Raw genomic sequence first — 144,179 nt, forward strand, 5'->3', positions numbered from 1 at the left:
CATCATATGTTGATCTTTAATTAGTGCATTAGTAATTCATTAACCATATAAACAGTAACTGTGTGCAATAATATCAGAACAAACCATCACACATAAGAAACACACATGAACACCAAGATTTAAGGTGGAAACCCAATGCAAGACAAAAACCACCTGCTGTTGTCTTCTTTTAATATAAGAGAAACATGTTTATAATATTGTACTGTTGCAAACTCATACCAGTATGTAGGCACCCACTTGGATAAGGCTACAACCTTCTCTTGTTCTCCAACTAAAATTGGAAGGGAGCTACAACCTCCTAGCTCTTGTACTAGCTAATATCTTTACTAGTAGATAGGTTCCGGCCTACAGAAGGCTACGACCTTCTTTCTTCCTCCATGGACCAAGTTTCATAAATTTTCTAACTGGATGGTCCTGGTACACAACAATACACTAAAGGCCTCATTTCATCCAATTTTCATATTGGACCCATCAACAACATTGAAGCTCAAAATCAATTACCACTACAATACAATTATGAAATACATCTACATCAACCAATCACTGAAACTCAATCATCAATATCTAAATCACCCACAACTGAATCACTGAAAGACCATCGTCACTGAAGCAAATCACAATCAATCAATCTGAACATTTAGAATACTGTCATCTAAACACAGTCACCAGAGCACAAAGCAGAACCAAGAACTCTGCAACAACAGCTAGATCCAACTGCAACTTCACATATTGTATTTAATAATGTATATGCTACCTAGATATGTTGAACCAACATGTATACGTGCTTTTATCAAAGCCAACCAACGTACATATCTGCAAATATTAATTCATAATTTTCCAAATATTCCAAACTTCAGTCATACCCAGATCATAACATTTACAAAATAACACGTGTCAGTATTTAGATCTAGACCATACATGATCAAACCACATAATGATAATTCGCTTCAAGCCTTAAGATCTCGATCCATCATTAGATCTTATCCCTCATCAACCGTTAAGGTTCATCCTTGGTTCAGATCAATCAAAGCACCATAAGCCGATAACCTGCATACTAGATCTCACACTTCATCAGATATTCAATACTTGCAAACCCCTGGCCTAATTATCTTCTCCTCCTTATATAGTTTTAGGCATTTCTCAATACAATGGACCAAAACTACTTAGGACCAATACCTTGGACCAAATACCTCGGACCAAAAACTTAGTTTTCCAACATATACAGGCTTTTCCTCTTTTGAAAGTGCGTGTATACATTATATGGTCCTTTTGTTCTATTAACCCACATATATATGCTTCTTCGACAAAGTGAACCTGCTTATACCTTGCTTTCTTCAATCTTTGGAGTCTAATCTATAATCCTTTGTTGTTGTATTGTGAACTATCATCTGAATGAGTTTCCATTAAGGACAACCCCTATATCATAATGCTAAAAATTTTCCCAATTGAAACCTTTACCATGGGTTACCACAATATGGACCATATATATAAAATTCTCCTTAAACACCTCGGCGTTCTTACACCCATGTAACCGACAACACATGGCTATCAACTATTGATATACATCTCTAATTATCTTAGTCGGATAAACTATAGATGGGAGATTGTGAAAGAACCTTGACACCAAGATTCTATAATAACACTTGTGTCGAGGTCAGGCCATCTATTGTAGAAGTCATTATTTTCATATTTTGTGGGCCTAAGTATCTTGTAGTATGTTTACATGTCTTATCCATAACAAGTGGTGAGTTGACAGCTGCTCTCACTATGAAGCACAACATGGGAGTCATCCATATGTGTAATGGTCCACTCAATTACTTCCGCATAGGGGATGACCAGGAATATGCATGTGATCCTATGAATCTTGGACGTCTTGATATTTATGTACACTCGTAAGCCCTCCAAGTCCTCAAGAAATTTTTTCTACATGAATGTGTTGTATATCTTTCTCCAAGTGACCTATGTAGTCTTATCAATAAAGAAGGGTGTATCTACATATATGGGAATGTTTGGATTGGTAACTTTAACAAGTTCCTTAGTATGTGATTCTGAGACTTCTTTAGAGGCCACTTTATGGGGAGGCATGGCTCCAGCATATGATTAAAGGGTGAGAATACTTGTAGCTCGAACACATGTTTGTGGCAGCACACTCATAATGACAAGATTAGCTTAAAGTAACCTATCTATGCAACAATACTTGTAAATCATGTATAAAGAGCCACCACATGTAACTTGGTATAGATTTATGAAGGAATGAAATGAAATACATATGTGAATATAAACATAGAGATATAGTGAAAATATAACTTCAATTCATTAACACTAAAGTACTGAAAAAACTGTTACAAGCGGAATGGAAATAAACTACCTCAGGTAATGGTAGCTTATCTCTGAGAAGAGATGTGGTGGCTACATTCCTATGAGCTGTGTTACAATGAGGGTTGGTGGCATTTTTATAATTGAGAAACAATGAGAATACCTAAACATCTAAAAATCTAACCCTAGGAGATGAAGCACCAAAATCTTGTGCGCCCCTTTGGGGTAAGTTGGAACATCAACTTCCCGAGGTCGTAACTTTTGCATACGATCTCCATTTGGCTATCAAATACCTTGTTTCAAATATCTCGAAGAGAAATTCGAATGATAAGCCATAATCTTGCTTGGCACTTTTCCGCTCTCTAAATTTTCCCTAAAAACGTCTTTTAGTAACTCAAACTGGCTCCGGAAGTTTAAGACCTAAAAAAACACCAAAAATAGTAAGTTGTGCTACAATTAAGGAAAATGAAAACAAAAAACTATGTGGGTCCAAGTGGAATAGGAATTTGGCCACCAATATCCACTTGGATCAGTCCTCCCCCCTTAGGAAGCAATTGTCCCCATTGCGTTGAGTGCATCCATGAGATGGGGAAACGTCTACTGAACTTGGTCCCTTGTGAGCCACTTGCCTTGGTGCAAGAGTTAGCTAGATTTGACAACCTGATACAATTGGATCTTATACTAGTGAGTGTCCTTGATTTACATGTCCATAATCCAATAACTTTTGGCCTATTCCATGCAGTCTCGGTTTAGCTCTGTTGGTGTGAGTTGTTCTACAGTGTCTGATGTGTCCACTAATTGTGGAAATTATGGCTAAAGGTGGTGCACATTAAACACTAGGTGAAGGCCAAGGAATGGGGGAATGCTAAGGTCAAAATCATTGTCTCCCACAATATCAATGATGGTGGAAGGCCCATATCAGAGAAGGATGCTTGGGATGGGCCCCACCGAGACACTTCTTCTGCAAATGTAACCAAAATTTCTCACCCACTTGGAACTTGTGTGGCACCCGATGTTGATCATGACATTGTTTGTACTTAGCATTTTCTGTGTCCAAAATGTCATGGACCTACTGGTGGATGTGCTAAATGTGTTCAATGAAGCTTGTAGCTTTGTCAGCTTTAGGCTAGACATGAGTCTAATCTGCCTGAGTAGCACCAAGAGGTATGGTAACATCAATGGGACATATTGGTAGGAATCCCAATGCCACCTGAAAGGGCATGTGCCCAATTGAGTTGTGGAGAGCCTTGTTGTAGCTTTTCTGGACATAGGGGAGGATTTCATCCCATGTGTGTGGATGCCCTGAGTTGTACATGTGCAGGATGTGCACAATCAACCTGTTGACAACCTCTGTTTTGCCATTAGTTTGGGGGTGGATGGTTGTGGATTTAGTGAGCTTGGTATCCAATAATGACTAGAGGCTTGACAAGAATGTGCTTAGGAACCTGCTCTCCTGATTTGAGATAATGGACTATGGGATCCCAAAGTGTACCAATACTTGTTCAAAGAAGAGTTTGGCAGTGGCTTCTACTATGACACTTGTCTTGCAGGACGCTAGAATGGCCATCTTAGAAAAAAATTCAACGACCACGAAAACACAGTCATTTCCATGCTTGGTAGAAGGGAGATTCGACATGTAATCCTTTGAGATGGATTCCCAGGGCTAGCTAGGAGTAGGCAAAGCAATATATAGGTCTTGTTTCTTGATTTTCAGTTTGGAAATAGTGCAGGAAGTGTAGGATCTAATGTACTTCCCAACATCCTATTGAATGTTTAGCCAATACAAATACTTTTGCAACAATGCCATTGTCTTCTCTACCCCAAAATATTTAGCAACCTGACTGTAGTTCCCCTCCCAAATAATCTTGGCATGCTCACTTGAAGGAACACAAAGGTGTACTGGGTGGCATAATACTGTGTCCTGGAGGTGAAAGTATTGAACTTTCTTTCCTTCAAGGAGCATATGGTATGTGGTGTCAAAATCCTGATCACTTTTGTTAAGATGCTTCCATCCCAAATTATCATGTCCACAAGAGTCGAAAAAAATTGTTATCACTATAATCGGAAGCTAGTTGATGCAGTTTACAACATTATTGGTGTTTCCTTTCTTGTACATGAATGTTTAAATGGAATTATTGGATATATGTGGACCATTTATGATGGTGATGATTCTACAACTTTCCTTGTCTATGTATGAACTTCAAGGGTCGGTGGTCTGTGTGGATGACCATTTCCTTCCCCGGAATGTAATGCTTCCATTATCAACATGCCTGCATAATGGAATACATCTCTTTATCATATGTGGGACACTTTAGAATGATATCTAAAACTGTGTCACTGTGATATGCCACTGGATGCCCCTGCTAGGTAAGAATTGCACCAATAGCATAGTTGGAGGAATATGTCTCAATTTCAAATGATTGTTGCTTGTCTGGTAATGTGAGAACTGGTGTAGAGTAGAGGTGATGATTCAACTTGCAAAACACCTTCTGTCGGGATTTAGACCAAAATAAATTTTATTTCGCTCTACCATTGGTGACTTGACTCAAATACCAAGTGATATGAGAGAATCCCAACATGAATCTGCGATATAAATTGGCAAGACCCATAAAGTTGTGGAGCTCTTAGTAGAGTGGTTGTGGCTAGCCAATATCGAAAAACTTGTATCTTGGTTCATTCTACGTGCACACCTTGATCATCAATTATGTACCCCATATATTGAATCTCGGTCATACAAAAATTGCTTTTCTCCAAATTTTCACACAATGTGTGTTGTTGCAGGGTTTGGAGGACTTGTCGAATATGGCGTACATGCTCTTCCCAACTTTGGCTAAAGATCACGATGTTTTTCAAATATAATACCATAAACGAGTTGGTGAAGGGCCACAATATGTCACCCATTAGCCTCATAAATGTTACAGGGGCATCAGTTAACCCGAAAGGCATGAAGATCCATTTGAAAAGGCCCTCCTTGGATTTTAATGTAGTCTTCCACACATCAGAGGGTTTGATTGGTACCTGGTGATAATTAGGATTCAAATCAATCTTGTTGAAATATTTCGCCCCCTTGAGCTGGTCTAGAAGGTCATTAAATCATGGGATTGGTTACTTGTTCATGACAATGATCTTATTCAACTCCTGATAGTCAATACAGAGCCTCCAAGTTCCCTCCTTCTTCTGTACCAACAAAATCAGGCTTCCAGAGGGTGATGAACTAGGCCTAATGTGCCCTTTCTACAATATCTCCTGAATCTTCCTCTTGATTTCATTATTCTGTAGAACAAAGAGTTGGTAGATCTATCCATTTGGTAGTGACACACCTGGGGTCATATTGATGGAGTGCTTGACCTGACAGTGTAAGGACACCCCTATGGGTGAGGTGAGGATGTCCCTGTACTCCTTCATGACTTTGTCCATTTGTTTCTGTCATGGGGAGGAACACAACACAGAGGATGTGGATGTGGCCACAATCGTTCTCTTGTTCTGAGGACAGACCATGGGGAATACAAATTTCTCGATCAGGGATATGATCTTACTTCATTGCTTAACAGAGATCAAAGAAAAGGCATCAGGTGGTGCCACCTCTAGTATCCTATACAATTTTTTACCTAAAGTAATAATAATAGAGTGAGGCCTAGATTCATATACATCAAGATGCTTCAACATGTAAGGTTGACCTAATAAAACATCACAAAATTCCATAGGGGAAACATAGAAAAATACCTCATCTGTAGAGGGCTTCATGTTATAAGGAAGGCAACATTACTAGTTGACACAGAGATATCACCCTTCGTGGAGCTACTGATGGTGTACAGATAGGGGTCCAATGTTGTTGGTACCTTCAATCGCTTAACGACCTCGGTTGAGATCATGTTCTTATAGCTCCCACTATCAACAATGAACTACACTCACAAATCCTTTACCCACATATGTGAGTTGAATGGGTGACGCCCCTCCTCTGGATCTTTAGGTTCCACCTTTTTGAGCTTGGTTGTGGTTACCATTGCAGTGGGTTTTGTGCCAATGATCTGCTTCCCTCTATTGGGTTCCAACTCAGAATTAGAGCATGCATCTGTCTCTGAGTCATTTAGCTCAGCCACTAGCACTTGCTTTGTGTGACATTCATTTGTGTTGTAAGTGGGATTTATATGGAACTCATACCACTTGTTGATGTCCTTATTTTCCTTCCCATTATTCTTGGAATTCTACTTCGAGGAGTTGTCCTTAGGGTTGCAGTTTGGCTCTACCCTTTGTTTTATGTCTTGGGGGCACCGTTATTCTACTTTGGGTTTGCAGATCAAAAGTATCACTTCTTCTTAAATATTTTCGCAATATTGGTAGTGTATCAATATGTTTCACCAAGGAAGGAGATGTATAGGAACTGCATTTAATCCTGAACTTATTTGTGCAAGCAATTTCAGTACTTTAGCACCATATGTTTCTCAAAATATTTGATACCCAACATTGTTTACAGGGTATGGAAAAGATTCATTAGGTTATGCACATCTTGATCCTTTTGTGTTAATTTTTCATAGGGCTATATTGTTCTTTTCTTTGATAATTTTGTTTATTCATTAACACATTACATTCACCCCATCACATCAAAACATTATTCAAAATTACATTGTTATTCAGAAGAATATGCAACTATGTAGAAAGAAAAATATCATCATCAGCAATGTCGCAGAACATAAAGGAACAACAGAAGAAAAGCATTCACACATAGAGACACAAGCATTGGTTGAAGATGAGGGAAAAACCCACTATCGAGACAAATCTTGCAAATTATTCTTCTTATAGATTGTCATCAAATGGTTTAGTAAAAGAGAGTAAAACAATCCATATCTTCATCTATGCAGCTAACCAGCAAAAAATGCTACAACATCCATGAAATAAACCCAACAAAGCTTATACTCAAAATACTGATTCTAAAGTATGTACTGAACTGTCATTGACTTCAGTCACCTACCAAACCCTATGGTCACTGAGCAACATATTTGGCCAATTGAGATTTCATATTGCAGTTCTCGGTTGCATGGAGGAGGATTCATCTGAGCGACTATAGTTGCCTTTTTCCTCTCTGAAGCACTGCAATGAAATGACTGTGGTCGGATCTGCCCCGATCTGTCTCTGAGCTTCAATCGCACCCTTCAATATGCTATGCAAGAGAATTTGGATTCCCAGTAACACTCTAAAATACTATGAGCAAGGAATTATAACTTCCTAGTCACTCTCTTAAGCATGGTCTACAAGTGATTAGGGTCTGCAACCAGAAATCTATAGCCCTAAATCCCAGTCACATGGGTGGAGAGTTTTCTATGTGACTGGAAGCCTCCAGTCACACTGATTATCTTTTGTGTGAGATTTTATGGTTAGATCCATATTTTGTTATGCCTGCGACTGTAGCCCAAAGCCCTAAATCTGAAATGCAAGCTTCAAACCCTGCAATTTTACCGTAGAGTGAACCCATTCTTTCACGAACAAGCCTTAGATCTGTGCGAGACAAATACCAAGATAGAAGAGTGTCTCATGATTGTGTCCAAATGATGTAGAGGTCACTTGTATTTATAGCCTTCCAAGTGGGTCCACTTTGCTTTAGGGTCAACCTTATCAAATATGAACATGTGGGTTTTTATTCATAAATACACCTACTGTTATCTGATTTGAGTGATCTTTACATTTATTTTGGTCCTCTCGAAAATAGAAATTCAATGCAAAATCATCTCCATTAAGTGAGCCATCCAAAGTGGAATTTGACCCTAGTTTCATATTTTCAACACTCCCTCTCAACTAGGGAGAATTCCACCTCCCAATATATGACCATCGATCAGCATGGCATACTAGCATCACGTATCGTACAGATCACCCTAATTCATCTCTTAATTATTCCTTCTTATCTCTTGATTGTACCTGCTCATATGCTGAACATTATTAAATCTAAAAGAAGAAGAAATTGTTACCGGAGGGGAGCTTAATCTACCACCCTCTATTCATCAAGCGATTACCTGGTATCTCTGTCAACAACCTACTACCCATAATATCATCAGTGGGGAGTCAATTCACATAATCATCGAATATCATATCATCAGGGATAACATCTCAACCTAGAACCACATCGAGGAGCATATCATCAGGGATCACATCTCAACCCTGGAATCACATCACGGAGCTCAATCTCAACCCAAAACTACAGAGGGGAGAAAATATACCCAATCTGATTTCTTGCCGATCTTCCCATCGATGACTCTAAGAATTATTGTGGTAGAATACCTACATCATAATCGAAACGGGTTGTACAACCCAACTACACTCCCAACTCATTGGCCAAACGGGGAGTGGTATTCCCAACAAGCCCAACATGTGGGTGTTTAGTAAATTTATTGTCCTAAATTGCTTGCATGAATTATCAACTGAGGTTTGTAAGCTAATGAAGTATAGTGCACTATATGTGCTTAGTTAACCCTTCCTACTTCATTGTTTTGTATTTTTACATTGTTTTAGGGGTTTCTGTTCTTTGATTCCTAATGATGTACAAACTAAACTGTGAGAAATTGAATATAAACTTCCTAAAGGTGAGCCAAGAGCTTAAGACTAGTCAAAATCTAAGTTAAAAGAAGGTAAAATAGAGAATCTTTCATATCTTGTCATTAATCCTCAGTCATGAATCTAATCCTAAAAATTAAAAGGTGAAGTTGTAAGGCATGTTGAAATAAATACAGAGAATGAAATTAACTGAAGTACTTTTAGTTACTCTAACCTTCAATTTTGAAAGATGACATTCTTGAGATATGATACAAGCAACGTTATGTACTTTATGATCTAGAGAACAAAATAAAACATGCAAAAATTAATTGATTGGTTTCAACCATTGTGTAAGGTGAATGTTTAACCACAAAATAAAACATGCACAATTGAATTCTAACATTATTCTACTGATCAAAACTAAAAGAAATCAAACTACAAGAAATCAACCTAAGTTAGAAATAGTGCTAAAAGAAAATGGCGAAAATAAAACTGGACAGAAAACAAATGAAAAGAAAACCTCCTTCAGTGTAGGGGCCCTCTGCAACTGATTGGGTTAAGCTACTAACTAGTTGAAAATTCTCTTTCAAATGATCATTGGTCAACACACAACTTTCTATTATAAACAGGTACGAAAGTTCAAAATTATAGAGCTGAAAGTCTGAGCTTAATACATCAAAAACTTCGAACCCTCAGTTCTGTACACCTAGTATTTAAAAGAAAATATTCATAACTGTCTTTGAGGAAAATTAGCTACAGGTGGTTTACACGTATCACAACAGGACTACATAAATCTTTGATCAACTATAGGTGGCTTGAATTCGAGCAAGATGGTTGCACAAAACCATTAACACAGGTGGCTGATCCGAGTTAATGATGCAATAGAACTGTTGGATTTATTAATTAACCACTAAAGAGTAGACAAAGAGTCCTATTACTTCCGGGTTTCATATGTTTGACTACACCTTTCACTATGGTCTTGAGCTGGATTTCTTATCGATCTGGGCTGAGTGACTAGGATAGGATTCATGTGGAGCTGATTCCATAGATGCCCATGTGGCCGGTTTCTTCGTTTGACACCTGGAACCTGCTAGACCATGGAAATAGGTACGGAATACACGGTTAGTTGCAGAATAAGCTGCTTTCTTCAGCTAATTTGACAAAAGTTATTCAAATAGCAAAAAAATAAAAATATAACATGTCAATAATTTAATTCCGTCCTTAAGCCAAAATCTACCATTTATCATTGATGGGGATCTGTATTCTTATGGAAAAAAGAAGGGAAAGAAATGAGAAAAGTTTTCAAGGATAGGATAATTCTGAGGTTCAGCATACCCCCACTGCAAAATCATTGCATGCCCCCATGAAATTTGTCAAAATGGTGAATTCTTCTTTCCCGTTGCATTTGTTCAGACACTTCTACTAGTACATATAATTTTCTTCTTTTGCTCCTCTTTGAAGTGACTTCCATCGTGGGTTCCTTCATAAGAAGCTTGTATTTAAGGTTGATGACTATTATGTTCAAGCTTCTATTCTTCCTCTTCAACTTCCTATTCTTCTTGTACCGTATCCCTAGGTGAAGTATTGTATTATCATGAATAGCTTTATCTAATTTAATTTGTTCCCGCAGGGTTTCATTTTATTTCTTGATGTGTCTGTTCAATATCTCTAACTCATAGATTTCTTGTTTGAGAGAGTTAGTTAGAGGTTATTATGGATTGACAAAGATTTCTAGATTAGCTGAGGATTCTTGATCCATTGAGGCACTTTTATTTTCCAGTGATTCTATATAATCATAAATTTGTTGTTGCACTGGGTCTATGCCTGGAGATCCTCTATTGGTGTTGCCTTCGAAATATTGTTTAGGAGAACTTTGAGGACTGTGTATAGATGGAACATTATTAGGAGATGGTATTGGGGTTTCTTTTTCAAGATTTATGAACTTTGTTCCCTTTGATGATACCTTCTTTACCATACGTCGAAGTCTAGAGCTCCTTCTAAGTAGTAGAGGGCTTGTGTTTTCCTTCTTTGTACCCTTTTTCTCCTCTCCTATCTTTTCTTTTCTCTTGATTTGTTTCCTAATCTTTGTCAAATTTTTAGAGATTAATTGTTCATCATCTTGTTGTAATGAAGATTCAGGTTTGTTTCCAATAATTCCAATAGCTTTCTTTTTCATCTTCCCTTTTTGCTTGATCTGCTCCCTGATCTCTGTCAATTTTTCAGAGACTAGCTCTTCATCATTTTTCTGTATGGAGGACTCAAGATTGCTTTGAATGGTTATACCAGTCTTCTTCCTCCTACTCCTTCTTACATTACCCTCTTCAGGTGATTCTGGTGCCTCTTGGAAATAATTTGCTATCAAGAAATTTTCCCGAGTATCTCCTTTTCTTTTCAAATGAAACTCAACTAGTATTTTTACCAACCCATGATGGTACATGGTTGTGTCTAGGAATTCTATTTTCTTCTCTACATTTGAAGCCATCCTTCTTAAACTATTTAGTCGGAATAAAGGGAGGTTGATGTCTCCATTTTCTAGAAAGTTCATCAATACATGTATATGATATACATACATGCAATCGAATCTCCCCTCATAAGTAATGAATTTCTGTAATATCAAAATCATGCTTCTCCATTTATTTTTAAGTGATGAAATAGGAATTACTTTTCTAAACACAGAGTCATCATATCTGGGTTCCTGAGGATTACTTTTCATGATTCACTGTGGAATTCCTTGTTTTTAAACTATCTCTCACCATGTCTTGGAAGTTCTCTAGCCTCTGCTATGTAGGATTCTGTTACTGCAAACTTAATATCTCCAATTTCTACTTCTGTACCATCGAATGATCTAGCAAAATTTTTCGTGATCTCTTTGTGGAAGCCATCAAATTTTTCAATGAAATTGAGCCATCCAGCCTTTTGCAGCATCTCCTTGAGTTGTGAGAATCCCACCATATATTTTGCTCCTACTAGCTCTGTCCTAACAATGAGTCCCATGGCTTTTGTTTCACTGTTATTTTTTTAACCTTCAGAATTATTCTCCTGGTTTATGAAATGGACTGACTATGGGTATGGTGAAAAAGAACTATGGATTTTCATGGAATAAGTAGACGGTGAGGGTTTGGAGAGACATGGATATGTTGGTCACATTGTAGTCTTGACCGTAACAGATGGAGTTATTAAGGACGTTTAGGTACAGAGTATGGAGAATATAGTGGGGATAAGGTATGATGAAATTATTATGGACTGTGTGGTACTGAGTATGGAAGATGTGGCAGAGACGTGGTATAATGAAGTGGTAGTCAAATCAAATGATGACTTGTTAAGGAGACATATGATTATTCGTATTATATATGACTTATGTTTTTAACTTGTTGTTTGAAATAAATTTTACATTTTACCTTTAGAACTTGACCTTTTGCTTGATAAATCCTTTGGTGTTTATCTGTAGGTACTTTTAGCATGGTTAGTCTCCAAAACTTGATTCTTCAATTTCCTGCATTCATGATTTATTTGTGAGTTGTACAATTGTGCCAGAGCTGATAAGTAAGTTGTAGCTGTAAAATCAGATTAGTTGCAGAATGGAATTAGCTGAAGAATGTGAAAAGAAGGAAAAGTGAAATATGGCTATGGAATATGAGTGTAAAAATGAAATGGAAATGGGTTAGGACTGTGAGATGAAGTGAGATATAAAATAAAATGGGAAATATGGTGAAATGGAGTAAAACTGTAAAAATAAAATGTAAATGGAATATGACAATGAGATGAAATGGAACTGTAAAATAAAATGAAAACAGAGTGATATGGAATGAGACTATGAATTTGTATACTCTAAATTGTAAATAAATGTAGATTTTTGTCACTACTTATTACAGAAAGGAAATTGAAAATATAGGATGTCAAAAATCTTTGATTTTCACCCTGTATTTTCTGTATAAGTATGCCAATCAATGATTGGTTTTCAAACTCATACAATTTATTACATTTTCTAATTATATTTATAATCATTTTTTTTAAGGAAAAATAAAGGCTAAGTTAGTGGAGAAGAAGCATTCTTCTTCACTAGCTTCATTTTAGAGTTATTCTGGAAAATCTTAATGAACTCCTCTCTTGAAATTGGTTTCTGATATATCTTCAATTGATGACCATTCACAAGAAGAGGTATCTTGCTTCCATCTATTATCCTTATCCTTACTGCTCTGTTATTAAAGACTTCTTCAATCTCATATGGCCCAAACCAATGAGTTTGAAACTTCCCTTGAAAATCTTTGAACTTTAAATCGAACAACAGTGCCCAATATCCTGCTTGAAACTTCTTCTCCTTGATATATTTATGATGCCATTTAGCCCTCTATTGTTGGACTATGATGGTTTTTTGAACTGCATCTTGCATGATTTCATCAAGCTCATTGAGTTGCTCCAATCTATGTTTTTGTGCCTCTAATAAATCCAGTCCCAATTGGACTGCCATCTTAAAGGTTTTGATTTGAAACTCTATAGGGAACAGGACTTGTTTCTAATAAACAAGTTCATAGGGTGTATCTCCCGTTGTGTTCCTCCATGTAGTTATATAAGCCCATAAGGCTTCAAGAAGCCTTTTTGCCTAATCTCTTCTATGTAGATGTACAGTCTTAGTGAGAATTCCTTCAATCACCTTATTTGTAGATTCAACTTGATGATTTTATTGTGGATGATAGGGAGTAGATTTCCTATGTTTGATCTTGTAATCTTCCACAAGACCCTTCACCATTTTAGATGTAAATTGAGATCCCTGATCTGTCAGAATTTCTCTTGGAACACCAAAATGAGTGAAGATATCGTCAAAAAGAAAGTTAACTACATATTTTTCATTAGCAAAAGGTAATGCTCTAGCCTCTACCCATTTAGTGACATAATCAATGCATACCCATATATACTTCTTTTGCTTAGATGGGGGATTAATTAGTCCAACAAAATCCAAGGCCCATTTTTTAAAAGGTATAATGAGTACTTGAATTTGTAGTGGCATTTCATTTGAAGGAGCAGGTTTTCCTACCCTTTGGCAGCTATCACACCTCCTGACATATTCTTTGGCATCTTTGAAGATTGATGGCCAATAATATCCTAAATAAAGGATTTTGTAGGTTGTCCTCTTGTCAGAAAAGTTTCCACAACACAGCTCATCATGACATGCCTTAAGAATCTCAGGCATTTCATCTTCCCTCACACATTTTCTGATCATGAGATCTAGACCTTTTTTATACAATTCATTAGTGATCCATGGGTATATTGCACTTATTTACATGATTTTTATTTTCTCTCTAGGAAACAAATGTGAAGAAAATTTTCTTGTGACTAAGTAATTGGAAATATCTACAAAACAAGGGGTTTGAGTAGTCACTGCAAAAATATATTCTTCGGGAAACTTATCTTCAATTGGAGTCTCATCTTTGATATTTTGAATTCTGGACAAGAAATCAGCAACTGTGTTTTTTTTTTTCCAGGTCTATCTAGCACAGTAATATTGAATTCTTGCGAGAGTAATAGCCATCTTGTAACTATACCATTGGTAATGGGTTTACTCATTAAGTATCTAATTGCATAGTGATCTATATGAAAAAAAGCTTCATAGCCTGTTATATAATGCCTGAACTTGTTGATTGCATGAACAACAACTAAAAATTCCTTTTTAGTTACAGTATAATTTAACTCAGTGGGAGTCAAATTCTTACTTGTATAGTAGATGGCATAGGGAATCAAATATTTTTGTCCTAATACAACTCCTAGAAATGTATCTGAAGCATCTGTTGAAATGTGAAAAGGTAGTTTCCATTTTGGACGTCTCAAGATGGGTGCTTCATAAATTTTTGTTTTTAAAGTCTCAAATGCTAACTGGCAATCAGGATTCGAATTGAATTCACAATCCTTGGTGAGTAATTTGAAGAGTGGGGATGTTATTTTAGTGAAATTTTATATAAATCATCTATAGTATCTTGTAAATCCTAGAAAACTTCTAACATCCTTTTGGCAATTTGGAATTGATAATTTAGAGATGACTTCAAATTTAGATTTATCAACTTTAATTCCATCTCTTGAAATGTGATGTCCTAAAACAATCCCTTCTGTAAACATCATAAAACATTTTTCATGGCCTAGTGAAAGGTTTGCTTCCTTACATATTTTAAGAACTTTTTCCAAATTTTCCAAAGCTTCTTCAAATGTACTCCCATAAACTATAAATTCATCCATATATACTCTACACAATCATGTATTAGATCAGAAACAATTCCTAGTACTACTCTTTGGAATATTGCAGGTGCATTACATAATCCAAAAGGAAGTACTTGGTAGGCATAGGTTCCTCATGGACAAGTAAATTTGGTTTTATCTTAATCTTCGGGTGCAACCTGAATCTGATTATGACCACTAAAACCATCCAAGAACAAGAAATGCTTCTTACCTTCTAATGTATCTAACAATTGATCTATAAAGGGAAAAGGAAAATGATCTTTAAGGGTAGCTTTATTCAATTCTCGATAATCAATCCACACCCTCCATTTACCATTATTTTTAGGTGCAATCACTATAGGAGAAACCCATTGGTTGTCTAAAATCGGGTAAATGAAGTTCACATTCAACAATTTTTGCAGCTCTTCTTTCACAATTTCCCTAAGGTTTGGATTCAGCCTTCTTTGAGGTTGTCTGATAGGTCTACAATTTTCCTCAATGTAGATGTGATGTATACAATTCTTAGGACTAATTCCTTTCATGTCAGTATATTCCCATGCATATGCAGTAGAATGTTGTTGTAATGTTTTGATTAGCTTTTCCTATTTTAATTTCTCCAAGTTATTGTTTATGTTCAATGTTCTCCCTGGAAAGATTTCAGTTATAGAGCTACCAAATTCTTTCATAGAATAAAGAGACATCTGCCTAGATGACAAATATTCAATATTGGATTTTTCTTGATATTGATCATGTTCATATTATAGAGATGATTAAAATTTTTCCATTGTATTCAAGATTTGATTATCTTCACTAATGTTTGAAATAGTAAAGAGAGGTTGAATGTAATTTTCATCATCAATCCATTCTTTTTCATCTATTGTTGTGATTGTTCTTGCTGGAGGATATAGAGTGAATTTCTTTGTTGAATTCCCATTAGAAATATACATGTCACCAGATCTACAGCTAATGAACGCATTAGCTGTGGCCAGCCAAGGTCTTCCTAATATAAGTGGATGTCCTGCTAGATTTTTCTTGGGGGTTAAGATCATAAAATCAATGAGATATTCCCAACAATCTAAGGATACTGAAATATATTCCAACACCATATGGTTTGATTACAGATCTGTCTGCTAATTGCAGTAATGTAGGTGTGTAAAGAAGATTAGGAAGCTTGAGTTGTTCCATGGTTTGTTTTCTCATGATGTTTATTGCTGCTCTTGAATCAATCAATGTATTTGGAATTTCAACTCCATTGATATGTGTTTTCACAATTGGACTTCCTGGATCTACATATTTTCGTATGGCAATTTTTACCATCATTATATCTACTATTTTTCCTACTAGATGAATTCGTTTTGTTTCTTTTGCTTTTCTTCCTGGTTTCTTTATGCTCAACACCTTTATTGTTTTAGGTAGGATTGGAATCTCCGTAATGGCTTGTAACAAAGGGATTTTGATATAAACATTTTTGAATTCATCTATCAACTCGTAATCTTTCAAGAAAAGGAGGTGAAGAAGTAGATGCTAGTTGCTCAATGATAGGAGTTGAGTTCACCAGTTCTTTTTGTTTTTCATTTTTAGTATTTTGGTTTTGGAGAGATGTTTCTTCAAAAATTTTATTGGGTTTTAGAGAATCTTCCTCAGAATTTTCTTGTTCCTGAATAACTACAGAAGACCTTTCCTTTTCTAATATCCTACTAGATCTTAGTTGAACATCATTGAGATCTAGAGGAGTGATCATATAAGTTGGAAATGGTTTTCCTTCCACTATGTAAGTATTATGAGGACTTTTATTGTTGGGGTTTGGTAATGGTTGGGTAGGTAACTGATTTGGTCTCTACTGAAATGGCAGTAAAAGTTGAGGACTTTGGTTTTATTATGGAATTTGTTGTGGAAATGGTAGTGAAAGTTGAGGGTTCTAATTTTAAAGTTGTGGCTGTTGATTTTCTTGTGGAATATGTGGGGGAGGATAATTCTGATATGATGGAGGATATTCATAATATTGAGAAAATATTCCATAAGGATTTTGTACTCCTTGAGCCCAAGGTTGAGATTGAGGTTGAGGTTGAGGTTCAAGCGAAGGTTGCTGTCAAGAATTCCAATTTTGTGGGGGCTGAAGATGCATTTGATTGTTAAATCCATGATTTTGTGGCCCCTGCCAAGGTCTTCTAGAGACAAAGCAAAGAGATTCTTTTGAATTTGGAACTATTTCTTCTTGAAAAATAGTCTTAAGACTTAAAATTGAAGGACAACCCTTGGTCTCATAGCTTTTTCAACAAATCATACAAGTCTTTATGATTTTTGCATCCAAATGAAATTCTCTTAAAGCGTGTTTTTTCTACATTTGGGAAAGAAAATAGCTAAAGCATCAACCTCGGTTTTTTGCTTGTTTTGCAACTTAAGGGTGTATATTTTCTCACTAAGACTCCCTGGAATATCTTTTTGAAATCATCAACCATATTCCCAATTTCTACCCTACTCATTGATCCAGTTGCAGACTTATTTACTCTAACAAGAGAAGGATCTCTTTGACCTTTCCCAATTTTGGATTTCCCTCTTGAGAGATGAGCACATAATTCTCCTATGTCACTTAATGGGAGTTGAGAGATATCTCCCTTCCCCATCATGTTAAGGATATCTATCCACTCATATATAATGGATTTTAATAGAAGAGCTTTTAAGGTATCTTCATCTAAATTGTCTATCTTTTCTCTTTTCAAGTTATAGTTGAATCTCTCAATTAAATCCTCCAAATTTTCATCCTCTCTTTGTATCATTTTGAACACTTACTCCTTGTGATTGGTAGGCATGCAATAATCCAAATACCTATCCAAAAATGATTTCTTCATGTCATTCCATGTTCTAATGGACTAAGTGACCAACACCATGAACCACTACAAAGTAGCTCCTTTCAATGTTGAAGGAAACAACTTAAGTTTTTGAGAGTCTTCTAAGTAATCATAAGTTCTACACAAGACTTCAAACTCAAATAAAAATGTTTCAGGATCCTCAGTTTTTAACCCATGGAACTTTGGGAGGACAGAAGGTGAGATATTTTTCATTGTTCCATTTGTTTCTTCATCCACTATAGGGAATCCAAAATAATTATCTATTTCCCTATTTCCATTTCCTCCTCCATTATTTCCTCTACTTCTTCCTCTACCCCGTCCTCCAAACAGTGTGAATTCTCCATCCTCTCCTTCTTCTACCATTATAGTTTCTTTAGAGTTAGTATAAGGTTCAGCCTATAAGGTTACTTTCTCTTCCTCTAGTTCCTATATTATTGGTATGTGGGAGAGAGGTTCTACTTCTTCTTTCTCACTAGGTATTACTAATTCTTCAACTAAAATGTGCTCCCCTGTGGAGGTGAAAAAGGTTTCTCCTTTTGTTGGAGACCCAAGATTTTTCTCCTCTAGGACTACCTCAGTAGATGAAATAGGAGATCCTTTTGATTATATTTCTAACCTTAGAACTTCAGGAGTTATATGGCTAGGAGTATGAGCTTGAGATGGAGCTGTATCTCTTCTTTTTCTTGGTGGAGTAGGTGGTGTTGTAGGAATTGAACTCCTGCCTCTAGCTATAAATATACCCCTAGTATCTCTTTCTCTATGCATATCAATTTTTTTTTTTTGAATGTAAGAGATAAGGTTACCTAATTACACTTCCCCTGCAACGACGCCAAAATTTTTAGTCAATTTAGTGTCCTAAATTTCTTGCATGAATTATCAATCAAGGTTTGTAAGCTCATAAAGTGTAGTGCACTATATGTGCTTAGTTAACCCTTCCTACTTCATTGTTTTGTATTTTTATATTTTTTTGGGGGTTTTTGTTCTTTTATTCCTAATAATGTACAAACTGAACTATGAGAAACTGAATCTAAACTTCCTAAAGGTGAACCAAGAGCTTAAGACTAGTCAAAATGCAAGTTAAAAGAAGGTAGAACAGAGCATATGTCATATCTTGTCATTAATCCTAAGTCATGAATCTAATCCTAAAAATTAAAAGGTGAAGTTGTAAGGCATGTTGAAATAAATATAGAGAATGAAATTAACTGAAGTACTTCTAGTTACTCTAACCTTCAATTTTGAAAGATAACCTTCTTGAGATGGAATACAAGCAACTTTCTGTACTTTATGATCTAGAGAACAAAATAAAACATGCAGAAAATAATTGATTGGTTTCAAGCATTGTGTAAGGTGAATGTTTAACCATTTAGTTTAGGATGGGTATCAGCTTGAAATGGTGATCAAAACCATTCATTAACACGGTGCATTGACAATCTGGACTAGAAAATAAATAACTAAAAAAATAGGGAGTAAACTAGTCAACAATGCATTCTCATTACTTTCAACCTTACTCTGCTTTAGAAACAAAGTTGTTTCCTTTATGAAATGGATTGGAGAAATAAGATTTCACAATTGAATTCTAACATTATGCTACTGATCAAAACTAAAAGAAATCAAACTACAAGAAATCAACCTAAGTTAGAAACACTACTAAAAGAAAATGGTGAAATTAAAACTGAATAGAAAACAAATGAAAAGAAAACCTCCTTCAGTGTAGGGGCCCTCTGCAACTGACTAGGTTGAGCTGCTAACTAGTTGAAAATTCTCTTTCAAATGATCATTGGTCAACACACAGCTTTATATTATAAACATGAACGAAAGTTCAAAATTACAGAGCTGAAAGTCTGAGCTTAATACATCAAAAACTTCGAACCCCTCTCATTTCTTTACACCCATTATTTAAAAGAAAATATTCATAGCTGTCTTTAAGGAAAATTAGCTATAGGTGGTCTACACATATCACAACCAGACTACGTAAATGTTTGATCAAATATAGGTGACTTGAATTAGAGAAAGATGGTTGCACAGAACCATTAACATAGGTGGCTGAGCCGAGTTAGTGTTGCAATAGAACTGTTGGATTTATTAATTAACCACGAAATAGTAGACAAAGAGTCCTATTGCTTCTGGGTTTGATATGTTTGACTCCACCTTTGACTGTGGTCTTGAGATGGCTTTCTCATCGATCTGGGTTGAGTGACTAGGATAGGATTCATGTGGAGCCGATTCCAGAGATGCCCATGTGGCCGGTTTCTTCGTTTGACACCTGGAACCTGCCAGACCATGGAAATAGCTACAGAATACACAATTAGCTGTAAAATAGGCTACATTCTATAGCTAATTTTCAAAAACATATTCAAATAGAAAAAACATAAAAATATAACATGTCAATAATTTAATGCCCTCCTTAAGACAAAATCTATCATTTATCATTGATGGGAATTTGTATTCTTATGGAAAAAACTAGGTAAAGAAGTGAGAAAAGTTGTTAAGGAGAGGTGAATTCTGAGGTTCAACAGTGGGTATGATGCCAACTGGGGTATACTCTGCATAGACCAGATAAGGGAGAAGCATCTCTGACGCTATGAAGATAGGGGAGCAACATCTCCAACCATATGGGTAATAGATAGGGGTGATACCCTATTGTCGAGGGTTACCTCAACCCCAAGATCCCTCTATCTCAATTCCACAGTCTGGGAGCTCAGATAGGGAGGAAGAGTTAGCTGAGTGTCCTTGATCAACATTATCTCATCATACTCATATCAGGTATTATTTTGATCATTATGCAACAATAACAATTATATCCTATTCATGGAGGGCATCAAATCAAATGTCATATTAGAAAGAAAATAATTTATATATATATATATATATATATATATATATATATATATATATATATATATATATATATATATATCACAAAAGGATACCATATTCATCCTCCCTCTCAAGGAGGTGCCAACCACAAGCATAATCTTGTCTCGTACGACTTCTTTGTCTCAATGAAAGTATCTCGGTCCCAACTATAAATGGGATTATTTTCCAATTGGATCCCACTCTTTATAATATTAATATATCCATCATAATCAAATTGGGTTGTACACCCCAACTACACTCTTAACCTATTGGCCAAATAGGAAGCAGTATTCCCAACAAGACCAACTTTTGGGTATGATGCCAACTGGGGTATACTATGCATAGACCAGATAAGGGAGAAGCATCTTCGACCCTATGAAGATAGGTCAGAAATGTCTCCAACCATATGGGTAATAGATAGGGGTGATACCCTATTGTCCAGAGTTACCTCAACCCCAAGAGCCCTCTATGTCAATTCCTCACCCTTGGAGCTCAGATAAGGAGGAAGAGTTAGCTTAGTGTCCTCGATCAACACTGATCTCATCATACTCATATCTGGTATTATCTTGATCATTAAGTAGCAATAACAATGATACCCTATTCATGCAGGGCATCAAATCAAATATCATATTAGTATATATATATATATATATATATATATATATATATATATATATATATATATATATATATATATATATATATATATATATATATATATATATATATATATATATGTATATCAAAAAAGGATACCATAGTCATCCTCCCTCTCAAGGAGGTGACAACCACAAGCCTAATCTTGTCTCGTATGGCTACACTGTCTCAATGAAAGTATCTCAGTCCCAACTATAACTGGCATTATTTTCAAATCGGATCCCACTCTTTGTAATCGTAATGTATCCATGTCATATCCATAACTTGTTCAGACTAATCTCTAAGGATATTATTCATCCTGACTAATAGCTACCCATGCTAGCAACATATTACTCAACCTCAGTCGTGCTATGAACCTCTCATCTAGCATAGCATGGTAGGTCTCATACTAAATTAGCATCCAAATGTGCTCATCAATAATAATACAAAACATCATTAGTACATTCATGCAGCCACATCTTGTAGGATGAATATCTCATATCAAAATTGATCGTCTCATGCAAGTATCTCAAAGGGTGCTTTGTGGCAACTCAATGTGTATGAAACAAATCAATCGACTTAGGTTCTTTGAAAATCATATATGTGGATGGATGTTCAAAACAGAATAATAATGCTTCAATCAACTATTGGTTGCCAAGTTGAGTTCAACAAGATTTCTTTACAATATCTTGAAATTCAATCGGAGTGTCCAAGGGATTGCATTTCCACTTTCCAATACTTCTTCAATATCTTCACAATATCGATTAAATTTTCCCAACATTAAAAATCAATTCATCATGCCATGATTCATCATTTCGAGCTTCAAAAGTTGTCTCCCTCTTACTTGGATCATTAGAGGTTCATTACCTGACAATAGTATATCATCGGCATATAAAAACAAAACCAAAATAAAATACATACCTTGAAACACTTCCGAAGTAGAGGTCTGGATCAACACATCATCTCGACTTCATCAGATAACTACTCAAATATGGACATATCAGGATCAAGGAGCTTTCTTCATATAATGCTCTCTACAAACAAAACACTTTTCCAAACCAATATGCTCAGCCTCACTCAAATCAATATTGTATAGTCAAATCACCTAAGTCAACTTATTGAAGTTAGATGTCAGATAAAAACCAATATCAAAGTCATCAATATCACAATATCAATTCTTTAGACTAGGTGATAGGAAGATATTTCATCAAGTCATGACATCATCTATTATCATGCATAATATCAATCCAAACTTCCTCAAGACATTCTCATGATCATAATACAAGTCATTTCTATCACTAGACGCAAATTCATACACCAAGGATAATTCATGCAGGTTCCATCTTCATACTGAATCACAACTATCAATAATTCAACCATTGTTCTAAGAACAAGGAGGCCAATACAAAACCATTATCAAATACCAATATTAATCATTGAAAGTCACTATGGAAAAATAGAATTTTCATCGAGGAAAATCATCAGTCATCAAGTCAAATCATGAGTCATCACGTCAAATCCCATAGTTTTATCATAGTGAGATCTATGGTCCAACACATATCTCAATCATCGAGTAAAATTTATATGTCATTATCATGTCAAAACTCCAAACAAAACTCATCTATATCAATCAATCAAATCTAGTCAAACTCTTGAAGCACAAACTTCAATGGTTAAATCATAATGACATATCTATATGTATGTCCCAGTCACATGAAAACATATGTTCAATCTATATATTATAGTAAACATTCAATATTTCCTTCTCACATATGTTTCTAATGTCTAGTCCACATATGTAGGACTGACATCCTTTAGGTGAACATCTAATTTCATGCACAAAACTTCATTTTTGTGTCCTGCAGGCATAATCACACCCATAGGCCTTCCTTTGAGCAGTTGGGAGATTACAGTCGCACTCTTGAGCTTGCATCCATGCAGCTGGAAAGCTATAGTTTCACTTGTAGGCTTTCTTCTGTGTGAATTAAGATTCGAGTGAGATAAAACTATCTCACCTCAAATTAGACCTTTGTTGCAAATCAACAATGTCAAATATTTGTCTATTCTTTCCCATAATGCAAATGTAAATAGGAGAAGGGACCTTATGGAAAGGTTATCCCTATGAATGGGAATCCACTTTAGTCATCTTCAGCCATGCCATCAAATTGTTTATAATGTTGTCATGCATCAATAGATCTATTAGATCATAAAGTCAAACGTATACCCATCATGGTCATAACATACTAACATCAACTACTACATCATCACATTATTTCATCAATATTTTTTCAAGGGTTATAGTAATACAATAAGGGAAGCTGATAAGTATGACATCAAACTTAAAATATCATGAACACAATATCAGTTAAATAGCTTAATCCGCTAAATCAAGTCATACAAATTTACCATAGGACATAGTTACTAACTTACCAATGTCAACAAGAAAATTATGAATATCAAACTTATTGTTAGACTTCCATCATCATGGTTACCATTCTTATCATTATCAATAGGATCAAGTCAGGTCATTTAATTTTTACCATATGATAATCATATTGTTATGCTTCTATCATAAAGTTAGAGTATTCAAGAAAACTCTACCAAAACGACAAGAGTATGAACCCTTTTTACTTTCATCATGCTCGTCACACGCATTATGAATAGGGTCGTGTATAAGAATTGATGAGATAACATTCTATATGAAATCCATCATGTCTTATAATCAAAGATTCATGCCAATTATGAAGTTACCATTTGTTAGAATCAAGGTGTTGGCCTTCTTCACAGGATCAAGATATCCAAAATAATATATGTTAGCCAAACATCTAGTATAACAATATAGAAAATATCAACATTAAGTAGCCTCATAGAATTTAAGAAGCTCATCATGATAAAAATTCTCAATTATAGGTTCACCATTTCATCATAAGAAACATGAACCCAATTCAATTTCATACATATGCAAGAATGATTTGTGAATGAAACGTTCATCATACCTTGTAGTATTCAAATACCTGTGCACCTTCTTACTTTATATAGTCATCTTGTAGCACATCATCACATTTTCATCAGGTGCCTCTTTACCATTTTCCAACACTAGTCCTTCTCTTCCTACACTAGCTATGATCCTCAAGAATGATCCACTTATCATAACTCATTAATAGGTTGGAAGCATCCAAATACTCAAATATATATGTAGGAAGCAGTACTAATAAAAGAAATAATCAGATCCATAGGTCTAAACAAAATTAAATACATAGAAAAGCATCATAAATAAAAAATGCTTATCTTCAATAAGAGGTGATTATCTCCCTCTTTAACAAACCTTCAAGAGACATCATTTTCCATTAAACCAACTCTATCACCAACCATGCCTAATAGAGACTATCCAATCTAGGGCTTCATTGAATCCATCATAAGTGTTTGAGCATATTCACATTGACCATGCTAGGGTTTCTAGATTTCATATCTCAAATATTTTCCATAAACTAGGGTTTCTCTTGAACCCTAACCTCATAATATCCATCAAACCCTAATATAGAAATTGCATAATTTTTTCTTCAAACACTAGAATTCTTTTAGGTCTCCTTAATTTTCTCTTTCTTACATTAAAGGTGTCTCCATGGGGGTGATCTCCATGAATTTTCTTCAACCCAACTTTGATACCATGTTAAGTTTTCATAGGGCTATATTATTCTTTGTTTTGATAATTGAATTTATTCATTGACACATTAGATTCACCCCATAACATCATAGCATTATTCATATTTACATCATTATTCAACATCATATGAAACTATGTAGAAAGAACAATATCATCATCATCAATGCAACGAAACATTAAGGAACAACATAAGAAAATCATTTAAACATAGAGACACCAAGATTCGTTGGAGACTAGGGCAAAACCCACTATGGGGAAAGCCCTTGCAAATTATTCTTCCTATAGATTGTCATCAAATGATTTAGGAAAAGAGAGTACAATGATCCATATCTTCATCTATGTAGCTAACCAATAAAAACAACTACAAAATCCATGAAATAAATACAACAAAGCTTATACTCAAAATGTTGATTCTCAAGTCTATACTGATCTATCAATAATTGCAGTCACCTACCTAACCCTATGGTCACTGAGAGAAATGTTTTTACAACTTAGGTTTCATATTTTAGTTCCTAGATGCATGGAGCAGGAGTCATCCAAGAAACTACAATTGCGTTGTCTCTCTCTCAAGCACTACAAGCTAGTGATTATGGTCGGATATCCCAAATTTGTCTCTGAGCTTCGTCGAACCATTCAAGATGTTATGCGAGTGACTTTGGCTTCCAATTCACACACTGAAACATTATGAGCAAGCGATTATAAATTCCTGGTCACTCTGTTAAGCCTGGTCCATTAGTGACTAGGGCCTGCAACCATAAATATGAAACCCTAACTCCCAGTCGCATGGATGGAAATTTTTCCATGTGAATGGAAGGCTCCAGTCGAACGAATGATCTTGTGTGTGCGACTACAGTCAGATCCATCTTGTGCTTTACCTGCAACTGTGGCCCAAAACCCTATATCTGAGATGCGAGTTTCACACCCTATATTTTCACCTTAGAGCGAACCCATTCTTCCATGGATGAGACTCACACTTGTGCAAGCCAAAAATAGAGATAGAAGAGTGTCTCATGATTTTGTCCAAATGAGGTAGGGGTCACTTGTATTTATAGCCTTCTAAGGGGGTCCACTTTGCTTTAGGGCTGACCTTATCAAATATTCATGTGTGGGTTTTTATTAATAAACCTTCCCTTTTCTGATTTGAATGATATTTAGGATGATTTTAGTCCTCTAGAAAAGAGGAATTCAATGCAAACATTATCTCCATTAAGTCAGTTTTCCAAAGTGGAATTTGACTGCAATTTCATATTTGTAACATTTTTTTGCCACAGTGTATTCCATTGTATGTAATTGTACTCATAACTCCTGAGAGGATACTATTGATCCTTGATGGTGTCTCGAAAATAATTCCATGTGGGTGCGACTGAAAACAATCAGGGTTCCCTCTCTTCCTCCTACTACATTAGGCTTCCCACTAGTCCTTGACATAGGGGGGAGACTTTGAGGAGTGGAAAACTAATCTTTTCCCTATTGGAAAAATCATGAACCAAGAAGTATCCTTCCACTAGATTTAACAATTTATCTATGACATCTCCATCTATCTGGCCTTCAAATACAAGAATGTAAAATTTGACTTGTACCTTAAAGGGAATGGCCCCTCCAGAGTGGCGGTTGGATGAATATGTGTCACCTATGAGCATTCACCAATGGATCTGGGCAAGGTTATCCATCATCGTGTTCCTTTGTCACTGGAAGGATTCTTCGAGAAATATTTTGAAAGGACCTTCTACTCCCTCGTCTTTCTTCTCTTTTGCCATGGCATGTTTTTGGGGTTGTGCGGTTGGTCTTCCAAAGGTTCAACTAGTTCAAGCCCTAACTCCTTATACCCTGACCTCATTGGGGACATATATAGAAAAAACGAAGAAAGAGAAAACCACTCTGATACCATTGATCCACTTTTATGAAGGAATGAAATGAAATACAGATATGAAAAGAAACACATAGATACAACGAAAACATAACTTCAATTTGTTAACAATAAAGTATTGAAAAATTGTTAAAAGCAAAATGAAAATTGATCCAGGGGGATCTAGCCAATCTGTTCAGTGCTCAGTATTCGATGTCTTCAGCAAAGTCAGAGGTTCGTGGTTCATAGGATTGGTGTCATGATCATATTCACCAATGTGTTTATGGTTCGGTAATGTTCATGGTCAATATGGTTGATTGTATAAAAGGATTCAAAGTTAAAGTACATGATCGATGACATATTCTTGTTTGTCATCACCACCAGTGTTAGTTGCAAAGATGTGATGGTCGTTGTCGTGCAATATTGATGAATGTCACACGGAGACCACAAAGATGTACAAGGGTCGATCATCCGGTAAAGGCTTTAGTTTTTCCGATGTCGCTTTGAAGATCTGATATGGGTCTTGAAAATTTAAAAGAAACCTAAAAGACCTAACCCTAGACCTGCACCCTAACTCCTAAGCTATATTCATCATTGTTTACCCTAAGAATCCTACAATCACAAAACAATGCATTTTTACCTAAGCACTAAACCCTAATCAAACATTTTTAAAACCCTAAGTTATATCATACACATATGCTTAAATTCTAAGTCTATTCCAATGTTAAACACATGATATCCCTGTTTTTATGCCTTCTAAAAGAACCTTGAAATACTTTAAGAGTAGTGCTACATTACTATCCTAAGCATTAAAACCTAAACCCAAACCTAACACCTTTCGGACTGAACCTTAATAAAAATCTTATGTTAAATATAACCTAAGTTATAAAACCCTCCACAAAAAACCATGTATTAAACTGCATCAGAGTTGTGAACGATCACATGAGAGGGTTAGCACTAGAGGTCAATGCATGGGGTTTAGCCATGACAGTTAACACCTGGAAGGTTAGCACTTGGAGGTTAGCAAGCCTCGTGATCAACAACTGTCGGCATGTGACATGTCTCCACAGACCGGAATCGCCGGAGGGCAAGCCACCATGGTAACTGCTAGCAAAATTGTTTTATTACAGGCATTCACATGGGCTGTCAAGCCTCCGCTCGGTTAGCATAGTGGCTAATGGTTCCAGTTTTATTATAAGGTTTTTAAATGGTTTTAGTTGCAGGAGTTAATAAATTAACGCCTAGGTGTATGCTAAGGTGTCATTTCAAACTTAAATAAACCTTAGTTTCAACCTCCAAGTTAGATCATTCACCATGGCATAAGAAAAAGGAGGTTTCCATGTATTTTCAAGGCTATTTACACGAGGGAGTTGAAGTGAGGAGTTAGTGCAAGTTCTGGTGAAGTCATATTGTGTTTTAGGTGCAGCCAGAGGAGGTCATAGGAAGTTTTTGTTTTCAGTGTTACGGGAGCATATGGAGTCGGTTTTGGAAACCGTAAGAAGCATTGGAAAGAGGGTTCAGAGGGATATCTAATGGCAGTGGTTAGAAGTGCCCGAGTTCACACTCAGACTGATAAAATATCTATGTAATCAACAACTTCTTCTAATTCCTAATAAAAACGGTTGCCCATATTGAAAGCAGACCCAGAGACATAGTCCACCAGGGACAAACTTTTTCTTCCTTATGTTCCCACTGCAAACATACCTTAAGTTAACATTCAGATCACTATTCTACATCATTTCAAGTGTATGATCATTTCAGGTCATAATTTGGTATCAGAGTAGGTTGTGATAGTAGAATTGCTAGTGAATGTTAACCAATTAAAGGTCACAACTTGGAGAAGGGACGCTTGAAGAGGGAAATCTGGAAATCAGAAAGCAAAGAGTTTCTCATAAGTCGACGATGATTGCATCTGGAGCAAGAGACATTCCTGAAGAGAATAAGATGATTGATGCTCAAATTCAGTAGATGTTCTTGAACATGAAGAAGATGTTGGAATATTCATCCAGGACATAAGCCAAAGAAGTTCCTTAAGGAGAAGGGAAAAATGAGAGCCGATGCATCAAGCCAACAAGATTTCAGTTCAAATTCCAGTGATGAGAGGAAGGTAACTACTATGGTTACGAAAGGTAAAAATTTTGACATTGCTTCAAGTTCTAATTTTACTACAAATCCATAAAATTTAATTCCTCCAAATGATGACAAAAGAGTTGAACTCTTCCACATAAGGATAACATCTAAGCATACAAAGATTGATACAATGTCTGATACGGGATCAGAAGAAAATTTGATATCTGAATATTTAGTAAACAAGTTGGTTTTGGAAACATGGGATCATCCAAGACCGTACCCATTAGGATGGCTAAATAAGTAAACTCAGGTACATGTCACAATGTAGTGTTGATTAGAATTTGCAGTTACAACTAACTAAATCGATGAATTGGAGTTAGATGTGGTTCCAGTAGACATATCTGGAGTTGTCTTAGGGAGTCTTTATCTTTATAATTGAGATGTAGTGTTCTATAAGAAAGAGCATAAATATCACCTCAAGAATGATGGGGTTGAATTCATTGTTAGGGCACATGAAGTCAAATCAAAATTGGAATTAGTTAATGCAAATCAAGTTAAGTATTTAATAAGTTCAAGTAAAAGATATGTACTCATGATTATTAAGGAACAATGAGAGACTTGTTCAAATTGCGAGATTCAGTTTAGAGATCAATTGGTCAAGGTGGTTAATTCTTTCCAAGACATCTTATTCATAAACAGGATAGGTAACACGAGATACATTTTATGTCCTTTGCTCAATTTCCTAAAGACAAAATGAATTTTAATTCATTCACTAAACTGAATTCTATAAACTATCATCATCATCAGTGTATTGAAGGGAATGGTACATGCGAGTCTAGTCTGAGACTTTTTTCAAATGGTATGTTTATTTTCAGTTTCAGGGGTGCAGGTGAGTATTGGGTAAAGTTAGTCTTACATTTCTTTGGTATTGCATCATCATTTCATGCTTTAAAAATTAATGAAGCCTCTTTTCAAGTGGAGAGGAAGTTTATAAGCTTTCTTGGAAAAGAATTTTTGAAAGCAGATCTAAAGTTTCCTTATCATGATTTGAAAACTAATGCATTAAGTGAAAGTGTTAGTCATTGGAGATATCAGTTAATAGCTGAAGAAATAGTGATTCAAGTAAATCAACAATTACTTAGATACTTTCAAAGTCAAATTAAGTTGTAGCAGTATTTACATCACAAGTGGATGAGTTCTGTGCAACAAGTTCACTTAGTAATCGGTCAATAGGAAAGTAAATCAACTCAAGCAATTGATATGAAGTCAAAATCAAAGGAGTCTTTGAATATTTCAGTTATTTCGGAAAGTAGATTGTTAATACCTGTTATCACTCCAAGAAACTCTCCCAGGTTGTAGATCAGAGATGCTTGGTAACATGTAATCTTCAATATTGTTCTCTAAACTATTGGAATAAATGATGGTTTGGATCAAGTTAGTTAACCATTTTAGCTCTATTATCACTCAAGACATGCATGAACACCCTCAACAACACAAGGATTTAGACCACAAATGCTCAATAGTTTGTATATTTAATGGATGGATGGAGAATACTGACAGTACCAACAAATTGCATACACGAACATATATGAATGGCTAGCTACAGGCAAAAAATGAACTTACTGACTATACTGGTAGATGCATATATAATAACACATATAAATGGCTAGCTACACGTAGAAAAGAAGATTGCTAATCTAATATATCGAAGCAGATATAAGATGACAGTTATATGGGCTTAAACACACAGAAAACCTTAACAAACTGTTCAAGTGCAAGCATAGAACAACATAAAGAGAATGGAAATTGAACATCTAATGGAAAAAGAAGATTATACTGCTTAGAATGAAGATGAGAAGCTTGAATGAAAGAGGAGGAATAATCTCCAAAAGTTGAACCCTCGTTACATCTACTTTTCAGATATTTATAGCCTTTACAATGATATTCAGCGTTCTGAGGCTTGAGAGGACTTAATCGATCACTCTCTTGTTTAACTGTTTGATTCCCTGAAGGTAAGCATGGTTTGTAGGTTTTTCTCCTTTTGACAGAGGAATAACCACATTTACATATTTTGGGTGCACTAGTAGGGAGCTCTCTCTTGACAGAGATGTCGACAATCTCTTTTGTTGTTTTCAGTTGTGTCACGCTGTGCTACTCCATGATGTATCTGATTCAGGCTGCATTGTGCTATAGATGCTTCTCGGCCTCAGTTTGTCTTCAAAATGTTTAATAATGAGTGTTTTATATTTTACACAGAAAACATTGTAATGTTGTAAACTCCCACCAATGTATGTTCCTTTCGGACTTTAAAAGTCCTCAAAAATGGTTTATTTACCCATCGAGTCCGCCCTTAGGGTTATCGCAAGTTGCATTCATCCCTATTCTTTTGTTTTTTGTTAAACCATAAAAATAAATGAAATACATTGAAAACAACCCTCTTGCGGATCTCAAATTTCATATATTTCGCTTCCCGGACGCTTTCGACTCTAGGCTTCATCACTATCACAAGTCACAAAAATGCTTGTCCATAGTCTTCCCTTTGTATTTTGAAATTTGTTAAAAACACAAAAATACATGCAAAATAGCTTTGGCACGGACCTCAAATATTATACACTTTGCTTCCCGAAACGCTTTCGGGTCTGGGCTATATCGCATTGCATTGTCTCTCGTTCCCTTCGTATTCCGTTAAAATAATGAAAAACGTGGAAGATATATTAAAAATGGCCTAGGCATGGACTTCAAACATTATCAAATATAGTTTTTCATAACCGTTGGGCCCAGTTATCGCATTGTGCATACACCTGTGCATAGGCCCTACCCCATGGTATAGTGTGATGCGATATAGCAATACGATCCGATCACAATTGCTGATCCTTGAATACCTGTGTCTTTTATATATACATAACATAGCTCCCTGCTGATGCGACCTGCCGATCTGATCATCGGTGATCGCTGATCAGTGGTGTCATGCACCCGTCTTTGGAGTGTCACCTCTGCCCGACCGATATGCGATTTTCCGCTTAGATCTCAGCTATTGATTTGTTAGATCTAATGGATGTTGTGCAATGCCTAGTTTAAGCCTGCGATAATGGTTTTTCGTGGTTTTAGAGTGTTTTGAGCCTCCCGATAGTGTATTTCCACCCTTCCAAGGGCTTTCATCCTGTGACCATTTCGACTTTGAAGGATCCTCAAGAGGATTTTGAAGAATTTTGGGGCATACTTGGATCCTTTGGGATGATTTTAAGAAATCTTGGAAACTTTAAGAGCATATATGGATCAAATTTTGCACCTAGTGCTATCTAGGGTAACACTGGCTCCTTCTGGGGATGAAATCCTCCCTGTGAGGTTTCAAGGATCACAGATCAATGCCTTTCCTAAAAAAAAAAAATCAAATATTCCTCCTAGTGTTTCATTGGGCATGGAGTCTATTTTTAGCTTGAAATGAAAACTAAAAGAAAAAAATATTTACAATACAATGCTTTAAAGCCTTAAATGAAATAAAGTTTCAAGAACCGCCCATTTACTATGCTACCAAAAGTATCTCCTCCTTCCCGATTGTGCAAAATGAATGTATTGTTCTGTTGAACTTGAGCAATGATAAAAGGACCTATCCATAAGGTGTCAAACTTGCCATGATTACCTTTCTTTTCCTTAAATGCATCCCATTTAAGCACCCAATCAACAACTTGGAAATTCTCCACTTTTGCCTTCCTGTCAAAGATTTCTTTGATTTTCTTCTGGTGAGCCTTTGACTTCTCAACCAACTGCTCTCTGATCTACTATAGTTCAACCAACTTATTCATTCTTCTTGCCATGCAATTTTATTCATCTTGTTCTTCTTGCAAGAAATTAGCCACAGGGAGAATCAGTTGGATGGTAAAAACAACATCAGCACCATAAACCAGTTTAAATGGAGAATTCTCTATGGATTTTTTGATGGTAACTCGGTCAACCTATAGTGAAAACTTCAGCTTGGAATCACAACTTCTTTTGTTGTCCTCTAACATCTTTTTTATTACCCTTACTATGATCTTGTTAGATGATTCTACCAAGCCATTGCCTTGAGGATAATATGAGGTAGAATGCACCACTTGAATTCCCATGGATTCAGTCATGTCCATCAATTCTTTTTCCTTGAAAGCTGCTACATTACCAGTGACTAGTTTGGTTGGGCAACCAAATCTAGTGAAAATATTCTCATTTAAGAACTTTATGACAACTTGATGATTGGCATTCTTAGTGGGTATAGCCTCAATCCACTTGGTGAAATAATCAGTGGCTACTAAGATCCATTTGTGTTGGCCACTGGAATGTGGGTTGATCTCACCTATAAAGTCTAAGACCCACTGTTGGAAGGGACCATTGACATGTATTGGCTTTAAGTGAAGATATTTTAATTGTTGTCTGCCTGCAAACCTCTGGCACTTTTCACAAGCTTTTACAAAAGAAAGCACATCAGAGAACAATGTAGGCCAATAATATCTATCCCTCAAGATTTTTTGAGTTGTGGTTTTCCAATAATGATGTTGTCCACAGATGCTAGAATGGAACTGGTGCATGACTTCCACAAATTGTTCTTTATCTAAACACCTCAAGAGGATCCCTAATGGGTCTTTCCAATAAAGCAGATTTTTATCAATATAGAATTTGGTTGATCTGAGTTTAATGGCATGAGCTTGTCTTGAGCTAAGCCCTGGAGGAACTTCTAGCTTTTGCAAAAAATGAACTATGTTGTAATACCATTCACATTGGGCTATATTTTCAGCCAAAGACTGATTCCGCTCTTGCTCTTTTTTTGCTCCCTCTACCTTCTCATTATTAATCTGAATTTAGACCTATGGAATTTATTTCTAAAAAACAGAAATTTTCTTCATCCATAAGTTTAGCCAAACCCTCGCCTTTGACAAGCTTAGTGGGCTTCACCTCTATGTTATGTTTACAGATAGAAGATTCGTTCTCTATTTTGGTTGGCTTATATGGCATGTTGTTATGATCGAAAATATTCTCTAGAGGTACCAATCCTTTTGGTATGTGATTACTGGGCAGTTGGATGATGCTTCCTCGGCCAATCTCACTTTTTAGCTTGGGCTGGCTGCATTGTCCCATGGCTTCATTTTCCTGATTGATGTGTGTTTCAAAAAATTCCTCCACGACTTGCAAAAACCTGTTAATTTCCTCATCGTCTTTGAAAAACTTCCAATATTTGACATTGTCAGGCAGATACGATCTGTATTTTACCTGCACTTCATATGTCAATTTAGGAGGCAAAGGAGGAATAAACATGCTACCAGAGACAACAAGGGAGTCGGCGAGCTGGTTCTTCATTATTGGAATATAAGAAATGCTGAAATCATTAAAAGAATCCTTGAACCTCCATACCTCATCTATGTATGCCTTCAGCCTTGGATACTTAGCTTGGAAAGTTTTATTTACCTATTGAATAATGAGGTCTGCGTCTCCAAACACTTTTAGGCCTTTGATACCCATTTCTTTAGCAGCGCTTAAGCCCATAATAAAAGCTTCGTACTTTGTGATGTTGTTTGTGACTTGAAAGGTTAATTTGAAAGATAAATGAATGTATTCCTATGTTGGGGATAGAAGGACTACACCTGGCCCTGCAGCTTCTTTAGAGCAAGCCCCATAAAAAAACATATCCCAAATCTGTGGGTTTTCTTCCTCAGTGGTTTGGCAAACTGGATTCCCCACCTGCGTGGAGGCCAAATTAGATTCTTCAATATGAAGGATACAAGCTCCAAAATCAGCATCGATAGCATATATGGGATGATTTCTGGGATTCTTTTCATTGCTAATTATATAAGCCAACTGTGGCTCTCTATATATCTCTTGCTCTCACTTTCGAAAACTGGGACAGTAGCATAGGACAGATCATTTTGTAATGATCCACCTAATCTCTTGATCCATCCCCTAGAAAGTAATATGCCAAACTTGGGAGGTACATCTACTACCACAATGTCCATCATCATGCTTTTAATAGGCAGTGTCAGGCAGAAAGAGTCGATTGTGCGGACACAACCAACCTCCTTAGGAGCCTAAGACTCTCTAGTGACAAACAAGACAAACAAGAGCAATCCTTCTCTAAACATGCATTTACTATATAAGAAATCAAGTGTTTAGATCCTACCTGTAGTCCAACGCTATTGTAGCAGTCCAGCTCCGCTGATTCGGATGAGCTCCTCTTTCACTTTGAAACCTGCATCCACTAACAATCAAACGATTAAATAGCACTTGATAATCTCATAGAATAAAACATATTTAACACATAGACCAAGGAGTACATGAAACAACTCATAAATAACAAGTTATTGAGAAGAATGGACTCATTTGCATTAATAGGAAACAAAAGGAACAATTACAACTTGAGCCTTGGTGTTGTGCAAGTCCCTCCCAGGGTCCATCAAGAGTTCTCCTTTACTTTGACAAAGCTCACCCACTTCCAAATAGAACAAGCAAAGATGGCAATCTCTCCTCACAAGCTTCTAAATGGGAGTCCTAATTCCAGCAGCATCTACCCTTAGAAATGTTTAGCTTTCAACCTCCTCTCCTTCTGGCCCAATGCCTGTATTTATAGTGCTCAAGAGGAAGTTAATCAGGTCCACCATCAATGGGATAATCCCCTCTTTGGATGGGATAGCTCCCTTATTGATGGGATAAGTTCCTCTTTGGTAGGAGTGCAATAACCATCTGGAGGCGCTCAATACACGTCGAACAACCTTCTAGAATGCTCTAGAAATGACCACAAGTAACTTTTTAAAGATGAAACTTGCGCATTTTAACCTTTACAGGGGGACGCACCTGCCCCTTTACATACAGAGCGTCCAAAGACGCAGCTTTTGTGAACATTGGGTGCGTACTCGCAGGTAAGGTTGAGAGAACCTGCGTCCCCAAAGATAAATACATTTATAAAGACTTTCTCTCTTTTTGGAGTTTGACATGGAGAGCAGAGGCATAAGACTTGCCTAAGAGGATAGCATGACTGTTGATAGAGCCATACTAACTGTAAATAGTCATGGTGACATTTTTTAGTGTAATAGATTGCCCCCTAAAGTGTGAAGCCTGTAATAGATTAGGGTTTTGTATTATCTAGGAAGGGTGAAGCGCTTTATCATTTCAAGGATTATCTCGTGGAGAGCCTGGTCAGAACCTGCAATTTTCAACACAAAATACATGTATAAGATTATATCATCACTGAGGTAGGCATTCCCATACTCAGATTAAAACTTTAACTAACAGACTAACTACTCTGATACAGGAATGATCTTGCAATACATCATAATCATAGACTTTTGTAGACACAGTATGGGCGCAACTATCTATTTATGATTAGTCTACTTAGATAATGAATACAAAACTCCTCGCAGCCTGGATGGTGGAAACTAGATCCAGGGTCTTCATTTCTACTTCCTGAATTGGTACGATTCTAGCCATGCGAATAAATGAGTTGATGTCGAACATGGAAGAAACCACTTGATTACCAGTCGATGATGTAAACTGTTAACAAGCGTGAGAGAGACCACCAGTAATGTCAATGGTTCCCAAAGTACCCAGTACAATCCATGAGATGTGAATGAATGAGTTGATGTCGAACATTTCACGGAATCCTTCGATCGAAAGTCAATGATGTAAACTGACGTCAAAGGCGAGAAACCTGCCATTGATGCATGCAGACTTCAAGGTACTGACGATTTCTAAGTCATCTCTCTAGATAATGTGCTGATGTCGATAGAAAGCGACTCGTTGCAGGAAAGCCCGCAACACGAAATCATTGTTCAAGTTGAAGAAATGTTGCTGTAAGGACTGACTCAGGGATGGTCAAATGGATGACAAGTATTTTGTAGATGAAAGTTTTTTTTGCAGACCTCTTGAACACATAACGACACGACAGATGGCTTGGTGATAAACGACTCAAAGTTAATCCCTGGAACCCGGCTGAAGAATTTCAAACTGGTTTGATCAACTGTGAGGTAAAGGATTTCCCAACCCAGGTGAATGAAAAGTGTCGTGTTCAAGAGTGGTAATAAAGTTTCTTTTGAGACAAAAGATAACAAATAGGCTCATTCTTCTCTCTTTTCCCCCACCATTTCTGGCAAGTACCTCTTTATTTTTAACAAGCTTGAGGAGGATAACATATGCTTGATTATAAGCTCATCCTTCGGATGAGTCCAACCTAGTTTTGATTCGAACCCTAGGAAGGAGTGGTTCGTTCCTGTTTGTAATTGAACAGGTCCTTTACTGTGAAATGTTTAACGAGCCCAGTATAGGAGAAACTCGGCGTTTTTCAATTTTAGAGAGTCTGAAAAACTTAAGAAGACTCCAAGTTGAACTTTTTCGTAGATTTGTGTCCCTCAAGCCCGAAAAAGTATAAAATAATACCTGGGGGAACCGCTTGATCTTGCGACCAAGGAGTACTTTCATAATTACTGCCTTTGACCTGAAAAGTAAAAAGCGATCAGAGGCATGTCGTTTTATTTCCAGTATCGAATTTGAAACGACAAAAATCCGGCAATCTTTTCTTGTTTTTACGGTCAGAAAAGGGCTGTAAGAGGACCGTCTTTTAATTCCGGTTTAACGAGTGTAAAAGAAACGCTCGGCAATCTTTTCATGTTTTAGGAGTCAGAAAAGGGCTTAAAATATGACTCTGAGGTTTCACTTTTTCGTAAATTTTAACGAGTTCGAAAAAATGATAAAAATGTACTCATGGTCGACTTTCAATTTAATTTACGAGCAGGAAAAGGCGGAAACAACTCGGCATTTTCATTTGTTTTACGAGAATGAAAGAGAGCAAAATAATCTCAGTATTTTCATGAGTTTAACGAGTCTTGAAAATAACTGAAATCGACTCGAGATAGGTTTCATTTTTACAAAAGCTTGAAACAGATAAAAACTATGCTTCAAAGTAGTTTCATTTTTACACAAGCTTGAAACAGAGATAAAACTGTGCTTGATGCCCCCTAAGCATAACTGCTAGAGCGCATTCCCCCCAGCTTCATTTCATTCAACTAAGTACAAGCTAGATGGAATGAAGGTTCATGAACGAGATCATTTGAAAGACTCGACCTAAAACTATAAGAAAATTATGCAAAAAACATAAATAACTAACCTAAAAGCTTAACATTTATAAGATCTCGTCAATCTCTCGACTCAAGTAGAGGAGGATTTGTTTCATTTTTTAACGAGCTTGACACAGGAAAAGAACTATGCTCGGATTCGGTTTCATGTTTACGCAAGCTTGAAACGAAAAACTATGCTTGTTATAAGTCCACATGCCCCCAGCATAATGACGCAAATCAAGGTACATGCCCCCCAAGCTTCATTGCATTCAATGAGGTGGATGGAATGAAGCTTTACTTTCAAGATCTTGGAAAGACTCGTGGGAGTTGTTTCATTTTTTAGTGAGGTTGACACAGGAAAAGAACTATCCTCAAAACCCTTGTTTCATTTTTTAAACGAGCTTGACACAAGATAAGGAACTATGCTCATAACTACTCTCTACAATCTACTTAACAAAAACTCTACTCTAAAAACCTTGATTCATTTTTTAACGAGCTTGACACAAGACAAGGAACTATGCTCAAAAATTTCGCATGCCCCCAGCATAATGATGCAAAGCGAGGTACATGCCCCCCAGGCTTCATTGCATTCAACCGGCTGGATGAAATGAAGGTTTACTTTCAATATTTAACTTGAAAAGGGAGTTGTTTCATTTTCAAAGAGGTTGACACAAGAAAGGAACTATCCTCATACCTGATTCATTTTTTAATGAGGTTGACTCAGTAATAGGAACTATCCTCAAATCTGATTCATTTTTTAACGAGGTTGACTCAGTAAAAGGAACTGTCCTCAAAACCCTACTTTCTACAATCTACCTACATATCCTAAAATCTAGCTGATTCATTTCTTAATGAGGTTGACTCAGTAAAAGGAACTTTCCTCGTACCATCCAATTTCATTTTTTAACGAGGTTGAGAGAGGAACAAACTATCCTCGTGGACACCTGTTTCATTTTTTAACGAGGTTGGAACAGGAAAAGGAACTGTCCTCGCAACATTGATCATGGCTTCCAACTGGAAGAAAGACATGTCAATGGACACACCTTGATCATGGCTTCCAAGAGGTCTTCATCAGAAGGAAGAATACTTCTTTGGAAGGAACACATGTCAAGGGACTCAAAAGGGATAAGAACATCGTGTTCAAGTAATCCCATAGAGTTTTCCATGTCAATTACCGGATCTAAATCAAAGGAAGATGAGTAAACAATGAGAGGCTCACTGACATCGGTAACTGAAAACATGGGACCAGTTGCCACATAATTAACCCATGGCAGGGTAGATACCACTTTAGAATCAGGAACATTTAGGGGTGTCATATTATTGGTAATTGAGACAATACTAGGGAACGAAAGCTGGTCTACAGTCACAATATTTCCATTGTGAGGGAAAGACATCACACGAAAGAGTGTCGATACGACAGCTTTCATTGCATACACATAGTCTCGCCCAAGGAGTAAATTGAAATCCAAGGGACCTCGAACTACCATAAGATCAATACAGACAGTTTTACCCTCCAAGGTAATAGAAAACTTAGGAAGGATCCCTAAAGGTTCACTAATGGTTCTGTTAAAAGCTTTCAGATTCTGCGTAATAGGCGCAAGCTGAGGGGAACCCAAAGCTTTCCAAATAGTTGAGGATAAAATACTAACAGAAGCACCTTCATCTACCTGAGTACGATGTACGTCCCTACCATCAGCCTTGACAATGATCTGGAAAGGGATGGAGGAAGGAAGACGAGGTTCTGTCAGTCTATTCCAATCAAAGGAAAAGACCTCAGTGCTTGGAGGGGGTTCTGTAGAAACAGATGAAATGCCCCCCGAAATAGAAGAATCTGATGTAACAAGAAGAACCTGAGCGGTATGAAGTTCACTCTCTAAAGGGAAAGTGGGATCGACCGAATGTGAAATTGAATCGACCACTTGATCAACTAATGGATCATCAACCTGAGTGACATGAGTTTCACTCTCCAATGGAGGAGTGTGATCGACTGTACTTGAAATTAGATCAATCACTTCGTTAGTTGACAGTAGGTTGGGAGAAAGTTTACGGTAACCATTTGGAAATTCTTGCTGTGGAATAGTGAGGTTTTCCAACAATGTTGAGGCTTCATCCATGTGAGGGAAAATGTGAGTTTGATGACTCCCTTTGCATAACTTACAAGGAAACCTAACTTTACCCTTTTTCCCAAGAACCTGACTATCACTGGTTGATGGATCAATGGAAGTTGATGAGATTTTTCTGACCATACTTCCAAGACCTTTGGAATACCAGGACAATTGACAAGGAAGTGGTCACCCTTACAGAGCCTGCAAGGGTATTTGGGTTTACGATGCATGTCGGAATTTTCCTCAACACAACTAACACTTACAGCCATGGTTGGTTGGTTGACTTCTTGTTTATCTTGCTTCTTCTTCTTCTTCTTCTTCTTCTTCCCTTTCTTCTTCTTCTTAGCCTCCTGGTTACTAGCATCAAGGCTTTTACCAGGCGAAGAGGAAGAAATGGAGGAAGAAAAATTAGGCGAAGAAGGTAAAGGGTCAACAGAAGGTTGGTGATGTTGAGATGGTGAACTCTGTTGAGGTGAAGCATCCGGTTGAGATGGAACAATTGGAGTATTTTGGGCCAACGAAGTTGAAAATAACCATATCGGTAAACCTATTGTAAATCCAGGTAATGACAAAGTAGCCATATAAGGAGGACCAACATTTCCAAAGTAAGGAAAAGTACTAGGATTCTCATTAGAAGGGGTTCCTAGGTTGGTAAATTCCGGAACATTTGCCATTATATTCAACTTCAGTGAATTTTATTAACAATTTAAAACTAAAATTAACAATTCACTATTCACACTTAACAATTAAAATTCACAATTCACACCTATGGTCTCTAAAAGTAAAAACAAACAAATTAACACGCGCTATCAAATCTAGGAGTCAAACCACACACAAACAGTAGCCTTCGGACCGAAAACACTAGTTGGTGATGAAGCCCAACATCGTCGAATTCAGTACAGAAGTGGTGGGTGGAACAGTTACCCCGGCAACCTGCTTAATGAATAGACTGGACCAAGTTCCTCCACTTTAACCGTCTCGAGTGAAGTGAACACCCCAGAAAATCCAAGTGAGTCTAGCCGACGTCTCCTCCAGGTACAGATGCAAAAACAAAAGCATGCGCTCTAGCAGTTATGCTTAGGGGGCATCAAGCACAGTTTTATCTCTGTTTCAAGCTTGTGTAAAAATGAAACTACTTTGAAACATAGTTTTTATATATTTCAAGCTTTTGTAAAAATGAAACCTATCTCGAGTCGATTTCAGTTATTTTCAAGACTCATTAAACTCATGAAAATACCGAGATTATTTTGCTCTCTTTCATTCTCGTAAAACAAATGAAAATGCCGAGTTGTTTCCGTCTTTTCCTGCTCGTAAATTAAATTGAAAGTCGGCCATGAGTACATTTTTATCATTTTTTCGAACTCATTAAAATTTACGAAAAAGTGAAACCTCAGAGTCATCTTTTAAGCCCTTTTCTGACTCCTAAAACATGAAAAGATTGTCAAGTGTTTCTTTTACACTCGTTAAACCGGAATTAAAAGACGGTCCTCTTACAGCCCTTTTCTGACCGTAAAAACAAGAAAAGATTGTCGGATTTTTGTCGTTTCAAATTCGATACTGGAAATAAAACGACATGCCTCTGATCGCTTTTTACTTTTCAGGTCAAAGGCATTAATTATGAAAGTACTCCTTGGTCGCAAGATCAAGCGGTTCCCCCAGGTATTATTTTATACTTTTTCGGGCTTGAGGGACACAAATCTACGAAAAAGTTCAACTTGGAGTCTTCTTAAGTTTTTCAGACTCTCTAAAATTGAAAAAACGCCGAGTTTCTCCTATATTGGGCTCGTTAAACATTTCACAGTAAAGGACCTGTTCAATTACAAACAGGAACGAACCACTCCTTCCTAGGGTTTGAATCAAAACTAGGTTGGACTCATCCGAAGGATGAGCTTATAATCAAGCATATGTTATCCTCCTCAAGCTTGTTAAAAATAAAGAGGTACTTGCAAGAAATGGTGGGGGAAAAGAGAGAAGAATGAGCCTATTTGTTATCTTTTGTCTCAGAAGAAACTTTATTACCACTCTTGAACACGACACTTTTCATTCACCTGGGTTGGGAAATCCTTTACCTCACAGTTGATCAAACCAGTTTGAAATTCTTCAGCCGGGTTCCGGGGATTAACTTTGAGTCGTTTATCACCAAGTCATCTGTCATATGTGTTCAAGAGGTCTGCAAACAAAACTTTCATCTGCAAAATACTTGTCATCCATTTGACCATCCCTGAGTCAGTCCTTACAGCAACATTTCTTCAACTTGAACAATGATTTCGTGTTGCGGGCTTGCCTGCAACGAGTCGCTTTCTATCGACATCAGCACATTATCTAGAGAGATGACTTAGAAATCGTCAGTACCTTGAAGTCTTCATGCATCAATGGCAGGTTTCTCGCCTTTGACGTCAGTTTACATCATTGACTTTCGATCGAAGGATTCCGTGAAATGTTCGACATCAACTAATTCATTCACATCTCATGGATTGTACTGGGTACTTTGAGAACCATTGACATTACTGGTGGTATCTCTCACGCTTGTTAACAGTTTACATCATCGACTGGTAATCAAGTGGTTTCTACCATGTTCGACATCAACTCATTTATTCGCATGGCTAGAATCGTACCAATTCGGGAAGTAGAAATGAAGACCCTAGATCTAGTTTCCACCATCCAGGATGCGAGGAGTTTTGTATTCATTATCTAAGTAGACTAATCATAAACAGATGGCTGCGCCCATACTGTGTTTACAAAAGTCTATGATTATGATGTATTGCAAGATCATTCCTGTATCAGAGTAGTTATTCTGTTAATTAAAGTTTTAATCTGAGTATGGGAATGCCTACCTCATTGATGACTTAATCTTATACATGTATTTTGTGTTGAAAATTGCAGGTTCTGACCAGGCTCTCCACGAGATAATCCTTGAAATGATAAAGCGGTTCACCCTTCCTAGATAATACAAAACCCTAATCTATTACAGGCTTCGCACTTTAGGGGGCAATCTGTTACACTAAAAAATGTCACCATGACTATTTACAGTTAGTATGGCTCTATCAACAGTCATGCTATCCTCTTAGGCAAGTCTTATGCCTTTGCTCTCCATGTCAAACTCCAAAAAGAGAGAAAGTCTTTATAAATGTATTTATCTCTGGGGACGCATGTTCTCTCAACCTTACCTGCGGGTACGCACCCAATGTTCACAAAAGCTGCGTCTTTGGACGCTCTGTATGTAAAGGGGCAGGTGCATCCCCCTGTAAAGGTTAAAATGCGCAAGTTTCATCTTTAAAAAGTTACTTGTGGTCATTTCTAGAGCATTCTAGAAGGTTGTTCGACGTGTATTGAGCGCCTCCAGATGGTTCATGCACTCCTACCAAAGAGGAACTTATCCCATCAATAAGGGAGCTATCCAATCCAAAGAGGGGATTATCCCATTGATGGTGGACCTGATTAACTTCCTCCTGAGCACTATAAATACAGGCATTGGGCCAGAAGGAGAGGAGGTTGAAAGCTAAACATTTGTAAGGGTAGATGCTACTGGAATTAGGACTCCCATTTAGAAGCTTGTGAGGAGAGATTGCCATCTTTGCTTGTTCTATTTGGAAGTGGGTGAGCTTTGTCAAAGTAAAGGAGAACTCTTGATGGACCCTGGGAGGGAATTTCACAACACCAAGGCTCAGGTTGTAATTGTTCCTTTTCTTTCCTTTTAATGCAAATGAGTCCATTCTTCTCAATAAATTGTTATTTATGAGTTGTTTCATGTACTCCTTGGTCTATGTGTTAAATATGTTTTATTCTATGAGATTATCAAGTGCTATTTAATCGTTTGATTGTTAGTGGATGCAGGTTTCAAAGTGAAGGAGGAGCTCATCCAGATCAACGGAGTTGGACTGCTACAACAGCGTTGGACTACAGGTAGGATCTAAACACTTGATTTCTTATATAGTAAATGCATGTTTAGATAAGGATTGCTCTTGTTTGTCTTGTTTGTCACTAGAGAGTCTTAGGCTCCTAGGGAGGTTGGTTGTGTCCGCACAATCGACTCTTTCCACCTGACAAATTGGCGACTCCGCTGGGGACTCCATTGATGTGAAAGTCTTTTCCTTTGTATGCAACTTTGATCTGAGAAAGGTCATTTCTTTTCTGGTTTTTGGCTCTATGACTTTGTTTTTGGGTGGGTTAGCTTAGGGTTAGATTCAATTTAGTTTTTCTTGGTTTTTTTAGTAGGACGCACCCTCTGAGTATTACACAGTGCGTCCCTGTACACACTGTTGCCGTGTGCACAGAGCGGGCCCGCACCTGGCTTAACTGGTTGCCTGCGTCCTCTGCTAAAAAATTAAGAAATTTCCATTTTTTACATTTTTCCTCTTAGATTTTGCTTTTTCTTAGTTTTTACTGCCCAGATCCATTAGTCTACTGTCAGAGATTTTCACCTAAGCTTGTTTCATTAGCATTCCTACTCTAAGCTTTCATCAATTGGGTGTTTTGAGTCTCTTTTTGAGAAATTCTTGATTTGTTTTCCTTTGGTCATTACTTAGAGGTTTCTCTCAGTCCTTTCACAATTTTGCATCTTTTTGCTTTTGTTTTTGCAAAATAATTTCCCCCTCATTCGCCGGGGGGGGGGGGGGGGCTAAATTGTGTATGATTGTTAATCGCCTTTGAGTGTTTTTATTTTATGATCTTTGGAACTCTCACCCAATTTTCTCGACTTGCACTTGATTGGTTCTTAGATCACATTAGAATCGTCTTGTGTTTGAGAATTCCCTTGCATAGATCACATTTGCATAATTAGAATTCTCATTTTCAGAATATGAATGAAAAATGTGCATAGATTACATTTGCATACTTTTCAAGTGAATTGTGCATAGATTACAATTGCATAGTTTACATTCTGAAAAATCAATCGTAGATTTAGATCAATTTTCTTTGATTTGAATTTACACAAAAATAAAAATAAAAAATGGTTTGGAATTGATTTGCATTAGTTTTTCTTGATAAAATTAGTGCATTAGAGAATTTGTTATATTTTCTCTTAGTGATCAATTTTTTTCATTGTTGGAAGTGAATGGAAACTCTCTCCTTACTTTAGTTAGGATTCATCGAATTGAAAAGATCACATTATCATATTCGATTGCATTCAGTTGAGTCGGGTCATAACACCATTGGTTTCATATCCATTTACCCATTTGAGTAATAACAGCCTTAATAACACAACACTTAATTAAAATTCATCTAGTAATTTTTACATTTCTAGGGCTCTGAAACACCAACATAGCTTAGGCTAGTGTCTTGGAGTAGGAGAGTAATTAACTCTCCAAGACAACAAAACCAAACAAGTAGCTCATCTTGTGGTAGGATAAATCCAACTGTTACATTTATACTATGGGAAAGCTCCTCTTAAAGGAGAAGCACGAGACCGTGTCTGAACCAGTGAGGGGATCAATCCTCCTTCATTGGGAAAGACGCCAGATACGCACGTACTACAAACGGTAAACCTTGGATTATTGTCGAGGAGCCTGGGGTCACTTGTCGGTAAACCTTGGATTATTGTCAAGGAGCCGGCAAGGGGATTGAGCTTGTTACTCTGCTCTTGCGTGCTATCGGGTCGTAGACTGTTCCCCCAGGTGTATTTGTTGCTGTTGGTGACCTTAGTGACCATTATCTTTAGGGTTCTACCCAAGGTGACGGTGGAGGGAAGATCCCACTGTACCTGGAGCAGACGTCGGCTAGACTCACTTGGATTTTCTGGGGGTTTCACTTCACTCGAGACGGTTAAAGTGGAGGAACTTGGTCCAGTCTATTCATTAAGCAGGTTGCCGGGGTAACTGTTCCACCCACCACTTTTGTACTGAATTCGACAATGTTGGGCTTCATCAAGCGCTGTGTTATTAAGGCTGTTATTACTCAAATGGGTAAATGGATATGAAACCAATGGTGTTATGACCCGACTCAACTGAATGCAATCGAATATGATAATGTGATCTTTTCAATTCGATGAATCCTAACTAAAGTAAGGAGAGAGTTTCCATTCACTTCCAACAATGCAAAAAATTGATCACTAAGAGAAAATATAACAAATTCTCTAATGCACTAATTTTATCAAGAAAAACTAATGCAAATCAATTCCAAACCATTTTTTATTTTTATTTTTTTGTAAATTCAAATCAAAGGAAACTCATCAAAATCTACGATTGATTTTTCAGAATGTAAACTATGCAATTGTAATCTATGCACAATTCACTTGAAAAGTATGCAAATGTAATCTATGCACATTTTTCATTCATATTCTGAAAATGAGAATTCTAATTATGCAAATGTGATCTATGCAAGGAAATTCTCAAACACAAGACGATTCTAATGTGATCTAAGAACCAATCAAGTGCAAGTCGAGAAAATTGGGTGAGAGTTCCAAAGATCATAAAATAAAAACACTCAAAGGCGATTAACAATCATACACAATTTAGCCCCCCCCCCCCCCCAGCGAATGAGGGGGAAATTATTTTGCAAAAACAAAAGCAAAAAGATGCAAAATTGTGAAAGGACTGAGAGAAACCTCTAACTAATGACCAAAGGAAAACAAATCAAGAATTTCTCAAAAAGAGACTCAAAACACCCAATTGATGAAAGCTTAGAGTAGGAATGCTAATGAAACAAGCTTAGGTGAAGATCTCTGACAGTAGACTAATGGATCTGGGCAGTAAAAACTAAGAAAAAGCAAAATCTAAGAGGAAAAATGTAAAAAATGGAAATTTCTTAATTTTTTAGCAGGGGACGCAGGCAACCAGTTAAGCCAGGTGCGGGCCTGCTCTGTGCACACGGCAACAGTGCGTACAGGGACGCACTGTGTAATACTCAGAGGGTGCGTCCTACTGAAAAAACCAAGAAAAAATAAATTGAATCTAACCCTAAGCTAACCCACCCAAAAACAAAGTCACAGAGCCAAAAACCAGAAAAGAAATGACCTTTCTCAGATCAAAGTTGCATACAAAGGAAAAGACTTTCACATCAATGGAGTCCCCAGCGGAGTCGCCAATTTGTCAGGCGGAAAGATTCGATTGTGCGAACACAACCAACCTCCCTAGGAGCCTAAGACTCTCTAGTGACAAACCAGACAAACAAGAGAAATCCTTCTCTAAACATGCATTGACTATATAAGAAATCAAGTGTTTAGATCCTACCTGTAGTCCAACGCTGTTGTAGCAGTCCAGCTCCGCTGATCCGGATGAGCTCCTCCTTCACTTTGAAACCTGCTTCCACTAACAATCAAACGATTAAATAACACTTGATAATCTCATAGAATAAAACATATTTAACACATAGACCAAGGAGTACATGAAACAACTCATAAATAACAAGTTATTGAGAAGAATGGACTCATTTGCATTAATAGGAAACAAAAGGAACAATTACAACCTGAACCTTGGTGTTGTGCAAGTCCCTCCCAGGGTCCATCAAGAGTTCTCCTTTACTTTGACAAATCTCACCCACTTCCAAATAGAACAAGCAAAGATGGAAATCTCTCCTCACAAGCTTCTAAATGGGAGTCCTAATTCCAGTAACATCTACCCTTAGAAATGTTTAGCTTTCAACCTCCTCTCCTTCTGGCCCAATGCCTGTATTTATAGTGCTCAGGAGGAAGTTAATCAGGTCCACCATCAATGGGATAATCCCCTCTTTGGATGGGATAGCTCCCTTATTGATGGGATAAGTTCCTCTTTGGTAGGAGTGCATGAACCATCTGGAGGCGCTCAATACACATCGAACAACCTTCTAGAATGCTCTAGAAATGACCACAAGTAACTTTTTAAAGATGAAACTTATGCATTTTAACCTCTACAGGGGGACGCACCTGCCCCTTTACATACAGAGCGTCCAAATACGCAACTTTTGTGAACATTGGGTGCGTACCCGCAGGTAAGGTTGAGAGAACCTGCGTCCCCAGAGATAAATACATTTATAAAGACTTTCTCTCTTTTTGGAGTTTGACATGGAGAGCAGAGGCATAGGACTTGCCTAAGAGGATAGCATGACTGTTGATAGAGCCATACTAACTGTAAATAGTCATGGTGACATTTTTTAGTGTAACAGGCAGCTGAGTCAAAGTGATGGGTAGGTCCTTGATTAATCCCAGACATTTCACTTTTCTAGAGTTAAAAGAAAACAGGTCATGATAAGGCTTAGTTATGTCAGGACCTAACTCATCCATGACAGCCTTGGGCATTAGATTATGGTTAGATCTAGTGTCCAGAAGGTAGTTGTGAAGGATTTTATCATGAATAGTCAGGGAGACATAGAACGATGGGGAGTTGTCTTCACAATTTTCAATCATTGGGATGAGAATAACAGTTGGCTTATCATCTTGTAGATTTACATAGTCAGTGGAGGCCTGGATGGCCTTAGGCTCAAGGGCCTCAAGGATGGATCTTTTGAAGGACTCATTCTTCACTAGTTCAATTAGAGGCATAGGTATTCTTAGCTTCTGAATTTCTGATTGAAAATTGAAAGGAGAAGGAGACTTATCAAGGCCTCTTACCTCATGAGTTGGAGATTTGAGGATGATGGGATCAACTACCAGTTGTTTTTTCTTATTATCTTGCTATATTGCAGGGACAAAAGCTCTTTGAATAAGAGTTTCGTTGGAATTATTTATCTTTGACCTCAAATTATAACTTTGTTGATCTACAGTTTGTAAAATAGCTTTACCATCCCATCCTTGGCTGAGTTGGTCATCGCATAATGAATTTTCATAGGTAGATGAGATAAAAAAGGAAGCATTTCCTTTATCTTCTAGACAATGGATCTCATCATCTTCTTCAAATTGCTCTTCTTCCATGACTGCATTCTGAAAAGGAGCCTTCACCCTTTGGTCTTCATTTGCATCTTTGTTTCTTTGCAAAATCTGCAACTTCTCATTCATTCTTCTATATGGATTTGGATTTGGATTTCTTGGGGCAAAGGTATTAGGCATTCTTCCTTTCCCTGGGTGCTTCTCAATCTTCAATTTAGAGATTTCAGAGGCTAATGACTCGATCATTTTGGTCATTTTATCTATCTTAGGATCGGAGGATGATAAAGACTTGCCCCTCTGTCTTCTTCTATCAACATTTCCCTTGAGATTCTTTGCAACCATGATGTTTGATTCTACTTCCAATGCTGCATCCTACATGTTAGCCAATGTAGCACATCACCTCTCTCTCAACAGTAGGTAGAAGTCAGAATCAAAAGCACTAGCATAGGTGAGTTTAGCAAAGGTAGTAGTGGGTTTTACTTCAGCTGGTATCTTGTTGTATGTACGATTAAACCTCTTATTGAAATCAGACAGCAACTCACCAATTTCTCTCTTTAAGTTTCCAAACTCAGTGTGGTAGTAGACAAGGTCCTTTTTATTCCCCCAGTTATTTGGGAATGCATCATCCAAAGCTTCAATATCTGCTATAGATTTGGGGGTTAGTTCTCTGAACCATTTTCTAGCCTCTCCATCTAGGCTTTCGAAAATGACTCTCATCCACACATCATCTTCACTAATGTCCAGATTATCAGCATAGCTATAGAATGACTCAAGATGTTCTTCAAAAGTAACACCTTTAGTCACAGTGAATTCAGGCCTATATTTATGATATTCTCTAGTAGGCATGTCATTCAAAGGAGCGTGCAGTATTAGAGGTCCATACCTAGTAGCTATGATTCTTTCCATTTTGGTAGGTGCTTGTGGACCTTCCATAGCTGTGGTGGCTAAAAGAGTACTGGCAGTCTAAATGATAGAGGGTTGAGGAGTGATTAACAGGACTAAAGGAGTATGATGGATAGGAGGTGAGGTTTCCTTTGGGCTTAAATAAAATGGAGAACCTAAAGAATAAGGAGCTTTATGAATCTCTGAGAGTTTTTCTTTACTACTAGTATTATATGCTATACTCTCAACATGTATTTATTCTATTACAAGCCTTTCTTGAAGAGATATAGGAGATTTTTTAGGTTTACCTAAACCTGATGCTCCTTTCTGCAATACCTTTCTCTCTTTGATGATTTTTTCAGGGCCAGGTACTAGGTTGGCTTGTAGCTTTTGGGGATTTCTCCGAGTATGTATCACAAACTGAGCCAAAACTATGAAGTGGAGTCGCCAAGAGGTTCGGCCTCTAGTAGAGTCACCAAATAGATGATTACAACTAGAAAAGTGCCCAAACTTTGTCTATCATCAAAGCTGGATCTATGTCGTTTCCCAGGGAAGCTGAGCTTCAGTTTCCTCTCCTTGGCAATGGTGCCAATTATGTCATCACTCCAGGAAACTCTCCTAGGTTGTAGATCAGAGATGCCTCGTAACATGAAATCTTCAATATTGTTCTTCGAAATATTGGAATAAATGATGCTTTGGATCAAGTTAGATAACCATTGCAGCTCTATTCTCACTCAAGACATGCATGAACACCCTCAACAACACAAGGATTTAGACCACAAATGCTCAATAGTTTGTATATTTAATGGTTAGATGGAGAATACTGATGGTACCAGTAGATTGCATACATGAACATATATGAGTGGCTAGCTACATGCAACAAATGAACTTACTGACTATACTGGCAGATGCATATATAATAACACATATAAATGGATAGCTATAGACAACAAAGAAGATTGCTAATCTAATATATCAAAGCAAATATAAGATGACAGTTATCTGGCCTTAAACACACAAAAAACCTAAACAAACTATTCAAGTGCAAGTGTAGAACAACATAAAGAGAATGGAAATTGAACATCTAATGGAAAAAGAAGCTTATATTGCTTAGAATGAAGATGGGAAGCTTGAATGAACAGAGGAGGAATAATCTCCAAAAGTTGAACCCTTGTTACATCTAGTTTTCAGATATTTATAGCCTTTATAATGATATTCAGCCTTCTGAGGCTTGATAGGTCTTAATCGATCACTCTCTTTTTAACTATATGATTCCCTAAAGGAAAGCATGGCTTGGAGGTTTTTTTCCTTCTGATAGAGTAATAACCGCATTTAGATATTTTGGGTGTGCTCGCAGGGAGCTCTCTCTTGACAGATATGCCCATAATCTCTTTTGTTGTTTTCGGTTGTGTCGGACTGTGCTGCTCCATGATGTATCTAGTTCAGGCTGTGTTGTGCTGTAGATGTTTCTCGGCCTTGGTTTCTCTTCAAAATGTTTAATAATGAGTGTTTTATATTTTACACAAAAAACATTGTAATGTTGTAAACTCCCGCCAATGTATGTTCCTTTCGGACTTTAAAAATCCTGAAAAATGGTTTATTTACCCATCAGGTTTTCCCTTAGGGTTATCGCAAGTCACATTCAGCCCTGATCGTGTTTTTTTCGTTAAACCATAAAAATAAACGAAATACATTGAAAATGGCCCTCTTGTAGATCTAAAATTTCATATATTTCGCTTCTCGAACCCTTTCAGATCCGGGCTTCATCACTATCGCAAGTCGCAAAAAGGCCTATCCACAGTCTTCCCTTTATATTTTGAAATGTATTAAAAGCACAAATATACATGAAAAATAGCTTTGGCATGAACCTAAAATATTATGCACTTTTCTTCTTGAAAGCCTTTCGGGTCTGGGCTATATCGCATCGCACTGTCTCCCGTTCCCTTCATATTTCGTTAAAATAATGAAAAACATGGAAAATATATTAAAAATGGCCTGGGTCATGGACTTCAAACATTATCAAACATCATTTTTCATAACCGTCAGGTCTTATTATCACATCACACATACACCTGTGCATAGGCCCTGCCCCATGGTATAGTGCCGATGCGATACAGCGATATGATCTGATTGTAATCACTGATCACTCAATAACCAAGTATTTTATATATACATAACATAGCTCCTTGCTGATGTAGCCCTTCGATCCGATCATCGGTGATCGCTGATCAGTGGTGTCATGTGCCTGTCTTTAAACTATCACCTCTGCCTGGCCGATATGTGATTTTCCGCTTAGATTTGGGTCGTTGATCATCCAGATCTAACGATTGTTGTGCAATGCCTAGTTTAAGCCTATGATAATGGTTTTTCATGCTTTTAGAATGTTTTGAGCCTCTCGATAGTGTATTTCTTCCCTTCCAAGGGCTTTACTCCTACGACCATTTCAACTTTGAACGATCCTTAAGAGGACTTTGAAGAATTTTGGGGCATACTTGGATCCTTTGGGATGATTTTAAGCAATCTTGGAACTTTAAGAGCATATATGGATCAAATTTTGGGCCTAGTGCTAGCTAGGCTAACAATACCCATCAAAAATATTGAACAAATTTCTAAAAATACTATTTTCAAAGATGTTTTTGAATCACTAACTCATGGTACTTCGATGTAAGAATGTAAATGCCATGATCATTACAGGATGTTTCGCCATATCAGCAAGTTGCGCACAATGCAGATGGATGGAACAAATCACAGGTTCAGGATGTGCCATGATCAGCATCATCAAGGTTAGCACTTGCAGGTTGTTAATTGAATGTATTGGTACATCATCAAGGCAAAGTGGATAGAGATCGGGAGAGTGAGGGAACTATACCCTCACCTAATCTCTGCTTAAAATCCAACTTTTCTGGTCCAAAAGCTTTCAAGTGGAGAGGAATGATCCAGGAGGATTTAGCCAATCTACTCAATGCTCAGTATTTGATGTCTTTAGTGGAGATAGAGGTTCGTGGTTTAGAGGATCGGTGTCATCATCAAATTCATCGATGTGTTTATGGTTTGGTAATATTCATGGTCAATATCATTGATTGTGTAAAAGGATTCAATGTTAAAGTACCTGGTCGATGGCATAGTCTTGTAGTCATCACCACCAGTGTCAATTGCAAAGATGTGATGGTCATCATTGTGCAATATTGACTAATGTTGCACGGAGACCACAGGGATGTACAAGGGTCGATCGTTCGGTAAAGGCTTCAGTTTCACGGATGTCGCTTTGCATAGACGACATGGGTCTTGAAAAGTTAAAAGAAACCTAAAAGAACTAACCCTAGACCTACACCCTAACTCCTAATCTATCTTTATTCGTCATTATTTACCCTAAGATTCCTACGCTTATAATCCTAAGTCTAAACCAATGCATTTTTACCTAAGCACTAAACCCTAATCAAACCTTTTGAAAACCCTAAGTTATATCATACACATATGCTTAAATTCTAAACCTATTCCTATGTTAAACACATGATATCCCTATTGTTATTCCTTGTAAAAGAGCATTGAAAAACTTTAATATTAATGCTACATTACTATCCTAAGAATTAAACCCAAACCCTAACCTAACACCTTTAGGACCAAATCTTATGCAAAAGCTTATGTTAAATATAACCTAAGTTATAAAACCTCCACAAAAAACCACGTATTAAACCTCATCAAAGTTGTGAACAATACATGAGAGGGTTAGCACTGGAGGTTAATGCCTGGGGTTAGCCATGACAGTTAACACCTGGAAGGTTAGCACCTAGATGTTAGCAAGCCTCGCGGTCAGCAACTGTCAACATGTGACACGTTTTTGCAGACCAAAACCGCTGGAGGGAAAGTCACTGAGGTAACTGCCAGCAAAATAGTTTTATTATAGGTGTTCACATGGGCTATCAAGCCTCTACCCAGTTAGCATAGTGGCTAATGGTTCCAATTTTATTATAAGGTTTTTAAATGGGATTAGTTGCGGGAGTTACTAAATTAATGCCTAGGTCTATGCTAAGGTTTCATTTCAAACTTAAACAAACCCTAGTTTCAACCTCCAAGTCAGATCATTCACCATGGAACAAGCAAAAGGAGGTTTCCATGTATTTGCGAGGCTATTTAAGCCAGGGAGTTGAAGTGAGGAGTTAGTGCAAGTTTCGGTGAAGTCATTTTGTGTTTTAGGTGCAACAGGAGGAGGTCATTGGCAGCTTTTGTTTTCAATGTTACGGGAGCATCCTGAGTCGGTTTTGGAAACCGTAAGAAGTGTTGGAAAGTTGGTTTAGAGGGATATTGGATGAAGGTGATCGGAAGTGGCTGCATGAACATTTAGACTAATAGAATCTCTGTGTAATCAAAACCTTCTTCTCATTCCTAATAAAAACAGTCACTCATCTTGAAAGTGGACTTGGAGACGTAGGCCATCAGGGACGAACTCAGTCATCAATCTTGTTGTCTTGTATACATTATGTTTGAGCTATTCAATACTTATTTTCACATCATTCTTCTGTTTTTTAATTTCGTCTCATAGCTTTTTCTTCCTTATGTTCCCACCGCAAACATACCTTAAGTTAACATTCAGATCACTGATGATATAATCAATTCTACTTCGTTTTAAGTGTATGATCATTTCAGATCAAAAATAAAATAGCTCAGGTGATGAGAGATGTGGCAGTTACCTACCTTTGAATTGTGTTCCAATGAGGCTTGATGGTATTTTTATCATTGAGAAATAATGAGAAACCCTAAACATCCAAAATCCTAACCCTAGGAGATGAAGCTCTAAAATCTTGTGGGCCACGTTGCGGTAATTTGGAATGTCAACTTCCCGGGGTTGTAACTTTGGCATATGAGCTCCATTTGGCTATCATAATACATCATTTCACAGATCTCAAAGAGGAGGCCAAAAAGTAATTATTAAATTGGTTTGGCACTTTACCAGTCCTTCTGGTTTCCCTAAAAATGTATTTTAGTTCCTCAAAATGGCTCTCGAAGTTTAGGACCCTCAAAAGTGCCAAAAATAGTAAGTTGTTCTACAATTAAGGAAAATAAAAAGAAAAAACTATGGGAATCCAAGTGGAATAGGCAGGTGGCCACCAATATCCACCTAAATCAGTCCTTCTCCCTCAAGAGGAAATGGTCCACATTGCGTTCAGTGCTTCCATGAGATGGGAAAAATTATGTTGAACTTGGTCCCTGGTGAGCCACTTGCCTTGGTGTGGAAGTTGGACATATTTGATAACCTAATAAAATTTGATCTTTTGTTGGTGCATGTTCTTGATCTACATGTCCATGATCCAATCAGTTTTGTCCTGTTCCATGCATTCTGGGTTTAGCTCTATTTTTGTGAGTTGTTTTGCAATGCTTGATGTGTCCAGTAATGGTGGAAAGCATGGTCAAATGCTATCCAAATTGAACACTGAGTGCAGGCCAAGGAATCAGGTAATGTTGATCTCAAAATCATTCTCTCCCAAAACATGTGTGATGGTGTAAGGCCCATATCAGAGTGGGGGAAGCTTGCAAATTTTGACCTGGAACTTGTGTGGCACCCAATGCTAACCATGTTGTTGTTGGTACTTATAATTTTCTCTATCCAATATGTCATTGACCTACTAGAGGATGTGCTAAATGCATTTAATGAAGATGGTAGATCTATTAGCTTCGGACTGGACATGAGCTAAATCTGCTTGAGTACCCACAAGTGGTATGGAAACATCAATGGGACATATTTTTTGGATTCCCAATGCCACCTAAAAGGGGTTGTGGCCAATTGAGTTGTGGAGAGCTCTATTGTAGCTATGTTGGACACATGGGAGGATTTCATCCCATGTGCATGGATGCTTCAAGTTGTACATGCGCAATATGTGCATGATCATCCTAGCGATGACCTCTGTTTGGCCATTAGTTTAGGGGTGGAAGGTCATGGATTTAGTGAGATTGGTATCCAACAATGACTAGATACTTAACTAGAATGTACTTAGGAACATGTTGTCCCCTCTGAGATAATGGACTGTGGGATCCCAAAGTGTACCCATACTTGTTCAAAAGATTGTTAATGGATTCTGCTATGATACTCTTCTTTCAAGCCGCTAGAATGGCCATCTTTGAAATATTTTCGACGACCACGAAAACGTAGTCACTTCCATGTTTGGTAGAAGGGAGGTTTGACATGTAATCTATGGAGATGGATTCCTTATGCCGGCTAGGACTAGGAAGAGGTGTATATAGGCCCTACATCTAGTTTTTTAGTTTACAAATGGTAGAGTACGTGTAGGATTGGATGTACTGCCCAACATCCTATCGAAGGTTCAGCCAATAAAAAATATTTTTTTCATCACTACAATTATTTTCTCTACCCCAAAATGTCCAACAACCCAACTGTAGTGTGCCTCCCAAATCATCTTGGTGCACTCGCTTGAAGGAACATGTAGGTGTCCTAGGTGGCATAATAGTGCTTCCTTGAAGTGAAAGTCTATCACTTGCTTTCCTTCCAAGAGCATCTAGTATGTGGAGTTGAATTTTGGATCACCTTTTTAAAGATGTTTCCATCTCGAAGTCTTGTGTCCACAAGAGTCGAACATAATGATTAGCACCATAATCAGAGGTCAAATGAGGCAGTTCACAACATTATTAGTGTTGTATTTCTTATACTTAATGTTAAAATGGGATTTTTGTAATTATGTGGACTGTTTTTTATGATGATTGTTTTGTAACTTTCTTTGTGTCTGTAGGAACTGCAGGGGTTGATGGTCTGTGTGGATGATAGTTTCCTTCCCCATAATGTAATACTTCCATTGTTAATAAGCCTACACAATGGAATAAATCTATTTTTCATAGGTGGGATACTTTCATACAATATCTAAAAGTGTCTCATTGTGATATGCCACTAAATTCCCCTATTGGGTAAGAACTACACCAATAGCATAGTTGTAGGAATTTGCCTCAATTTAAAATGGTTCACACAGGTTTAGTAATGTGAGAACTGGTGTAGAGCAGAGGTGATGCTTCAACTTGGAAAACACCTTCTATTGGGATTCAGACCAAAATAACTTTTCTTTCTCTCCACCTTTGGTGACTTGACTCAAAGGCCAACTGATATGAGATAATCCTGACATGAACCTGTGATAGAAATTGGCAAGGCCCAAAACGTTACGGAGCTCTATTAGAGTGGTTGGGGCTAACCAATACTGAATAACTTGTAACTTGGCTGGGTCCAAATGCACACCCTGACCATCAATAATTTACCCTAGATATTGAACCTAGGTCATACCAAAAGTGCATTTATCCAAATTGGCACACAATTTATGTTTTTGCACGGTTTGGAGGACTTGTCAAATATGGTGTAGGTGAACTTCCCAACTCTGGATTAAGATCAGGATATCATCCAAATATACTACCCTTAAAGAGTTGGTGAAGGAACATAAGATGTTTTCCATTAGCCTCATGAAGGTTGCAGGGGAATTCTTTATCTTAAAAGGCATGACCAACCATTCAAAAAGGCCATCCTTGGATTTGAAGGTAGTATTCCAGACATCAAAGTGTTCAATTGGTACCTAGTGATAACCAGGCTTGAACTAAATTTTGATGAAATATTTTTTCCCCTTGAGCTGGTCTAGAAGTTCGCTAATAAGTGGGATTAGATACCTATTCCAGACAAAGATCTTATTAAGCTCTTGATAGCCAATACAAAACCTCTAGTTTCTATCCTTATTTTGTACCAACATGATCGAGCTTCCATAGGGTGATGAAATTGGTCTGATATTCCATTTCTACAATAGATCTTGAATATACCTCCTGATTTCATCCTTCTCCATAATAGAGCATCGATAGATCGATCCATTTGGTAGAAGTGCACTGAGGGTTAGATTGATGGAGTTCTTGACCTCACAGTGTAAGGGCACCCCTATGGGTGAGGTGAAGATGTCCATGTAATCCTCCATGATCCTGTCCATCTGTTGTTTCCATGTGGAGGAGCCCTCCCTCAAGGTTGTGGATGTGGCAAAAATCTTCCTCTTGTTCTGAGGGTGGATCATGAAGAATACAAATTTCTTGGTCTGGGAAATGATATCACATCATTATCTAGTAGAGATCAAAGAAAAAGAGGTAGGTGTCAACACCTCTGGTATCTTGTAAAATTTATAACCCAAAGTAATAATAACATAACAAGGTCTAGATTCATGTACAATAAAATACTTCCATAGATTTGGTTGACGCAATAAACATCACAGACCTCCATAGGGGAAACATAACAAAATACCTCATCTGCAAAGGGATTGATGCTATAAGGTCGGCAACACTTTTTGGGACAGGGTCCCCTGGGGTAAATTTTGTAAACGACTTTGTTATTATTGTGAATTCTCCACATTTTGAGGAGAAGAGAGCAAAGGCCGTAAGGAGTCAAAGGGGATTTATGAATGTCAAAACCTCTTAGTTTGTTAGAATTTATGTCATTTTATGACCCACTCATGGTTCACAGACCATGGTATTGTAATAGAAGATTATATAAAAAGGAGTTATAGAGTTATAGGAGATATCGAAGAATGAATCTATGAGCAAGTGATCTATGTCATAGGAGTCTATTTCCTGTACTTAGGCAAAGGGAAAGCCCCCTGTAGGTGTGTGCACGGAGACCTTGGTAATTTTTTAGTTGAGTGCGTGGGCCCTTGTAGTTGTGTGCACAGGGAAGGAGTCTGTAATAGATGATCTGAACATAATAACAAATATTTTGGAGCAATATCTATGTATTTGTGGTTTTATGTTTACCTCTGAATTTACTGTGTATTTTCTTTAATTACTGCAATTTATTATGAAAAATTCTTAATAGATGCACAAAATAAGTAGATCTAGTTAATTACATGATGTTACAAATGTTTAGAACACTTAGCGAAGATTTTAGATCTATTTTCTGTAAGTTACTGTAATTTCCACATTTCAAGGGTTAGGGTTCGTGAAGATCGAAATAAAGCCCTAAGAGTAACAAAAACACATCACATAGACCTCTGGATGAAAAAAATTGGTTTTGTCATCCGCCAATATTGCCTCGAGTGAGAATGCAACTTGCGCTATGTGGGTTGTTTCCAAAAGAGTCAGCAGTATAAGGTTTTGTTGGTTATCACAGCTGACTCTAAACCTGGGTCCAAGCCTAATTAGGCCATAGAATGGTTTTTTTGTTGGGATCGAGATCTATCTAAGGATTATGTGATGAGAAATAAGTGGATACTGACTAAGAAAGAGATCGAAAAGTGGAATGATCAGACGATGCACGAGTTTACAAACCAGGGAAACAGGAATTTGCATCTATCAAAGGAAGAGTGGTTGAATAGATACCTGTATATAGAAGTACACCAAATTTTCTTTTGTTCTTTTCCATGTGAATTATATGAGTGGTTTTATAAATTGGCAGATAGTCAAGGTACGTAGAAATTAGATTACCCTATTGTGTGGACTCCAGGACTGGTGAGGTGCTTGGGAGCTTATGAAAACAAGATCGCAAGGGTTGTCGATTATTGAATCAATAGCATTTTGGGTGGATTCATTACTGAGTTTGAAATCTAGACATATGTCAGATATAGCGAAGCTGAACGCTATTTTTTCAAAGGACTAAGAGGTAAGTACCTGAAGTCCCTAAAAACTTGGATTAAATGCTATTGTGCGAGAAAAGGGTTATGCCATTGAATTGATGTTTAGAAGAGACTTGATGGGAACTACGTGAAGTGGAAATACATTCAGAAGAGATCTAGATTCAAGTGTTGAGTACATTCCTCTATTGGGATCATCTAATAGTGATGAAAAAAGCAGTATTCTAAAAATGTCTCAAGGTGCCCCGCAAACGGTAAATCAGGGTATCGCAGGAATACCACATCCATCCACTCCACCTCAACCATCACCTCCGCTTCACACACCTACACCCACACCTCCACCTCCACTATTCAACATGGTGAACACTATGAAGATTCTTGTATTCAAGGGTCTCGAGATAGAAGACCCTGAAAAAATTTGGTTTGTAGTAGATGTTGTGTGAAAGTCACAGTAGATAACAGATGATGAGCTGAAGAAAGCATATTTGGTCACAACATTGCAAAATAGGGCATTGAGATGGTATATTAAGTATTGTTTGACTCATCTAATTATGACGTTGAAGGATAGAAAGATGTGCTAAATAATGAATTCAAGGAGACTAAGTTGTAAACTAGTCGGTAATAGAAGTCAAAGAAATCCAGCAATAGGTAAATGAGTTTGAGTGGGATTTTGATCATAGTTTGAAATGTCTCTTGCAAAGGCTAAGATGTAGATTACGGATGATCAACATAAGGACTATTATATTTCTTCATTACGTATGCATTTGAGATTCCCATTGTCACAACAGTATATTGGAATGCAGGTTGAGGCACTAGAGATTACTATGAAATTGGAAGCCTCACTTATTCAGGATACGAATCTCAGAGTGTAGCAGATTCAGTCATAGTTGGTTAGGCTGCATATGGAGTTGCAAAGCCTCAAGAAGGGAAAAGAAGCCTAGAATGAGGTCCACACAGAAGTCTAGTGTTTAAAGTGTAAAGGCCATGGTCATGTTCATGATCATTGCTCAGTGTACCAAAATTATCTAGTTGGGGGAGGTCATGTCTCCTTGAAGCCAAAAAATACTGCTGGGCCAAGTACATGTGTGGTACCATGGTGTGTTATTTGGCAGATTATAGGAAAACATACAACGGACAATTTTCATTTGCTGCAAAAGTTTGTGAAGACTCCTCGGTAGTTTTTCTATAACTTCTCTAAGTCTGTGGGTCATCAGGAGTGCAATTACCGAAGTTATGAATTGATGGTAGACATAACACCAACATATAGAGTACAGATGGAGGCACATCCTCAATAGGATCAAGGCGCAACTGCAGCGTGTGGAGGATTGCATGGATAAGGAAGAGGATGAGGAGGATGATTTGAAAGAGGTTGTGGCCATATTATTTGTTACAGTTGTGGAGAACTAGGTCACTTCATGCAAGATTGTCAAAATCCAATGCACCTCTCATGTCAATATTGTAAAAAATTTGATCATGTCATAGAAGATTTTCCCGTGCTCACACGAAAATGCAAGAAAATAAGACTCAGACTAAGAAACCTACTCATAGCATCCAGATGATGAGATCAAAACCACAAAAATATGGACCTAGTGTTAATATTGTTACATGGAGTGGTATAGCTACTAGGGAGGATAAAGGGAAACAACCAAAGGAAAATGTATGGGTTTGCAAAGTTGCTGACAAGGAGATTGGATTTGATGTGAATAAATTAAAGGAAACATTTATGGAGGCAAACAGGAGCTTAGTGGATGCAGGAGCTTCTACATCAAGGACTCAAAGTACACACATGGAAAAGCCTGACGGAGTCAGTACCACACAAGAAACAGATCCATCATTGTTGCCATATCTCTTATAGACCTGTATGAAGCTCCTGAGGGATGAAAAAGTAGTAGAGGGGCTGCAATAGTTGATAGATAATTGCACTGGCAAGGATAAGCCACTTTTAGAATAGTGCGCAGTGTTTAAGGTGGAAAAAGGTAAGAAAAGGACTGGTCACGAAATGAGATTGACTACCCAAATTGGAGAATTTGAAATGGACCAGGTAATCCTTGATTTGGGGTCTAATGAAAATGTTTTGCCAAAGAAAACTTGGGAGAGAATGGGAAGGCTAGCACTATAGTGGTCCTCGACCTAGCTGAGAATGGTGAGTCATCAAAAGATTATTCCTATGGGGCGCCTACATGGGGTGACAATGGATATTGAAGGGGTATGTGCCATAGATGATTTTGAAGTGATAGAAATAGTGGATGATAGTAATCCATACCTGACAATACTTGGAATAATTGGGAAGTTAATATGAACGCAGTCATCAACCTCAAGAATTGTAGTATGAAATTTCAAAAGAAGGAAATAAGGGTTATTGTTCCATTAGATCCAATTGAGGCTGTGTGATATACTGAACCAATCCGGGATTATTATGAGGAGGAAGATATTGAGAAAATATATAAGCTTATTGTGTGGGATGAAGATTTGATCAACCCTACAGTGGATGGGTGAATTACTTGGGAGAAGGACAACTCTTGCAATTCATATTCGGATGAGGAGCTTGAGCACTGGCATAACAGGTTGCATGAGCTATCATTGCTGCAATGCAAAAGGATTACTAAGTCACTCTGATGTATATCCCCTGAGGTACACAACTTACTGTATTATGATGTTTTAGAAGATGTCAATTTACTTCTGGATAAATTTGAAAGGGACGAACCAGAGGAAAATTGGTTCCAAGCATTAGACATCATGCTAAGAGCTACGTCCTCTAGATGGTGGGGTACACATAAGAAAATATTTGCAGATTGGAAGGAATATTGATGGATGAGGAAGCTATAGTTTGGGTATGCCAATACTTGCATTATGGAGAAATATACAAGAAATCACAATCCACATGAACATCTAGCTCGATGGAAAAAATCATGAGGAGAAGAACCACAGCCATAATGGGTTCACATATTCTGACATACTTTGGATACTATTCGGATGAACTAGAATCTAGAAACAGAGCTACGACATGGAATCATAGAATGGGATGTTTTGAAGGAATGTTTTCTATTAACTTTCAACTTTGAAGATGGATTTGAGTGTATTGACAAAGCATTACAAGATATCAAAGCTACAATATTCAGAATGACCAAAGAACATGTTGTGTGGGTACAACTAGACTGGAATATGTAGTTGCGTCATGCACTCAAATGCTACAATATGACCACTAAGGAAGGCAAGGAAGATCCTAGGAACATCATGTTCCTAAGTCAGAAGGAAAACGTGAAGTCATGGGGCCTAAGGTGGAAGTCCCTGATATCTCAAAGCCCTTGGAAGAATATCGCTTCTTAGTCGGTTTTCATCAGCAGGTGCAGAAGGATCGCAAAAAAGGCTTGGTATGATCACGATATTAAAAATTACACCTTTAAGAATGGAGATTTGGTATTTTTGTATGACATTAAGTTCATGAAGATTCTGAGAAAGTCCCAAATTCATTGGTTGGGGCCCTATATCGTCAAGGAGATTATGGATGGAGGTGCAGTTCAACTCACAAAGATAAACATGGAGTTATTTCCAGGAAACGTCAATGGGAGTCAGTTAAAGTTGTATATGGGTGATCCCACCCCTGGAAAATGAATATATGTATGCGAGACAGTCTTAGTACTCCAAGAAGTTGCAAGAGAGTACGAGACTATAAACTACACTGCCAACGGGATAGTTTGGCAAGGTGGATGGGTTGTGTGACAAATCAAGGGAAGCTGAAGAGGAGATTTGCGTTGAAGTAGCTACACTAGCATGGTGAATCCCGCGAAGCCTAGCCAAAAAGTGACAATTGGAAGCACTATAGATGATTGGATGGATATTTTTCTTTTAAAAGGAGCGGGGAGAGAACATTTAAGGAGCATATCTTTGGAAATATGCCCAAAAAATCACATTAATGACAAGCATCTAGAGGGAAGGGATGGATTTGATTTCAAACTATGCTATAAATACGACATCCCACTCAACATTCGAAACTTTACTTCTTGAGAATTGGTCCTGAGATTTTGTGCTTCAGTTTGTGCCAAGAGTATTGTTGTATGTCTACAACAGAGTGGGAAGTACTTCGAGAGACCATATTATAGCCATGATTCAAAAATTTAACGGTTTGGTAGCGTGAAATATTCCTAGAAAGAATGATGACAATTCGATTTAAGTCAGAACAAACTACACCTACTACTGTGCCTACTACAACGCCTAGGTCATCGAGGTCTAAACCATCCACGGTAGAAGATAAGAAGTAGAAGAAACTCCAATAGGAACTAGTGTGGCAATCACCATGCAAAAATCCCATGGAGGTCTGACAAAAGGGAAAGATGGATAGATCTAAGTAGTCAACGGAGCCCCTAGACCTAGATGAGGAAGAACTAATTGGGGTTATTGAGGATATTGATGTAGAGGAGGCTGAGCTGATAACTCGGCTACCTCTGTATATACCACCAAGAAAATCTATGGCTAAAGTTCATTAAGACCCTGATTTAGTGAATTTCATGGTCTCCACACCTTTTCTACTAGAGAATGTGTCATTTGAGGGCAATTTGCTGGCCTAGCTACCACACTTAAAAATGGAGGACTGGGAACTAGGGGATCACATGAAGTTCCCACAATTAGAGTCGAGGAAATACCTGAAGAGGGTTTATTATGAAGAATTAGACATTACACAACATGAGCCAATGAAATGGATGGCCCGAGTTGGGTGTGGAGAGATACTAAACATGTTGTGGGAGTCACATTTCAGCCGCAATGCCATTAATACTATATGTATGTGTCAAATATTGACACTAGTTCATGAACGGTGCCTTTGGCTAGGAGGGCCCATCACTATCACTGACATGTTGATCCATAAAATCACATTGTTACCATATCAAGGAATAGACCCTGTGGAGGCTTTCCTAGGAAGGTTGCAAGAGAAGAAATTGGTAGATCAAATGAAGAGCGACTTCAGGTTGGAGAAGAAGTCGTGTAGCTATGCAATAAGTTCCATATCAGATGGTGTGGTGTAGTTCACTACACAAATTCTGGCCAGCAAAATCATGTGGAAGTGTTGCGCCGATGAAGTGTCGGCGCTAGTAGTATCTTTCGCTACACAATACGCCAAAGGAGTCCACTACAATTGGGCTCAATACTTATGTCACGAATTTTTGAAGGATTTCATATAGGCCTAGGATGAGGGCAAGGCATTCCACTATGCATGGATGCTTTTTCTGATCGTGTTGGTGGCATGGAGAATTTTAGAAGAAAGGAAATTCCCTCAACATTATCTAGATCTACCCGAGGCTACGAAGTTCACCTCGCTATGGGCCACCAAAGACCCTGAGAACATTATGGAGATGAAGATCTTTTGGGTCTTATTTTAATTTGAGTTGAGGATGGTGATTAACCAGCGACCAAGTTTATCACCAAGTTTCCATGTGCAATATGTCAATGTTGTTGATTTCAAGGAGTATTTTCATAATCTACACATCTGCAGGAAGAAAGATGTCATGGGCACATGGCATAAGTTTTCATACGTAGTCACCAACGACAATATTTTGGGGGTCGTCAATAAATAGTCGAGAAACTAGCTTACCCCTTTAATGTCAGTGCACGAACTAGTAAGACTACTGAAGGTGCAGGAGTGCAGACGACAACAATGGTGGTAGTAGCAAAAGAGAAGAAGAAGGAAGCACAAAAGTCTTCTCCGGAAGAGAAGGTTATGGGGAGAGAAAATTTCGTGCAATAGAAGGTAGAATTTTCCAAGGAGAGGGAAGTTCCCAAAGAGAAGGTCTCTACGAGAGAGATGGAAGCGTTGAAGGAGAAAGCTGCCACCACATCGCAAGCCACCATTGACCTCAGCGAGTCTGACACAGAGCGTACCTATGTGGAGGAAGAGACATAGGGTGACGAGGAAGGGGGCACAGGCTATCAATCCCCCTTCATCATCAAAAAGAGTCAAAAGCGGATTTATACAAGCCACGCAAGAATCAAAAGTCAGACAAATCGACGAGTGTGATGCCATTAGTCCTCACAAAGGGGGACCGAGACAAGATCAGCGATGTGGTCTACAACACAACATAAAATATTTGGAACCACATTAAGGAATAGTATCATCATACGCTTGATAAGGTGTAGCAAGGCCTGAGGGAATTTCAAGTCCAAACATTCAAGAAAACATTGGATAGGTGAGCCTGAAGTAAGCGAGATTGAAACAAGCGAGCGGGTCAACCCTAGCAGTAGAGCTCACCACAGACCTCAACATAGTGTAGTTAGTAGAGGGGTCTCTACATGTCGAGGCATCAGAAGATAGGGCACACCTCTTAAACATGAAGGATTTGAGTCTGAACCTGGCAGCGCTCCATATTCAAACACTCCATGATCTGCATCAAGGGTACCAAATGAGCTGAGATTTTGGGAAAAATATGCACTACTAATAATCCATGAATTCAAAACCAACAATCAGCAAATGTTTGAGAAAAAGCGCAGGCTCTCAAGGAAAGGGAGGAAGTCATTGCATGAAGTTAGCAACTAGAAGTAGCAATAGCGCAAACATGTAGTGAGATTCCTGAGCTCCAGATTCCAGAAGAAGCTGCGTTTGCAGAGAAGATTCAGAAGCTAGTTGTCACAATAAAGGATTCGAAGGAGGAAATTGGCAAAGTTTGATTTGAGTTTCAGCTGCAGATATCTGATCTCCAACTTAAGTTGCATCCAACCACTCCTATATAAGTTAGAGAGTAGTGTGAGGTTGCTATTAAAGAAGAGATGGCTACATTAGAATAGGCAGTGAAGGGATGCATCCAGTTGTTTAAACAATCCATGGAACTGTGGACCAAGATATAGGAGGATCCAACTCTGCAGAATATTGAAGCCGATATCCAAGAAAAGCAGAGGCAATTTGATGAGATCAGGTCTACAACACAAACCTTAACAACAGTGTAGAGGTTCACCAAATTAAAAGAGGGCAAGATTATCCAGAGCGAGATTTTTGAGCTATGTTGAAAGGAATCGATCATATCTTGAAGGACGCAACCCTAGGCGGATGAAGAAAGTCAACTGACACTGTGAGTACAGAGAAAGTTGAAAGCCATACAAAAGATGCAGAGAACCATGGTCCTTGCAGGTGAAGGCCCAACCACCGAAAACATTGGTTGAGGAAGTATGTTAGGCCACTGTGTAGGAACAATTGATCTACAAGTGTTGAAGATCTAATTCAGTGATCTGCAGGTGAAGATTGAGGTGCCACCAGTAGGGTGACTCGAGGATGAGTCACGACTTTTTGTTGGGTGCTTTTGGGACAAGATCCCTAGGCGTAAATTTTGTAAAAAAAAAAAAATTCATATTGTGAAGTCTCCACATTTTTAGCAGTAGAGTGTGAAGGTTTTTACGAGTCAAAGGGGCTTTAGGAAGGTCAAAAACTCTTAGTTTTTTAGAAGTTAAGTTGTTTTAGGACCCGCACATGGTTTGCAGACCATGGTATTGTAATAGAAGATGATATAAAAAGGAGTCATAGAGATTCATAGGACATATCGAGGAATGAATCTATGAGCACGTGATCTAAGTCAAAGGAGTCTATTTTCATTACTTAGGTGAAGGGGAAGGCTCTTGCGGCTATGTGCATGGAGACCTTGGTAAGTATGCAGCTGAGTGTGCGGGCCCCTGCAACTATGTGCACAGGGAAGAAGGAGTTTGTAATAGAATTTATGAACATAATAAAGAATATTTTGGAGAAATATCTATGTATCTATGCATTTATGTTTACCTCTGAATTTACTATGTATTCGCTCTGACTACTGCAATTTACTATGAAAAATTCTTAATAGACACGCAAAAGAAGTAGAGTTGGTTAATTACATGATGTTATGAATGTTTACAACACTTCGTGAAGAGTTTAGATATGTTTTTTCTAAGTTACTATAATTTCCACATTTCAAGGGTTAGGGTTCGTAAAGGTCGGAATCAAGCCCTAAGAGTAACAAAAACACATCACATAGACCTATGCATGCAAAAACCCAGTTTTGTTATCCCTCAATACTGCCTTCGGTGAGACTGCAGCCTACACTACCTGGTTTTTTGCCGAAAGGTCTTGTAGTATAGGGTTTTGTTGGTAAGTTTAACTAACTCTAAAGCTAGGTCCAAGCCTCCTTAGGCCAACAACACTACTGGGTGACACAGATATCTCACCCTTGCTAGAGCCACCTGATGGTGTATGACTATGGATGTGATGTTGTTGGAAGCTTCAATCTATTAACGACCTTGGCTGAGACAAGGTTATTTTGGCTCCCACTGTCAACAATGAATTACACCAACGAACCCTTTACCCACATCTCCAAATGGAAGATGCACTCCCTCTCCTCTGGGCCCTCAGGTTCCACCTTTTTGATCTTAGTGTTGGCCACCATTACACTAGGTTCTACGTCAATGATATGATTCCCTTTATTGGTTCCCTTGTTAGGTTTTGGCTTCGAATCATAGCATGCATCCATCTCTGAGTCTTTTAGCTCAGCCACCAGTGCATGGTTTGTGCGACATTCATTTTTGTTGTGAGTGGGAGTTTTATGGAACTCACACCACTTGTCATTGTCCTTCTTCACCTTCTTGTTATTATTGGCCTATGGATTTGAGGAGTTGTCCTAGGTGGTCATGGCTTGGCATTTCCCTTTGATTCGTGGCTTGGGGGAACCTTTTTTTTTCTTTGTGTTCGTAGATCCAAAGTCTCACTTCTTCTGCTTGAATTTTTGCTCAATATTGGTAGGATATCATTATGATGCACCAAGCAGGGAGATGTCCACAAACTCAATTTCCTCCTAAATGTATTTGTTCAAACAACCATGGTACTTGAGCATCATATGTTTCTTGATATATTTGACACCAGACTTTCTATGCAGGGTATGGAAAAGATTCGCCAACTTATGCACATCTTGATCCTTTTGTTGCTGTAGAGTAGTCCATTATATGTACGTGTGTGTCTTCATAACTATCGATAGGGTAATACTACTCCTTGATGGCATCTCAGAATAATTCCATGTGGGTATGACTGAAAATAGTGAGGGTTCCCCCTCTTCCCTCTTCCCATAGTAGGTCTCCTAATGGTCCTTGACATGGGGAGCAACTTTGAGAAGTGAAAAAGTAATATTTTCCCTATTGGAGAAATCATGAAATGAGAAATATCCTTCCAAAATATTTCACCATTTATCTATGGCATCTGCATCTATCTGGCCTTGAAATACATGAATGTTCAATTTTAGTTGTACTTTAAATGGTGTGGCCCCCCTAGAGTCGATGTTGGACGAAGATGTGTCGCCTGTGTGCATCCACCAAACGATATGGGCAAAGTTATCCATCATCATGTTCCTTTTTCGCTCGAAGGATTCTTTGAGAAATATTTTAAAAGGATCTCCTTCTCCCTTGTCTTTCTCTTCTTCCTCCATGGGATTCCATCAGGGTCAACACTCGTCCTGCAAAGGTTCAACCAGTTTGAGCCCTAACTCCTTATACCCCAACCTCATTGGGGACATGCATAGAGAAAACGAAGAAATAGAAGACCACTCTGATATCACTGATCCATATTTATGAAGGAATGAAATGATATACATATATCAACAGAAAAACATAGATACAACAAAAACATAACTTCAATTCATTAACAATAAATTACTGAAAATTTGTTATAAGAAGAATGGAAACAAGCTAGCTTAGGAGATGGTAACTTATCTCAAAGAAGATGTGGCGGCTACATGCCTCTAAATTGTGTTACAATTGTGCGCATTAGCATTTTTATGATTGAGAAACAAGGATAAACATCCAAAATCCTAACCCTAGGAGATGAAGTGCCAAAATCTTGTGTGCCCTGTTGGGGTAAGTTGGAACGTCAACTTCCCAAGGTCGCAACTTTGGCATATGGTATTCATTTGGCTATCATAATACCTCGTTTTGAACATTTCAAAGAGGAGGCTAAAATATAATGGAAATTATTTCTTGGAACTTTTCCATTTTCTTCGTTTTTCCTCAAACAATCTTTTAGTCCGTCAAAACGGCTTCAGAAGTTTAGGACTTGAAAAACTACCAAAAATAGTAAGTTGTGCTACAATTAAGGAAACTACAAAGAAACAACTATGGGTGTCTAAGTGGAATAGGTGAGTGGCCACCAATATACACCTAGATCAGTCCTCCCCCGTTGGGAAGCAATGGTCCCCATTTAGTTAAGTTCCTCCATGAGATGGGGAAACTTTTATTGAACTTGGTATCTGGTGAGCCACTTGACTTGGTGCGGGAGTTGGCCAACTTTGACAACCGATACAATTGTATCTTTTGTTGACAACTATTCTTGATATATGTGTCCATGATCCAAATAGTTTTGGCTTGATTCATGCAGTCTAGGTTTAGATTTGTTCATGTGAGTTGTTCTACAATGTTTGATGTGTCTAGTAATGGTGGACAGTATGGCTAAAGGAAGTCCACATTGAATAATAGGTGTAGGAAAAAGAATGAAGGAATGTTGAGCTAAAAAGCATTGTCTTCCACAACCTTAGGGATGGTGTAAGGTGCATATCTTAGTGGGAGAAGTTTTTGGTGGGCCGCAGTGAGACGATCCTTCTACAAATGTAACCAAACTTTGTTGCCCACCTAGAACTTGTGTGGCACCCAATGTTGATCATGGCATTGTTTGTAACTAGAATTTTCTCTTTCCAATATGTCTTGGAACTACTAGCAGATGTGTTGAATGCATTCAATGAAGTTGGTAGTTTTATTAGCTTCGAACTGGACATGAGTCATATCTACCTGAGTAGCCACAAGTGGTATGGAATCATCAATGAGACATAATGGTTGGAATCCCAATGCCACCTGAAAGGGATTGTGGCCAATTGAGATGTGGAGAGATATGTTGTAGTTGTGCTGGACATATGGGAGGCTTTCATCCCATATGCATCGATGCTTCAAGTTGTACATGTGCATGATGTGCATGATCAACCTGTTGACGACCTCTTTTAGGCCATCCTTTTGGGGGTGGAAGGCATTGATTTAGTGAGATTGGTATCCAACAATGGCTAGAGGCTTGAATAGAATGTACGTAGGAACATGTTGTCCCGATATGAGGTAATGTAGTATGGGATCCCAGAGTGTACCCATACTCGCTCAAAGAAGAGTTTGGCAGTGGATGTAATACTCTTCTTGCAGGTTGCTAGAATGGTGATCTTAGAAAATCTATCGATGACCATGGAAACACAACAATTTCCATGCTTGGTAGAAGGGAAGCCTGATATGTAATCCATGGATATGGATTCCGAGGGCTAGATAGGAGTATCAATAGGAGTATACATGACCTGCTTCTTGATTATTAGTTTGGCAATGGTGCAGGAAGTGCAAGATCTAATGTACTTTCCAACATCCTATAGAATTTTCAGCCAATAAAAATACTTTTGCAGCACTACCATTGTTTTCTCTACCCAAAAATTTCTAATGACCCAACTATAGTGCACCTCCCAAATCATCTTGGCACACTCGCTTGAAGGAACACAGAGGTGTCCCAGGTGGCATAATAGTGCGTCCTAGAGGTGAAAGTCTAGAAATTTCTTGCCTTTGAGGAGCATCTGGTATGTGGTGCAAAATTTTATATTACTTCTGAAAAGATGCTGCCATCCCAAAGTCTCATGTCCATAATAGTCGAACATAGTGGCTAGTGCCATACCCGGTGGTCGACTGAGGAAGTCTACAACATTAATGGTGTTTCCCTTTCTGTACTTAGTTTTCAAATGGAATTGTTGTATTTATGTGGACCATTTCTGATGGTGACTTTTCTACAACTTTCCTTATGTCTGTATGAACTATAGGGGTCGGTGGTCTATGTGGATGATCGTTTCCTTCCCCATAATGTAATGCTTGCATTATCACTAGGCCTGCACAATGGAATACATATCTTTGTCATAGGTGGGATACTTTTGGATAGTATATGAAAGTGTCCCAATGTGATATGCCACCGTATGCCCCTGCTGGGTCAGAACAACACCAATAGCATAGTTGAAGGAATCTATCTCAATTTCAAACAATTGATGTAGGTCTGGTGAAGTGAGAATTGGTGTAAAGTAGAGATGATGCTTCAAATTGGAAAAAACCTTCTGTGGGGATTCAGGCAAAAAGAAATTTTCTTTCACTCTGCCTTTAGTTACTTGATTCAAAGGCCATGTGATATGAGAGAATCCTAACATGAACCTGCAATAGAAATTGGAAAGACCTAGAAATTTGCGGAGGTATGTTAGAGTGGTTGGGGCTAGCCAATCCCAAATAACTTGTATCTTGGTTGGGTCCACATGCACACCCTACTCATCATTGATGTACCATAGATATTGAACCTGGGTCATACCAAAAGTGTATTTCCCCAAATTGGCACACAATTTGTGTTGTTGCAAGGTTTGGAGGACTTGTTAAATATGGTGTAGGTGCTCTTCCCATCTCTGGATGAAGATCATGATGTTGTCAAAATATACTACCACGAATGACATGGTGATGCATTACAGTGATGTCCTCCATCAGCCTCATGAAGGTTGTGGGGTTATTCGTTAACCCGAAAGGCATGACTAGCCATTTGAAAAGGCCCTCATTGGATTTGAAGGCAATCTTCCACACATTAGAGGGTTTGATTGGTACCTGGTGATAGCCAAGCTTGAAGTCAATATTAATAAAATAATTTTCTCACTTGAGATGTTATAGAAGGTCATCAATGTATTGGACTGGATACCTATTCCAGACAATGATCTTATTCAAATCCTGATAGTCAATACAAAGCCTCTAGGTTCCATCCTTCTTTTGTACCAACATGATCAAGCTTCCATAGGGAGATGAACTCATCCTCATGTTCCTTTTCTACAACAACTCCTGAATTTTCCTCTTGATTTCATCATTCTATGGAATAAAGCATTGATATATCATTCCATTTGGTAGTTACATTCCCCAGGAGATATCGATGGAGTGCTTGACCTGACAATGTAAGGGCACCCTTGTGGGTGAGTTGAAGATGTCCTATGCTCCTCCACGACCTTGTACTATTTTTGCTGTCGCACGGAGGAGCCCTACCTAAAGGATGTGGATACAACCACAATATTCCTCTTGTTCTAAGGGTGGATCATGAGGAATACAAATTGCTCGGTCTAGGACATTGTCTTACTGAATTTTTAGTAGAGATCAAAGAAAAGACAGTAGGCGGTGCCTCCTTTGGTATCCTGAAAAATTTCTAACCCAAAGTAAAAATAAAAGAACAAGGTATGGATTCATATATAGCAAGACGATTCCATAGGTATGGTTGATCTATTAAAACATCACATACTTCCATAGGAGAAACATCACACAATACCTCATCTACAAAGGGCTTGATGTTATAAGGCAGGCAATACTATTGGCTGACATGGGATTCTTACCCTTAGTGGAGCCACCAGATGGTGTACAACTAGGGATGGCGAATTATTGTTACCCTCAATCTCCTAATGACCTCGGCTGAGATCAAGTTCTTATGGCTCCCACTATCAATGATGAACTACACAGACAGACCCTTTACCCACATCTGTGAGTGAAAAAGGTGCTCCCCCTCCTCTGGATCCTCAGGTTCCACATTTTTTAGCTTGGTGTTGACTACCATTGCAATGGGCTTTACGTCAATGATTTTCTTCCCTTTCTCGATTCCCTTGTCAGGTTTCCGTTCATAATCACAGCATGCATCCATCTCTGAGTCGTTTATCCTAGCCACCAGTGCCTGCTCTGCATGACATTCGTTTGTGTTGTGAGTGGGAGTTTTATGGAACTCACACCACTTGTCATTTTCCTTCTTCATCATCCTATTATTCTTGGCATGTGGCTTCAAGGAGTTTTCATGGGGGTTCATGGCTTCGGTCTACCATTTTCTTTGTTACTTGGGGCCACCTTTGTTTTTCTTTGGGTTCACAGGTCCAAATTCTCACTTCTTCTTTATTTTTTTTCTCAATGTTGGCAACATATCGGTATGTTGTTCCAAGTGAGGAGATGTCAAGGAACTCCATTTCCTCTTGAATGTATTTGTGTGAACAACCACAATACTTGAGAACAAAATGTTTCGTCGGGTTATGCATATCTTGATCCTTTTGTTGTCACAGCCTAGTCCATTGTATGTACTTGTCCTCCTAACTCCCGATAGGGTAATACTGCTCCTTAATGGCATCTCGGAAAGAATTCTATGTGGGTGTGACTAAATAAGGTGAGGGTTCCCTCTCTTACTTCTTCTCACAGTAGGTTTCCCACTAGTCCTTGACGTGGGGGGCAGATTTGAGGAGTGAAAACATAATCTTTTCCCTATTGGAAAAATCATGAAGCAAGAAATATTCTTCCAACATATTTAACCATTTATCTATGACATCTACATCTATCTAGCCTTCAAATACAGGAATGTCAAATTTTACTTGTACCTTAAAGGGAGTGGCCCCTCCAAGGTGGTTGTTGGATGAAGATGTGTCGCATGTGGGCATCTGGCAAAGGATCTGGGCAAAGTTATCCATCATCGTGTTCCTTTGTTGCTCGAAGGTTTCTTCAAGCAATATTTTGAAAGGATATCCTACTCTCTCTTCTTTCTTTTCTTCCGCCATGGGAGGTCATAAGGGTCAGCAAGCCTGATCTTGCAAAGGTTCCACTAGTTCGAGCCCTAACTCCTTATATCTCGACCTCGTTGGGGACACACATAGAAAAATGAAGAAAGAGCAGATTAATATGATACCAATGATCAAGATTTATGAAGGAATGAAATGAAATGCAGATATGAACAAAAACACATGGATACAATGAAAGCATAACTTCAATTCATTAATAATAAAGTACTAAAAAATTGTTAGAAGCAAAATGGAAATAACTAGCTCAAGTGATGGTAGCCTATCTCTTAGAAGAGATGTGGTGGCTACATGCCTTTGAACTGTGTTACAATGAGTCTCGGGGACCTTTTTATCATTGAGAAACAATGATAAACCCTAAACATCCAAAAACCTAATCCTAGGAGATGAACCGCCAAAAGATTGTGAGCCTTGCTCGGGTAGGCTGGAACGTCAACTTCCCGGGGTCATAAATTTGGCATATGATCTATGTTTGGCTATCATAATACCTCATTTTTAAGATATTGAAGACAAGGATGAAGTTAACCAATAAATGTTTTTGGCACTTTTCCAATATCTTTGTTTTCACTAAAATCGTCTTTGAGTCCCTCAAAATGGCTCCGAAAGTTTAGGACCCGAAAAACTGTAAAAAATAGTAAGTTATGCTACAATTAAGGAAACTGAAAAGAAACAGTTAGGGGGTCCAAGTGTAATAGGTGGGTGGCCACAAATATCCACCTAAATTAGTCATCCCCCCTTAGGAAGAAATGGTCCCCATTGTGTTAAGTGGCTCCACAAGATGGGGAAACGTTTGTTGAACTTGGTCACTGGTGAGCTACTTGCCTTGGTGTAGGAGTTGGTGAACTTTTACAAACCGATAAAATTGGATCTTCCACTAGCAAGTGTTCTTGATCTACATTTCCATGATATAAATAGTATTGGCCTATTCCATGCAGTCTAGATTTAGCTTTGTTGGTGTGAGTTGTTCTGCAATGTCTGATGTGTTCAACAATGGTGGAAAGTATGGCCAAAGGTGGTTTACATTGAACACTGGGTGCAGGCCAAGGAATGTGGGAATGCTGAGCTCAAAATAATTGTCCACCATAGCCTTAGTGATGGTGTAAGGATCATATCGGAGTGGAGGAAGATTGCGGTCAGCCCCAACGAGAAGCTCCTTCTGCAAATGTAACCAAACTTTGTTGCCCACCCCAAACTTATGTGGCACCCGATGTTGATCATGATGTTGTTTGTACTTAGCATTTTCTTTTTCCAATATGTCATGGACCTGTGGGTAGATGTGATGAATGAGTTCAATGAAGTTGGTAGATCTGTCAGCTTTGAACTGGATATGAGTTGAATCTACTTAAGTAGCCGCAAGTGGTATGGCAACATCAATGGGACATAGTGCTTGGAATCCCAATGCCACCTGAAAGGGGTTTTGTCAATTTAGCTATGAAGAGCTATGTTTTTGATGTGCATGACTTAGGGGAGGCTTTCATCCCATGTGTGTGGATGCTTTGAGTTGTACATGCATAGGATGTGCATGGTCATCTAGTTGATGACCTTTGTTTTGTCATCTGTTTGGGGGTTAAAGGCTATGGATTTAGTGAGCTTGATATCCAACAATGACTAGAGGCTTAATGAAAAGGTACATAGGAACCTGCTGTCTCAATTTGAGATAATGGACTATGGGATCCCAAAGTATACCCATACTTAGTCAAAGAAGGGATTGGCAATGGCTTCTACTGTGATACTCTTCTTGCAAGCCTCCATAATGGCCATCTTTGAAATTATGTCGACAACCATGAAAACATAGTCATTTCCATGATTGGTAGAAGCGAGGCCCAACATGTAACCCATGGAGATGTATTCCGAGGTTCATATAGGAATAAGAAGAGGAGTATACAGGCCCTGCTTCTTGATTGTCGACTTGGCAATGGCACGGTCATTACAAGATCTGATGTACTTCCCAACATGCTATCGAAGGTCCAACCAATAACAATACTTTTGAAACACTGCCATTGTTTTCTCTACCTCAAAATGTCTAGCAACCCAACTATAGTGCACCTCCTAAATCATCTTGGCATGCTTACTTGAAAGAACATGGAGGTTTCCTAGGTGGCATAACAGTGCATACGAGAGGTGATAGTCTAGAACTTTGTTACCTTCCAAGATCATCTGGCATGTGGTGCCAAATTTTGGATCACTTTTGTTAAGATGTTTCCATCCTGAGGTCTCGTGTCCACAAAATTTGAACACATTGGTTAGCACCATAACCGGCAGTCAGCTAAGCTAGTCTGAACAATATTGGTGTTGTCTTTCTTATACTTAATGTTCAAATGGAATTGTTTCATATATGTGGACCATTTATAATGGAGATCATTCTACAACTTTCCTTGTGTCTGTTTGAATTGCAGGGGTCAATGGTTTGTGTGGATGACCATTTCCTTCCCCAGAATGTAATGTGTCCATTGTCAACAAGCCTACACAATGGAATACATCTCTTTGTCATAGGTGGGATACTTTTGGAAGGTATCTAAAAGTATCACTATGATATTGCGATTGGATGCCCCTATTGAGTAATATGTACACAAATAGCATAGCTGGAGGCATCTATCTCAATTTCAAATGGTTGACGCACGTCTATTAATGTGAGAATTGGTGTAGAGAAGTGGTGATTATTTCACTTGGAAAACAACTTTTTTCAGGATTCGGACCAAAAGAAATTTTCTTTCGCTCTGCCCTTGGTGACATGACTCAAAGGCCAAGTGATATTAGAGAATCCCCTAGGTGACTTGGCTATGGATGTGACCACAATATTCCTCTTATTCTGAGGGCAAATCATAAGTAATAAAAATTTCTTGTTCTGGGAATGATCTTATTGCATTGTTTAGCAAAGATCAAAGAAAAGGTCATAGGGGGCACCACCTCTGGTATCCTGTACAATTTCTAACCCAAAGTAATAATAACAGAGCAAGGTTTGGATTCATATACAATAAGATGCTTCTATAGGTATGTCTAACTTAATAAGACATCACAGACTTCTAGAGGGGAAACATCGCACAATACCTCATTTGTAAAGGGCTTGATGCTATAAGGAAAGCGACACTACTAGCTGACACAGAGATCTCTCCCTTGGTGGAGCCACCTGCTGGTGTATGACTAGGGGTGTGGTGTTTTTTGAAGCTTCAATCTCTTAACATCCTCAATTAAGATCAAGTTCTTCTAGCTCCCATTGTCAACATTGAACTGCATCGACTTACCCTTTAACCAAATGTGCAAGTTGAAGAGGCACTCCCCCTCATATGGATCCATAGGTTCCACCTTTATGAGGTTGGTGATGGCTACCATTGCATTGGGTTTTGCATCAATTATCTTGTTCCCCTTGTCATTTCCCTTGTCGGGTTTTGGCTCACAATCAAAGCATACATTGTACAAATTCCTTGTAGAGTCAATCTGTTAATTGTAATATTCTAAAAGAGTTGACTTGAATCTACTTTACTCATCAGAAAAAACAATAATTAATCAATGAAATCATGAAGCATATAAGATAAAGAATTTAGTCAAATATAAGACAATGATTTTATGGGGAAATCCACAGCTGAAATACCCTGCCATCTATATATTTCCTTAATCAGAGAATATGAGAAGAGTACAATGCTTTTCTCAATCACGGCCAATCACTGCACTATCTCTATCTATCTCATTGCTCTCTAGACAAGATCAAGCCAATACTTAGCCAATTTCTTGCTTCCCCATGTCTTTATTTCCTTGTGTGGTTCCTCAAGGAATTATCCCCTAATTAATTGGGAAATTCCTCAATTATGAATTGCTCAATCCTCATAGAATTTCCTTTGATTGCATGCACAATTTTTACAATTCGGATGATTATAAAATTGAAAATACACTATCCCTGAACTCCAATATCAAATGGGTCTTTCTCTGATCTGACATGCATGAGTTAATTATGAGTGAATCTTCAGTTTACTGGTTGATCACTGCAGGCAGCACCACACTGCACTTCAGGCAACACAACATTGTACTTCAGGTAGCACCACACTGCACTTCAGGAATCACCACACTACACTTTAGGCAACACCACACTGCACTTTAGGAAACACCACACTGCACTTCAAGCAACACCACACTCGACTGTAGTCAACACCCCACTAGACTACATGTAGCACCCCACTGCTAAAACTCCCACTAATTCCTCCATCAGTTGGAGCTAGTTTAACTGACTTTAACTCAGTTAGAGTGAATTAAATAATTACAACTCAAAATAAACTCAACTAATGATCCTATAATGTAGGAGACACTCTACATCACTCTATTAGACCCTCAACTCAAATTAACTGAGACAACTAGGTAAAATTCAACGAAAATTTTAAGTATAGAAATTTATCTTAAAGTTTAGAAAACTTGGTGAATTTCACTAGCCCATAATATGAAATTTGTAAGATTTTTTAGGATATTTTTGTAAAAATATTCAAATTTATGACAATTTTATACAATCTATATATAATTTTTTAGAGATTTTGAAGGTAAAATAATTTTATATTATAAAATTTGGGCGAATCACTTTTAGAAAAAAATATTAAATAGTGAATATTTTTTTCGAAAAAACATGCTAAATTAGCTCACTTGTGAATATTAGTCCCTAAAATTTTCCCTGGTAAAATTATCTTAGTTAACTATTACAAGTTGTCATGAGATGTGGAATTACATTTTTTTTCCCAATTTAATTCAAAGACAAAATTAAATTAGGATTTTATTGTTGCATTTTCAACACTCCCTCTCAACAAGAAAGGGATTATCTACTACCCCGATCCTACCGCTATGAAACTAAAATTTACATCTTGATAATTCCATTGTCAAAATATCTGCATCTTGTTGCTCTATAGAAATGTACTCCAATAACATGATTCTCCTCTGCACACAATCTCGTAGATGGTGATACCAAATGTCGATACGATTAGATTGATCATGAAAAATTGGATTCTCTGATAGTTTGATACAACTTTGATAGTCACAGTAAATCGTTGTAGGATTCATCTACTAACCCAATATCCCAACAAGGATCTTCCTCATCTAGATAGCCTCAGAAGTTACTTGACTAGCAGCCATGTACTTTGCTTTTACTTAAATGAGTGCAACTAATATCTGCTTCATTTTGTACCAAGAAATTGTTTCTGACCCAATACTGAAGATTCGCCCCTGATGTTCTCTTTCTGCTAGATGGACTCCCTTCCAAATCTACATCTATGAAGCCTTGAAGCTTCACTCCCTTTGTCCATATTTACCAAAGACCAAACTGAGTGGTGCCTCTAAGGTATCTCAACACATGTTTAATGTCTTCTAATATATTTTGGTTGGCTTAAAAATCACTTAACTAAGATGGTTAACTACAAAACATATGTCCAGACATGTTTTCACCAAATACATAAGTGAACCCACAAGTTGTCTATAAATAGTAGCTTCCACTACTTCACTTGAAGTAACAACTTCCTTCTTTCAATTACCTACTATAGGAGTCTCCATGGGTTTTTTTCTCTCCATGTGGAACTTCTTCAGTATCTCGTTGGCATACTTTCTGTAAGAGACAAACAGTTCCCCATCACCTTTCCATACTTCCATACCAAGGAAATAATGCATATGCCCTAGGTCCTTCATCTCGAATTCTCTTGCAAGATCCTCTTTGAAATATTTTATCAACTTACCATCACTTGTTAGAATCAAATCATCTACATATAATACTATAATCAACAATTTACCTTCAACCACAACATGGTAGAGGTTCGCATTTGCTTCACTTTTGGTGAAGCCAAACCTATTGAAAACAAGTGTCAATCCTCGTGTACTAAGCACGTGGTGCTTGTTTTAGTCCATAAAACTCTCACTTGAGTCTACACACATGTGACACTCTGTTGAAGATATCAAATCCTTCGAGATGCTCCATATACACCTATTCCTCAATCACACCATTGAGGAATGTCATCTTCACATCCATCTAATGTATCTTCCATCCCATCTATCCTAAAAGTGGTAGAATAGATATAATTGAAGAGTACCTTGATATTGGAGCAAAGGTCTCCACATAATCAATTCCCTCAACCTAAGAGAACCCTATGGCCACAAATTTGGCCTTTCATTTCTCCACACTCCCATATGTTGCTTTCTTTACCTTGTAAAGCCATCTAAAACTCACCACTAACTTGTTTGTTGATCTTGGGACCACTTCCCAAACAATGTTTCTGATAATGGATTCATACTCCTCAACCATGGAATCAACCCATACTAGTTGTTGCATTGCTTCCTTGAATGAGGATGGCTCAACCTATATGCTCTCGCTCATTAGAGACATGTAGCCTATGTACTGATCTAGTGACATACTCTAATTATGGTGTGATTTGGGTGCTCCCACATTCGCTCTAACATCATGCATCAATCTATCAACCTCTCTGGTGCACTTCATTCCATATTTGGAAATCTCTGCATGAGTGGATGCTTCCACTCTCTGCTCCTCTACATGTGGCTGCTCCACATCATTCTGAGGTTCTTCCTTTGGATCTAAAATCTCCCCATCTACATGTAACTGAAGCTACCTCTCAAGGGAACATCTCATGGCCTTCTCTTCATCAAACTTCACATCTCTACGAACCACTTTCATCTTTTTGGATGACAGGTAGACCCGATAGTTGTGAGGTGTATCAGTGTACCCCACAAATATGCACAACTCAGCTATTGGTGCTAGCTTTTTCCATATATCCTTGGTAAAATGATAGTAAACCGATGGACCAAAGATCCTGAATTGTCCCACATCTAATTTCTTACATGGAAAATCTTCTTCTCGTGTATTCATCCCAAGAATTCAATAAGGACTTTTTTTCTCCAAAGAAATAGCTGTGTTGCATGCTTTAACACACAAGTGCAACTGTAGGCCCTGACCATGGAACATTTCCCATGCAATTTCCACAATACTTATGTTATTCCTTTCATCCACCCCATTTTTCTATGGGTTATTGGGTTTTATTAACTCCTGTCTTATTCCTTCTGATGCACATAAGTTATTGAATTCATTGAACACATATTCTCCACTGTTATCTCTTCTGATATATTTAACTTTTCATCTTTATGAAAATTTCTTTAAACTCATAAATTTTAGCGAATGTATCATCTTTCTTTTACATGAAGAAAATCCAAAACTTACAAGAAAAATCAGCAACAAATATTACATAATACCTATGATTGGTCATGGAGGCTATCGAGAATAGTCCGCACACATCTAAGTGAACTCTATCAAGGATTTCTTGCACTCGACTCTCTTTATCATGGAAGGGAGATTACATTTACTTCCCCAATGTACACCCTTTGCATGTGTATCTCTGCTCTAGTGTAGCCTTGGGAAGTCCTGTAGAAATATATGGACTTCAAAGGTCAGTTGTGCAAGTGACCCAATCTTCTATTCCACAATTCACCGATGTCTTGGCTTTGCACCTTCTCTACTTTTGTGTTCAAAGAAACATAGTCTTCTACATCCAATTTGTAAAATTTCTTCACTCGAACCCCAATCCACTTCACTTTTCCTGAAGCTATGTGACGAAGGAAAGTCTTTCCCTTTCTAAATATTACATCGTACCCATGGTCCTCCAACATGGCAACTGAACCAAATTTTTCTTCAAACCTAGAACATACATGACATCTATTAATGTGAGAGGAGAACCAGACTCAACCTAAAAGGTAACAATACCTATGTTGGCCGCACTATACCTCCCATCATCTCCCATATTGATGTGCATATGGAGGTCCTTCTCCTCTAAGTCACTGAAGAAATCTTTATTTCTAGTCATACGGAATAGGCTTCACTATCCAGGTACCCCACACTACCCATCACCAATGTCACCATGCAAACGATGAGGGTGAAATACAACTCGAATTGGAAAGCAAGAGCTTCACTTGCTGCTTCTCCTGGGGGCTTCTTTCTGGCCTTCTTGTGCAGACACTTTGTGGCATAGTGTCCTAGCTGGTGACAATGAAAAAATGTAATCTTTGACATGTCCTTCTTCTTTCCACCCTGATTGGAATCGGATTCGAAACAAGATGACTTCCCCTCCCCTTTATTTTCCTTTCCAACAAAGGCACAATTATCCTCATCATCATGTTTGGATGAGTATCAATCTCCTGCCCAATTTCTTCTTGCACCAAGTCAAACCACAAGGGCTGCCATTCTAGTAGATTCTCCCTCCCATTAACTAAGTCTTGGTAGTTGTTCTAGCTCTTGGGAAGGCCTAGAAGCGCTAGATTCACCATATCATCTTTATCAACTGTAGTATCGGCACTTCCAAGCTCATTCCAAAATTTGGTGAACTTGATCAAGTAAATTGTTATTACATTGCCCTTCTCCATCTTAATTTTTCTGAGCTTATCCTTGAGTGCCTGCTTCCTATGGTCATTGTTATTTTGAAATAGGTCTAGTGAGGTCTTCCACATTACAAATGGAGTCTCCATACCATGGAGGTTAGATACAATATAATATTGAACTCCATCTTGGATAATCCTTCTCGCCTTTCCAACACATTTTCTCCACTCTCCTAGATCTTGAGCATCAGCTGGCTTAGGAATATCTTTGTCTATGAATTCCTTAAACTTGTTGTCTTCCAACACTACCTCCATCTTGTCCTTCCAAGAAATATAGTTTGAACTACCCTCTAGGGTAGATTCGAATCTCAATATGTAGAACGACATCCTGCTGATTTTGAAGTACGATAGTGAAAATTTGTTTTCTCCTGCAAAAGACAAACTCGGATTCTCCTCTTCTATAGTGATTTTACCTCTGATACCATGTAGAAATTTCTTGTAGATTCAAACTGATAATTGTAATATGCTAAAACAATAGACTTGAATCTACTCTAATCATTAACAAAAACAATAATTTATCGATGAAATCACAAATCGTATAAGAGAAAGAATTCAATCACACATAACACAATGGTTTTCTGGGGAAAGCTACAGCTAAAAACCCCTGCTATCTGTATATTGCATAAATCAGAAAATATGAGAAGATTACAATTCTTTTCTTAAGCCCAAGCACCCTCTGAACTATCTCTATCTATCTCACTACTCCCTAGACAAGCTCAAGCCAAAACTTAGCCAATTTATTGATTGCCCAAGTCCCTATTTCCTCGCGATGTTCCTCGAGGAATTATCCCCTATTTAATTGGGAAATTCCTCAATTATGAATTGTGCAATCCTCATAGACCTTCCTCTAATTGCATGCACCATCTGTACAATTTGGATGATTATATAACTGATAATGAATTGTCCCTGAACTCCAATATCAACTGGATATTTCTTTGATGTGACTTACATGAGTTAATTATGAGTTAATCTTCAATTTACTAGTTGATCACTGCATGTAGCACCACACTATACTTCAGCCAACACCACCCTTCACTTCAAGCAGCACGACACTGCATTTCAGGAAGCATCACTCGATTGCAGGCAACATCCTACTAGACTGTAAGAAACACCCCACTGCTAGACCTCCTAGTAATTCCTCCATCAATTGGAACTATTTTAACTGAATTTAACTCAGTTAGACTGAATTAAACAATTACGACCCAAAATAAACTCAACTGGGGCTTCTATAATGTAGGAGACACTCTACATGACTCTAGTTAGAACCTCAACTTAAATTAACTGAGCCAACTAAGTCAAATTAACTTAGTTAACTATTACAAGTTTTCATAAGATGTGGAATCACAATTTTATTTCCAATTTAATTCAAGGACAAAATTAAATTAGGATTTTCTTTTTGCATTTTCAACATGCATCTATCTCTGTATCTTTTGGCTCAACCACTAGCTCCTTCTTTGCACAACATTCATTTTTGTTGTGAGTAGGAGTTTTATGGAACTCACACTACTTTTCAGTGTCCTTCTCTTCCTTCCCATAATTCATGGCATGCGGCTTTGAGGAGTTGTCTTGGGAAGTCACGACTTGGAACTTCCCTTTTCTTTATTGCTTGGAGGAACCTTTGTTCTGCTTTGGGTTCACATATCCAAAGTATCACTTCTTTTGTGTGATTTTTTACTCAATCTTGGTATCATATCGGTATGTTGCACCAAGGGAGGAGATGTCTAGGAACTCCATTTCCTCCTTAATGTATTTGTGCAAACAACCATGGTACTTGAGCACCATGTGTTTCACAGAATATTTGACACCCAACTTTGTGTGTAGGGTATGGAAAAGATTCATCAAATTATGCACATCTTGATCCTTTTGTTGCCACAACATAGTCCATTGTATGTACTTGCCTTCATAACTCTCGATAGGGTAATACTGCTCCTTGATCGCATATCTCAAATAATTCCAAGTGGGTGTTGTAGAAAACAATGAGGGTTTCCTCTCTTCCTTCTACACACAATAGGTTTCCCACTAGTCCTTGACGTGGGGGAAAATTTTGAGGAGTGAAAAAGTAATATTTTCCTATTGGAAAAATCATGAACCGAGAAATATCCTTCCAAAAAATTTAACCATTTATCTATGGCATCTGCATCTATCTGGCCCTCAAATACAGGAATGCCAAATTTGACTTGTATCTTAAATGGAGTGGCCCCTCCATAGTCGTTTTTGGATGAATACGAGTCACTTGTGGGCATCTTCCGAAGGATTTGGGCAAAGTTATCCATCATCACCTTCCTTTGTCACTTGAAGACTTTTTCGAGCAATATTTTGGAAGGATCTCCTACTCCCCCATCTTTCATTTCTTCCACCATGGGAGGTTTTCAAGGTCAATGAGGCTTTTCTTCCAAAGCTTCAACCAGTTCAAGCCCTAACTCCTTATACCACAACTTCATTGAGGACATGCATAGAAAAAACAAAGAAATAGTAGACCATTATGATAGCACCGATCTCGATTTATGAAGGAATGAAATGAAATACAAATATGAATAGAAACATAGAGATACAATGAAAACATCACTTCAATCCATTAACAATAAAGTACCGAAAAGTTGTTACAAACATAATGGAAATAAACTAGCTTAGGCGATGGTAGGTTATCAGTGAGAAGAAATGTACTGGCTACATGCCTCTAAACTATGTTACAATGACGCTTAGTAGTTTTTTTTATATTTGAGAAACAATGAGAAACCATAAACATCGAAAAAGCTAACCCTAGGAGATGAAGCGCCAAACACTTGTGGGCCCCGTTCGAGTAAGTTGGAACGTCAACTTCACGGGGTCGTAAATTTGGCATATGATCTCTGTTTGGATATCATAATACCTCATTTCAAAGATATCAAATATGAGGCCAACAACTAATTAAATGTTGTTTTTCACTTTTCAGGACTCTGTTTTCCTTAAAAACATCTTTTAGTCCCTCAAAATGGCTCTAGAAGTTTAGGACCCAAAAAACTACCAAAAATAGTAAGTTGTGCTATAATTAAGGAAAATAAAAGAAAAAAATGTGGGGATCCAAGTGAAATAGGTGGATGGCCACCAGTATCCACCTAGACCATAACTGGACATGAAAATCTAACAGCAACACAAAATCACTTGCCTTGATGAGAATATAGGCATGCAAACTAGGAGAGCGCACTTTCAAAGCATGAAGGAAGGTCAAGAGTCATTCAGGGCTTTGTAGTGCACTCATGCACTCAATAAAGTGAATAAAACCATGAAGGGTGCATTGGCACACTCCAAAGGGTCAAAGGGATGGGTTTATGGGCTTTAGGCCTTCAAAGTGTGCTCAAGCAGACTAGGAGGGCGCATTGGGGCACTCCGAAGGGATGAAGGAACATGTCTCCAAGCCTTTAGGCTTGTAGGGTTCACTCATGCACTCAATGGAAAGGAGGGCGCACTCGCTCATGCCAAAGGGATGAAGGAAATTTATTCTAGTGTTCGCGGTGCACTCATGCACACAATGGAGGGTACAATTCTTTGTGGTGAAGAAGTGTGCTCAATAGGAAAGCTTGGTTGTTTTTGGTGCAGGTTCCAATGATGATCAGGTTTCGGGTTCTAGAAGTACGCTTTTCCTATTGAAACACCATAAACAAGTTTAACAACAATATTTCATGATAAGAATGAGGAGAAGAAGAATCTGCAAGCTTATATATATGTTGTCGCATTCACGGTGGAATATGAAGGGTTGAAGAATGTGAAGAGTTTTTACATGCGACATCAAATTAACACTTACCACATGGTGATTGAATATAAATGGCAATAAAAAAATTTAAAAACCAAGAAATTAAAACAAGAAAAGTAAGAATGATAGTGAAATCATCAAAGGTGTTGAAAACATTCGACATGAAAAACTTGCTTTTGAAGCAGGGTGATGAAAATTTCATTCATCTCTAGTTGTGTGCTCAACTCAGATGACAATTTTTATGCAAAAGAATGATTAAATAGGTTGATTTAAAATATTTTAAATGAAAAAATGATTCATACATTCTCACCACTTGTCAATTAGTGAAAGGATTAGTTAAGGGAAGTTAAGAGGGTTCCTATTTTCTAGGAGTGCACCCACATGCAACAAGATGCTCATGCATGCACCTACATAGAGCACATCTCTTCAACATGAGGGAGTACACTCAGGTAGTGTGCACTTGCTTAGAATGAAAGAGTGCACTCAAGGAGGGCACACTTCTTTAGCCCGAAGGACTGTGCTCAACTCAAGAACATGTCTTCACCAACTTGGAGTGCCTTTAATGGTGTTTTTCTTGCTTTTTTTTTTCTTTTTCTATGCTTTTGAGTGTTTTTCTAGTGTGTTCATGATGAAAAGGAAAGTTTCTAAGTCAAGATAGGTCATGAGTTCACCTAACCATAGACTATATAACTTAATCACTTCTAAGGGTTAGTTGATGACACATAAGAAACATTGACTTAGGAGGATGCACAACTAGGATAATACACACAAATAACAAATAAAAGAACATGACAACACTAAGGGGCTTGAAACAACAGTTAATGTAGGCTCCAAATTTGACTTACGGAAAAAATTTGGAGGGTTGTTGTCGAAACGACAAAGATACTATCATCCATCAATAAGTTGGACAAACACCACATATGGTAAGTCATTATGTGTGTCAAAGGGTATTATCTAGGTTTACTATCAAACTTTGGTATATTTGATGATAATTTGACAAGAATTCTCATCAATTAAAGGTTGGGGATAATGGGGTCATTTGTTAATCAAAACAAAATTGGGATATCTAATATCACTAAAAAAAGAAATCACGTATTATAAAATAGATTCAGGTATAAAATGGGGTCATTTGTGAATGAAGAGAACACTAATATCCACCCATGTTATGTCTGATAGAGGAAACAAGGCCCCCAAAGGGATTATTTCCCATGGAAAAAATCATTCCAAAAACTATCAGTGCCCAAAGGGGCTACACACAAAGATACAAGCTTTCCCAAAAGAATTATTTCCCCTAGGGTTATGCACTAAAAAATTATGGCTAACCCATGTGACGTTTGAGCCCTTTAAAGGATTAATATGCCAAACATAACTAAGTGTAGGCCCTAACCCACCATTTACTTTCCACCGAAAAGGTAATCCAATATATTCCATTGTTGAGTTGTTTATATGGATATCTAAAGTAGATGGAAATACACCTCTAGTGTTAAAACCAAGGTTTTTCCCCCACTGAATATGATTCAAGGTGTGCGTATGGATACTAGCATAAAGGGTGTGCGAAAATTGAGTACACTCATGGAAGGGAACAAAGTTACTAGTGGAATTCCCCATGTAGAGAAACTTAATATACTAGGCATGTATTAGGTAGGACATATGGCACTAAAATATGGTAAGGAGGCCATCATTAAGGCACCTCATATAATTCTAGGTGCATTAGTATTCCCTCCCATACTTTATGAAGAGATTATGACTAACATTGTGTGAGGATCGCTAAACAAAGACATAACCACTAATAGGTCTATTAATTGTAACCATAGGGGGTCAAAAGGTCTAGTCAAAGGAGGGTTAAAAGGTGGAGGTGAACTTTCATCCACCACTTCATTTCTACTTTCTCAATTTTCTTATAACTAGATACACGCCTTCCTAACTCAATTGTTTTGATGTTTTCAAAAGTGTAAAATAAACTTCACTTAACTGATGGTGGTTCTTCCCTCTTAGAAGAAATTTCACATTGTATTAACAACTAATGAAGCCTTTGGTCAAACATAGTTAATAAAACATGTTCTACTAAGTGACACAATCATCATATGGCCAACTATACTAAAAAGAAAAAATAACACCCCTAGAAAATCCAAGCCATGAACAAAAAACCAATGGATAAAAGAAGCCTTTCAAAACCAAACTCTTTGCACAGTTCAAGTTTGTAATACCTAGCTAGAGAAGGAGTGAGAGATAGTTACAATAACCTCTACATAATATCTCTTTCTAATATAATTACGCTCATCAACATGATGCATCCTCGAAAGGTACTAGTACAGTGCTTAAATGTCTACCTCAGGTACCATAGGAAATTTCCACATCTAGTTACTTATAATAGTCCCTAGGAATGGTCACTATGGATAACACTTTGTATTGTACTGTGGGGGTGAATAGTCATGGGTTAGGACCACATGTATGGGTAGGAAAGCTAATCCTAAAATCTTCTAGAAGTGATCTTCCATAGAGGATTGTGCACCTCAAGAGATCCTTGTACAAATAATAGTCCAATAAACCCCTCAAACAATTGGAGAGAGGATATCTCCCCACTTTGCCTCATGTGACCTCCTGCTTGATTGATGTGTTACATGGGCCTTCCTTGAAAGTGTTATATGATACTAATTGATTTATCACTCACTTTTGACTCCTAATTTTAGTCTAATGGCCTTAGAGAATCTACTCTCCACCCTAGACCAAGGCCCTCAATCCTATTCTAATGTTGGTTTGATTTAAACGAAAAAATTTATAAAATTTTAGATTAGTGTTTGTTTCTAGGTACCGTTGTTTATTAGTTGAAGGGTATAAAATGATACTTTATTTATAATGTTTTAAGATGATTTTTAATCCAAAAGAAACAATAAGAAGTAATGCAAAAGAATGCAACTTTCTCTTCGATGGTGACTATTTAAAGGAAGGAAGAGGTATTTTTATTTCAAGTTTGTATGATTAAATAATAACCTCACATTCTCTCAATAACCATTAAGATGCACCAAATCAAATATGATGCAATCCAAAATAATATTTTCACACCAAGAAATATTCTAAAATACAGTCAAAATCATTTAACTTATATAACTTATGACATGTAATTTTTTTGTTAGCTTATTAAAGAAAGAAAAGAAGGAAATCAAGTGGACAAAAAAAAGAATGTTTCAAGGAAATATGGTATTCGTAGATATACCAAAAAAGACACTCCAATTCCTATAACTAGAAGTAAACATCCAAACCATCACAAAATATATAGAGGCAGCATGATTTTTTTTTTATCTCAAGCATATAACAAAATAAAGGATTCTATTGGGCAAAACTAGATCGAACCAGATCCATGAAACATAAAATACGAGGATGATATGGGGGTAAATTCATCATATTTAGGTCATAAATAGGCTCTCAAATCTATAGGAAAAATATATGTGAAAAGAAATTAGGAAAAAATCCCAAAATATTCACCTATAAGAGGTAGTTGATCCTTTCTAATACAAGAATAAGTTACCAAATAGAGGTAGTAATTCCTTCCAAGTGCTGCAACATGTGATTGGTCACTACGTATCTTAGGAAGATAACACAAAAACACTTAAATGATGATAAAATCACACAAATATAGCCTATCTATGAGTTATTTAAGGGATCTAATCACCCAACTAGTTAGAGAAGACAAAACAAAATTCAAAACAGACTCAAAAATTAAAAGAATCAAAGTTTTTCCCATTTTAAAAAAGAATCAACAAATCCTTCCCTAATGGAGTCATCACTTATGATGTGGAGAAATATCCCTTTTGGAAAACTCAACACTCTCTCAAATCCACCCTTAATTTGAGACATATTATGAGATATATTGCTAAACAAAATTTCACTAGATCCAATGCAATCAATCTTAATATTTGTTAAGAGAAGGGAAAATATAGATGATACCTCATTTCTAACAATTGTCCCTACATAATATTGGTTGATGCAGTTATAGAGATCTAGCTCACCTCCTAACACCTACTACCTACACACAAGAGAGGAAGTATACCAAACACATACACTTTCAAGCAATAGGAATGTCGATACCTTGTAACATAAATTGATGTACTCAAGGAATGATGGGATCTACCAATTACATGCATCTAAACTAAATACAAGATAATGGGGGGAAATAATATATATCTATATTATTAAATGAGAGACATTACATAAATCCATATTTTTTGCCTAGCTCCTTGCTCCAACTCCTCCCTAGTGTTTCTGGGAAGACTAGTCTCTTTTCGATCAACTAGCCCTCTAGGTTTGGCAGCTAGAAACAATAGTTTAAATCAATTCTTGATTTCTTCTATGTATAATGGATAAGAGAAAGACAATGGAACCAACTTGGAACTTTCGCTTAATCCCTTGCTTGATCTCTCCCCCCCTTGACAGAGCTTGCAACTCCTCCTCGTACTTATCCTACTTGGAGAGTACTTGTAGAAACACAGTAGAAAAGAACCATCAAAGCATCTTGATGTATTATATCATAAGCATTACAAATTAATATATATAATTAACATACAATAGCATTCACAAATGATAACATTCACAATTGCACAATTATATGGAAGAAAACTTGAAGAACTTTATTATATAGAAGGGAGAATTACAACCTAGTTGTCTGATCCAGTATCATCCTTCCAACATCAAGCCCTCTTCACCTCATGAAATAGCAAGATCACACCAACAATACAATGCTCTTTCTCAAATACAAACTATCAGCACTTCCTTGCAATTCACAAAATTCCAGCCTCTGGATCTCTTAGATGAGGGATCCATTTATAGATGTGTGCAAGGGTGTGAGTCATATTTGGGATTTGATTAGTGTCATTCCACTTGTTACATTTGGTTCCAAAAGAGAAGATATAACTGAAGTTTAGATCTCTCACTCATCCCTGGGCGAATTAAGAGAGGCAAGTGTCATAGGAGAGGTTTCTACAAGATTCCATGAGCAACCACCCAGAAAACTGTCTTCGACATTTTTCCATCCTCGCCCATCACACCCTATAGAAGGCCCAAATAGTATGCATCACACCTTAGCAATGCATCACTCATGTTGCATCACACTTGGCCAATGTAGCAGTCAGTATGGTTCAGTTTAGGCCATTTCTAGATGGTTTTTTAGGTGGAACTTTTTGGGAATGATGTAATTAGATGACCGTGTTCTCTTAGGGTATGAAACAACTCTTTTTGGGGTTGATGAGCCTCAGTTTATAGACATATAAGCTTGGGGTTGAAGTGCCGAAATATGTCTATAATAGATGCCCCCTAAAGCATGAAGTTGTAAATCTTGATGTCGGGTGAAATTCTTTATCATGAGGATATGAGGTTTCGAAACTGGAAGGTGACCTGTATAAGATACAATACAGTGCATCATCATAATATAATTTTTTCATGATATAGCTGAGGCGGGAATTCCCATGCTCAGCGTTATAAATTCATTTCATGTACATAGACTAGATAGTTGTCTACAAATGCAGACTAGTGATTCTTCAGGTGTAGAGTCATCATCCTTGGTCCAGATGACCATTTGTGCAGCATCCTTATACATTTGATGTTTTTATATACATGAATATATCGCATCCTAGATGGATGAAACTAGATCCGAGGTCTTCAAACTCGTTCAATCTTTGCTCGATGTACAAGTCAATCAATGTGAAGAGATGTTCTGAAGTCGAACATGGAAAGACATTGCCTGATAACCAGCCAATAATGTGAGCTGTTAACTGACACAAGAGGAATCACCAATAATGATAATGACCCTCGAGGTACTATAGTACAATTCACATGGTGTGAATATATGATCCGATGTTGAACACCATGCAAAATCTTTCGGTCAAAGGCCATTGATGTGAACCTATTGTCGGAAGTGAGAAACTTGCCATTGAGGCATGCAAGCTTCAAGGTACTGAAAGGGTTGTTTCTAAATCAGCTTCTTGGATAATGAGCTGACGTCGACAAGAAGTGACTCATCGTAGGAGGGCCTTAATGTATCCCACATCTATGACACGAAAAGAAGCAAATGATTTTCTGGAGGCGAAAACGATCGATGACACCAGGTTCAGGAATGGCAGTCATGAAAAATGGAGGTTGAAGGTATTGCAATGGATGAGCCGTTAACTGGATGGTGAATTCTCGACTGAAAGAATTCTCTTGAACATATCGGTGACACTGAGATGGATTAGCATTAACCCCAAAAGATGGATGGTGTGGAAGACCAATGGTGAGATGACCGGTGAATGGAATAACCCAACCCGACTCAATAATGGTGATGGAGTGAAAGTGTCATGTTCAAGAGCGACCTGCTACGATAAAATTCTTCAAGTTTTCTTCCCTTTTTCCCCAGTCATTGTTGACCAGTACCTCTTTATTTTTGTCAAGCTTGATGAGGATAACATATGCCTGTTCTATAATTTTCCCTTTGGGCAAACCTGTCACTATGTTTTAACGAGTCTAGCGATACTGAAACTCGTTCTTGTCTAGGTGGACAAGTTTGTCGCTATTGTTTTAATGAGTTTAACAAAAAGGATAACTCGGTCTTTTTCATGTTTAAAGAGTTGGAAAAAGGACAAAAAGGAAACTTTGTCTCATCTAGGAATGGACGAGTTTGTTGCTATTGTTTTAACAAGTTTAATGACAAGGATAACTCGGTCCCTTTCATGTTTAGAGAGTTTGAAAAGGGACGAAAAGGAAACTACAAAAGTTATTTTTCATAGCATAATCCCTTAGTTCCGAAAAAGATTAAAATAATACAAAAGGGATGACTTTTCCGATCACTTTAACAAGCCGAAAAAGACAAGTGCTTGAACTTTTTCATGAGATAATCCCTCAGGTCCAAAAAGGATTAAAATATACAAGAGGGATGGCACTTCCAATCACTTTAACAAGCTGGAGAGGCCAATTGCTCGATAATATTTTCATATTTAACGAGTCTAAATAGGTTTTAACAGGAACTCGATTTTGAGGAACGAGTGGTGTCTAGGGTAGCAATTGGTTCCGAGTAAGCTTGGACTTCTCAAAACATGGTGATGTGAAGAGGTTGGCTAACAAGACCACTCATCACAGTTGTTCCTCAAAATGGTAAACAATCAAGTGGAAGCATATGATCGGCCAAAATAATGGAGGTGATGGGAGGTGCACAACTAAGGCTCAAAAGGCTGATAGTATGGAAATCACAAAGGTTATTTACTCGAGGTGGGTTCATTTTTTAATGAGCTTGAACCCAGTGGGAACTAGGCTCAGTTTCAGTTTCATTTTTTTACAAGCTTAAAACAGAAAGATATGCTTGAACTAGTTTCTATTTCTATGCAAGATAAAAAACTAAAAATCTAGAAACGACAAAGCTAAAAATCTAGAAAAGTCAAAACTAAAATTTAAAAAGAAATTGAAAATGCCCCTAGCATGATGAAAAGAAGAGTCTCGAGTAGCCATATGGAAATTTTACTGATGTTAGGTAGGATGGCTTCATCTGTAGAATAGACAAAACACTTCCTTGGCTTCATCCACAAAATAGACAAAGGTGAATGGTGTGTCAAACCAATCACATAACCTACAGGGAAACTTATCCTCTCAGTTGGGTTCATCCGCAAAATAGACAAGGGTGCATGCCCCCTAAGCTTTGTTGCATTCACCAAACTACTCATGGTAATTAGGTGGATGGAATGAAGGTTGAAGAGACACCGTTGAAATAAAAGGACCATTGAGGGATGATGATTTACTTGGAGCTATGTTTGAACCAGGAAATTAAAGGTAGTCAATGGTGACAATTTTGCCTTCATGTGGGAAACACATCACTCAAAAGAGTGTTGAAACAATAGCTTCCATGTTATAAACATAGTCACATCCAAGGAGTAGATTGTAATCTAACAGTCCTAGGACTACTATCATGTTCATATGAATAGTTTTCCTTCTCAAAGTGATCGGTAACTTAGGAAGGATCCCTAACCGTCGACTGGTTCCTTTGTTAATGCCTAACAGATTCTATGTAACAGGCATAAGCGATGGCGAACGAAGCGCTTTCCAAGCAGTTGAGGAAAGGATACTCACTGATGCCCCTTCATCTATGACAGTGCCAGAAATGATCATTTTGTAAACTTTTACTATGATTGAGAAAGGTACATAAGAAGGAAGGCAGTATCTTGCTAGTTGATTCCAATCAAAGGAAGTGACTAGACTGCTTGGAGGGGCTATCGAATAAACGGAAGGAAAAACCCCTTGAGTTTGAAGAACTGGAGGATTTTCCTCCTGTTACGAAGGAACGGGTGGATTTCTCCCAAGTTCATTAGACTCTGATGTAACAAAATGAATTTGAACGGTATCATTCTCACTCTCTTGAGGAAGGGTATGACCTTTTGAAGGTAAAACTGGGTCAACTGTCACCTTGACCTGTTGACTTTCATCAGGTATAGACTCAGAAGATTCACTTTCAGTGATAGGTGTTTCGACTGACAGTTGAGTTAAGTCAGTCAGTTTTTCAACTAATAAAGGACTTGGGAAGAGTTTCTATTAACTGGATGGAAGTTGCTGCGATGAAGCAGGACGGTTATCCAACACTCTTTTGGCTTCATCCAAAAAAGGACAACGGTGAAGGGTATGGTTCCCTTCACATAACCTACATGGAACTTTGAACTTTCCTTTCTTTCCATGAACTTCACTATCACTAGTTGATGGTGTGCTGTCAACATGATCACTAGAGGTTGATGACACTGGTTGGTGCAAATGGGGAGACCATTCTCTCAAGATCCGAGGAAAGCAGGGACAATCTCGATAAAAATTGTCTCCTCTACAAATTATGCAAGGAAATTTGGGTTTAGGAGCTTTAATGTGTGGATGTTCACCAGATGAAGCATGGTTTCCCCCTTGCTGAATTTGCTTCTTCTTCTTCTCCTTCCCTTTCTTTTTCTTCTCATCCACTCTGTTACTAGCATCATTATTTTCACCAAGCGAAGAGGAAGAAGGGGAGGGAGAAACAAACAAAGAAGAAGGTGAAGGGTCAAGTTCAGTATTAGTTGGATGTTGATTTGATTGCTGAGGAGTCACGGTATTTTGAACCACAGAGGTTGAGAACATCCATACTGGTAGGCCAATGGTAAGTCTCAGAAGGGACAATGTGGCCATATGAGGAGCACCAATATTTCCCCAAGAAGTAAAAGGACTAGGATTCCCCTCGAAAGGGATTCCTTGATTGGTGGACTCCATATATCTCAACCTAAGATCAAGTAAGGAACAGGGATTTTGTTATGAATTTAATTAATTTTAATGACACTTTGACACAACTTTTCTTTTTCAGTTTTTAAGAGTCGAGAAAAATCTAAATATGACTCTAGTCCCCTTTGATTTTTAATGAGCCTAAAGTGACAAGTGCTCAGATGGACCTTTTATTTTAAAGAGTCGAAAAGGAACGAAAGTGACTACTCTGGAAAATCTAGATAGAGGGATTACCATACCAATCGCAAAAATTTAATATACACCTTGGTGATAAATTAAAGAGAAATTACCAAGGACTTATGTACGACAGTCAATCCTCCCGAATTCTGTGTCAGTGCATTGCGATCAATAAGGCAACAGACTCAGCTTCCTACGGATAAAGGATATAAGCCTATTGTGGTTTCTAAATATATACGCGATAGTACGGGGAGTACAAGTCCATGCTAGCACTTTTCGTTACTAGTTTTTACGACGCCGAAACAACTCTCTAGCCTAGACCTCTAGATATGTTGTGTTAAGTTCCAAAGCGTTGTTAAGTTCATTGAGATTTATTTCAAAGTTGATCTTGTTTAAAGTTTTCCTTTCAATGGTTCACCACATGATGTTGATTTGAAATTCCTAAAATTCAATCTACAATGATAAACAAACATTTTTTATTTTGAGCAATGAAAATCCTAGCTACTAGGGAAAGAAGATTACAATTCTTTCAAACAAAGAGCAAAGAGCACACACTAGTGCATTTTCATAAATCATTTTTCACAAACAAATTAAATGCAAATTCAAATGCATGTATTTGTTTTTGGTTCCCCTTAATGTGAAAAATGCCAAAAAGGAAAACTAAGTGTAACAAAGATCTAAAATATTTTACTCAAAGCGACATTTCGACAACTTTTTTTTCAAAATAGAAAGGAAGACTAAACGAAACTTTTCAATTTCAAAGAGAAAATGATTTAGACACTTCAAATATCAAAAAATCAAATCAATTACATGACAAAAAGTTGAAAAGGAAGACTCCACAACACTTCTCTTTTTGACACAAAATGACAGTTACGTCACTTTTTGTATCAAAATGACAGATCGATTTAAGCAACTTTTCGACAAAGGATTACAAATGATGGACAAATACATAAAAAAATTACTAATCCTAATCAATGGAGTCTGATCTACGTGATGCAAGCAAGCTTCAACAATGAGGTACTGTTCATAAGCACCAAAAAACAACTAAACAGAGCTGAAAACAAGGACAAAACCCCCAAATTTCAAGAATGGAAATAGGTTCAGTCAGTCATTGCACCTGGTGTTATAGACATTTTTGTGCCTTACAGCATGAAGCATGAAATGTCCATAATATAAGGGATCCAAAGTCCCTAAACATGTTGTTCATACCCCTAGAGGAACAAGGTCAGCAAACCACAGCACTAAACAAAAGTTCTCCACCTGAAAACACTCAAAAACAAGGCAATTCTGGATCATGTCAACTACTCCACTGAGCATCTGCGCTGAATGTCAACTGCTCCACTGTCTACCTGCGTTGAATGTCAACTACAAAGAAGGCTACCTACGCTGGGCGAGTTCGGACATGTGGCACAGTCATTCCTCAAGGTGTCAATGCCCAGGAAGCTTCCAAAATGACACTTGGATCAGGGAATTCGACCGGTGATGAGTAAGAGGTTCTAGATCTCCAAGTGGAAGCAAGAACCTCCAAGTGGACTTAAGAACTGAAGTGGGAGAGGACACTAGTCAACTTCATGCCAGCCTCAAGCTGACTCATCCTTTCTCCAAAACTCCTATATATAGATCCCTCTCATGAGGTCTAGGGAGGCTGGAATCTTGTGAATGTAAAGAATTGTTGTTGGTTTGAGTTTAGAACTATTGGGTGATTTGCTTTGAAGGAGGTGAAGAGGAGATTTCTTTTTGCTGGGAAGGGGATGCTGGATTGGGCCTCTTATGGTTGTATCACTTCCTGAACTTTACTTCTTCCATTAATAAAGCATTTGAGGTTCTTCTATATGCATGTGTCTCAATGATGTATTGTTATACTTGTGTATTTGATTTATTCTAATCCTTGAATCAATTATGAATGTATGCTTCTTGCAGTTTCCCCCTCTTGCCATTTTGCAGGATCTTGGTGTAGCCGTGCCAGTGAAAGAGCAAGGAGATGGGGGCAAGCAGCAAGGAGAGAAGATTGGATCAACCATTAGCGAAAGACATCGGTTAGTGGATCTCTTTCTCCCCTATTTTACTTTCATAAAGAAGAAATTTTAGATAGCTTTGCTTCGATTGTTGTTGAGGTACTATCACCCTTAGAGTGGGATAGGGTCATTCCGTATTGGATACTTTTCCCAACAACAAATTGGCGACTCCACTGGGGATCGTATCTTGTTGGTTGTTTGTGTTTTTGCTATTCATTTCCTAAACACAGGGAGTACCGAATCGAACTGCATTTGGATCTTTCAAATGCAAAGTAGAGGGCAGCTACTCTAGCTCAGTTTCTGGGCATGTTTATGATTTGAAGAGCTGATCCACAAGGACTCTGAACAGCTCTTAGTGATATATTTTCATCCTCCTTTTCATCCTTTAGTGTGTACTTGATTGATGGCTTTGATTTGTCCAAAAATTGTTGATTTTTGAGCAATCTGTGACCTAGAACATGAGAAAAACGAGAGTTTCTCTCTTCATTGCAGGCACTGTGAAGGCAGTCTGCATTTCATCGCAGGTCCCGAAGGGGCTACCTGCGCTGAATGTCAAACTGACAGTGTTCTACCTGTGCTGAACCAGTGTGGCTTTGTGCAACTGGGGTTCTCTGCTTTCTGTTGCCCTGTTTTCATCCCTGTTTTGCAGCTTGTTATGAGTCAATGTACCTATCTAAAACCACCTTTCTTTGCCACTATTCCGCCTCGGTTGTATAAAGAAACTGTATTTGTTCTTTGTGTATTTCTTACATCATTTACAGTTTCCCATAACGAAAGTGAACTAGTCTTGCTGTGGCCTCTTAGATCTAGACCTGTGATAAGTGTCGTTCTGATCATAAGAGTTAGTTTGTTTGTTGTTCATAGCTGATTGAGCTTTTGCTTTCGTCATATGGTTTGAATTTATGTATTTCTAGTGTCGAAACAAGTAAATCTTAAGGTGTCTTTTGATTTTGGACAAAAGATTGTTTGCTTTCACTTGAAATTGAATTCAAAGTTATACAACAGCTTTCTTTCTGTAATACATCAACATTAAGAAAGAGAAAAGAAATACCTGCATTGTGCATGTGCATTTTGACAGCTTGCATATTGGATTTAGGAAAAGTGCATTAGTGTGTGCTCTATGATCTGTGTGAAAAGATGATGTCTTTCTTTTCCCTCAGTAGTTAAGATTTTCATAAGTTGAAAAGATTGAAAAAGCTTGCTTCTCATCTTAGGACTACATTTAGGAATTTGTATCATACATCTCGTGGTGAACCTTGAAAGGCAAACTTTAAAAAGATCAACTTAAAATATATTGAATGAACCTAACAACGCTTTGAAACATAACGCAAACACATAGAGGTCTAAGCTAGAGACGTGTTCCGGCGTCGTTAAACGTAGTGACTGTCGATCTCGAAGAAGGTGGGTGATTCCTCCTGAGAGTCGGTGGCACTAATACGGACTTGTGCTCCCACGTACCATCGCGTATATATTGGGAGACCCCTATAGGCATATATCTTTTATCCTTAGGAAGCCATGTCGACCACCCTACTGATCGCAATGCAGTGAACACAACATTCACGAAGATCGACCACCCGTACTGTAAAACGTATTCTGTGGTTTTGCGAAAGGTTTGGCACACCCTCTTCCTAGATCTCCAGAGTAGTTTCTTTTGGCCTTTTTCAAACTCTATAACTGAAAAAGTCCATCCGAGCATTTGTCACTTCGGGCTCGTTAAAACATCGAAGGAGACTAGAGTCATCTTTAGCTTTTTCTTGACTCTTTAAAACTGAAAAAGCAAGTTGTGTCTAAAAGCGTCTAATAAAATTCATTCAATTCGGAAACACAAATTTCCCCTTTTAATATTTTAGTTGATCGAGTAATCCGCAATCGTGGAAGAAAGTCAATTGAAACCCCGTCGTTCGCGAAGGCTTACGAGTCAACCGTCTTTGTCTACGGAATCGAAAACAGTACGGACAAAACGAACTCGTTTAACCGGTTCAAAATCTCCTATAAAAGTTAGAACAAGTGTTCCAACTACATCTGAGGTTCTGGTTACTCCAAACATTTCTGGAAACCCTGCCTCTATAGAAGAAGTTCAACAGCCACATAAGGACAGTAATATTGATCCTAGTCTCGAGACAAATACTTGTATAACTGAACCAGTTCCATCTGTAACCGGTCCAGAGAGTTTTGTTTCTCAAACAATTGTCGCTGTCGAAACAACCACTTCCTCGGCACCAGAAATATTTTACGGACCTGACGGTCTTCCCCTTCCACCAGTTTTGATTGCGATAGAGGAAATTGCAGAGGATCCGCAAGCAAGTACTCCAACCCATTTTGGAGTCGGGGTCACTCTATTTCCTTCATCAGAAGTTAATCCACCACAAGTGGAAGTTCCTGTAGAATCGCTAGGCAATCTATTGGATAGACTTAAAATGTCTGAACAACCGTCATCATCTAGGACTGTGTCAAACGACACAGCGACAGCAGAAGCCCCTGCCGTCACTCCAACGATGTTTGTTGGCATACCATCTGTCCCGACTAGCTCGCAACCGCTAGGAGGAGTCCACCAAGGGACTATGACGACAGTGTGGTCTATTCCAGTTTGTTCATCCGGAATAATATCCGGCAACTCTTATGTTGAGACTCACCAAATTGATCCATTTGGAGGTCAATTTGGGCAATCCAGTCCCCAAGGACAATCAATCCCCTTGAGTTCCGGATTGCTACCGTATGGGGGGCAGTATGCCCTTTCATTACCCCCTCCAGGAGGGTACCCGTACGGGAGTTCACAGCAGTATTCAGGTTATACTGGAATTGCATCAAGTAGTTGGGTACCTATGCTACCTCAACAACCAAGGGTTGTATATTATATGCAACAGTGTGTACCTATGACGAATATCTCGACCACACCGGCTATTGTAACAGTGTCACAAGTTCAAGCGATGCCTGTTGCATGTCAACCTCAGATTTCTCAGGTTGTAATGCAATAGCCCCTTGACCATGGGTCACAACCACAATCGCCAACTGGTGGGGCGACACAGGTCCAAACGGGTACAATTACCCCACACCTTGGTCCAACGGTTAGCATAGCACAACAGAACATGGCTTCACAACCGTGGCTAGTGCAATACCAACAACCACAATTCCAGCAAGTATACCAAGGTTCTGAGGAGCAGATCTTTGCGAACAGTGGACAACCGTATATCCAAAATGGTCAAAACCAACCACTTTACAGTGGTCAAGTCCACCAACATCAATTACATTATGCTGGTATGCAAAGGCCCACTGCTCAAGCGATTCCATCGTACCCTGGTTATGCTTCGCCTAACCTGAATCAACAGTTACCATTCGTGGCGACTTTAGAGTTACCCGATTTACACCAGTTAACCAACGATCCGATTGCTTATGCCCCTTGGTGGCCAACGATTCCTCATAAACTTCCATCTGACATTCCTAAATTCAATGGAAATCCAGGTGAAGACCCATCGAATCACGTGATGACTTTTCATCTATGGTGTTCGTCGAACACCCTAAACGATGATTCGATAAGGCTTCGCCTTTTTCAGAGGACATTGACAGGTCCAACGGCTAAATGGTATATTGAATTACCTAGAGCCTCGTTCGACAATTTTAGTTCCCTAGCCACGACTTTCTTAACCCATTTTCAATTACCGATAAGGTATGAAACGGGAACAGAAATATTGACCAACTTCAAACAGACAACTGCCACCCATATATCTGATCATATACATGAGTGGCATCGTCGTCGTAGGATGGTGAAAACATATGTTCCCGATCAGCTGTTAGCTGAATGGTTTATAAAGTCGTTACTTCCTGCTATAACGGAGGATGTGGCAAAGGGGGGAGTCATAACAGAGGAGCAAGTTATCGCTCGTGCATAGTATTTGGACTTAGTTTATACTCAGTCCGGCACGCTCTAGGACAAAATACCTGACGCTCCTAGACCGAAACTTTCAATTCCTCCTCCTCCTAAATCCAATAGTGACTCTCATGCCGGAGATGGTGTGATTGGCACGGCAAACGCGAAATCGATAAAGGCTTCGTCAAAGAAAGCCCGTAAGAATTCAGATCAAAATGCAAAAGAAGAAATTCTTGCTTCGGAAGTAAATGCCGTATCAGCAGATAGGGGCAAAGAAACCAATCAACCAGGAAGCAAGAAGAAGCAAAACAAAGGGAAGAAGAAGAAACAGGGTGAATCATCTCCTCGAAAAAATTCTTCAAACCCTCCTGGGCAAGGGAAACAAAATTATCCATGTCAAATATGTGATGAAGAGGATCATTACACAACGAATTGTCCATTCAAAGCTGAGTTAAAGAGGTTCTTTAAAAGGTCCCAAACCTCAGCTGTGTTAACTGATCCATTTCCCAACCCAAGTCAAAATCTGGTTGATAGTGGAAATGCTTCCCCGTCGCAAGTACTTATGTTGTCGGTTTCAAAACAACAGAATGATGCTTTGATTTCGACAAGGAACAAAGATTATGGGAATCCTCAGCTGTCGAACAACAAAGGTAAAGATCAACCAAGTAGTTCGACAACAACTTCAACAGAAGTTGTACCACTCATCATTCCTGAATTAACAATAAAACCGCCAAAGGGAGTAGTACAGAAGTCGACATTTAATCCTCGTGCCAGGGCGGTGCAGCATTATAACATAGTGGAAGATTTGGCACAATCGCCATCCGCTATGTCGACTCTTGAGGTACTACGAAATTGTCCATCCCAAAGGCAGGCCTTGTTATCAGCTATTGGTGGGGTTGATCCTAAGGATTCCAATCTTGTATCCTTTGATCACAAAGGATACGATCCTCAGTTACCAGCTCAACTAGCTTTCCTTATTCAAGTGAAATCCCTCAACAAGACTGTTCACAGAACAATTATTGATGAGGGAGCATCAACATGTATTATGTCGATGAGTTGCTGGAAAACTTTAGGATCTCCAACCTTGTCGCGATCTTCGACGACATTAAAAGCTTTCGACGGAAGGACTTATACCCCATACGGTATCCTTAATAACTTGAAAGTTGAACTAGGAGGAAAAAAAGTAGAAATTGATGTTGAGGTCATCGATGGAAATCTTGACTACAACATCCTACTGGGTAGACCATGGATTTATGCCATGGCAGCTGTTGTGTCGACTTATTTTAGGAAGATTGCATTCCCGTTTGAAGGAGGGATTACGATCGTCGACCAACACAACTTCCTCCCTAATGGTTCACAAGTTACAGGAAGCATTCCCATGATCCATGAGAGCAACCATTCGCTTCAAGATATCGGAGTAGGATTATTGAAATACCCCACATTGATGGGAACTTTCGTGCTACCACCTCCTATTCACATAGGAAATATACCGTTTGTAGCAACTTGCAACATGATATATTCCACGAAGGTCGCAAAAGACAATGTCAACATGGATCATGCAATTGTTTTGCCCCCAAGCCCTTTAGAAATATTGTAGCAATCAATATTTCAAGCATGGGAGGCGAACCCAAATCAACGCTCATCAAGCGTTTGGGTAGATAGGTCTAGAGAATATGGTACCTCATTAGATCCTTGGTCGAAAGTACATGGGACTGACGAAGGAATCTTACAATCAATGTTGATTGAGGGGGCACCATGGAATGATCACCACCATCGTTCCCTTCTTCCGGAATATGAAGAAGATACTCGACATGACCTTTGTCACCCTTCAGTTTTTGAATTCCTAACAAATACTGTAAATACGGTGGATTCAGAGCAAAACTTATCCAATATTGAAGAGACTATAGCCATAAATATCTCGAATAAAACAAATGTTGTAGAGAATATTTATGTCGGCAAAGGTTGTTCCCCTTCAGAACTGGAAATATATAACGCTCTTTTTCGTGAATTCAGAGATGTCTTTGCTTGGTCATATGATGAGATGCCAGATATTGACTCGAGTATCGTTCAACATGAAATTAAAATGTATCATGATGTCAAACCAGTAAGACAACGGCTTCGGCAGGTGCACCCCAAGAAAGCCGCTGCCATTAAGGCAGAAGTTGAAAAACTTCTCCATGCTGGATTCATCTACCTGGTTCCTCTAACCGATTGGGTATCGAATATTGTCCTTGTTATGAAGAAACAAGGGACGATTAGAGTGTGTGTCGATTATAGGGATGTAAACCAAGCTTGTCCAAAGGACAACTACCCTACACCCTTCATCGACCAGATAATTGATGAATGCGCCGGATGTGAAATCTTTTCATTTATGGATGGATTTTCCGGGTATAATCAAATAAATATCCGCCCACAGGACCAGTCAAAGACTGCATTTATTTGTCCGTGGGGCACATTCGCTTATCGAAAATTACCCTTTGGTTTAAAGAACGCAGGGGCGACGTTTCAGAGGGCAATGAATTACGCCTTCCATGACATCAAGAACATCGTTCAACCTTATCTTGACGACCTTCCAGCTCATTCGTGAAAGCGGACTGATCATCCGCAGCATTTAAGAGCGATATTTCTACGTTGCCGACACTACAAGATAAGACTCAATCCACACAAATGTGTGTTTTGCGTCGGTTCTGGTCGTTTACTGGGCTTTGTAGTCTCTAAGGATGGGATTCATCTCGACCCCTGCAAGGTTCAGGCAATCATTAATTTGCCTCCACCTTCAAATTTGCTTCAGATTCAGAAACTCCAAGGGAAAGCAAACTTTCTGAGGAGGTTCATTCCAAATTATGCAGAACTTGCTAAAGGTTATACTCATCTTTTGAAAAAGGATGTACCTTTTGTCTGGGACCAGGTGGCGCAAGCTTCCTTTGATGCTCTGAAAGATTGTCTAGTAAAAGCATCATTAATGTACGCCCCAGACTATCAAAGAGATTTTAACTTGTATCTAGCTGCAGCGGATACGACCATTGTGATGGTTTTAGTTCAAGAAGTCGATGGAATTGAACATCCTATCTATTATTTAAGTAAAAACTTAAATGATACAGAAAGCAAATATTCTTATGTTGAAAAACTAGCGCTTGCAGCTGTTCAAGCGATTCAAAGGTTTCGACATTATGTCCTCTTTCGGAAAACTACCATCTTGTCAGATTGCAACCCCATGACTTATATACTGTCGCGACAGTTTCTGGGGGGCAAATATTCAAAATGGATAGCGACCCTTCAAGAGTTTGATCTGGAATTTGTGAAATCCAAATCAAAGAAAGCTCTAGTTTTCGCAGAATTATTGTGCGATCTCCCATCGTCGTCCAACGATGAAACATCAGAAGAATCAATCGTGGACGAAAGTTTGTTTCTGATATCTACAAGCGATAAGTGGTATGGAGATATCATAGTTTATCTCCAAACCCAAAAGTTTAGGCCAAACACCTCTCACTCCGAACAAAAACGTATACGATACCAAGCAAAAGACTACATGATCGTCGGGGATACACTTTACCGTCGTGGTATCAATACAGTTTTGAGGAGGTGCCTTACCCATGAGGAGGCCGAAAAAGCCCTGAATGAGTGTCATTCAGGCGCGTGTGGGGGGCATCAATCTGGATATGCAACAGAACAAAAAATCTTACGAGCAGGATACTTCTGGCCAACCATGGTCAAAGATTGCACAACCGCAGTCAGAAGTTTCCATGCTTGTCAAATTTTTGATAGCAAAACCAGACGACCACCCGCACCTTTACAGCCGATAGTTGTTGTTGGGCCCTTCGCCAAGTGGGGCATCGATTTCATGCAATGTAACCCCACCTCGACCGGGGGGCATGGGTATATTATAGTCGCTGTTGACTATTTTACCAAATGGGCCGAGGCGATGCCTACATTGAATAACACTGGTGAAACAGCTGCCCTTTTCTTTTTCAATCATGTAGTCGCCAGGTTCGGCGTACCACAGGCTATAGTGACAGATCATGGGTCGCATTTTCGCAATCACATGATGGTCGAATTAGCTGCCAAGCTAGGGCTATCTCACGACAGCTCTACCCCATATTATCCGCAAGCCAACGGACAAGTGGAAGCAATCAACAAGGTCCTGAAGCGTATGTTGCAAAGGATGATCGGGGTTCATAAAAGAAGGTGGCACCTAATCTTGTACTCAGCCTTGTGGGCTTACCGAACGTCGGTAAAGAACGCAACCGGATTCACACCTTTTCAACTGGTGTATGGCCTGGAAGCAGTCTTGCCAATCCAGTGCGAAATTTCGTCGCTTAAACTCGCAATTGATCTCCTCCCCGGAACTTCAGAAGAAGAGGCTCGTTTCTTGGAATTAATCCAATTGGATGAAACCCATCGTGATGCCGCTTTGGCTAACGAAGCCCATAAGAAACAAGTCAAGGCTCAGTTCGAAAAAAGTGTCAAACCCCGTGTCTTCTCAAAAGGTGATTTGGTCTTGCTTTATGACCAAGAATCCGATAAATTGGGAGCAGGTAAATTCAAATCCTTATGGATGGGCCCCTATATTGTTAAAAGGGTGTTAGCAAAAGGAGCCTACGAGTTAATGGATTACGACGGAATTCCACTGGCGCAGCCCCGCAACAGGCTGTACCTCAAGCGTTACTATGCTTAAATAGTAACCTGCATGCTTTTGTTGTATTTTGTTTTCGCTAAAGTATTTGTTCTGGTCGAGTGATCCACATTTTTCATTTGTTGCAGATGTCGAACCTTCTGGAGACATGTGTTGGATATGCCGACGGAGCGAGTCGTAGTTCGCGGAACCTATCCTCCGCAGCCTGGGCCATTTTTGACCTGAACGGCGAGTTAGTAAGTTTCAGAGGTGTGTGTATTGGGCAATCAACGAATAACATCGCTGAGTATAGCACGTTGATAGAACTACTCTCTGATGCCATCACACGTGGCATACGCCGACTAATTGTCAGGCTAGGCTCACAGCTCGTAATACTACAACTCAATGGTATATATTCTGTTCGCAATCCAGCTATTTATCGCATGTTCCTAAGGGTTAAGATCTTGGAAAGACAATTTGATTCAATTCAATACCAGCATATTTCCAGAAACTTAAACACATTAACCGACTCATTAGCAAATTATGTGTTAGATAGACATTTGCGACATTTATAAAAGACACATCATCAATGATTGTACATATGGATCATATAACTCAACCAGAATAAAACTCGAAAATCAAAATATATATAAGCTGTTTATAGTTCATACATAATGTTCTGTAACCAAGACAAAATTGGTCATATGACCTAAAACTTAAAAAGTGCTAGGGGGCACCCTAGCCTAGTGGTGCTCATGATAGCACGTCACGGCCTGTGCAATCATGCGCAAGAGACGAGTCCATTGTCTAGGCACGCCAGTAGTATGCCGCTGCAGCTGTAAAGGTAACTCATCAATCCGTACATCCGGAATACCAAGATTAAGGCTCTCAACCTGCTCCTGCACAGCTGTAAGGGTCTCAGTATCGTCAAGGTCGCGAAGAATGACTCTCCTAGCAGGCTCCACTGCCGGAGCAGCAACTGGCGGTCTCGGACGAACTGCTGGACGGACAGGACCAACATCTGCATGCATCCAAGAGTATGATTAAAAGTCTTGATAGAATAAAGCACAGCAACATTATGAATAAAACAGTAAACAGTGATGTGGTCAAAGAGTTTACCAATAGCGCCCCACTGTTCGCCATCCGGTAGCACCAAATCCGGATCACCTCGGAAATCCATACCCACATATGGATACTCGGAAAAGACCATCTCCTGGCGCTCGAACCACCTGAAGAAGGCATCAGTGAATGTGATCTGAGGTTGACCAGCATGCCTAGACATGTGATCAACCCACCTCTGCATGCGTGGCTCGGTCGGAGAAGGCAAGTCGAGTATAATATACTGAGGCTGCATCAGTGGGATTTTCTCCAAGGCGAAGGCAGTCAGAATAGAACCAAATCCAAAGTTCTTCAGCTTCCCGTCCTTTACCTTGGTCAACTGACTTTTCATCTGAACAAGTACTGCATCACACCAGTTGAATACTTTCGGTTGGAGACACTCCAAGGCGTGCTGCACATAATATCTGTTGGAAACATGTAGAGCTGCGCTACCGGCCATCCTACCAATGGTATACAGAATGGACCTGAGAGACCTGTCAGTAATCTCACGGATAACAACCTTGCCGTCTCTGCTCGGTTGGGAACCTTCCCTGCAATACTGGCGGACATAATCTCTCACGGAGTCAGTCCCCCGGGCTGAACCTGACAAAGAAATGGGGGCACCTCGCCTTGACAATCCAGTCAAGAAGTAAATGTCTTCTATGGTCAAGGGGGTGGATTTTCCCCTAATCTGGAACACTTGGTTAATGGGATCCCAAGCATCAAGCATATACTGCAGCAAAGTAATCTGTTCTCTCATGCTAGAGATACGGAAAAACTTCAGCAGGCCACAGTTCTGCAGCGCGTTCACCGTGACAGGGTCATGGAGGGAAATCATGTCCTCCTCTTCATGTTCTCGTTCTCGCCATGTAAGGGACATTTTGTTCAAAAATCCCTGCAAAACAAACAAGAGAAGGAGTAAGTTTCTGAGTTCGATGAGAAACTGGCGAAAATTCATCAAAAAATGAGCTGAAAACTCAGTTTTCTGAGCCCAACGCAGGCAGAGAGTGTCCCACCTGTGTTGAAGGTCAGGCTGCCTTAAGGCAGCTTGACATTCAATGCAGGTTTCGAATGGGAAACCTGCGCTGAAGTTAGGGCGCCCTGGAAAAACCCCTGAGGCTCAGAAAAGCTGAAAAACAGGCACAGAACTGAAAAAGGAATCCATGAAAAGAAAGATCTAGGGTTTAGCTCCTACCTGGTCCAGACGGCGCTGAAAATCGTCCGCAGAATCTCCCGAAATTAGCTGGTGAAAATCAAGGGGGAAGAGGCACCTCCAAAGCTCCAACAAACCAAATGCAAATGAAATGGTAAAATGAGAGGTAAAAACACCTTTTAATGGCTTTTTACGTAGTTCAAAGCGAAATATTAGGGTTATAATCTCATTTTCATGCAAATATTATTCATTTCTAACAAAATTTGTTGTAGCAATTGAAAATGCAGTACTATCCTTGAAAAGAGAAAAGCTATTTATGGTAAAAATCAAAATTTGACTATATATTCGAGCAGTTTTAGCATAAAGTTCATGCTCGTTAAAAAATAAACGCAAGATCTGAGCAGTTTTAGCACATAGTTCATGCTCGTTAAAAAATAAACATAAGATTGAGCATTGTTTTGGCGCATTCAAGCTCGTTAAAAAATGAACCCATCCCGGTAAATAACCACTGTGATCGTAAATTTATCAGCCATAAAAAGCCTTGGTCGTGTTTGCACCTACCACCTCCACTTTCATTTGGCCGATCGTTCACCTCCATATGATTGTTTACCCATTTTGAGGAACAGCTGCGAAGAGTGATTTCACCTAGCCATCCTTGTGACACTGCCATGATTGGAAAATTCCAACCTGTACCTGGAATCTGCTGCTATCCCTGTTTATCACTCGTTCCTCAAAAGACGAGTCTTCTTTGAGCTCTTTTCTCCTGACTCGTAAAATATGAAAAGTTTGCCGAGTTTTGGCCTTCCAGCTCGTTAAAATGATCGGAAGAGCTATCCCTCCTCTAGATTTTAATCTTTTTGGACCTGAGGGATTATTGCACAAAAAGGCTGAGCGCTTGTTTTATTCGGCTCGTTAAAGTTATCGAAAACTCATCCCTTCTGTATTGTTTTATACTTTTTCGGACTTAAGGGATTAGATGACGAAAAAGGAATTGTGGAGTTAACTTTATGTACCTTTTCAGACTCTCTAAAAATGAAAAGGACCGAGTTATCCTTGTCGTTAGACTCGTTAAAATGATTAAATAGCGACAAACTTGTCTTTAGACGAGAACGAGTTTCCCTATCGCTAAGCTCGTTAAAACATAGTGATGGGCTTGCCCGAAGGGCAGGTTATAGAACAAGCATATGTTATCCTCCTCAAGCTTGACAAAAATAAAGAGGTACTGGTCAGAAATGACTGGGGAAAAATTGGGAGAACCTCAAAGCTTTAATGGTAGCAAGTCGCTCTTGCACATGACACTTTTCCTCCGTATCACATCGGGTTGGGTTGTTTCATTCACTGGTCTCATCACCATGGTCTCGCCAAACCATCCACATTTGGGGTAATGCTACCGATCCATTGCATCAGTGTCGTTATATGTTCAAGAGATGTTGTTCAGAAAGAGTCAACCGTGTCCCATCCACTACCATACATCATCTTTCATCCTTTCATGACCGCCACCCTGAATCATATTTCACAGACCATTTTCACATTCATCACAATCATTAGCTCCGTTCCATGTCACTGATGTGGGATTCGTTAAGGCCCTCCTTTGACGGATCGCTTCTTGTCGACTTCAGCTCATTATCCAAGAAGTTGATCCAGGAACAACCCCCTCAGTACTTTGAAGCTTGCATGCCTCAATGGCAAGTTTCTCACTTCCGGCGACAGGTATACATCAATGACCTTCGACCAGAAGATTTTGCGTGGTGTTCGACGCCAAGTCCTTTATTCACACCACGTGAATTGTACTGCAGTACCTTGAGGGTCATCATCATTATCGGTGATTCCTCTCACGCTTGTTAACAGTTTACATCATTGACTGGTAATCAAGCGATGTCTTTCCATATTCGACTCCAAGAAATTCTCACATGGATCGACTTGTACTTAGAGTGAAGATCGGACGAGTTTGAAGACCCCGGATCTAGTTTCATCCATCCGGGCTGCGATATATATTCATGAAATAAAGACATTGACATGTGCAGCAGATGATCATCCTACTCAAAGGATGATAATTTCAGCAGAGAATTATCAGTCTACCATCAGACGATTGTCTGTTCTATGTACAGAAAAATGTATTTATAAAGCTGAGCATGGGAATGCCCGCCTCAGCTAGATCATGAAAGCAGTATCAAAAACAATGTATTGTATTGTATCTTATTACAGGTCACCTCTCAGCGATTGAATGAACTTCGGATCCTCCTGATAAAGCATTTCACCCGATAAACGACCTCATACTTTAGGGGGCAACTGTTATAGACATTTTTGTGCCTTACAGCATGAAGCATGAAATGTCCATAATCTAAGGGATCCAAAGTCCCTAAACATGTTGTTCATACCCCTAGAGGAACAAGGTCAGCAAACCACAGCACTGAACAAAAGTTCTCCACCTGAAAACACTCAAAAACAAGGCAATTCTGGATCATGTCAACTGCTCCATTGAGCATCTGCGCTGAATGTCAACTGCTCCACTGTCTACCTGCATTGAATGTCAACTGCAAAGAAGGCTACCTGCGCTGGGAGAGTTTGGACATGTGGCACAGTCATTCCTCAAGGTGTCAATGCCCAGGAAGCTTCCAAAATGACACTTGGATCAGGGAATTCGACTGGTGATGAGTAAGAGGTTCTAGATCTCCAAGTGGAAGCAAGAACCTCCAAGTGGACTTAAGAACTGAAGTGGGAGAGGACACTAGTCAACTTCATGCCAGCCTCAAGCTGACTCATCCTTTCTCCAAAACTCCTATATATAGATCTCTCTCATGAGGTCTAGGGAGGCTGGAATCTTGTGAATGTAAAGAATTGCTGTTGGTTTGAGTTTAGAACTATTGGGTGATTTGCTTTCAAGGAGGTGAAGAGGAGATTTCTTTCTGCTGGGAAGGTGATGCTGGATTGGGCCTCTTATGGTTGTATCACTTCCTGAACTTTACTTCTTCCATTAATAAAGCATTTGAGGTTCTTCTATATGCATGTGTCTCAATGATGTATTGTTATACTTGTGTATTTGATTTATTCTAATCCTTGAATCAATTATGAATGTATGCTTCTTGTAGTTTCCCCCTCTTGCCATTTTGCAGGATCTTGGTGTAGCTGGGCCAGTGAAAGAGCAAGGAGCTGGGGGCAAGCAGCAAGGAGAGAAGATTGGATAAACCATTAGCGAAAGACATCGGTTAGTGGATCTCTTTCTCCCCTATTTTACTTTCATAAAGAAGAAATCTTAGATAGCTTTGCTTTGATTGTTGTTGAGGTACTATCACCCTTAGAGTGGGATAGGGTCATTCTGTATTGGATACTTTTCCCAACAACACCTGGGCTTCACAGAAAGAAAGATGCATTTCACATTTCAGACTCAAGAGTTGTGATTCATACTGGTTGACAGTGATAGACAGTGCAATGGGCCAAGGAGTGCAACTAAAGTGGTTTTTGGTTCAAATTTGTAGCTATTTTTAGTGAGTAAAGCTAAGCTATGATGGATAGTAAAGAGAAAATCATAGAGGAATGCCTAGAGAGGTTACTCAGCTACCAAAAGGGTATCTAGAATGCTTGTAAGTCAAATGTTTAATTCATAAACTAAACTAGAGATTGACTGAAGCAACATTCATCTACTATGTAATTTCATAGCAAGAGCAGTTCGAAGGCTATCTGGATGACTTTAGGCTCTGTCTATAGTTTACAAAACTAACAATAACAACAAACAAACATCTATTCTCTTCCCCAGCGGAGTCGCCATTTTGTTTCTTGGAAGACTAGTCTCTTTTCGATCGACTAGCCCTCTAGGTTTGGCAGCTACCCTAGAAACGATATTTTAAAGCAATTCATGATTTCTTCTATGTATAATGAATAAGAGAAAGACAATGGAACCAACTTGGAACTTCCGCTTAATCCCTTGCTTGATCTATTCCCCCCTTGATAGAGCTTACAACTCCTCCCCGTACTTATCCCACTCAGAGAATACCTATAGAAACACAGTAGGAAAGAACCATCAAAGCATCTTGATCTATTATATCATAAGCATTACAGAATCAGATATATAATGAAACTACAATATAATTAACAAATGATAACATTCACAATTGCACAATTATATGGAAGAAAACTTGAAGAACTTTATTATATAGAAGGGAGAATTACAACCCAGTTGTCTCATCCTGCATCATCCTCCCAACATCAAGCCTTCTTCACCTCATGAAATAGCAAGATCACACCAACAACAAAATGCTCTTTCTCAAATACAAATTATCAACACTTCCTTGCAATTCAAAAAATTCCAGCCTCTGGATCTCTTAGATGAGGGATCCATTTATAGATGTGTGCAAGGATGTGAGTCATCTTTGGGATTTGATTAGTGTCATTCCACTTGTTACATTTGGTTCAACAAGAGAAGAGATAACTAAAGTTTAGATCTCTTACTCATCCCTGGAGGAATTTAGAGAGGCAAGTATCATAGGAGAGGTTTCTATAAGATTCCATGAGCAACCACCTAGCAAACTATCTTGGACATTTGTCCATCCTCGCCCATCGCACCCTATAGAAGGCCCAAATAGTATGCATCACACTTGAGCAGGGCATCGCTCAGGTTGCATCGCATTTTGTTACAGGGAAAAGTGTCTATATAGAACTGCTCTATCCCACTAAGGTGTGACAGCTGCCTTAGAAACAAACAGAGAAAAACTACTTTCGTTTTTCCTTTATGAATTATAGATAGAGAGGAACAGAAAGACCAACCTCTGTCTTTCGCTAATCTCCCGATTTGATCCCTCTCTTCTTTGATAGTCCTCAGCTACCTGCTCCCTTGCACGCCTAGCATCACAAAGTACCTGTAAGATCACAGAAGCATAGCACTATACAAAGACATGGATCTATAATCATAAACAATCTAGGATCATATGTAAATTGACCATACAAATGTAGCAAGCATCAATGACACAGAAGCATGGAGGAAAACTCAAATAGCTTTTATTGATAAACAAGAAAAGAGCCAAGAGGAGTTACAACCAGTTTTTCTGACCCAGCATCAACCTCCCAGCAAAGAAGCCCCTCTTCACCTCAAAAAAAGCTTAGATCACCCAACAATCTGATTTTTGTCTCAAGAAACCAACAACAATTCCTTACAATATGAAAAATTCCAACCTCCGGATCTCTGGGATGAGGGATCCATATATAGATATCTGTAAGGGGGATGAGTCAGCTTGTGATTTGATTAGTGTCTTCTCTCTTATAGTTCTTGCTTCCACTTGGAGACTGATAGTCTCTTACTCATCCTTGGTCGAATTCAGTGAGGCAAGTGTCAATGGAGAAGATTCTGGAAGCTTCCATTGCCTCTCCACCTCGCGGAATTACACTGCCATTTGTCATTTCTCACCCATCGCACCCCACAGAAGGGATTTTTGAAATGCAACGCACCCACACAGTGTATTTAGGTGAGATGCAACGCACTTAGCCAGTGGAGTAGCTGAAATGATCCTGTTTTGACCAATTCTAAGCAGTTTTTCATGCAGAACTTTTGGGAGAAGCTGTAATCTGTTGACCTTGTTCCTTTAGGGGTTAGAACAACACTTTTAGGGACTTAGGAGCCCTTGGTTTACGGACATTTCATGCTTGGGGTTGTAGGGCCCAAAAATGTCTATAACAGTTGCCCCCTAAAGCATGAGGTCGTTAATCTTTTGATGTCGGGTGAAATGCTTTATTATGAGGATCCAAAGTTCTTTCAATGCTGGGAGGAGACCTGTAATAAGATACAATACAATACATTATCTTCATAATATTTTCATTATCTAGCTGAGGCGGGCATTCCCATGCTCAGCTTTATAAATTCATTTTCATGTACATAGGACAGATAATCGTATGAGTGTAGACTGATGATTCTGATAGAGCCATCATCCTTTTGATTGGATGATTATCTGTGCAGCAATAATGTACATTTGATGTCTTTATTTCCCTGAATATATCGCAGCCCGAATGGATGAAACTAGATCCGGGGTCTTCAATCTTGTTCGATCTTCACTCGAAGTACAAGTCGATCCATGTGAGAAATGTTCTGAAGTCGAACATGGAAAGACATCGCTGGATTACCAGCCAATGATGTAAACTATTAACAAGCGCGAGAGGAATCACCGATAATGATAATGACCCTCAAGGTAGTGCAGTACAATTCAAGTGGTGTGAATAAAGGACTTGGTGTCGAACACCACGCAAAATCTTTCGGTCGAAGGCCATTGATGTAAACCTGTCGCCAGAAGTGAGAAACTTGCCATTGAGGCATGCAAGCTTCAAAGTACTGAATGGGGTGTTCCTAGATCAACTTCTTGGATAATGAGCTGATGTCGACAAGAAGTGATCCATCACAGGAGGGCCTTAATGAATCCCACATCAATGACATGGAACGGAGCAAATGATTTTAATGGAGGTGAAAACGATCTGGTGATATAAGGTTCAGGGTGGCGGTCATGAAAGAATGGAGCCTAAATGTATGGTAGTGGGCGAGACATAGGTGAATTCTCTGAATGACTACTCTTGAATATATCGGTGACATTGATGTGATGGATTGGTAGCATTAACCCCAAATGTGGATGGTATGGCGTGACCATGGTGATGTGACCGGTGAATGAAACAACCCAACTTGACTCGGACACGGAGTGGAAGTGTCATGTTCAAGAGCGACTTGCTACCAAAAAAGTTTCTTCAAGTTTTCTTCCCAATTTTCCCTAGTCTTTGCTGACTAGTACCTCTTTATTTTTGTCAAGCTTGAGGAGGATAACATATGCTTGTTCTATAATTTGCCCTTCGGGCAAACCCATCGCTATGTTTTAACGAGCCTAGCGATAGTGAAACTCGTTCTCGTCTATAGACAAGTTTGTCGCTATTACACTTTTAACGAGTTTAACGACAAAGATAACTCGGTCCTTTTCAATTTTAGAGAGTCTGAAAAGGAACGTAAAGGTAACTCCAAAATTCCTTTTTCGTCATCTAATCCCTTATGTCTAAAAAAGTATAAAACAATACAGAAGGGATGAATTTTCGATACTTTTAACGAGCCGAACAAAACAAGCGCTCGATCGTTTTGTGTAATAATCCCTCAGGTCCAAAAAGATTAAAATCTAGAGGAGGGATAGCACTTCTTGTCCCTTTAACGAGTTGGAGAGGCCAATGGCTCGGAAATCTTTTCATATTTTACGAGTCAATTGAAAAGAGCTTAAAGGAGACTTGTCTTTTAAGGAACGAGTGATAAAATGGGTAGCAGCTGATTCCAGGTAAGGTTTGGAATTTTCCAATCACGGCAGTGTCACAAGGATGGCTAGTGAGATCACTCTTCGCAGCTGTTCCTCAAAATGGGTAAACAATCAAATGGGGGTGAATGATCGGCCAATGAAAAAGTGGAGGTGACGGTGAAAACATGACCAAGGCTTTAACGGCTGAAGTGCTACATTCACGATGGTTATTTACCGGGGAATAGTTCATTTTTTAATGAGCTTAAACGCGGGGGGAAACATTTACTCATGTCTTATGTTTATTTTTTAATGAGCTTGAACTATGTGCTAAAACTGCTCGATGCGGGTTTATTTTTTAACGAGCTTGAACCTTGCAGTAACACTGCTCGATTAATCCAGTCGTGTGATAAGAATGTCTCATATAAAACGACAACTTTTAGAGTTTTTCCCCACATCCTTTCTTTATGCAAGTTAGGAAACGACCAATCCAAAAAATAGATAAATGAACGCTCTTTTCTTGCACTCCAAAAGGATTGCATGCCCCCAGGTGTAAAACATAGTTTCAAGGTTACCCCTTCTTTGTTCTGTTAAAAAATTTGTTTTACTGGGAGAGGCCTACCTCTTACAGATTACCCAAAGATTGTTCTATTCAAAGCGCAAACAAAACACCTCTTCGGCGATGTCTACCGAAATAGACAAAGGTGAGTCAAGGAGGCTACTCCACTCACATAACTTTGACAAGAGAATCTTGTTCTAGAATAACCCCCTCTTCCAGTCACATACGGGAGTACAGACTAGTCATATTCTCTCACGGAAACCTACCATATACCCGAAGTTTTCCTGCTGAAGCAGACCAGGGTGCATGTCCCCTGGGTTTCAGTCATGTCCCCCCGAATCACTCGCAATCATCGGGTGGACGGACTAGAGATTGAGACATTTCTTGCGTGAAAAGACCATTTAGGGATGGTATATGACTATTTGCTCTGTATGATCTAGGAAATGAAAGCTGGTCTACGAGCTTGACCACTCTTCCTTCGTGCAGAAAACACATTACTCTAAAGAGTGAGGAGACAATTGCTCCCATGAAATAAATATAGTCTCGTCCAAGGAGTAGATTGTAATCCAGGGGTCCTTGGACTACCATTACGTTCATGTGAATGGTTTTCCTTCTCAATGTTATGGGCACATCGGGAAGGATCCCTAACGGTCAACTGGTTCCTTTATCAAAACCTGTTAGATTTCTGATCTCAGGCAAAAGCGATGGCGAACCAAGTGCTTTCCAAGTAGTTGAGGAAAGGATACTCACAGAAGCCCCCTCATCTAATATGGTACCAACCATAACCATTCTATATATTTTAACAATGATTCGGAATGGTACACTAGCTAGTAAATGGGGTCTGCCTAGTTGATTCCAGTCGAAGGAGACAACTAGGTTGCTTGGAGGTGGGACCGAATAGACGGCCGGGTACGAATCTGACGAACTTCCTTCCTGCGGTAAAGGAACGGGTAAATTTCCCCCATCTTCGTTGGAGTCTATGCTTATGAAAAGAATTTGGATGGTGTCATCCTTGTTCTCTTCAATGACGGTATCATCTGAAGATGGAACCTCTGAAGGCAAGACCGGGTCAGCTGCCACCTCGACCTTTTGACTTTCGTCTGGTATGGGTTCAGATGGTTTATCTTCAATGATAGATGGTTCAGCCAACCACCTGAGCGGGCCAGCCAGATTTTCAACTGGTGACAGACTCAGCAAGAGTTTTTTATATCCAGGTGTTGTTGGGAAAAGTATCTATTTAGAATGCCCCTATCCCACTCTAAGGTGTGACAGTGCCTTAGCAACAAACAAGGAAAACTACTTGAGTATTCTTCTTTACGAAATGTAAGCGAAGAGGAAGGATAAACTAACCTGTGTCTTGCGCTAGTTTGTTGATCCAATCGCTCCTCTCTTCAATAGCTCCCAGCTCCCTGCTCCCTTATCGACCCAGCTTCACCAAGTTCCTCCAAGATCACAGAAGAGAGAAACTACACGAAGATATAGATTTACATTCACAAAAAGCTTAGTATCAGATTAAGCTAAACATGCAAATATAACAAAACATCATTGGTACACAGCATGTAGGAGAAAATCAAATAGTTTTATTGATATGATAAGAAAGTCCAAGAGGAGATACAACCAAGTGAGTCCCGATCCAGCATCTACCTCCCAGCAAAGGAATCCCTTCCTCACCTCCAACAAAGCATAAATCACCCAATGTACTAATCCCAATCTCAAACCAACAACAATTCTCTGCAAAGTACAAAATTCCAGCCTCTGGATCTCTGGGATGAGGGATCCATATATAGATGTAAGCAGAGAGGATGAGTCAGATTATGTTTTGACTTGTGGCTTCTCTCTGTCAGTTCTTGCTTCCACTTGGAGACTGAGAGCATCTTACTCATCATTGTTCGAATTCAGTGAGGCAAGTGTCATTGGAGAAGATTCTGGAAGCTTCCATTGTCTCTCCACCTCATTGAATGACTCTGCCACTTGTCATTTCCCACTCAACGCACCTGGGTAGTGCATTCAAGTGCATTGCAATGCACCTAGACAGTTCATTTGGGTGCTTTGCAACGCAGGCAGCTAGTGGAGCTTCTGAATTGATCCTGATTTGACTAGTTTTGAGCAGTTTCTGGTGGAGAACTTCTGGGAGAAGCTGTCATTGGTTGACCTTGTTCCTTTAGGGGCAGGAACAACACTTTTAGGGACTTTGGATCCCTTGGATTATGGACATTTCATGCTTAGAGCTGTAAGGCACAAAAATGTCTATAAAAGTTGCCCCCTAAAGTATGAGGCCGTTTATCGGGTGAAATGCTTTATTAGGAGGATCTGAAGTTCTTTCAATGTTGGGAGGAGACTTGTAATAAGATACAATACAATACATTATTTTTCATACTGTTTTCATGATCTAGCTGAGGTGGGCATTCCCATGCTCAGCTTTATACATTCATTTTTATGTACATAGGATAGACAATCGTCTGATGGTAGACTGATGATCCTGCTGAAATCATCATCCTTTTGGTAGGATGATTATCTGTGCTGCAATGTTGTACATGTCAATGTCTTTATTTTTCCTGAATATATATCGCAGCCCGGATGGATGAAACTAGATCCAGGGTCTTCAATCTCGTCCGATCTTCACTCTAAGTACAAGTCGATCCATGTGAGAAATGTTTTGAAGTCGAACATGGAAAGACATCGCTTGATTACCAGTCGATGATGTAAACTGTTAACAAGCGCGAGAGGAATCACCGATAAGGATGATGACCCTCAAGGTACTGCAGTACAATTCACGTGGTGTGAATAAAGGACTTGGCGTCGAACACCACGCAAAATCTTTCGGTCGAAGGTCATTGATGTATACCTGTCTCCGGAAGTGAGAAACTTGCCATTGAGGCATGCAAGCTTCAAAGTACTGAAGGGGGTGTTCCTAGATCAACTTCTTGGATAATGAGCTGATGTCGACAAGAAGCGATCCGTCAAAGGAGGGCCTTGATGAATCCCACATCAATGACACGGAACGGAGCAAATGATTTTGATGGAGGTGAAAACAATCTGATGATATATGGTTTAGGGTGGCGGTCATGAAAGAATGAAGTATAATGTATGGTAGTGGATGGGACACGGGTGACTTCTCTGGATGACTTCTCTTGAATATATCGGCGACACTTATATGATGGATTGGTAGAATTTACCCCAAAGGTGGATGGTATGGCGAGACCATGGTGATGTGACCGGTGAATGAAACAACCCAACCCGACTCAGGCACGGAGTGGAAGTGTCATGTTCAAGAGTGACTTGCTACCAATAAAGGTTCTTTGAGTTTCTTCCCAATTTTTCCCCAGTCATTACTGACCAGTACCTCTTTATTTTTGTCAAGCTTGAGGAGGATAACATATGCTTGTTCTATAATTTTACCTTCGGGCAAACCCATCGCTATGTTTTAACGAGCCTAGCGATAGTGAAACTCGTTCTCGTCTAAAGACAAGTTTGTGGCTATTAATGTTTTTAACGAGTCTAACGACAAAGATAACTCGGTCATTTTCATTTTTAGAGAGTCTGAAAAGGAACGTAAAGTTAACTCCGGAATTCCTTTTTCTTCATCTAATCCCTTAAGTCCGAAAAAGTATAAAACAATACAGAAGGGATGAATTTTCGATAGTTTTAACGAGCCGAACAAAACAAGCGCTCGATCTTTTTGTGCAATAATCCCTCAGGTCCAAAAAGATTAAAATCTAGAGGAGGGATAGCACTTCCGGTCGCTTTAACGAGCTAGAAGACCAAAACTCAGCAATCTTTTCAGATTTTACGAGTCAGATGAAAAGAGCTTAAAGAACACTCGTCTTTTGAGGAACGAGTGATAAAAAGGGTAGCAGCTGATTCTAGGTAAGGGTTGGAATTTTCCAAACACGGCAGTGTCACAAGGATGGCTAGTGAAATCACTCTTCGCAGCTGTTCCTCAAAATGGGTAAACAATCATATGGAGGTGAATGATCAGCCAATGGAAAAGTGGAGGTGACGGTGCAAACACGACCAAGGCTTTAATGGCTGATAATGTTACATTCACGGTGGTTATTTACCGGAGGTTAGTTCATTTTTTAACGAGCTTAAACGCGGGTTGAAACACTTGCTCGATCTTATGTTTATTTTTTAACGAGCATGAACTATGTGCTAAAACTGCTCGATAAGTTTGCATGCCCCCAGCATAATAACTCAAATCGAGGTGCATGCCCCCCAAGCTTCATTGCATTCAACTCCGTGGTTGGAATGAAGGTTTACGTTGGAAAGGGGATTTGTTTCATTTTTTAATGAGGTTGACACAGTAAAAGAACTATCCTCATGACTCCTTGTTTCAGTTTTTAACGAGGTTGACATGAGATAAGAACCGTCCTCGGAGTCCAAATCCATTAGATATAGAAGGTTTAATATTCCACTGTGGCCACTTCCGCCAGATTAGTCGGAGGCGGTAGGGCAAAAGTACTCATTAAGGCAGGGTCTTTTAGGAGGCCTACTCCAATATTTTGGAGCGAATCTTACTTCCATGGATCATAGGAATGCTTCCAGTAACTTCAGAACCATTGAGGAGGAAGTTTTGTTGATCGACGATTGTAATCCCTCCTTGAAAGGGAAAAGCAATCTTTCTAAAATAGGTCAACACAACAACTGCCATGGCATAAATCCATGGTCTTCCTAGTAGGATGTTGTAATCAAGATTCCCATCGATGACTTCAACATCTATTTCTACTGTTTTCCCTCCTAGTTCAACTTTCAAGTTATTTAGGATACCATATGGGGTATACGTCTGTCCATCAAATGCTTTTAATGTCGTCGAAGATCGCAACAAGGTTGGAGATCCTAAAGTTTTCCAGCAACTCATTGACATAATGCATGTAGATGCCCCCTCATCAATAATTGTTCGATGAACAATTTTGTTGAGGGCTTTCACTTGAATAAGGAAAGCTAGTTGAGCGGGTAACTGAGGATCGTATCCTTTATGATCGAAGGATACAAAATTGGAATCCTTTGGGTCAATCCCACCAATGGCTGATAACAAAGCCTTCCTTTGGGATGGGCAATTTTGTAATACTTCAAGAGTCGACATAGCGGATGGCGATTTGGCCAAATATTCCACTATGTTATAATGTTGCACCGCTCTAGCGCGAGGATTAAATGTCGACTTGTGTACTACTCCCTTTGGCGGTTTTATTGTTAATTCAGGAATGATGGGTGGTACAAATTTTGTCAAAGTTGTTGTCAAACTACTTGGTTGATCTTTATCCTTGTCGTTCGACAGCTGCGGATTCCCGTAATCTTTGTTCCTTGTCGAAATCAAAGCATCATTTTGTTGTTTCGAAATCGACAACATTAGCACTTGAGACGGGAAAGCATTTCCACTTTCAACTAGATTTTCTCCTGGATTTGGAAACGGATCAGTTAACACAGCTGAGGTTTTCAAACTTTTAAAGAATCTTTTAAGCTCAGCTTTGTATGGGCAATGTGTTGTCCAATGATCCTCATCGCATATATGACACCCTGAAGGGGGTTTCCTATTTCCAGGAGGGTTTGAAGCAGGTTTTTCAGGAGATGACTCATCCTGTTTCTTCTTATTCCCTTTGCCTTGTTTCTTCTTGATTCCTGGTTGTTTGGTTTCTTTGCCCTTATCTTTCGATACGACATTTACTTCTGAAGCAAGAAGTTCATCTTTTGAATTTTGATCTGAAATCTTACGGGCCTTCTTAGATGTAGCCTTTGTCGATTTCGTGTCTGTTTTGCCAATCACGCCATCGCCGGCGTGAGAGTCATTGTTCGATTTAGGAGGAGGAGGAACTGAGAATTCTGGTCTAGGGGCATCAGGTATTTTGTCGTAGAGCGTGTCGGACTGAGTATAGACCAAGTCCAGATATTGCGCATGAGCGATAACTTGCTCTTCCGTTATGACTACCCCCTTTGCCACATCTTCCGTGATGGTAGGAAGTAAAGACTTGATAAACCATTCAACTAATAGCTGATCGGGAACGTACGTTTTTACCATCCTACGACAACGTTGCCGCTCATGTATATGATCAGATATGTGAGTGGCCGTTGTCTGTTTGAAGTTGGTAAGGAGTTCTGTTCCTGTTTCATACCTTATCGGTAATTGAAAATGGGTTAAAAAGGTTGTGGCTAAGGTACTGAAGTTGTCGAACGAAGCTCTAGGTAATTCAATATACCATTTTGCCGCTAGACCGGTTAACGTCCTCTGAAAAAGGCAAAGCCTTATCGAATCATCGTTTAGGGTGTTTGATGAACACCATAGATGAAATGTCATCACGTGATTCGATGCATATTCACCTGGATTTCCATTAAATTTAGGAATATCTGATGGAAGTTTATGAGGGATCGCTGGCCACCAAGGGGCGTAAGCAATTGGATCATTTGTTAACCGGTGTAAATCAGGTAACTCTAAAGTTGCCACGAATGGTAACTGTTGATTCAGGTTAGGTGAAGCATACCCAAGATATAATGGAATTGCCTAAGCAGTTGGCCTTTGCATACCAGCATAATGTAGTTGATGCTGGTACGACTGATACGGTTGGTGGACATGACCATTGTAAAGTGGTTGATTTTGACCGTTTTGAATGTACGACTGTCCACTGTTCGCAAAGATCTGCTGCTCAGAACCTTGGTATACTTGTTGGAATTGTGGTTGTTGGTATTGCACCAGCCACGGTTGTGAAGCCATGTTCTGTTGCGCTATACTAACCGTTGGACCAAGGTGTGGGGTAATTGTACCCGTCTGGACCTGTGTCGCCCCACTAGTTGGCGATTGTGGTTGAGTCACACGGTCAAGGGGCTGTTGCATTACAACCTGAGAAATCTAAGGTTGGCATACAACAGGCAGCGTTTGAACTTGTGACACCGTCACAATAACTAGTGTAGTCGGGATGTTCGACATAGGTACACATTGTTGCATTGAATATACAACTCTTGGTTGTTGAGGTAGCATAGGTACCCAACCACTTGAGGTTATTCCAATATAACCTGAATATTGTTGTGAACTCCTGTATGGATATCCTCCTGGAGGGGGTAATGAAAGGGCATACTGCCCCCCATACACTGGTAATCCGGAACTCAAGTGGATTGTCTGCCCTTGGGGACTGGATTGCCCAAATTGACCTCCAAATGGATCAATTTGGCGAGTCTCAACATAAGAGTTGCTGGATATTATTCCGGAGGAACAAATAGGAATGGACCATACTGTCGAAATAGCCCTTGGATGGACTCCTTCTAGCGGTTGTGAGCTAGTCGGGACAGATGGTACGCCGGAAAACATTTTCGGAGTGACGGCAGGGAGTTCTGCTGTCGCTGTGTCAGTCGACACAGTCCTAGATGTTGACAGTTGTTCAGACATTTTGCGTCTATCCAAAAGATTACCTAGCAATTCTACAGGAACTTCCACTGGTGGTAGACTAACTTCTGATGTCGAAGGAAATAGAGTGACCCCGACTCCAAAATGTGTTGGAGTACTTGCTTGCGGATCTTCTACAATTTCCTCTATTGCAATCAAACCAGGTGGAAGGGTAAGACTGTCAGGTCCGTAAAATATTTCTGGTGCTGAAGAAGGGGTTGAATCGACAACGACAGATGTTTGAGGAGCAAGACTCTCCGAACCGGTTGCAGATGGAACTGGTTCAGTAACACAAGTGTTTGCTCTCAGACTAGGATCAGTATCACTGTCCCTCTATGGCTGTTGAACTTCTTCTGTAGAGGCATGGTTTCCAGAAATTTTTGGAGTAACCAAAATCTCGGATGTTGTTGGAACACTTGTTCTAACTTTAATAGGAGATTTCGAGCCGGTTAAACGAGTTCACTTTGTCCGTACTGTTTTCGATTCCGGAGACAAAGACGGTTGACTCGCAAACCTCCGTGAACGACGGGGTTTCAATTGAATTTCTTCCACGATTGCGGATTACTCGATCAACCAAAATACAAAAAGGGGAAATATGTTTCTGAATTAAATGAATTTTAGACGCTTTAGACACAACTTGTTTTTTCAGTTTTTAAGAGTCGAGAAAAAACAAAAGATGACTCTAGTCTCCTTCAATTTTTAATGAGCCTGAAGTGACAAGTGCTCAGATGGACCTTTTCCGTTAAGGAGTCTGAAAAGGAACGAAAGGGACTGCTCTGGAGATCTAGGTAGAGCGTGTGCCAAACCAATCGCAAAACCGCAGAATACTTTTTAGGGTACGGGCGGTCAATCTTCCCGAATGCTGTGTTGAGTGCATTGCGATCAGTAGGGCGACTGACATGGCTTCCTATGGATAAAGGTTTTATGCCTATAGGGGTCTCCCAATATATACTCGACGGTACGTGGGAGCACAATCCGTACTGGCACTTATCGTCTCTCAGGAGGAATCACCCAACCATCAGTGAGGCCGACAGTCACCAGGTTTTACGACGCTGGAACACGTCTCTAGCCTAGACCTCTATGTTATGCGTTAAGTTCCAATGCGTTGTCAAGTTCATTCAATTTATTTTAGGTTGATCTTTCTTAGAAGTTTGCCTTTTTAGATCACCATGAGATGTAGATATAATTCCTAAATGCAGTCTAAAGATGATAAGCAAGCTTTTATCTCTTTTCAACAATGAAAATCCTAGCTACAAGGGGAAAAGAAAGACACAATCTTTTCTCAAAGAGCATAGAGCACACTGTAAATGCACTTTTCATAAATCAAGCCATACAAACTGTCAAAATGAAAATGCACTTGTGCATGTATTTGTTTTCACTTTCTTAATATTGATGCCTAAAAAGAAAGTTGTACAAATTTGAATTCGATTTCAAGTGAAAACACAAACAAGTTTCTTTTCGAAATCAAAAAGACGATTACAACACTTTATGATTTTGATGTGAACACTTGTTTTGACACTAGAAATTCACAAATTCAATCCAAAAGACAAAGTAAAAGCGCAATCAACTCTCAACAGCAAACACACTTACTCCTAAGATCAAAACGACACTTACGACAGGTCTAGATCTAAGGGCGACAGTATGACTAGTTTACTTTTGTAATAGGAAACTGCAAATGATGTAACAAATACACAAAAACAAATACAGTTTCTTTTATACAACTGAGGTAGAATTAAGGCGAAGAAAAGGGGTTTTCAGATAGGTACACACACTGATAAAAGGCTGCAAAAATCAGAGATAAAACTGAACAAAATGAAGCAAAGAACCACAGCTGCACAGGGCAAAGGCTGATCAGCGCACTTGTTGCACAGAGAAACTGAATTGCCGCGCAGGTAGCCCTCTCGGGACCTGCATTGAAATGCAAAACCTCTTCACAGAGCCTGTGCTGAAGCAGAAACGAGAATTTTCTCTGGGTTCTGGGTCACGGTTTGCAGTTTAATCTATGGTTTTTGGCCGGATAAAAGCTATCGATAAGGTACAATTAGAAGGATGATTTAAAGGAGGACTAAGAGCTATCACAAAGGGAAATTAGAGAATTTGTGGATTAGGTGTTCAGATCATAAACAGGCCCAGTGAATGGACTAGAGTAGCAGATCTCTACTTTGCATTTGTAAATGGAAAATGCAGTTCGATTCACCACTCCTAAGTTTATGATAAGAACAACAATAGAAACACAAATAAACTAACTAGATACGATCCCCGGCGGAGTTGCCAATTTGTTGTTGGGAAAAGTATCTATTCAGAACGCCCCTATCCCACTCTAAGGAGTGACAGTGCCTTAGAAAAAAACAAGGAAAACTACTTGAGTATTCTTCTTTACGAAATGTAAGCGAAGAGGAAGGATAAACTAACCTGTCTCTTGCGCTAGTTTGTTGATCCAATCGCTCCTCTCTTCAATAGCTCCCAGCTCCCTGCTCCCTTACCGGCCCAGCTTCACCAAGTTCCTGCAAGATCACAGAAGAGAGAAACTACACAAAGATATAGATTTACATTCACAAAAAGCTTAGGATTAGATTAAGCTAAACATGCAAATATAACAAAACATCATTGGTACACAACATGTAGGAGAAACTCAAATAGTTTTATTGATATGATAAGAAATTCCAAGAGGAGATACAACCAAGTAAGTCCTGATCCAGCATCTACCTCCCAGCAAAGGAATCCCTTCCTCACCTCCAACAAAACATAAATCACCCAATGTACTAATCCCAATCTCAAACCAACAACAATTCTCTGCAAAGTACAAAATTCCAGCCTCTGGATCTCTGGGATGAGGGATCCATATATAGATGTAAGCAGAGAGGATGAGTCAGCTTATGTTTTGACTTGTGGCTTTTCTCTGTCTGTTCTTGCTTCCACTTGGAGACTGAGAGCCTCTTACTCATCACTGGTCAAATTCAGTGAGGCAAGTGTCATTGGAGAAGATTCTGGAAGCTTCCATTGTCTCTCCACCTCGTTGAATGACTCTGCCACTTGTCATTTCGCGCTCAACGCACCTGGGTAGTGCATTCAAGGGCGTTGCAACGCACCTAGACAGTGCATTTGGGTGCTTTGCAATGCAGGCAGCTAGTGGAGCTTCTGAATTGATCCTGATTTGACTAGTTTTGAGCAGTTTCTGGTGGAGAACTTCTGGGAGAAGCTGTCATTGGTTGACCTTGTTCTTTAGGGGCAGGAACAACACTTTTAGGGACTTTGGATTCCTTGGATTATGGACATTTCATGCTTAGAGCTGTAAGGCACAAAAATGTCTATAACACCAGGAGGAAGTCGTAATGGTGAAACCAGACGATCGTTCAAAACTCTTTTAGCCTCATCTAAGAAGGGACAACGGTGGACGGTGTGATCGCCTTCGCACAGTTTACAAGGAAATCTATATTTTCCTTTTTGTCCTGGGGCTTCACTTTCACTAGTTGACGTTGTGTTTTCAACATGATCATCAGAGGTTGACAACACTGGGTTGTGCAAACGAGGAGACCAGTCCCTTAAGATCCGAGGGATGCAAGGACAATCTCTGTGATAGTGGTCTCCTTTGCAAATGACACATGGCGATTTAGGCTTGGTTGGTGCAGTGTGTGGATTTTCGTTAGATGACACTCGTTTTCCCCCATTCGCTTTTGGCTCCTTATTCTTCTTCTCTTTCTTCTTCTTTTCCTTCTTCTCCTTAGGTACTTGACTTTTGGCTTTACCAGCCCCATCAAGCGAAGAGGAAGGAGGAGAGGAAGAATTAGAGGAAGTAGAAGGTTGGTGGTTAACTCTGGACTCGTCTAGTTGCTGATTTGATTGTTCAGGAATAGTGGTGTTATGAATGGCAGAGGTTGAGAAGAGCCATACAGGCAAACCAATTGTCAGTCCTAGAAGCGACAATGTGGCCATATGGAGTGCACCAACATCTCCCCAAGAGGAGAAGGGACTAGGATTTCCTCCAAGGGGAATTCCTTGCTTGGTGGGTTCCATTTTCTCAACCCAAGATCAACGTGGGAAAGGGTAATGAATATTCCGTTTAAAATAAATTTTAGATGCTTTGACACAACTTGTTTTTTCAATTTTTAAGAGTCGAGAAAAAACAAAAGATGACTCTAGTCTCCGATTTTTAATGAGCCTGAAGTGACAAATGCTCAGATGGACCTTTTCCGTTAAGGAGTCTTAAAAGGAACGAAAGGGACTGCTCTGGAAATCTAGGTAGAGGGATTACGAAACCAATCGCAAAACTGCAGAATAATTTTTACGGTATGATAGTCAATCTTCCCGAATGCTGTGTTCAGTGCATTGCGATCGATAGGGCGGCAGACACGGCTTCCTATGGATAAAGGATTAAGCCTATTGGGGTCTCCAAAAATATACTTGACGGTACGTGGGAGCACAAGTCCGTACTGTCACTTATCGTCTCAAAGTGGAGGAATCACCCAACCATCAGTGAGAACAACAGTTACCAGGCTTTACGACGCCGGAATATGTCTCTAGCCTAGACTTCTAAATGTTGTGCGTTAAGATCCAAAGCGTTGTTAGATTCATTGAATTTATTTTAAGTTGATCTTGTTTATGAAGTTTTCCTTTGGGGTTCTCCACGAGATGTAGATGTAATTCCTAAAATGCAATCTAAGATGATAAACAAACTTTTTATCTCCTTTGTGCAATGAAAATCCTAGCTACTAGGGAAAAGAAAGACATAATCTTTTCACAAAGAGCAAAGAGCACACTCTAAAATGCACTTTCCTAAATCAAGCCAATCAGACTGTCTATATGCAAATGCACATGCATGTATTTGTTTTCGACTTTCTTAGTGTATGAATGCTAAAAATAAAGTTGATGCACAAATCTGAATTTCTTTTCAAGCGACAAATATCAACAAGTTTCTTTTCGAAATAAAAAAATGGATATGATCACAACACTTTACGATTTTGAACTGAATACTTGTTCTCGACACTAGAAAATTACAAATTCATACCAAAAGCAATAGTAAATGGATAATCAACCATCAACAGCAATCAAACTCTTTCCTACGATTGAAATCAACACTTGCGACAGTTTCAAATCAAAGGAAGACAGTATGATTACGCTACTTTTGCAAAGGAGAACTGTAAATGACTCAAAAAACACACAAAAACATCTACAGTTCTTTTGTACAAAGGAGGCGGAATAACAGCAAGGAAAAGGGGTTTCAAATAGACATATACTGATCACAGGCAACAAAATTCAGGAATAGAACTGGAAAGAATGAACCAGAGAAGCCACAACTGCACAGAGCTAGTCGTATCAGTGCACCTGTAACACAGAGAATCTGAAATGCAACGCAGGTTGTCCACTCGGGAGGTGCGCTGAAATTTAGAATCTTTGAACAGTACCTGCGCTGGGATAGAAACGAGACTCTGTTCGGGTTTTGGGTCATAGTTTGTAGTTCAGTTCTTGGGTTTTGGCCGAGAAAAAAGAAATCAGTAATGCAACAATCAGGGGTAGATCTAAGGAGGATCTAAGAGCTATCACAAGGGCAATCAGATAGTTTGTGAATCATATGTTTAAATCATAAACAGATCCAGTAAACAATTTGAAGTAGTAGTTATCTACTTTGCACTTGTTATGGCAAATGCAATTCGAATGCTACTTGTAAGTTTATGAAACAAACAACAAAGAATGATAAACAAACAAACTAATTACTTCCCCAGCGGAGTCGCCATTTTGTTACAGGGAAAAGTGTCTATATAGAACTGCTCTATCCCACTAAGGTGTGACAGCTGCCTTAGAAACAAACAGAGAAAAACTACTTTTGTTTTTCCTTTATGAATTATAGATAGAGAGGAACAGAAAGACCAACCTCTGTCTTTCGCTAATCTCCCGATTTGATCCCTCTCTTCTTTGATAGTCCTCAGCTACCTTCTCCCTTGCACGCCCAGCTTCACAAAGTACCTGTAAGATCACAGAAGCATAGCACTATACAAAGACATGGATCTATAATCATAAACAATCTAGGATCAGATGTAAATTGACCATACAAATGTAGCAAGCATCAATGACACAAAAGCATGGAGGAAAACTCAAATAGCTTTTATTGATAAAGAAGAAAAGAGCCAAGAGGAGTTACAACCAGTTGTTCTGACCCATCATCAACCTCCCAGCAAAGAAGCCCCTCTTCACCTCAAACAAAGCTTAGATCACCCAACAGTCTGATGTTTGTCTCAAGAAACCAACAACAATTCCTTACAATATGCAAAATTCCAACCTCTAGATCTCTGGGATGAGGGATCCATATATAGATATCTGTAAGGGGGATGAGTCAGCTTGTGATTTGATTAGTGTCTTCTCTCTGATAGTTCTTGCTTCCACTTGGAGACTGATAGTCTCTTACTCATCCTTGGTCGAATTCAGTGAGGCAAGTGTCACAGGAGAAGATTCTGGAAGCTTCCATTGCCTCACCACCTCACGGAATGACACTGCCATTTGTCATTTCTCGCCCATCGTACCCCACAGAATGGATTTTTGAAATGCAATGCACCCACACAATGTATTTAGGTTAGATGCAACGCACTTAGCCAGTGGAGCAGCTGAAATGATCCTGTTTTGACAAATTCTGAGCAGTTTTTCATGGAGAACTTCTGGGAGAAGCTGTAATCTGTTGACCTTGTTCCTTTAGGGGTTAGAACAACACTTTTCGGGACTTAGGAGCCCTTGGTTTATGGGAATTTCATGCTTGGGGTTGTAGGGCCCAAAAATGTCTATAACACACTTGGCCAGTGTAGTAATCAGTATGGTTCAGTTTAGGCCATTTTTGGATGGTTTTTCAGGTGGAACTTCTAGGGAATGATGTAATCAGATGACCATGTTCTTTTAGGGTATGAAAAAACTCTTTTATGGGTTGATGAGCCTCAGTTTATTGACATATAAGTTTGGGGTTGAAGTGCCCAAACATGTCTATAACACCTAGTCCTCATACACAAATGAATTCTCTAATCTATAAAGCTCGGTGCAGACAAGCATATCTAAAACTCAATGGGATAAGAATATAATGAATTCTTCCTCGCTTCTCCCTTGTGATGCTTTCCTTATATAGATTCATATGGGGAGTTGAAGTGAAGTATGTATACCCCTATAACTTAGTGAATTTTGAGTATAATAAGAGTTCCCAATATCATGATGCAATGTCTCCAACTCACTTGGTGTTGATACCCTTGAAAATATCCAAATATAGAAGGCTCTAAAGCTAGTTGGATGTTTCTAGTAGTGCAATAAGTGACTAGTTTCATCCCAATGATAGTTCAAGTTGAAACTAGTCACACATTTCCAATGGTGGGAGGAGTGAACTTCTCTAACTATGGATCCATCAAATATAGATCTTTACGACATGACACTTGTGTTTGATTTCTTTTTTTTCTTCCATTGGGATTATTATTATTGGTTTTTTTAGGTTTGTATTGATCACTACTTCCTTGAAGTAAGGGTATCAACATTTACCATGAGGATATTTCCCATTTAATTTCCCTCAATTGGTTTTTAGGCCCCTTATTTCTTTTTTCCATCTTTCCTCATTATTTTTCTGGTGTTCCATGGCTCTGACTATGAGTTACAAATATTATTGATGGCATTTTTGTTGTTGCTTACATTTTTTTCTATGAGACTCTTATGCTTCTTTTATTTTGGTTTTTGCCCATCTAAAATTGTTATTGGAACTCATTTGTTAAGACTACTTGCCTTGAAATTGTTGAAAAATGTAACTAGGTTCGTTCTTCATAATGACATGTGGAATCATGACATAAAGAATAAAAATAAAACTATTTTTGTAATGCTTGAATCATTGGTTTCATGATCAAGGAATTTTAATTTTAAGTGAATCTCCCATTGTGAGCTATTAGGATTGGTCATCAAGTCATAAATTATAGTAAATTCAATGTCAAGGATTGAAGACCCATTTGGACATGTAATTCATTTGAAAAGGAAATTTATTAACCCTCCAAGACCTTGTCACAAGCTCCCCTTGAAGTCAGCCTAAGGAAAAATCTAAAAAGGCATGTCAACCTTGTCACAACAAAAATTCAGCTTATTTTGGATGCATAGGCTACTATATATAGGGAAGCATGTCCTCATCTAAGAAAAAAAATTTAGTAAATCATAAAAGACATGAAATAAGTGTGAAGTTAATAAGGAAACAAGCCTATAACCAAGTGAAGGAAGGAGGACCATAATCAAGTTTATTTCAGATCTATTTTTGGTTTAATTCACTCTACACGTGTGAAGTATAGGTGTTTTCCACTGCAGAAGGAGTCGACGTTTTACAGTCTCACTTGAAGATCAAACCAAGGAGAAAGTTAGGTTAAGTATCAAGCTGAATTACCAAAGAAAAATACTGCACTTAGAGCGAAGGAAATCAAGTTACCAAACCTAATCAAGTACTGCAACTAGGGTTTCTGAAGTAAGGCCGAGAGCTGTGAGTCCAAGTTAAGGGATCCAAATCTGAAGGATAACCAAGCTAGTAGGAGAAATAATAAGTTTGACCATCATTTACCCAAGGAGGAAGAAGCTGAATCAAGAATGCATGTGACTTGGTCTTGGAGAGGTTGTTTTGTCAAGCGTCTTGGGCATGGTATTGGTATTCGTTAATTGAATTCTATATAAGAAGAATAATTTGTTTGGGTTTTCCTCTAAAGTTGGAGAGGTTTTGGCCTTGGAAGATTGCCTACATTCTGTGTCTCTTGTCCCTTTATTATTTATGTTTTGGTAGCTATTTGATGAAGAAAAACATTGTAATAATGTAACCAAGAGAAGAACCTAATCTAAAGAAGTAAAGACATTCACAAGTAGTTATCATTTCAAGAGAAATCTCTTAATTCTTAATGCCCTAGATTTCTCAACATGGTATCAAAGCTAAGGTGATAAAATAAATGTTGTGGGGAAAAATGCCTATTTAGGACGATCCTATCCACCTAAGGTGTGACAGTGCCTTAGCAACAAACAAATACAGCTATTATGATTTCTTCCTTTAAAATGTGAAAGAGGGGAGATTGGCAGACTTACCGTTGTCTTCCGGTTGTCCCTCGATCTATATCCTCTTCTCTTTGTGTGTCTACAGCTACTTGTCTCCTCGCTTGCTCAAGAGAACAGCTACTTGAATCCCACGAGATCACAAGAGAACAGCTACCTGTGACAAGAGAACAACTACTTGCGACAAGAGAAGAACACAATGCAAAGGCAAATATACATATTCATAAATGATTCAGGATTAGAAGTAAATCAAATACACTAATGCAATCATACAAAATACACCAGCATATAGGAAAGAATCAAGATAGCTTTATTGATAAGTAACAGGGTTCAGGAAGAGATACAACCCATAGGGCTCCAATCCAACATCTCCTTCCCAGCAGAATGGAATTCCTTCTTCAGCTCCCTTCAAAGAATTAAGCACCCAATGTTTCCAGCCACAAACCAACATCAATTCTTTGCATTCACAAAATTCCAGCCCCTAGATCCCATGGAGGTGAGATCCATATATAGATATTTGGAGAGAGGATGAGTCAGCTTGAGATCTGACTAGTGTCCTCTTCCTCTCTCAGTTCTTGAGTCCACTTGGAGGTTCTTGCTTCCACTTGGAGATTTGGAACCTCTTACTCATCACCAGTCGAATTCCTTGATGCAAGTGTCATTTTGGAAGCTTCCTGGGCATTGACACATTGAGAAATGAGCCTGCCACTTGTCCAGTTATGCTCAGCGCAGGTAGCCTTTGTTGCAGTTGACATTCAATGCAGGTAGACAGTGGAGCATTTGAAATTCATCGCAGATGCTCAGTGGAGCAGTTGACATGATCCAGAATTGGCTTGTTTTTGAGTGTTTTCAGGTGGACAACTTCTGTGAATTGCTATGGTTACTTGGCCTTGTTCCTCTAGGGGTAGGAACAACATGTTTAGGGACTTTGGATCCCTTAGATTATGGACATTTCGTGCTCAATGCTGTAAGGCACAAAAATTTATATAACAGTTGCCCCCTAAAGTATGAGGTCGTTTATCGGGTGAAATGCTTTATCCAGGAGGGTCCGAAGTTCATCCATCTGCCGGGAGGAGACCTGTAATAAAATACAATACAATACATTATGATTCATTCTGCTTTCATGATCTAGCTGAGGCGGGCATTCCCATGCTCAGCTTTATAAATTCATTTTTGTACATAGAACAGACGATCGTCTGGTGGTAGACTGATAATTTTGGCGAAATTATCATCCTTTGAGTAGGATGATCATCTGTTGCAATGATGTACATGTCAAATGTCTTTATTTGTCCTGAATATATATCGCAGCCCGGATGGATGAAACTAGATCCGGGGTCTTCAAACTCGTTCGATCTTCACTCTAAGTACAAGTCGGTCCATGTGAGAATTGCGCTGAAGTCGAACATGGAAAGACATCGCTTGATTACCGGTCAATGATGTAAACCGTTAACAAGCGCGAGAGGAATCACCGATAATGATAATGACCCTCAAGGTACGGCAGTACAATTCACGTGGTGTGAATAAAGGACTTGGCGTCGAACACCACGCAAAATCTTCTGGTCGAAGGTCATTGATGTATACCCGTCGCCGGGAGTGAGAAACTTGCCATTGAGGCATGCAAGCTTCAAAGTACTGAAGGGGTTGTTCCTAGATCAACTTCTTGGATAATGAGCTGATGTCGACAAGAAGCGATCCGTCACAGGAGGGCCTTAATGAATCCCACATCAGTGACACGGAACGGAGCTAATGATTTTAATGGAGGTGAAAACGATCTGTGACTTATGATTCAGGGTGGCGGTCATGAATGGATGAAGGATAATGTACGGCAGTGGATGGGACCCGGTTGACTCTTTCTGAACGACTTCTCTTGAACATATGGTGACACTGATGCGATGGATTGGTAGCATTACCCCAAATATGGATGGTATGGCGAGACCATGGTGATGTGACCGGTGAATGAAACAACCCAACCCGAATGTGGTACGGAGGAAAAGTGTCATGTTCAAGAGCGACTTGCTACCATCAAAGTTTTCTTGATTTTTCCCAATTTTTCCCCAGTCATTGCTGACCAGTACCTCTTTATTTTTGTCAAGCTTGAGGAGGATAACATATGCTTGTTCTATAACCTGCCCTTCGGGCAAGCCCATCGCTGTGTTTTAACGAGCTTAGCGATAGTGAAACTCGTTCTCGTTTAAAGACAAGTTTGTTGCTATTTAATAATTTTAACGAGTCTAACGACAAGGATAACTCGGTCCTTTTCATTTTTAGAGAGTCTGAAAAGGTACATAAAGTTAACTCCAAAATTCCTTTTTCGTCATCTAATCCCTTAAGTCCGAAAAAGTATAAAACAATACAGAAGGGATGAGTTTTCGATAATTTTAACGAGCCGAATAAAACAAGCGCTCGACCTTTTTGTGCAATAATCCCTCAGGTCCAAAAAGATTAAAATCTAGAGGAGGGATGGATCTTCCTGTCCTTTAACGAGCTGGAAGGCCAAAAACTCGGCAATCTTTTCATATTTTACGAGTCAATTGAAAAGAGCTTAAAGGTGACTCGTCTTTTGAGGAACGAGTGATAAACAGGGATAGCAACTGATTCCAGGTACAGGTTGGAATTTTCCAATCACGGCAGTGTCACAAGGATGGCTAGGTGAAATCACTCTTCGCAACTGTTCCTCAAAATGGGTAAACAATCATATGGGGGTGAACGATCGGCCGAATGAAAAGTGGAGGTGGCAGGAGCAAACACGACCAAGGCTTTTATGGCTGATAAATTACATTCACAATGGTTACTTTACCGGTACTGGGTTCATTTTTTAAAGAGCTTGAATGCGCCAAAACACTGCTCAATCTTATGTTTATTTTTTAACGAGCATGAACTATGTGCTAAAACTGCTCGGATCTTGCGTTTATTTTTTAACGAGCATGAACTTTATGCTAAAACTGCTCGATTACCCAGTCATAAGATAAGAGTGTCTCATGAAAGATCCCATTTTTTATAGAGCTTGCGCCTTACCAAAGCTATGCTCACTCTCCTTTCTTTATGCAAGTTCAGAAACGACTAATCCTACGAGTTTAAAGGGTTAGAGGTCCTAAAAATTTAAAAAATAAATAGTTGCCCCTTGCTCGCACTCCGAAAGGTTTGCATGCCCCCAGGTATAATGTATGATTTCAAGGTTACCCCTCAATTTGCAGATAAAACATTTGTTTTACCGGGAGAGGCCTACCTCTTTCAGGCTACCCAAAGATTGTTCTGTTATTCTTTCAACAGAACACTTCCTCGGCAATGTCTACCGAAATAGACAAGGGTGAATGACTCTGGCGTCAAACACGTAACTTTGACAAAAGAATCCTATTCTAGAACAACCCCTCTTCCAATCACGGACGGGGTACGGACTAGTCATATTCTCCCACGGAAACCTACCCTATACCCAAAGTTTCCCTGCCGAAGCAGGCCAGGATGCATGCCCCCTGGGTTCCGGTCATATCCTCCCGGATTACTCGTGCTCATCAGGAGGACGGACCGTGGGTTGAGACACTTCTTGCGTGTATAGACCATTTAGGGATGGTACATGACTATTTGCGATGTGTGATCCGGGAAACGAAAGTTGGTCTACGAGCTTGACCATTCTTCCTTCACGTGGAAAACACATTACTCTAAAGAGTGAGGAGACTACAGCTCCCATGCAATATATATAGTCTCATCCAAGGAGTAGGTTATAATCCAAGGGTCCTTGAACGACCATCACGTTCATTTGAATGGTCTTCCCTTTCAATGTTACAGGCACATTGGGGAGGATCCCTAAAGGTCGACTGGTTCCTTTATCAAAACCTGATAGATTTCTCATCTCAGGTAAGAGCGCTGGCGAACCAAGTGCTCTCCAAGCAATAGAGGAAAGGATACTCACAGATGCCCCCTCATCAATGATAGTGCCAGCCATTACCATCCTGTATATTTGACAAATAATTCTGAATGGTATACTGGCAGGCAACCGGGGTTTGCCTAGTTGGTTCCAATCAAAGGACACAACCAGGTTGCTTGGTGGTGGGACCGAATATACAGCTGGATAGCGCTCTGATGAACTTCCTTCCTGCGATAAAGGAATGGTGGCATTGCCCCCTTGATCATCAGAGTCAGTGCTGATGAAGAGAATCTGGACGATGTCGTCTTGATTTTCCTCTGTGATGGTGTCATTCGAAGATGGAGCCTCTGAAGGCAAAACCGGGTCAACTGCCGTATCAACCTTTTGACTTTCATCAGGCATGGATCCAGACGGTTCATCTTCAATGACAGGTGCTTCGACTGACCACCTAAGTGGCTTAGCCGGATTCTCAACTAGTGAGGGACTTGGCAGGAGTCTTTGATATCCAGGAGGAAGTTGCGCTCGTAAAATCGGGCGATCTTCCAGAACTCTTTTTGCCTCGTCTAAGAAGGGACAACGGTGGATGGCGTGACTGACTTCACACAGTCTGCAAGGAAATTTAGCTTTCCCGCTCTGTCCTGGAGCTTCACTCCCACTAGTTGACGGTGAGCAGTCGACATGGCTATCAGAGGTCGATGCTACCGAATTGTGCAAACAGGGGGACCAGTCTCTTAGTATCTGGGGGATACATGGTAAATCTCTATGGAAGTGGTCTCCCCTGCATATGACGCATGGCGATTTAGGCCTTACGAGTGTGGTGTGTGGATTTTTGTTAGACGACACTTGTTTGCCCCCAGTCACCTTAGGCTCCTTCCTCTTCTTTTCCTTCTTTCTCTTCTCCTTCCTCTCCTTAGGAACACGGTCTTTTGACTTACCAGTTCCATCAAGCGAAGAAGAAGGAGGGGAGGAAGATGAAGTGGAAGGCTGGGAGGCAACTCTTGTCTGATCTAACTGTTGACTCGACTGTTCAGGAATGGTGGTATTCTGAACGACATTGGTTAAAAAGAGCCAAACTGGTAGGCCAATTGTCAGTCCTGGAAGCGACAATGTGGCCATGTGGGGCACACCAACATCTCCCCAAGAGGAGAAGGGACTAGGATTTCCACCCAAGGGAACTCCTTGGTTGGTGTGCTCCATCTTTTCAACCTAAAGATCAACGCAGGATAAAAGGGTGATTGTTCAGTTTAAAATAAATTGTTAACGACGCTTTTGACACAACTTGCTTTTTCAGTTTTAAAGAGTCGAGAAAAAGCTCAAGATGACTCTAGTCTCCTTCGATGTTTTAACGAGCCCGAAGTGACAAATGCTTGGATGGACGTTTTCTGTTATAGAGTCTGAAAAAGGCCAAAAGAAACTCCTCTGGAGATCTAGGCAGAGGGTGTGCCAAACTTTTCGCAAAACCACAGAATACTATTTACGGTACGAGTGGTTGATCTTCGTGAATGCTTTGTTCACTGCATTGCGATCAGTAGGGCGGCCGACATGGCTTCCTAAGGATAAAAGATATATGCCTATAGGGGTCTCCCAATATATATGCGACGGTACGTGGGAGCACAAATCCGTATTAGCGCTACCGTCTCTCAGGAGGAATCACCCACCTTCTTCGAGATCGACAGTCACTATGTTTAACGACGCTGGAACACGTTTCTAGCCTAGACCTCTATGTTGTGTGTTATGTTACAAAGCGTTGTTAGGTTCATTCAGTTTATTTTAGGTTGATCTTTTTAAAGTTTGCCTTTCAAGCTTCACCACGAGATGTATGATACAAATTCCTAAATGCAGTCTAAGATGATAAGCAAGCTTTATTATCTTTCAACTTTGAAAATCCTAGCTACTAAGGGAAAAGAATAACATTATCTTTTCTCAAAGAGCAATCAGCACACTCTAATGCACTTTCCCTAAATCCAACATGCAAACTATCAAATGCAAAATGCACAATGCAGGTGTTTGTTTTCTTCTTTCTTAGTATAAATGCCTACAAAGAAAGATTTTTGCACAACTTTTAATTTTCTTTTAAAATGATCAATACAAACAAGTTCACTCTTTCGAAAACAACAAGGGTAGAAGAGATTACAATCACTTTGCGATTTTTGAAATAAAGACTTGTTTTGACACTTAAAAGACACAAATTCAAACCAATAAGCAAAAGTAAATCTATAATCAATCTGCAAACAGCCAATGAACTCTCTTCTAAGATCACAATCAAATCTGAATCAAAGGCTACAGGATGACTACTTTACTCATGCAAAGGAAGACTGTAAATGACGCCACAAACACATAAAAACATTCACAATCTTTTTGTACAAAAAAGAGGCGGAATCTAAGCAAAGAAAAGCTTATCAGACTGGTACCTATGCTGGTTAAAGGCTGCAAAAACAGAGATCAAAACAGGGCAACAAAGGACAAAGAACCCCAGCTGCACAAGGCCAAACTGGTTCAACGCAAGTCCAACACTGTCAGTTTGACATTCAGTGCAGGTAGCCCCTTCGGGACCTGCGTTGAAATGCAGACTGCCTTCACAGTGCCTGCGCTGAAAGAGAAACTCTCGTTTCCCTTGGTTTCTGGGTCACAAAATGCTCAAAAATCAATTATTTCAGGCCAAATCAGAAACACAAGCAAGGTATAAACAGAGGGATGCTTTGATAGGGTACTAAAGACTATCACAAGGATCATCAAATCATTTGTGGATCTAGTTTATATCATAGACAAGTCCAACAACTGGATCAAAGCAGCAACTTTCTACTTTGCATCCAGGAAAGATGCAGTTCAAAGTTGTTGTCAAGTCTATGAAGTAAACAACTGACGGAAACACAAATGAAATGAATAAAAAAGTTCTCCCCAGCGGAGTCGCCAATTTTTTGTGGGGAAAAATGCCTATTTAGGACGATCCTATCCACCTAAGGTGTGACAGCGCCTTAGCAACAAACGAATACAGCTATTATGATTTCTTCCTTTATGAAATGTGAAAGAGGGGAGATTGGCAGACTTATCATTGTCTTCCGGTTGTCCCTTGATCTAGATCCTCTTCTCTTTGCGTGTCTACAGCTACTTGTCTCCTCGCTTGCTCAAGAGAACAACTACTTGAATCCCACGAGATCACAAGAGAAAAACTACCTGTGACAAGAGAACAGCTACTTGCGACAAGAGAAGAACACAATGCAAAGGCAAATATACATATTCATAAATGATTTAGGATTAGAAGTAAATCAAATACACTAATGCAATCATACAAAATACACCAGCATATAGGAAAGAATCAAGATAGCTTTATTGATAAGTAACAGGGTTCAGGAAGAGATACAACCCATAGGGCTCCAATCCAGCATCTCCTTCCGAGCAGAATGGAATTCCTTCTTCAGCTCCCTTCAAAGCATTAAGTACCCAATGTTTCCAGCCATAAACCAACAACAATTCTTTGCATTCACAAAATTCCAGCCCCTAGATCCCATGGAGGTGAGATCCATATATAGATATTTGGAGAGAGGATGAGTCAGCTTGAGATCTGACTAGTGTCCTCTCCCTCTCTCAGTTCTTGAGTCCACTTGGAGGTTCTTGCTTCCACTTGGAGATTTGGAACCTCTTACTCATCACCAGTCGAATTCCTTGATGCAAGTGTCATTTTGGAAGCTTCTTGGGCATTGACACATTCAGAAATGAGCCTACCACTTGTCCAGTTACGCTCAGCGCAGGTAGCCTTTGTTGTAGTTGACATTCAACGCAGGTAGACAGTGGAGCAGTTGACATTTAGCGCAGATGCTCAGTGGAGCAGTTGACATGATCCAGAATTGGCTTATTTTTGAGTGTTTTCAGGTGGAGAACTTCTGTGAATTGTTGTGGTTACTTGGCCTTATTCCTCTAGGGGTAGGAACAACATGTTTAGGGACTTTGGATCCCTTATATTATGGACATTTCATGCTCAATGCTGTAAGGCACAAAAATGTCTATAACAATAAAGGAAAGGGAATATCAAGCAACACTCAAGTATTTAAGGACCAAATCTCAAGGAGGGCATGAAAACAAATCTAGAAGATCATATTGAAGTAAATATCTACAAACAAGTATCAAATTCCTTGATCAAAGAAGAAGTATACAGCAGAAGAAGACTTGGGATTCTCAAGTCATCATCAAAAGACATCAAAGACCCTAAGAAGGAGTAACTTGAAGTCTATTTATCCAATGAAAAGAAAGATAAATAATGTTATCATCATCATCAAAATTTCTAAGGCAATATCCCTCTCATTGAAGTAAGGATTTCATCCTTGAAGAATATCATCCAATAAGCATCAAGACATCATTAAGTCATCATAAATCGTCATCAAAAAGGACATCTTCATAAAAAGGTAGAATGTGATCTCTCTCTTTCTGGAGTCAAGGATCACTCTTCAAGAGAACTATCTTCATCAAGAAGAAGTTTTTTATTATCCATATCATCATCAAATCAAAGGAGGCAACAAGCATCTTCACAAGTAAGTATATTTATGTGAACATCTGAATATGTCAAAATGTCTTTTCTCAAGGAAAGAAACAAATTGGTTGGGGCTTAAAACTTTATTACATGGAAGAAAATGACAGATCTGAATCTCATTGAGAATGAGGTTATGGAACACATTAACGGCTCAATCACCAAACATATAAAGGAATATGCTCAAGAACTTGCAAGATTTATGAAAGGGGAATTAAGGGCTCAAATGATTCTCAAAGAATACATCAAGGATCTCCTCATTCCTTATGTGTCTAAACTCAAAACCTCAAAAGAAATATACGGAAAATTGGTAGAGTTGTTTTCTGTAAGCACCGCAGGAGAAGTTATCTCTATAAGGAAATATCTCTACAAGATAAAGATTTCAAAAGAAGAAGGAATAACCTCATACTTTATGATGATTTCTGAAATCATGGATCAACTTCAAGATTTGGGAGAAATAATGTCTGACAAATAGATAACTACAATAGTACTAAATTCATTACCAGAGGAATTGGGTAGCTTTAATTCAAGCATATCCATATTATGCAAAGAAATAAGCTAATCCATTCAAGGATCTATGGTCTTTATGTGAGATTGAAGAAACTAGACTAAATTCAAAGTCTGATGTGGGATCAAGTGAACAAAATCAAGCATATGCTACAATGACAAAAAGAAAGGGAAATTTTGGTCCCCAAAAAAAGAAGAGGAATACGAATAAGATTCAATGCTATGGATTTAAAGAATATGGGCACTAAAAGAGATATTTTCCTAAGCTCAAGGAGGAAAATAAACAAAGGGGAAGAGAAGAAGCCCATGTCACCAAGGAAGTGGAGGAAGCTAAAAGGAAGAAATCCAAGAAAGAGCAATTAAAATATCTCTACTATGACTGAGATAGTATTTTCAAGTTTTCTATTGTAAGATATGGCCATAAGGAAAATTATAGGATGCATAATGAAATCATAGAAGCATTGAAAGATATATCTTGTGACATCATCATAGAGAAGCATGAAATATGAATGAAATAGAAGTCTATGGAAGTCACCTATGGAAGGATATAACTCTTGGTAACCTCATTAGAAGCATAAATGGAACTTATGGGAAGAAGAAGAAAAAGTCATGAAGTACAAAGGTCATCATACATCAATCAATAGGAAATATTTTCTGGATGAGGATACACAAGATCCTCTATTAGAGTCGTCATAGAAAGGTTCACCAATGAAAATGAAGGAAGTGTTTCATCAAGAATTCCAACTTGTGGGAATTCATGGGATGATGGTGTCATGACAAAGGAAGTGAAGCAAATTAAGGAATTGAAATTATTTCAATAAAGGAAGTGGTTGAAGGAAGTTTGGATGAACTAAAAGAAAAAATAGTTATGTATGCTTGTATTTGATAAAATATAGTTATGTCATATGGTTGCAGGTAGCATCGATAAATGCTTAATCTCTAAGAGCATGATAAAAAGAAAGGATCTCCTTCTTTTGAAAGGATGCAAGAAGGCATGGGTCACACATTGACCAGATGAAATCAACATAATATGTCCTCATATGAAATATGATGTCATTGACAATAGTTGTAGGAACTCTTATTGGAAGTTCGTGGAAAATAAATGTGTGAGTAAAGAAAGGAAGAGATCATAAAATATGTAACCATGGAGAAGGAAATCAACATCCAAGGACTAGAAGATTTTACTATGATATCTCCATGAAAGTTATGAAGATGCTAATGAAGCATGAAAAGGAAAGAGACCCTTGATAATATATATCTTTTGTATCTGTGTCAAAATGTATGCAAGATGTTGTTGCACGCTAGAATAGTCATGACGAGAGGCCATCACAAAGGTAATTTTGATATAATGTTCATTTCTTATTTTTGAAATATATCTTGATGGGCTTATGTAGGCCTGTCAGGGAAAGAACTGTGAATGTCTTCCACCACTAATGACCATGTGGCAAGATGAAATATCCTTAAAGAAACATGGCATGAAGAAGGAAACATGGCATGAAGGAATACTAGATATGGATAATGGATCACTTTCCAATGAAAGTAAAGATGACATGATTGACTCAAGAATGAAAGTGATGGATGTTATGTGCCCTATAGCGAATTCCCAAAAGATATAGACTCTATAAAAAAGAATAAATTCATGACATCAAAGGAAGGAGTTCTACAAGCAGCTGGCTACCCCATGATCTCCACCTAGAGAGTTGTTTGAAGCAAGTCTCTAGTTAAGAGGGAGATTAGTTAAGTCCGTAGTTAAGAGGGAGCTTGGGAACATTATTTTTATAGGAATGGGTACATTCCTTTAGTTGATTGGTTATGTCCTCCCTAAGATGAGAGGGAGAGATAGACACATCATTCTTGTCTTCAATTGGGAAGACAAAATGGAGGATTGGGTAAACATCTAGAATTCGATACTCTTTGAGGAGGAGTTAGGGCATCCAGGATAAGATTAGTCATAAAGGACCAATATTATTTGAGGATTGAGAATCCAAGATAAGAATATTCTTGGTGGAACACACTATGAGAACCTAGGTAGGGTATGTTCCAAGAGAGACAATGATGAAGGTCTTTATACATCATTGAGCTCTAATATTGTGGAGAGATAAAGATGTTAGTCAAGGCCTTGCTATGTGACAATGTTGGATGATATGGTGTTATACAAATAGGTTACCAATCCAACTCTTCTTATGAGAATTCTTCAGATTGAGAGTGTCCAAGTACCTTGTATGGATAATGAATACCTCCCTAGTTAAGAGGGAGTGGTGAAAAATGTAACAAGGTTCGATATTAATCATGGCATGTGTAATAATGATTTTATGTAATTGATGTAAAGAAGAAAAATAAAATTATTTTTGTAATGCTTGAATCACAGGTTTCATGATCGAGGAATTTTATTTTTAGTTGAAGCTCCCATTGTGAGATATTAGGATTAGTCATCAAGTCAGTAAGTCTAGTAAAGTCAATGTCAAGGATTGAAAACCCATTTGGGCTTGTAATTCATTGTAAAAGGAAATTTGCTACCCCTCTAAGATCTTCTCACAAGCTCCCCTTGAAGTTGACCTAAGGAAAAATCTAGAAAGGCATGTCAACCTTGTCATAGGAAGAAGTCAACCTATTTTGGATGCATAGACCACTATATATAGGGAAACTAAGCCCCATTTAAGCACATAATTTCAATCAAGCATAAAAGACAAGAAAAAGTTGAGAAGTTCATAAGGAAATAATCCTATAACCAGGAGAAGGAAGGAGGACCATAATCAAGGTTATTTCAAGTCCGTTTTTGGGTTAATTCACTCCACACATGCAAAGT

This window comes from Pinus tabuliformis, chromosome 7 (genome assembly GCF_031772625.1).
Source record: "Pinus tabuliformis cultivar Carrire ecotype Pingquan chromosome 7, CPIR1, whole genome shotgun sequence".
Classification (NCBI taxonomy): domain Eukaryota; kingdom Viridiplantae; phylum Streptophyta; class Pinopsida; order Pinales; family Pinaceae; genus Pinus; species Pinus tabuliformis.